General features: G+C 39.3%; 9 protein-coding genes across 15 annotated transcripts; 6 read left to right on the plus strand and 3 right to left on the minus strand.

The window, feature by feature from the left end:
* Positions 1-30,856: 30,856 nt before the first annotated feature.
* Positions 30,857-62,184, plus strand: LOC143182616 (1-phosphatidylinositol 4,5-bisphosphate phosphodiesterase epsilon-1). The gene is made up of 16 exons (XM_076383737.1): positions 30,857-31,164; positions 31,800-31,945; positions 34,832-35,027; positions 41,907-42,131; positions 43,259-43,486; positions 46,132-46,589; positions 48,729-49,014; positions 49,683-49,891; positions 50,675-50,970; positions 51,053-51,279; positions 51,645-51,872; positions 57,511-57,735; positions 58,004-58,307; positions 59,626-59,980; positions 60,238-60,561; positions 60,646-62,184. Exons 2-16 carry the CDS (start codon positions 31,923-31,925, stop codon positions 62,147-62,149), a joined length of 5,088 nt encoding a protein of 1,695 aa, XP_076239852.1. The 5' UTR covers positions 30,857-31,164; positions 31,800-31,922; the 3' UTR covers positions 62,150-62,184.
* Positions 62,185-70,288: 8,104 nt separating this feature from the next.
* LOC143182060 (N-acetylneuraminate lyase) lies at positions 70,289-72,651 on the plus strand. Its single transcript, XM_076382802.1, has 10 exons — positions 70,289-70,325; positions 70,454-70,595; positions 70,666-70,693; positions 70,736-70,797; positions 71,007-71,083; positions 71,188-71,333; positions 71,423-71,591; positions 71,716-71,861; positions 72,094-72,265; positions 72,491-72,651. Exons 1-10 carry the CDS (start codon positions 70,289-70,291, stop codon positions 72,640-72,642), a joined length of 1,131 nt encoding a protein of 376 aa, XP_076238917.1. The 3' UTR covers positions 72,643-72,651.
* A 440-nt stretch (positions 72,652-73,091) lies between these two features.
* On the plus strand, positions 73,092-74,728 carry Ccdc58 (Coiled-coil domain-containing 58). Of its 2 annotated transcripts, none has more exons than XM_076383740.1 (2): positions 73,092-73,231; positions 74,175-74,725. In XM_076383740.1, exons 1-2 carry the CDS (start codon positions 73,187-73,189, stop codon positions 74,559-74,561), a joined length of 432 nt encoding a protein of 143 aa, XP_076239855.1. In that variant the 5' UTR covers positions 73,092-73,186; the 3' UTR covers positions 74,562-74,725. The 2 variants fall into 2 exon arrangements, with proteins under 2 accessions (XP_076239855.1, XP_076239856.1); XM_076383741.1 differs by lacking the exon at positions 73,092-73,231 and adding an exon at positions 73,247-73,370 and having other exon boundaries at positions 74,175-74,728.
* LOC143182617 (protein FAM162A) lies at positions 74,662-76,571 on the minus strand. 2 transcript variants are annotated; one of them, XM_076383738.1, is made up of 4 exons: positions 76,417-76,571; positions 75,653-75,833; positions 75,476-75,569; positions 74,662-75,387 (listed from the first exon to the last, which is right to left on the minus strand). In XM_076383738.1, the coding sequence occupies exons 2-4, from the start codon at positions 75,816-75,818 to the stop codon at positions 75,165-75,167; spliced, it is 483 nt and encodes a 160-aa protein (XP_076239853.1). In that variant the 5' UTR covers positions 75,819-75,833; positions 76,417-76,571; the 3' UTR covers positions 74,662-75,164. The 2 variants fall into 2 exon arrangements, with proteins under 2 accessions (XP_076239853.1, XP_076239854.1); XM_076383739.1 differs by having other exon boundaries at positions 75,653-75,819; positions 76,417-76,565.
* A 516-nt stretch (positions 76,572-77,087) lies between these two features.
* LOC143182619 (venom serine protease Bi-VSP-like) lies at positions 77,088-77,934 on the plus strand. The gene is made up of 3 exons (XM_076383742.1): positions 77,088-77,301; positions 77,369-77,500; positions 77,600-77,934. Exons 1-2 carry the CDS (start codon positions 77,151-77,153, stop codon positions 77,440-77,442), a joined length of 225 nt encoding a protein of 74 aa, XP_076239857.1. The 5' UTR covers positions 77,088-77,150; the 3' UTR covers positions 77,443-77,500; positions 77,600-77,934.
* A 2,830-nt stretch (positions 77,935-80,764) lies between these two features.
* Cpr19 (cuticular protein 19) lies at positions 80,765-82,244 on the plus strand. The gene is made up of 3 exons (XM_076383291.1): positions 80,765-80,811; positions 81,284-81,547; positions 81,852-82,244. The coding sequence occupies exons 1-3, from the start codon at positions 80,797-80,799 to the stop codon at positions 82,242-82,244; spliced, it is 672 nt and encodes a 223-aa protein (XP_076239406.1). The 5' UTR covers positions 80,765-80,796.
* A 2,805-nt stretch (positions 82,245-85,049) lies between these two features.
* On the minus strand, positions 85,050-121,243 carry LOC143182298 (uncharacterized). 3 transcript variants are annotated; one of them, XM_076383234.1, is made up of 6 exons: positions 121,196-121,243; positions 95,766-95,921; positions 88,710-88,957; positions 88,354-88,643; positions 87,996-88,284; positions 85,050-87,765 (listed from the first exon to the last, which is right to left on the minus strand). In XM_076383234.1, exons 2-6 carry the CDS (start codon positions 95,859-95,861, stop codon positions 87,486-87,488), a joined length of 1,203 nt encoding a protein of 400 aa, XP_076239349.1. In that variant the 5' UTR covers positions 95,862-95,921; positions 121,196-121,243; the 3' UTR covers positions 85,050-87,485. The 3 variants fall into 3 exon arrangements, with proteins under 3 accessions (XP_076239349.1, XP_076239348.1, XP_076239347.1); XM_076383233.1 differs by lacking the exon at positions 121,196-121,243 and adding an exon at positions 96,779-97,138 and having other exon boundaries at positions 88,710-88,954; XM_076383232.1 differs by lacking the exon at positions 121,196-121,243 and adding an exon at positions 96,779-97,138.
* On the plus strand, positions 97,910-99,794 carry LOC143182061 (sensory neuron membrane protein 2). Its single transcript, XM_076382803.1, has 7 exons — positions 97,910-98,011; positions 98,092-98,246; positions 98,318-98,480; positions 98,606-98,854; positions 98,922-99,133; positions 99,296-99,467; positions 99,528-99,794. Exons 1-7 carry the CDS (start codon positions 97,910-97,912, stop codon positions 99,792-99,794), a joined length of 1,320 nt encoding a protein of 439 aa, XP_076238918.1.
* Positions 100,025-112,810, minus strand: LOC143182297 (proton-coupled amino acid transporter-like protein pathetic). Of its 3 annotated transcripts, none has more exons than XM_076383229.1 (8): positions 112,682-112,810; positions 106,171-106,236; positions 105,647-105,739; positions 105,003-105,360; positions 103,304-103,576; positions 103,036-103,214; positions 102,495-102,664; positions 100,025-101,531 (listed from the first exon to the last, which is right to left on the minus strand). In XM_076383229.1, the coding sequence occupies exons 2-8, from the start codon at positions 106,227-106,229 to the stop codon at positions 101,290-101,292; spliced, it is 1,374 nt and encodes a 457-aa protein (XP_076239344.1). In that variant the 5' UTR covers positions 106,230-106,236; positions 112,682-112,810; the 3' UTR covers positions 100,025-101,289. The 3 variants fall into 3 exon arrangements, with proteins under 3 accessions (XP_076239344.1, XP_076239343.1, XP_076239345.1); XM_076383228.1 differs by lacking the exon at positions 112,682-112,810 and adding an exon at positions 108,366-108,482; XM_076383230.1 differs by lacking the exons at positions 100,025-101,531; positions 112,682-112,810 and adding exons at positions 101,966-102,302; positions 108,366-108,482.
* Positions 121,244-121,896: the final 653 nt, after the last annotated feature.

Raw genomic sequence — 121,896 nt, forward strand, 5'->3', positions numbered from 1 at the left:
ATGCAAATTTATACTTCCATAAACACGATTAAAGAAATGAGATTTAAATGCAAACCTCTTTCGTTTTCTAAATATTGTAACGTTTACTTTACTTCAGATATTTTGCATATTTTTTTATATTTTGTACATTTTAATACTCTTAAAATGTAAAGCATTCACAGCGTAATGGTGGAAGTGAAAATAAATGATAAGAAGGGTGGGGGAAAAATCATCAGGCTTGGTCTCGTCAGGTAGAGGCTAATGTTAACAAAAAATGGAAGTCATAAACAGGGTCTTGGCTGAGGGTATCCTTTAATGTATTGTGTCAGTCGACCTCGAGCATCGTACGAGCGCGAACGTATTTCTACTGTGATACTTTGTGATTTCGATTTGCAGTGTTTCCTCGCTATAGGCTCGCGATTTCTTAATGTGTTTATAGTGAGTGTACACTATAGTGTCTCTGAAACTATTCCAACACTAATAGTGTTTAATTTTACAAAAGAAGTGAGTGACAGTGCACACAAGCGGGAATCGTTCTCAAAATAATTCCAAGGTTCAGTGAGAATGCTAACGAACACATAACGAGAAAATAGAATGTCTGTTCGGCGAGTTATCCAATTTCTATTTCATTTATACGTAGCTTTTAGTATCTATTGTAGACGTTTATATGGCGCACGTGTCTCTGTGGAACATTTAACATTTCCGCGGTTGGTTTGATAAACGATAACCCAAGCGCCTTGCTTGAGTAATTCCAGCCAAAGGAAACAGCGTCGTTCGCGCGTTGAAATCTGTCTGTTTTATTGGGCACACCGACAGAGGCAACACGCAAAATTCTGTCAGTGAAGTTTAAACGTGACATTCTGAAGCGTTACGGTGCCACTGAAAGGGATTGATTGCTATCAGAGCCATGTAGTACTGCGTTCAAGGCCCTCTCCATTGTAATCTCTGCCATTTGGACAGCAGAGTTTCGAAGTTCGTTGAAAATCGAGATCCGAGGGCTATTGATTCCCATTATTTTTGCATTCGAGTAAGTCGAATTTCCAAGCACGTTGTTCCAACCGAGCGTGTGTCTGCTTGGAGGAAACGAGATATGCTTGACAGAAGTGAAACTAACTCAAAAACAGTGGGTCACTTGCTACAATAACACTAGATACTATTCTCGTTTTATCAATTCCTTACTTTCATTATGGGGTTACTCTAGTCTGGACCGCGAGTTTTCAAGCATTCTTTGTGTTTTGATTCTCTTGAAAGTGCCTCCACATTATACGAGATTGTACTACACTTTACTCTAACTCAGATCAGACTCAGACTCATCTATACTACAATCGTGTACGCCAATTGCACTTACTAGATGTCACATCGATTAGTTTAATATTTAATTATAACCAGTTAAAGTATAATCTGTTTATGGCGTTTTTCACAGGTGAATCCAACAATAGTTGGTCACAGAAGTAAATCTAAAAATTCATTTTACATCAATATTGAAAATTCGAAAAGCTACAATTTTATTATATAAATTCTTCGCCATTCTCAGAGAGTGTTTTATTATTTCTGATTAGCTTCTGTCGATACAACTCCTCAATATTCCTCAAAATCGAATTTCACGACCTTCTCTGTGATTTCAATCGAAATTCCCCGTACGTAGAAAAACCAGCAGCAACGAGGCACCGTTATCAATCGTAATTTTGTTCGTTTTTAACCGATTCGAAATCACGAGAAATTTTTCTCCGCTCGGATTTACGATCCTTCAGAGAAGTAATTTTGTTAGCGGACCACGCGCGAGTACGATGGAATTTTTATTCCATGGCAGAAATAACTTGTGGATTTAGGTTACACTCTGCTGCTCATCGATATTCCAGTTTGGTCGATGAAGTTAGCCATCACGAAAGACTGTTTGCCAATTAATGCAAGAGAAAGGGAGGACTTTGTACGCGGGTTTGTTAAGGCGTCTCGCGGAAAGCTTGTGTATTCGATGCTGTAGATTATAAGAGATAGAGCACCGTTGCAATATTTTAAATTATCGAACGTTTCGAGAGAGAAACCTCTCCCCTTTGTTCCATATTCTTTTAAACTCGCGAATGAAAGCTATATTCTATTGCATTCGGCGTATCATCTGCGTAGCAGGGAATATTCTGTATTTTCAGTTCCAATACCTGTTCACTGGTTCGCGAAAAGACGTTCGTGTCTGCTTCCATCGATATATTATCTGTGATACTACCCAGAAATTAAGAAAATGTGAAGTATAGTAAATTAAAAATAGTAGGACGTTCAATACTCTCTGGTATGGTCGTCTTTTATTATTTTTAATTGTGCAGGGTGAATCAGGTAACTGTATTCTGAATTTTCTTGTGAAGTATTTGTTATATTACAATAAGTAGTTTATAAGACAATTCAGGTGATACAGTTACGTGGCTCATGTTGTATAAGGCCAATCGAAAAGTTCATACAATGTATCATGTAGCTCAAAATTATGAAAACAATTTATAATGGAAGAAGGAAAATAGAGACTGTGAGATTACAAGCAGAACAGAAAGCGCTATCATATAAATGTATAATAATTTCTATTTAATAATTAACACTAAATTTACTGGATACTCTACGTAACAGCACCTTCTCCTCTGTATTTTCCGCTATCAAGGCTGTGTAATTCTATACACAAAGTAGTAATTACGTGCTTATGAAATTGGTCCAGCGTTACACCGAAAATCAGAAAATTTCCAGGAAAGTAACATGTTACGTGCTCGACTGGATCGCGTGTTCCTCCATCAAGCGGAAAAGCGGAAAATTCGATAAATACGCTGACGGAAATTCAGCATCCCGGTTCCTCGGTTAGAAATTGTTTCCGTTGTTTACCGACGCATCAATTTAGCGCACGAGACAGCTTATTAATTGCAACAGAGTGACCTGAATTCACCTTTAATTACCTGTAAAGTTACCGACCACGTAAAGTGGCGCTTGACTAGAGGCTTTTAGGAAATTTATCGGTGATTCTGTTAATATCCTTGCAAAAACCAAAGGGGACGCTAAATGGGAGCTGTATTTTCTGCGAGAAATCACAGCTATACATTGACTGTTGCTTTCAGGGGCTAAATTAAAATTGAAATGAATACCCAGATAGCACACGACGTCTTGAAAATGTCTATTTTGTGTCCATTTAATGCCTGCACGTCTTACGACATACTTTGGACATCTTACAAACATCTAATACCATACGTCTTACAGACTTCTGAATTTTTCGTCCATAAGACGTCTTAAATACATCCTACAGGAATATCTTAAAGTATTTCAAGATGTCTCTGTGCTATAGGGGTGTAAGGAGCTTTTTATGAAAAATTGAGCAATCTGTAACATAGGTATTAAACAAATTTCAATTTTTTAATTTCTCGTTTCTTACTCATATCGTCGATAAGATTTATAAAATTATAATAGACTTTATAATTGTTACATCTAAGAATTGTTATTCTAGAATTTCCTTTCACACTCGAGTGTATTAAATTAAAGTAATTACACCGCGCAGGAAGTAATTATAATTCATCGTTATTTATCGAATAATCTTAACTGGAGAATTACTTATAAAGTACAGTTATAAACCGTGGAGCGTAAAGTGTAACGCGGTGCAAGCATAACAAGACCGACTTACACGTAAAGTCGTATTACGCTGAACTAGTCAACGCTAGATATCAGTATAAATTTGAATTAAACCCTCTGGCAAGCTTGTGCCCGCGCAAAGTGCATCGAAGTTATTCAAATTAGAACGGTTATGTTGGCTCGCCTCGTTTTAACGTCTTAGTAAGTTCTTAGTTGACGATTATTAACGAGAATAATAAAGGGGTGCTGATCAGACATCTGTCTGAACTTTATGCAGGAAGTGATCCCTTTATCTTCGTCGCACAATATCTTTCTATTGGGCTTACGAGTAAAGTAAAACGAAGTATGTATTTTTAGAAGGGATTATTCCTTCTGAGAAAGCATACATTATGATTGAAGTAACTTTTTCAAAGCCTCTTTTTTTGAGGATTCTATTTTAAATATTCTTCAGTAGAGATAGAAGAGTATAATACATCGCAGATAGAATAGAAAGGACAAAAGGATCAGTGTATTTTTCCTTAAATAGAAATTAAATATATTAGATCTCTTCTGGAATAATAAAGGTATAGATTCAATAAATGAATTGACAGTAGAACAGTTCAAAATTAAGGTAAATATTTCTCTGAACGATGCACTTTCAAAAATCTGTTATTTCAAGCTGCCCTCATATCCTCTAGAAACCGATACCTCCACTTCGGAATTTCCCTTTAACAAGGAGAGCCCATGGGCGAGGAAATCGATTTCAGAATAAGACTAGGTATAATTTGTAGTACACACATAGTGTAATAAAATCCTCATACTGCTTACTAAAATGGATTTTCGTTTTTTAGAAATTTGCCTTTAAAGTTTCATCATAAATATATGCAATGTTCAACGTAGACACTTTGTTAATCGTATATATGAATATTTCTGACGATGTTTACATTTCGGTGCACGTAGAAAAAAGTTTCGTGTCTGCTTTCAAAAATGTAAATCAACTTTTCTCCAAAATTATGTAAAATTTGTGAATGTAAGGAAAATTTAGCATTTTTTACGTGAATACAGTGTTTCGAGAATTCATATTTTTCATTCTTTTATGATATGTACCATCCCAGTAGTTGCATGGAATTCTCCAAGTAACTCTTCCAAAAATATATACGTAATATTATAACAACAATGCTCATGCGCAACATCGCCTATATTTATAACAAATTCCTACGTCCATTAAATCCCTACGTGACACCTCATTGTATTCCAAAGGGCTCTCTTACCCCTCAATAATAAACACAATAATCATAAAACTTTCAAGTGAAATTTCTCAAGAACAAAAGTCTCTTAATACACCATGTCTATGCTGTAGATTGCACCTAATCTTATCCTAAACGATTTCCATGGGCTCTCCTTGTAAAGAGCAAGATCATCGTACGACTATGCCTCAGCCAGGAAAAATGTTAGAGTGAAACGCGATCGCAATATTTATCAGCGTTGGAACTTCTATTTTACATCCAACAGAGCGTAGAGAGCAATGGCAGATATGAGAAGCCGTCTAAATCTATAGGAAGTCGGGGGTTGGCCAGCCGCCAAGACTGTGATCGAATGTGCAACCACGTTCTTTGCCGGTCGGTAGCGGAATCGTATTACCGCCTCCAAATTGATTAATAGCCCGTCACAGCGCCGCGTCCGATACCGCGTCGAGAAGAAAATGGGATAGTTAACATCGTGGTCACGTACGTTCCTGTTTGCATGGTGAAATAATATCGTGTTACCGCCGACTAGTTCCATCTGAGCGCCCACCGCGAATTCCTGTACACGCTTTTTCATTTTTCTCCCTTCATCTTCCTCCTCCCTTGACAGCCGACCACCCCTGTCGGCGCTGTTTGTACGCGCGCCCCCGTTCCTTTCCTGCTACCCTACTTTCTTCCTTCCTGTTAGGAAGTGCATTCCGGGAAATTTGCTACGCCTCGACTGGTATATCATTATATAGGGCATTGAAATGAAGCCCCAGCAGATTTGTGCCGGCAAGTGTTGCGAGAATCGACAGGTTTGGTAACCAGGGATTGTTATTGTTTGAGATGAGGGAACGGAGGTGATATACAGGGTGCTCGACGAGAGGTGTTGGAAATTTTAAAGGGTGATTCTGTATGATAAAGTAAGAGGAAAATGAAGATAGATAAAATTGGGTTTCAGGCTTCGTTCGAGGGGTATTAATTGTGGAGGAAATGACTTAGTAAGAATATGTGTCTGGCTCGAGACTGGAGTTATTCTACTGAATTCGTTGTGTCTGATCTGGCACACACACGCTTGTAGTAGAGTGAGGTCTGAGTCAGACAAACTTCACCTACATTTTATAATATATTTTTGCAATAATAGGGCACCTCTGAAACGAAACTACAAACGTGAATTTGTTACACTTGTCTAAAAAATTATGCCAAAGAAAAGTTCTAGACAAAAGTCTTAGTTTAAAAGGAAGTTTGACGAAACGCACGAACTTCAAAGAATTTTTTTCTGGGATGCTGTTTGCAGGAATATAAAATTTGATCCTTCCCCTTTAATTTAAAAAAAAAATCAAGTCGTTGCGATTTTTTTTTCACAAAGTTACAGCATTTCAAAGTTTTGTCATGTGTTAGCACTACCAGATGCGTTATCAAAATGCAAGGGTTACTTTGAAGTGCTGTAACTTTGCGAAAAAAAATCGCAGCGACTTGATTCTTTTTTTAAATTAAAGGGGAAAGATCGAATTCTATGCTCCAGTGAACGGTATTGCCAAAAAAAATTCTTTGAAGACCGTGCATTCGCTCAAAGTTTGCAGTTTTCAGTACGATAAACATGTCATCAGATTTAAGGCGCTACAGTAGTACAGGTACACTAAACTTAAAATTGAGGCATAGTATCTTACAGTCAAGACTTCAAGCTATAATTTAAAAAAAAGATCATGATCCTACGATGATTTTTCGCAGAGTTATCGTCAGTCAAATTTAGTCGACTTTTGTCCAAAGTTTTCTATGCTGTAACTTTTTTGACCAGTATACTTTAAAAATTTCTGACACCTGTCGTTGAACACTCTGTGTATTAGAATTTCTAAAAAAATGTATGCATGTAGAATTTTTTCGGGTTGAAAATATCTGGTCGTGTAAATCTGAAGTAAATTTCCTGGCGAGTAGAGAGGAAGCTTGCTTTTTGGAAGAATGGGGCGAGTAATATTTCTTAAAAGCCAATAAGAGTGCATTTCGTCTGTCTCCTCTCTATATCGTGTCTGACGATCGCTTCTATCTACTGACTTGGGCGAACACGACATTGCGATCCCGCACAATACCCCTTTCTGCCCTTGGTCTGTCCATTCAGGCGAGAGGAATCGATTGACCAGTATCTCTGGCCACAAAGAACATCGTGCAGGTCGAATGAATAAGTATTTGGAGCCATGGAATCGCGTGGTTGTCGAATTCAGTCGAACGTCGCGGGGCCACACTGCTTTCAGCTAATCCTCCACTAGCTCATACCTACCTCGATAATCTCACGATTCGACAAAGAATGGAGAGGATTAGAGGTCGAATCGCTTTCCATAAAGTCGACCCAGTAGAAACAAACTTCTCCCAAGTTTTCTTTGCAAACTGCAAATTGCTGGCGCAACCTGCTCGAGTCTAATAAAAAAAAGAAATTTGTGACTCTCGGCGAAGTTCGCAGAGGTTCTCTACGAATTCGACTTCTCCTTTTTCGATTGCCTGATTTTTCACCGAAAAACGGGAGAGCCGTCAGGTTTTCAGGCGAAGCGAAAAAAAAGGAGAGCAGCAATAAATTTCAAGGCACACGGTGATTCTGTCCAGCCTCCCTAAAAGGACGAGACAAGCCGGTCAGACCAGATGGGAATTTTTTAAAAGCGTTCCAGTTGCCGCTGGGATATTTATAGCGATATAAAGCACGGCGAGAGAGTTCGGGGAGGGGAGGGCGAAATTCAGCAGCAACTTCGAACTACTTCTTATCCTACTGTAACTTTCGGACTGACCCGCACTCGTTCGCTTTTTAGCACCTCTCTCTCTCTGTGGTCGCGTGCTCTCTCTCCGCGGGGACTTTCTTCCTTGAACAGAGACGTCACAGTGCTTCGACCTCCGCGACACTGGCTCGATCTTCTATAAGTTTATCGGGGAATTTTTGTCGCTCGAGGGGATCCACCCAGTGGACATGCCTCGAGAGCACTGTGATCGATTTGAACGTCACCGTGAACGATGATCGAAAATAGATATCTTGTTTGATATCGCGTCGTTGACTGAGACTGTCGAGTGGAAATGTCACGTTTAGGTGGATACGTTCACACTTGACTAGAGACACTAATTGAAGGGCTCGGTGTAAAAACTAGTCAGCTCGAATCGTTTCCAGTTTACTGTGTGGATCATTTTTATGTGTTTTAGTACATATGGGTGTTTGTTAACGTTACACAGTTTTTCAAAATGGAGCTAACTGGGTTTTGGAGAGCGAGCCTTTTAATTATTAATACTAGAGTTACTCTAAATACTAGTGGTTTGGTTAACATGCGTGAACTCTTGTTCTCTCATTTTTAAATTCGTTTTGTTTTTATCTATAAACTGAGTTACAGCTCGTATCACTAAATAAATAAATAAAAAATCGTCATTTTTAACGTTGCGAAAGTTTCTTCACATAGTAGTTTATTAGGAAACTTGATCTCGTAAAAGGGACGACTCAGGCATGGTTGCATCGTTTTAATCATAGTAATCTTTAACTTCCTCTTGAAGAGGACGATTCTTTTTACAGCTTAAAGCGTGGAATTTGGATTTTAAGACTGCGCCTTTTGCGTGGCATAAACCAGGACTTCATTTTACTTCGTTACTTTCTTTGCTTTGACATTCATCCTGCGTTCATTTTACTTTCTTGCTAGGTAGTTAGCGAAGAGAATCCTCGGAATTTTGCCTTCTGCTTTGCTTTTGCCTTCATTACTGCAGAAATGCAGCTGCAGAAACAAGGCAGAGTTTAAGCTCGTTAACAGTAGCTATAAGAGAATGTTAATTCACAATCACGAGCTCGTGGAGGTACACGCTGGTTCATGCTTCGGCCTTTATCCGCAATTTTATCCTTCGATGATCTCGCGTAATGAGTCATAGAGTTTAATCAGAATCACGTATTGGGAAATCGATACGATTTTCCTTCTACGAATAAGATCATTTCTATGGCGTATTTCAGAAATGACTTGAAATATCAATAAATTTATATGTGATACTAAAGATCTTGCTAAGCAGAATAATTTGTGTTCGAAACATATGTTGAAATAATGTATGTATGAAAAGAGATGTAAAAATTCAGTCCCACTTGTATTTATTCAGTGGTACTGCGTGTCTGACCATATATGGACTTATTCTACTTGTTCGCGGTTTATTCTCTCTCTCTCAACTTCTTTTTTTTTTCTCTACAAAGGAATCATATTTTCTTATATTGCAAGGTATTATCTAATGTGAATATTATATTGTGTGTTGTTTTAAATAAAAAATATATGTAAATACTTTGTATAGGTATCTGCATTAATATTATTTAATATGTATATTCTTTTTTCTCTGCGATGCAAAAGAGTTCTTTATACTGTCAAGTTTAAGAACAAAAATTATTCATACGAATATATTATATTAATGAAACACCCTTGTACCTCCTCTAAAGGAGACCTGGCTTTTAGATCTAGTTTTAAATCACCTAATACATCACGTTTGACTTCAGTTGCAAGCCACTACGCTCTTATATTATAACTAGAGGAGATTTTATAATTAACTACACTCTTCTCCTTCCTCTTCAATATACATAAAAATGAGCTACACCCTCACCCTTAGCAGAATTGCATCATGTGAATTGACATAATTAAAAATACAACATAAGAGCGTTATTTTTCAAGAGGAGGATGAAGAGATTAAACTGATAGTGATTTATATAAAACTATATAAAATGTCACGAAAGTAATGCAGTTAAAATGTTTTTTTCGCTAGAGAAAAGAAGGAAATGACAAAAGAAAAAGTTGAATGTCTTGATAAGCCTTAACTTCTCAAGCCCTTGTCTTTTATCGGGTTAAGTGCGTCGCGCCAATGCAAGCGTAGGAAGTGCAATTGCTCTTTTCCTTGAAATGGAATCGTACAATTTTTATCCTCTTAAGCTGCTGGAAAATTTTCCTTTATTATTTCCTGTCGTCTTCGCGCGAAACAGGTACATACGAATTCTCTCGATTAGAGAACAGCTAATTTGAATATTCCAGATTCCCAAGAAGTTTCAAAACATGTGCTTGGAATAATGAACCCTTTTCAGTATTTTCACATTCCAAATTTATCTTTCAAATTATCTTCACATGTACTGAAACAATTGCCATACAAATTTATAATTATCTCTTGATATCATTTATCAGTTTGTATCCATATTCACGATAATTAGGTAACGTGAAGAATTAATTTTCTGGAAACACTCCAGGGGAATTCGACCATAGTACCGCGTAATCGCGCATTAACTGATAAGAAAATATCGCGAAAGAGAGAATTATTCGAGACGATGGAGATAATATCTATATCCGTATAAATTGTTCCAGCGAGTCGATAAATTTTCATATCAGGATCACACAAACTATCCAGGATCTCTCAGTGGCGAACATTCCCCCGAGGTATGCCGTATCCTCCACAATCTGCGATGAAATTATGCAAAACTGTTTTGACGTGTTCCCAGTTATTGAACGTCGAACATCGTGCGTCAGGCAGTTTACAGTCGGAGATCAATTAAAATTCTCTGTACGAATGTGCCAACAACGTGTCGACAATCTGAGAGATAAAAACTTCATGCGAGTGTCAGCGCAACTTTTACATATTGGACTCAATTTAATAATTCATGGATCGTGTCACAGTAAATCTTTAACAGCCTATTGTATTTTTTATGCTATTAATCCAACATTTCAGGGATTCGTTACACAAGTTCCCAATTAAATTAAAAAAAAAAAAATATAGAAATATATTTTTGCCAATCGTGCAAGAAAAATGATTAAAGAAAATGATTTCAGTCTTTCATAAACTGCAGTCAACACTTTCCCCAGCATTTGACCTTTGACATTAGCTTTTTCTCAACCTTAACGAAACAAGAAAGAGAATTCTTTCTTTTTAATAAATGTTCCTTTCAGTGCTCCTTTTTATTTGACTCGCAGACATTTCCCTCGCTTCATATAAAATTTTACAGGTGTCAGAATTACATACGTTACGTGTAAAACGTCGAGAATCGGGGAGCATTCACACTTTTACGTAAAGTAATGTAAATCTGTTCAATTCTGAACGAAAAGTAGGACGATACGATAACCTGACACCGCTCGCTGACTTTATCTCTTATAAATGACGCTTCAAACATTACTGGAACATCGATTTGAGGGACCTTGTTCCGCCCAGGGCTCGAATTTAACCTCGTGAACCGCGGCGGAAAAATTTATGTACCCCTGCAGACCCAGAAGGCGCAAGTGTACAGAATAATTTCACTGTTGACCGACTCCTTTCTCTCGAAAAATTTATCCCACTGCTCCTAACTCGCGTCGAAAGTAATATACATAAAATATGCATACGTAATATCTTAGGGGAGGGCTGTTAGCCCAGAGATAATACTTGTATTTTACCGATACAGCATCGAGTCTCTTGAAATTCGAATAAATTTTTATTGCAAGATTCCCCTTCAATTAAAGATGCACATCTTTTGACTTCTATTCAAAGTGGAAATAAAATGTCTCGTAAAACATTGAGGAGATTGTTTTCCAGAATGCATAAAAAAATAAACAGAGCACTCTAAGTAAATTTCATAAAAGTTACATAACTGCTATTCTAAAACTGGTTTCATGGAACTTAAGGTAGAACTTTATTCCTGTTTTTCTGTTGCAGGACTTGAAGGCCTCTCGCTAGAAGCGCGGGAAGCATGACAGAGAGGCACTGTTGATGTCGCCCATATTGGATTTAAGAGGGTGAGTGAAACTACATCCGAAATAATCTTGCAAGCAGAAAATTCGGTCTTCAAATTCAGGGAACTCTCGCGAGCACTATAAATTATTTTCTACTAAAGCTAAAATTATTTCAAACTCGTTTCGGTTTAAATTTAAAAAAACTGCTGTCTTCTGCTAAATCCTTGTCCACTCGAGACACATTACACGCTCAGCAACGTTCCAAATTACCATTTTAAACGCGACGAGGGAAATGACAAATCAACAGTAGCGCGTAACCCAACGTTTCGATCTCCCTTTGACTATTCTATCAGAAACTTCTTTCGACTTCTGAAAATTCCACAGAGATTACCAGTTCAGCGAATCCTCAGCACAAAAGAGAATACGTCGTTTGAGAATTTCTGTTTCCATCATTGTCTAAAAATGGAACACGCGATTACACTTTTCGTTAAGATAATTGCTTCCATTCATTCTGTGATTCGATGATGAACGCACGTGGACTTTACGAGGGGGTATCAAGTTTATTTGTCGAGCCTGTGGCTCACAGGGTCTGGCAACGAGTTCGTAGTGAATTTCGTAGGCATGGAAATTGTCGACAATCAACGTATGTATCCGCGAACGCAAACTAATCCAGTTTACGTGTTCGCATCGGTTCGCATAGACGTGCTCTGGCAGCCGAAATTCGGCACAGAGCCCTTTAAAATTTTGCACGCGTACTCTGTGTACTTTGTAAGAGAAAGTGGATTCGATGGCTGCAGTTAAATCGTGTCCTTGTTAGGTAAAGATGCGTCAGCTTAGAGAACTGATCGCAGGAAGAATACGAGAGGTCGTGAAATATGGGGTGCATTAGAGATATTACGAAATATTCCAGTCATGGTGCAAATAAACTCCTTCATTTTTCATGCCCCGTGTTGCACAGTCTTTCACGCGTAGTGACGGCAGGTAAATCTTACGCGAATTTGTTGTGCGTAGGTAGACCGTGTGATAAAGAGTCTATTATTGCACGGTTCCTCAACGAGCTTATGAAAGGGGAAGAAAATAGGGAAGCATGACTCACAATCCGAGGAACCTTCTTCTTGTATAATATACTTATTTCGTGCAGAAAATTGTTCTCATTTGATTTGATATAACTTGTTAATAATTAGAGTTTCGAAAAATAGAGATTCGTGAAGTTTTAAAAGGTGAACTACAAGTATTAAAATTAATGAGGAACCTCAACCTGCATTATTTAAAAAATTGTGTGCTTTTTATGAGGCTTCTAAATTCTGAAAAATGTGTGTAGCTTTATGAAATACCCGCTTGTAGAGTTTTTGAATTTGCTTTTTGAAGTTAATGAAAATTGGGTATATAATGTTTCTTCGGTAAAGGTATAATAAAATTTAACTCGTTATACGTGTGTGAAACGTTTGCTTCCTACCTCAAAGGGCCCCAGTTGCTTTTACTTTGCCAGCGTTACACTCTAACATTATACAGAAGACTAATTAAGGTAGTTAAACTTCTCTTTTACACGCGGGAGATACGTAAAAAGTGCAGCCTGTTGAAGAGTAGAGGGTCGATCGTGGAAAAGACTGGGAACTTTCGCTTTCAAACAGTCGTACGTCTGTGACAGACAGTTAAGGATTTTCCAAACGATTTACGAGAGATAGAAGGCGTTGAAACAGTTCTTGAAAGCGAATGTATTTACGAAAATTCTCACTCGAAAATAAAAGCCCTCCATTAGAAACGAAAATAAGATTGATCAAGATTACAGAGTACTCAGCTATTAGATACAAATTCTTAACTAAATTTACAAAACGAAATGAGCTTACTATCTCAAACACCAAAGACCTCGCAAGGAAAGCACCCCAAGTTGTTTACTTCAATTTTAATGTGCTTTTGCAGAGTGTTAGTATGTATATTGGCGATGCTATTTGTAAAATACTTGGTAGAGTTATTAAATAGTTTTGATGATGAGCAATTAACCCTTCGTAGGCTAACTGGATCGATTTTAGTCACAGTGAATTCTAACTTTTTTGTAAACTTATTCAGAATTTTTACGATATACATTTAATTCAAGTAAATTTCTTTCACATGTGTAGGTTGATGCTAGATAACTAATCTTATGATTTCATGATGCCTGACACCTTTATAATAAACTTCCAAATTTGCAGACTACATTCTTTTAAAAAACGATACAGGAGGGAGGAAGCTTTGCCAGTGGTTTGACAAAGTAAAAGTCTTACAGTCATTGGTAATCTAAGTCCACAGTTTTTATATTTCTTTAATAGATTATTTCTTTCAAAATTGAATCGAGGACATTGCCAAACCATATAGTTCAGGTCTTGCGTGTAACTGTACTCGATTCAAACTTCGAAAAAATTCATGGCGAAGTGTTCTCCTGTCCAAGTCAGCTGCATAAAAGCTTCATGCAGACCCTATTCCCAAATTCTGACCACGTTCAGGCGAAATACTCGCGTAAACGTGCGCGATGCAACATATTACTCAAAATAGGACGTAGCTTCTTGCCAGCGCGTTGTCCGCGGTTACAGCGACAGGATGGCGTGGTAAGAAACGGAGGAAACTGAGAACAATTGGAGCATGGATCTCGGCTTCCTAGCCCGAGCACACGAATATGGCGTCGCGGTCGAATTGACACGCACAAGAGCCATTTACCAGCCGAGCCACGGGACCGTCACTGTCCGAATTAACAGCACGTGGCGTGTTACGCGCCTTTCTGGAAATTAAACGACCGCCCGCGATACGGCTGCCCATTATTCTTGTCGAGTGGAGGATCGCGGGAAAATTGTCGACAGCGAGGAACCGAAGGGAAAAAAGAGGTGAAAATTTCGTCCCCCATCGTGGCGTAATACAATATTCTCGCGCGGTTTTTATGCTACAGTGTCCTAAATTCATTTTTTCACCCGCGAAAATTTGACTTCTCGCGCAGCGACGTCGGTTTTAGATGGCATCCAGCCGAGAATTTTCGTTCGAAGTTCGAGCGAGTCTCTTTTTCCGCGACAAATGAAAGCCACGGTTTTTACGGGACTGTTAAAAAGATTATGGACACGCTCACGAACGACACACATACGTGATATCGATCTGAGGACTTCCTGGTTGGGCGTGGTTCCAGGAATGCCGAACAAAAGGATAACGGTCGCCAGGTTCTCCCCCGCGAAAGGATCGCTGTCAGGGCTACTGTATTAACGCTGCACTCCTGTTAGAATTGAGACAAGTATTTCGTGCACTTTACCGCACACGGAGTTTTCTTCCTACGGTTTCATCCCTCTTCGAGGGAGACGTTTCTTTCAGCTCTGTGGGGCTTATATTTCGCCATTTTTCTGGGGCATTTCGGGTTTATGGGTTTGATTAAATTTGAGGGACCGTTGCTTTTGATTTTCTGGGAAGTCTGTGGCTAGCGTTTGAACCCTTGCTTTGTAACAAATTGCACTTGTGATGTAAATTATGGTGCACGTACTGAAGCAAGCTTTATTACATGAATTTGGGATAAAGGGAAATTGTAGATTCTTAAGTAAGTAATTATTAATAATCATATATTTCTTTGCTTCAAATCAACTATGGAGTGTGTGATTTAAAAGAAGTTGTAAGATTCAGTCACTGATTTTCAATTCTTTTCTTTTTATATGAATTTTTTAATATTGAATTAATTGCATCTTGGGTATTACGCTTCATTCAGATTAAGCAAGTTACAAGTAGTTAAAAATAATGTGACTTTTAGAATTCATGATTTTCAATGTATTTTTAATTTCTTTATGTGATCAAATTCTTTCAATTTTGAGTTCATATTTTTGGTGAAATAGAGAAAAGGTAACCAAGAAAAGGTGATTGTGTAAATACCGACAAAATGGTCAGAGAACATTTCGTTGGAACATTTGCATAATATGAACGGTTGCTTTTTACAGTAAAATTTTGCGGAGCAGCTGGTCGCGCGACGTCTATCCGGTTTTGCGTTTTTTCGTGCTCGATCCGCGACATTACTATTCACCGCGAAATTTCATTTCGAACAAAAGCAAGGGAAATTAGCATGATGCGAGCAATTTCGGTGATTATGGAATAATTTGGTCGAAACGAAAGCGCTGATTCGAATGCATTCAGACGTTGAATGAGATTTGCAGATTTACATGAATCATAGCCCTGATTATGGTTTCGAAAACTGAGGATTTTCTCAGAATATTTATTTATTTATTTATTCTTATTCATGGGTAAAGACCCATATTTGCAATATCATGAGAATAGTTTAAATAGTCTCCTCTGAAATAAACTAGCGATCGATGGAAAGATAAGTAGAGCTAATTTAGTAGAACAAGTTGGAGCATTAAAGTTCGCACACGAAATAATAATATGATTGTTAGTCAGACCATGTGATTAATATGGAATTGGAATTAATATCTCAAACCTATTATTAAACTTTTCTAGATTTAATTCTATTTAGTTTTTCTAGAATTACTGCAACTTATCTTCGTTTACTTATTTTATAGATAATTCTTATTTTTTAATAGTATTGAGTAGGATTTTCCGATAGAATGCCTTCTTCACTTTCTTGACCTTAATACTGGACAAGAAAAAAAATTCTGTCTTTCAATATCGATTGCTTAATTAATCACCCTGAGGGCAGTCTGAAGACAGGACTTATTAAAGGATCGTCGAACGTTTAATAAGACGTCAAAGTAGCGTTTCGTAGTTTAATGTTTGCCAGTACTGCAGCACTTGTGACTACATCCACGCTCGTATTACCAAAGCGACTTCCCTGCAGTATTGTACCAAGTCACTTTGATAATCAAATTAAATGCAAATCTGTAGAGAGCTTTAAGTGTCATCCATCTACTATTCTTTCATAGTACTTGCTCCACAAATACGAAGTTCCTACAATAACTAGTACGTAAATGCCTATGCATCGAATAAGATATCAAACATCTGTTGAAAATTATAATAAAATCTGGAGCACGAGTCGCCTTGAGCAATCAATTAATTCAGTATATTAATTAAATTTAAATTCCATCAAATTTAAGGTAGATTTCAAAAGTGAGTGTGTAGAAACAAACTTCAAATTTGCAAAAATTCGTTTATTCAGAAATTTCGCATTGGACAGAATAATTATACTATGGACACGAAAACACTGAAATACGTTGTTGCTCGAAAAGGCAGCCTTCAGCGTGACATTATAGTTAAAACTTTATGTATCAGAAGTATCACTGTATCGTGTTTAAACGAGAGTTTCCTGACTGGGGTATAAGGTAATTAATACCTTGGTGAATTATCGACTGCCAAAGATTGACATGCATGTAATATGCCATGGCATTCCAATAGGTAAACCGATGCCAGACAATATATCCACATTCAGCCCCTAATTCCATCCACTGAAAATGATACAATCTGACTGGATATTTATTAACAAAACCATTAAATTTCATGTATATATTTTACAGAAAGCTTCTGTCTTTTAATAGTTGTACAACTATATTTTTCATAAAAAACCTTTCAAGACCATTAAGTCACTTTTAATGGCACTGTTTTTATAAAAAATGCTGAGCATATCATTAACCCTCTTTTTTGGCGATCAATTTTCCTTTCTCAAAAATCCTTCATTCATTTCTTTATTTCATCGCGTTCGATTGTTCACGGAACCGTGTCGAAATCAAAGAAAAAAAACTTTCCCTTGAAAGAATCGTGCTAATTGGATCAGCAATTAATGTGATAATCGAAAGAGACGCCGAGGTAAGAGCCCAGTCAGTTGTTATCGTTGAACGCTTATTAATCTCCTCTGTGGATAGAAATCCCCCCGGTTGGACAAATAAGAATCGAGCATTGGAAAGGCCAAAGGTCATGCTGTTGTAAGGAAGGTTCCAGTGGTCGAGATAAATTTATGAAGCGTCAGAGATATTCAATTGCGAGAAACGATGAACAATTTTTCGCGATTTCGCTCGAGTCTTCTGAACCTGCTTCCCCTAATCGAGATAAATCGCACGGATGACTTGGGGCATGTTTTCCCTCACTCGCCCCCTGACAGCTGTGGTTAATTGTTCATCCAATCAAGTGGAAGAGAAATTCTTCTTGCTCTTCTTTAGAAAATAGGAAACGAGGAAAGCATTTCCCCTCTACTTGTTGGAATCAAAATTAAATCGATGAAGGGTTGTATTTTTAACCCTTTTGGACTAGATTTAACAGGGACCAACCTCTATCGAGGGTACATAAATACCACACGCATATTTCCAAATACTCTAACGACCGAGTGCAAGCCAGTTCGACATTTCTCTCCAATTAAGTGTTTCTTAAAGCACTCGTTCGCAGTGCTGAAAGTCTTTCTCGGCCAGTTCGCTAAACTCAGTTTAAAAGTCATTGAAAGTTCCCCATGAATCCATAGAACGGCAAATAGCCGCTTGGTCGAGGTAATATAATGCAGTCGTTTAAGGACGCTCTTTTTCGGCGAACTTCTCTCCAAATTCTTTGTACAACGCATTAAACTTCTGCATCGTCCATTTATCCCAATGACATTACTCTCAAATCGAAACGGAACATTAAGATGAATACTAGCATCGTTAAATGAGTTTAGAAAGCTTCAATATTTAATACCAAAGTGAAAATTAATTAAAGAGCCACATCAAAGTGTTCGAATGAACAATTATTAAATTAATGACCACAAGCTAGTCACTCTAAGTGATTCTAATTGTGTATGCACGAAATTAGCCTTGACGATACGTGTGTGGCACAGCTGACGACACCCATAAATAGAGGTACAGCAGGTAGTAGGTGAACGAACGACTTAATGGAGCTTGATAGTTGATAGGATCGATTATGGAATCTCCACTAGCGACAGTGATAACGTGTCCATCGTCGAGGAGCTACTATATGCCCCTCACATATTGCTTCGTATCATAGACGCGTGCATGCAGTTGACGATGCACCTGAACACACTTCTGCATTAACGTAAACCTTGTGTCTATACTATACGACTTGTCCAAGTTAATCTTTCTAATATAAAGGATGTAATCTTCTTATCTCTTGACAACATATTAATCAAGTTACGTACATTTAAGTAACTTAAGAATACTTTATCAATACAAACTCATTATTTACTTGGCTTGGAATATTCAATCTCAGAGGAATGAAAGTAACATAAACGAGGTTTGAAATACTCTTTCATGTTCGTCTCCCAAAAAGTTGTTCTTAAAAATACAATATACTGCTTTTAACTAACGACGATCCTTCGTCTTGGTAGTCTATATTTTATAGAATATTTTAATTCCCTTCAGATATTTGACTGTGTCCATGATGCATTTCTCATCTGTTAGGGCTGTGTGCAGAGTTACGCCGTATTTCCTTCTTGTCGGTTCGGTTGCTCTGCACTCGAATAGTATATGTCTTGTTACTGCTGTTTGGTTTAGGCAGAGTTCACATGAGGGTGGTCTAGCTCTCTTGATTAGGTGGTCGTGTGTGATTTTCGTGTGTCCAGATCTCAATCTGGAGATTACAGTCTCTTCTTTCCTATTCATGCTGTGCTCTAATATCTGTTGGTAGAAATGCTGTACAGTATTGTGAATCTTTGTCCTATCTGATGTGGCCTATTTTTCATTCCATATCTCTCGTGACTTTCCTCATAATATACAGTCAAATTATTTAATAAAGAAACCTAAAATACCCTAACTCTGTGGACACAAAATCGCCTAAAATTGTAGACTCGTCAAAACCTGGAGTCCACTTTTCAAAGTGATGGATAGCCAGTAGATTCGTCACGCTTCGAAGTGGGGGAAACGGCCTTGACTGACTGATATATTCTGTCCATCCTATAGCAGTAACTTTCGCCCATCGTCGACTTCACAGAAATTACTTTTACGCACACAGCATTCACCCCCTGTGAAAGTGAGCGTACAGTAGATTTGCAGGTACCGTTTTTTCCCTTTGCTTTAGGCGTGTACGCGCATACATCGTCATTTGTTAATTTGCTTCTGCTCTGGTATAATGTACGCAGAAACACGGCAATGCGAAACCTCGGGGCACACACAGAGGCTCCTCTGGACAGGTTACGCAGCATAGACGGTCCCATCGACCGCCCCACATATTACACGTCTCTACCCCTCGTTTTGTCGTACGCCCACCCCTCGTACTCCACGGTCAATTGGCTTCCGTCTATTCAGAAATAGGCGGGTGCAACGTGTGCAGACTCAACTTTGTTATCTGCTGGGAAATACTCGGCTGCAATTTTCCTTTCCTTCGGGATCGTGTAATTGGATTCCTATAAACATGCGCCCTTCTTTGTTATCGCTGGTTTAATTCGTCGCGACGGCTGGATCGAGTTTTTATCTCCATTGTGCGGCGCCGAGCATTGTAACAATGGATAACGATATTATTATTTGTGATGCTTCGCGTATTGTTTGGTTTATTATGAAAATCTGATTAATTCGGGATGATGTTCCATTGAGGAAAAATTGGGGCGGTTTTGAAGTGGGATGACAGTTTCGTGTAATTTTCTTGCTATTATTACAACTATAGGGTGTCCCAGAATTAGTGGTGCAATCGGGGAGGGGGTGATTTTACATGAAACAACAAATTGAAAAGAAAGAATAGCATTTTTTTAATAAATATATAAATAAATAAATGCGTACTCGGTGAATATTCAAAGTCGATTTTCTCGGTAATAAAATCACAGATGAAGCAAGTGTTATTCTTTATTTTCGATTTGTTTCTTTATGTAAATTCACCCCCTCCGCGGTTGTATCACCAATGCTGGGACACTCTATATATAGCTTTGAGAATGAAATATAGATAACTTTGGATAGATCAATTCAATCTATAATTAGAATTTTGTCAGGCTTCGATAAGGATCTTAAATTAAATTTTCGTAATCGTGATTTTGATATTCATGGATCGAGATTTCTCTGTCATTAAAATCGATGAATGATTTGCACCGATCAATTGAATATTATTTGAATGATAACAATTTATGGAGACCCTAAATTTGAATTTCATTTCCATTCGGTACCGTTATTGGATATTCCCAATATTTCGACATCTATCGCTGGAAATATTACCCATGATTCGACTATAATCGGATTATACACTGAGTACCTCGGAGTACCAAAATTTTTAAACGCAATTTCTGAACAGAACGCACGAGGGTCCTCTAGTGAAAGTAACGTGACGCATTAATTTTTCCTCGTCACGCGTACGAACGAAAATTCAAGTGTTTATTCTGCTGTGAACATTGCATCCACTGACGCAAATAGACGCTTTTGCAAAACAGGGGAGATGTACAAAATTCCACGTGAGAAAATGTAGAAACTTCCAATGAATTTACATATTCTTCAGCAGGATGGAAAGTACAATAACTGCAGCATTTAAATAAACCGAGTTACTGCTTTTAACAGATTTGTACTAAATCTGTACACATTTTCTCTGTTCTCTGTAGTCGACATAAATTTTGTTTGAAAGAATTCGAGAATAACACGTACGAGATGTTACAGGCAGATATAACTCCAGTTACGTTGGTTTACAAAGCGTGTCTGACTATAAACGAACCGCTTCCACTTGCTCTCTTATATTCCTTTTCTCTCTTGCTTTCTATGACTTCTGCAACACGCGTCACTGCGAGCACAAGTAATGGGACCTTAAATAAACGACTGGGTGTAATTAGAAACGTTAAAATTCGTGACTTGCTGACAAGTTACTCAAAAGAATGAATCTTCTCTATATTTCCTCGAATCTGTACGATCGCTACTGAAAGAACTACTTTATTGTCCCCCGTGAAAATACCAACAATCCCAGGTAGCGGAAGCTCCAGTCTCTATACATCTCAGAAACAAGATTAACGAGGTAAATTTTTCACTTTAACGCACCGCTGCGAGGTTTCACTTCTTACTCGCGAGATATTTCTTCAGCACGTTATAACCGTGCCGCCTGAACCGAGAGCGTTCACGAAGGAAATAGGGGCTAACCTGGAAAAATGGCATTAACATCCTTCACGATGCACGCAACGAGAGAACGACACGCCTTTTTCTCACGGTACACTTCGCGACGTGCACTTTGATGCCTTCCTGTTTCCCAAGGACGGAAGAAAAAGCTATCTCGTGATGAGATTTCGCCACGATTTCATAAAAGCCTTCGTTACTCATCGCGGAGGGCGGAAAACAAGAGCGCCGAGCGAGAGAGGGCCGAAGAAACACGCAAGTGTAATGCAATACATTCGACCTAGAATGTGCCACGAAATGGGGAGCAAAACGACAATTTAGGGAGAAAATGACAGCTGTGTCTTCCTTTATTTCGAGGGCTGTCGATGGAGGATAAACGAACACTGAAACAATGGAGCAAATTGAAGAATAGACATAAAACACAAGAAACATTTATCCTGTAAAACTTCATCATCACTTTTTTACTCGCTAGCTAGTTTAAAAGGATCTTCGAAAAAATTCAATTTAGAGATGTGAGAGTGAAGAGTTCTGTGAAGATGAAAACATTTTCGCCAACTGATCGTAAACTGATGACTGCTACTGTACATTTTCCAAGTCGAAACAGTTCGACATTCTGTTCCAGGGACTCATATTTAAAAATTGGGGTAAATTAAAGAATGCTGTATATTTGATGTGTCTTTTGAGGGAAAAAAGGGTTCATTCGAAAAATCCGAATGGATTTAGATTCAGTATTTGATAGTGGTTGCACGCTCCAATCAAAGATTCTCGAGAGAAACTTGAATACTGAAAAAGGAGGTGGAACAGGGTTCATAAGCGATATTAAACGAGAAGCTCGCAATCAGGTGGTCGCAAGGAATAGAAACGCAGATACTGGCGAATTTTCCGGCCGGTTATGTCAGCTTTAAAGCGCGCTCGATACTGCACCATAATATCCGCAGCACAAAAACTACATCCGGTGCGCGATGAAAAAGTAAAAAGGTGCGGAAACGGGTAGAAAACCAACAAAACGATGTCGAATGGGAACTTTCGAAAGAGGTTTACGGGTTTGGGCCCATTTGCGTTATCAGGTGAATTTTTTCTCTTTCCAAATCGAGGTCCGCGGTGAATATCGATTTCTGCCCTCGGTTTCGACGATACCCATTCAATCGAAGAGAGTGTCAAATGGTTTTCAAGCGAATTATTCCATACGCCATGAGCTTTTAACCCCCTTGTGTGCTTCATAAAAAAACACGCACAGAAATGAGAGATATTCTTGCGTGAAGGAAAAAAGTTTTCAAAACAAATTGTTTTCAAATTGGAACGTTAAAATTGTTTCCCTACTCTAGAGGCATGGGTGAAAAAACGCGATAGTCAGCTAGAACGCGCACCAATTCGATTGTATAAGTGATGCTAAACGAATTAACAAATATCTCCCTCGCTTCGCTGGTACGAAAATTAAATTGCACAGATTTGCCTTTGTTTTGCCGATATAAAACTTGATGAACAGGGTTCACTCGTTTATTTGCCAAACCGCTGTAGAGTCATAGAATGAGCTGCCTAACAAGTGAAGCAGTGCGCGTGGTTCGATTCTAAGCAAACACGAAATGGATAGAAGAATCGAATATAAAAGGCCTGATTTGACCTCGAATAGGTGGACTAGAAATTTCATTATTTTGGGTGTTTTAAATCTGATTTTTAGTGGGTAATGTTTTATGTCGAATGAGTTTATTTTTCTGATGAGGGGATTGGGGTGACTCGCGACAGGGTGATGCCAAAATATATTGCATACAAGTGGAATACATACTGCCTGACCATTTCTCTTATTTATGTGTCGAAAGACATCCCTGTGATTTTAACGTGCGATTGGATGCGTGGAAAATTTAAACCATGCACAATTTTAATTGAGAACTTGTGGATTCCTATTTAAAAAAAAAGTAGACACTTTTACGTTTGGATCTATAGCTTCACAACAATCTTGAATTCTTTAATGATTCATTTACAAAGAAGGACAAGACCAGAAGCCAAATTCGTGCTCCAGAACAATTTGTTACAAAACAGCGCGAAAGTTGGCGGAATCTGTGCGTTCGGTAAAAGAGGAAATGTATCCTCCAATTAGTCAACGACGCTGGAAGTTTGTTTCAATAAGAACACGAGCACCGCCCTCGAGACTAATAAACCTGAAAAGTTAGTGAACATTCTCGCCGTCCCCGCGGAGTTTTCCTTCCCCGATGCACTGCCGTCGCTTTCATAAAATCTGCGGCGGAAAAACAGGACACGGTACAATATCGTGTGCACTGTACCAAGTGCAAACGAGATAAACTTCTTTAGCGTGGAATGAGTTTAAATGGAAATGCCTTGGATATTATTCTGCTCTCTGTTCTTTCGTCTTCTGCATAATATGTCCCGCGTGTCATATGTGCCTATTCGTATAGCGAATGAGAGCTTCACAGGTTTTTCAAAATTAACACTGATATTCAAGGTTGTCGTACCTTAGACCATGTACACTTACAGACACGGCGTCAGATAATTTCCCTGAAGCACAGTTGAATTAAAAGCTGAGCTTACTCGTTTAATCAAATCTCTTAATTCGTTCCAAGAAGTGATGACCGAATTTATCACACACAGTAGTCCCTCGTTATTGGCTACGTGAGCCTACAGCGAAGAGACATTATTTTATGCGAGAGAATATAATGGAATACAATGTTGGTGTTGAATGAAAAATTCATTATGTCCTGCTGATAAGGTGGTCGTGAAATATGGACAGAGGGTCTTTTTAAATGGAAAATGAAGTGGCAGTAGCAACGCTTTGTCATTACTCTACCACAGAAGACGAGTTTCTAAAAGTATCGAATAGGATAACATCTGTCATTCATTCAGACGAGGATGAAGTACTGTCTTCAAAGAAAACATTAATTAACATATTCATCGACTCGAAAGTAGTTTTAACTTCTCCCCTCAGGCAAACATAAAGTAGTACGATGAATTATCATCGAGTTAATTTATGAACGAGAAAAATGGATGCTGGATTCAACCATTTTTAGTGAAAAGAACTTCCCCAGTATTATGGAAATCACGGCCTTGGCCACATGCAGCAGATAGAAGTGGTATTGCATTTCGATTCTGTTTTTCTCGCTTCTCTCCATGGAATTACTGGTTACCGCGTTAAAGCGAAGGACAGGCATAGTTACACAGCAGTTAGGGTCGTCTTTAGCTCGTTTCCGGTTGCTCGGTTACCAGAGTGTTGGCAAACACGGGGAATTTCGATGGAAGTATCTTCTCTGTGGTATCTTCAGCCACCTTTTAACTTCCGTCAGAGGCACAAAGAGACTCGATCTTGCATGGAGGAAAGTTCAAACACTACGAACGACTACTTGGCGAATTACTACACTAAGAATTCAGGTGAACAAAATTCTGCTCCCAAGTCTAAACCCTCTGTTTTGAGTTCCTCAAAGTTCCACCACTCTATTTCTTCAATGTCTATTTTTTTCCGCAAAATATCACCCCCAGAGGTGGCAAAAGTACCACGTTTCCTTGTCACCAGACGACAAGACGAACAAATGAAATTTTCTCTCGATAAGGGTCCTCGATTGAATTCTGTGAAGCAGAGGGTTAAGTCAGGGGCGCAAAGAGAGTTTTCAGAAGACGCCAAGACTGCAGCGGTCTGACGTTTAATCCGGAAAGAACGACGAAACAGAAATTAACATCGCTCCATGGAGGGCCGTTAAATTTACCGCTGCATTCTGTCGGCGACAGTTCTCGGCTGCCAGTGGCGAGGTTCTCGCTTTAAGAGTTAACACGGCTCCGTTTCTCGAAGCTCTATGGCTGACATCACACTCCCCCCGAATAACGCCCATCTCGTTCATGAACGCTGTTCGATGAAACCTTGCTCGTTCTCTCGTAATTCGGTCACTTTGCATCGATGCACGATTTTCCGCGTCACCCAGTACACGTGCAGCTAAACACTAATTTGCTAATGTGATGACGTACACGGTGGAACCTTGTATTGATACGCAAAGCAGTATTGGATTCGAGTAAATGATTGAACAATGACTGCAATCAATTTAATTGATGCTGATGTGTGTTAGAGTAATGCATCGAGTGGTGGCATTTCGTGTCTGCTATGTGTTATGGAAACATATGATTTAAATGAGAATGTAGGATATATTGGTATTAAATGGTCGATGGGAGTCATTATTGGGTTATCGGAGATGCATTATTTAATTGGAACGTTGTAAGTGGGTAACAAGGAGCGCTGGAAAACAAGTTTAAACGATTACCAAGAATGCAAATTATTACACCTAATTTATACTTATTTCTTCACAATTTTGTTAAGTATTATTTTATTAACAAAAATGATTTTTCACTGATAATCAACCTGTAAGCTCCAGTCAGATACAAGAACTCACAAATTAGTCCACAAGTAACCAAAACCCTAGATAATTGTAAAAATTACTGTAACATATTTTTTCCTCTAATCTGCCTCATTTATAACTTTCATTTTACTCTGAATTTAATTCTCTCATTCAATTCCCCCAATTCCACCAAAAAAAGTAAAACATCCCCAGGATTAGATGTACTTAGTTCAATAATTCTTCGCGAACAAGTTCGTGAGTCGTTGTATATCTGTTTCCTCCATAACAGAGTGAAAACAGATTTCTCCAAAGAGCCCAGATCCTCCTTGATCCTTCCTTAATTTCCTCCCGAACTTTCGCCTATCCCCTTGAACCTTCTTTCACTCGTTCGTCGATAAATTCGAGTTAGTGAATCACCTCTTGCCCTTTGGCTTTCAGGTCAGCAAAAGGACGCAAGCATCCTTGAAGGAGACAAAAGGGGTGGGCTCTGAGTCGGGGTGAGGGCTACAAGAAGCGAGGCGAAAACTGTCCCAGTGATCCTGCCCCCTGTGGAGGTCAATGGAGCCGTCCTGATGCAGGCTGCAAAACTACGTGGGGATTACCCGTCGTGGTCGTCGGGCTGATTTCAACGGTGAGACCAGTGGCGATTCCACCCGAGGGGTGGAAACGCCGTTCTCATCACCGCCAACGGCGAACAGTGCAACCACTTCCGCTTCCTCCACCCCACGTGGCCGAACCATTACCTGATAAGGTTGGTCCGAAGATTTAATCGCACCCTTCGACGATCCTTTAAGATACATCTCTTTGATCGTATCTAGGAGCCTTTAACTCCCCTTTGGTCGTAGTACACATAAATCTCATAACTCTGAGGGGTGAAAAGGAGGTATGAGAAAAGAAAGTAGAAGTACTTCGATCAATGGAGAAAGCAAAGGTTGATATTTTTATTTATAACACTCTTGGTTATGAGACACTTTCGATATTTGGTATTAGACAAATCTGAAACTTCGAAAATTTGTAAAACTCTATGTTTCTAAGACTGAAGGTTTAATCATTTGAAAATTTGAATAATTTGAAATTTTTAAATTTAAATAATTTGAATATTTGAGAGTTTGAGAAATTACAAAATTCAAATATTTGAAAATTCGAGAAATTACAAAGTTCAAATATTTGAAATTTTGAACAATTACAAAATTCAAATATTTAAAATTTTGAACAATTATAAAATTTAAATATTTAAAAATTTGAAACTTGAGAATTTGAAATCCGTCGAAAAGATAGAAAAACTGTAGTAGGGATGTTCTACTACCGCCAAATTTCAGATGCAATATATGAGTAAAAATATTTTTGAATAATTTCGAAATGCAATTAATCACCTCACGTGTTCTTCGTAATAGATTTTACCTCTCCAATGGTGCACGTAAATTCCATAATGACACACTATTTGTCGCACGCAAGCCTCCCTTTTATAACGGAACATTAAAATGTCTCGTTATAAATCGAATTACGAAAATGCTTTCATCGTTCGCGTTACTAATTTCATTCCTCGCGATAATGTGATTCAGATATTTGATAGCCTTTAAAACTCTGAATATTATGACAAACGGCTGCTCTTTCGACTTTTAATTCGCCTTTTGCTATCAGTTTCCCATTATCTAAATGATATTCCTATTATTTACCACCCTTTCCAACGTGTCACTCCTACGCAATTTTTCGTCACGAAATTGTATAGTATTATCGACGCGAGCTCCATTCCCTAACCGACAGCGAGGCCCATTCATCGTGTTCACAACTTTATCGAGTCACGTATCAATCATGTGAACGCGACATTAGATTCCAAAAGACAGACACTCTGCCAATATTTGCAGACATCGCTTTGAATACTTCTTCCTTCGTGTTGTCTTATCATTACCTGATTGTATCGATTTGTCAGTCAACTCGGCGCACACTAAAAGCACTAATTAGCCTACCGTTCTATGTCTACGTTCTCCCGTGCTTACTCAAAGGATCGAAGACACTTTGGCGCTGGTTTGCATGAAAATATTGCTTCAAATGTATCGTGAAAATGACAAGACCTCCCGGGGATAATATACATTCCTTTGAACACAAAAGAAGCGATGGAAGCATGCACTAAATGAAACTTGGATATATCCCAAACGAAGAATAAACAAACGCTACGCCATCGCAGTAACACGTTTTATCGCGTTGAAATTATCTCTCGAATCCACGGCAAAGGTATTTGTGCTCATATTAGGATCCCTCTCTCTGGTTCTCGTTACCTTCTCATATTTCCCTCATCTTTTCTTCTGTCCATCCCTGTGCTTTTATCGAAGCTCCTGTTTCCTATGCCACAGAGAGCTACGTGTACGCGGAATGCTTCGTTTTTCGTCTTCCGTGGCTCCAACAGCCGCAACAGAAATTTTCCTCGCAGAGATGTCTCCTTCGAGCATAATAATTTAACCGAAGGCAAGCCTGCGTCGCGCGCTTCATATAATTTCATTCCTTCGATGCTCTTCCCTGAAGGAACCAGCTGGCTGCTTCATGGGCGCAAATGAAATTTCATTCTCGCGACCGCAGCCAAACATTTCTCGCTCGAAAAGAGTCCCTCGTATTTCTCGGTGGATCGTGTTTACAGGCTGCTCCGTGGAGCTTCATCGGAGATCGAGGATCGTTAATCATGTTTACTCCTCTGAGTCCTGTCGCGTGCATTGTTTTACGAATCCACGAACAATTGCATTGTCGAGCGCGCTGCTGCACGATAGGCACCAGTCTAAATGAATTTCGCCGAAAATCCTTTGACTGTGAAATGTAATGCAACGTCGAGTACACGAATTATGCAGGGAATTTTGCGCCCAGTTGCTATTGGATGGTAATTAACTCTTAGTGAGCGACGTTTCGATAAATTGCACAGTGGGTAATGCTAGATTCGAGTGGCTGGATGAAGTTATTTTAGTTGCTTTTGGATCAATTTTATTTAGGTCAGGCGGCTATTTTTGGGGATAGAAGGTGCAGAGATATTTGAGTCACACATTAACCAAATTGACTCTTTAAAATAAAAATATTTATAATCATCTCAAATATGGAAAATTAAGAGTCCATCAAGTAATTTGGTACTAAAATATTGTAAAATTTAGAAAATGGAATTTTGATCACTTTAACTTGTGAACGATTCGTTTGAAAATAAATTTCAAGATATGGGACTAAATTTCAAGCTTGGGGACTGTGCTTGGCGCCAAATTTGAAGCTTCAAACTTGACTAGCTTTTATTTGAAAAACCAGAGGATTGAGACTTTTCAATTTCTTTCATTTTGAAAAGTTCGATCCTCAGGCAAGGATGCAAATTTTCTATACCATAAACTTCAAATACGTATTCACGTGGCAGCTCCCATTAGAGCTTCAAAATTTAATCATGCAAAATCAGCAAAACCTCCATGGGATTGGAAATGATTGACTCTACACGTCTGTACCTTCGAAGTATGAAAAAAGTTCGATTCCTCCTTCGCCCCAAGGTGTCTTTTATTTAAATTTCTCCAGACGATGTGGCTGAAGTATTCCTTAATTAAAGCTCGGGCAACAAAACTTGAACAGAAGTAGAGTTTACTGGAAACCAAGAGCAGATTCCTTCGAACAAACATACTCTGAATTAACGGAGTCCCGATGTAGACGTATATCCATTTACTTAATTTGCTTGATCCCTCATCCTTTCTGGTGTTCCAGAGAACCAGAGATACAGAAAATTATGAAATTTCATCTGTCATTCTTTGTGACTTTAAAAAGGAAGGGGCGGACAAGGGGAGAGAGCTAGCCCATTTTTCCACTGATTAAAAAAGCACGACGTGCAGAGAAAATGAATTCCACCCATTTTAAATCATCTAAATTATATGGGTAATTCATTTAACGACTCGAAACATGGGAAAGAAAATCCAAACAGCGGGCCACGCTCGTCGATCCACCTTCTAAATCCGTGGTTACTCACTTCGAGCGAGACTCTCAGGTTAAACACGCAATACATCGTGTTCCATGGGAGCCAAGCGGTCCCGGGTTATGAATTGCTTTAATAACAACGCGATCCCCAATACGTGTACGACCGAATGCGTCGAATTGCTCGGGAAACGCCTCTTGCCGCCACAAATGGACGCCACTCGCGCATTTTCTAGCCTCCACTCGTGTGCACGTATTATATGCCCGTGCACGACCGAGTCTCGACGAAGTCCCGCCAATCTTAATTATTTTCCCCGAAACTGGGGCAGATTTAACGTCGTCCACATGCTTCGAATAACACTCTAATGCGAGCACTTTTTTCCACCCTGCATCTCTCACCCTCGGATCGTTGTGGCCCGACCAGAAGAAAAACCGATCCCTAGCTGCACCAGTTACCGTAACCGTTTCGTTTAATGGCATCTGGTAAAAACAGAAACTGCGATTTTGTATGATCTCAAGTGAATAAGTAGTTCAGGGAAGATCTGGTGGGTCAGGGGTCAGTATTTTTGATAATTCTTTATGAGAAATGTTTGAGGGAAGTGACAGAAGTTAATTCAATTTTCTTGAACTGGATTGGTTGTATGTCTATTTTGCTTGTAAATTATTGCTCGTTCTTCTGCGATTTTTGAGTGTCAATCTTGATCTTTAAAAGACACCATAAATGTAATAATATTTTTAATGTCAATTAGAGTACACGGTCTGCTTTAATGTCTGAATTTACAGACGAAGCATGAGAAAGCTTGCGACCTATTTTTAAAGATTCAAGGAAAAGTAGAAACTCCGCTACCCCGATGCCCTTAAAATTTCAAATTCATTCCCCTGGACTGCCGTTTAAAATGGGCCAAGTCAGGAGCGATATTCTCCGTGAAGATAAATTTATTAAAGTTTAAACAACGAGCAGCTTCGTCTGTGACCCGACACAAGCTGAAGCAGAAATTCCTGGTTATTACGTCTACGCGTTCCATTATTATTCTTTGAGTGAAGTTTCAGCGGACGCAATAGAAGGATCCGCCCCCGACCGGGGAAGAATTAATTTGACAAAAAAAAACAAGGCGCCGAGGCCGCGGCTGTTGAATGTAACTTTTCGCGCGCGGGACGGGACAAAAAAGGGGCGAGAATGTTAAAGTCAGCGTACGATGTTTAATTAGAGCTGGAGAAGCGGCCGCAGCCGCAGCCGCCTCGGAGCTCTGAGGAGCTGGAGGATCTGCACAAGTTGCTGCACTTCCCCGAGGAGGTGGCTCTCAGGTTGACGGAGATCGAGTACCAGCTGTTCTACCAGGTGCCCCCGCAAGAATACCTCCGGCACGTGGCGCAAGACCAGGCAACGCAGAAATCACCTGCAAGGCCACCCCCGTCGCCGAGTCACAGCTACTGCAGCCCCAGCACAGCCAACAGCTCGACCCAGACCGAGAAAGAGCCGAACTGGTCCGTCTCCAATTCGGTCCAGACGCTCATCAATCGTTTTAATGAGGTGACTCCTTTCACCCTGTTTTATCGCTCTGTCTACATTTTTTACGAGACAAAATACGCTGATTCTTACTGGCGGTTCCTTCATCACACTTTGGGGTTCCTTTTAGCTTTCGTGCTCTGGCCAAATTGTCACAGACAGGAATATAATCAAGGACCCAGTCGCCCTATCAGAAATAAATTTCTGATCAGTTTAATATTTAAATGCATGACTGAAATTTATTTTGAAAAAAATTTGTTCCAAAAAGTTAGTAAATAATTGTTAGCTACTTTGATATTTATAAGTGAAATTTAATAGGGGGTAGTCAGATATAATTTAAGCGATCAGGTATTGCTTCTTCTATATATTTTATTTTAGGAACTAAATTATGATTTGATTATTACTATTTTCGAACTTGATTAATTCTTTCGTAAATACATTAGGAAAGCCATTATATTTTTATGTGAGACAGTATTGTTAGAAGTCAAAGAAGTTTATCAAAAAAATATGGAAGATTAGAATTGAGATGCAACTGGGATTAAATTGATCCAAACAGTGCAGAAGGGTTAAAATGATCTTAAAATTGTTTGAGAAATAGGTGCACTATTCTTGTCTTCCATATTCACGAGTTTAATTGGCGCCACTTGTTGTGTGTTTAGGTAAGCTTATGGGTCACTCACGCGATAACAAACGGCACGACAATAGAAGAAAAGCAGGCAGTACTGTCCTGTCTCCTGCGAGTAGCTCAGACCTGTTGGAACACTGGAAACTTTAACTCCGCCATGGAAATTATCGCTGGCCTTAAGTAAGTACCTATTGTTTCATCATTTCGTCGCTTAATCTCTCGTAATACTAAGATAATGAGCAGTGATTCTGCATGCTAGTATGTATGAGAATTGTGTCTGACATGGGACTTATTCTACTGCCAGCGTGTATTAGCCAGACAGGCGCAACAGATCAGTAGAATGAGTTCTCAAGTCAGACACACCTCAAGTAGTACATTTTAGACGTTTTCTTAATAATTAATGATTTAAAAAAGAAGTCTCAAATGAAATTTCAATATTCTTGATCTTCCACTTATTTTGGCATATAGAATCAGTTTTTAAAAATTCTAGTACCTATTATCGAGCACTCTGTATACTATAATAATGGAAACAAAATTAATTGATCGCTCAGATTCCATTTTCTCTAGCTTGGCTTCGAATTGATAGATTGAATATTTGCAAATAAAATTCTGCAATAAGTATCACAGAATATTAATAACATTAACCATATAATGAAGTTCTCCTGTGGCACTCTTTGTTCATTTTGCTCCTCAATTTTGCAGAACCAAGGTCTCGGTATAACGTCATTAAACGAAATTGTGCTCATTAGTCTCCTAGATTCTATGGTCGAGAATTATATCTTGAATTAAATTCCCGTAGCATCCAGAAATAATGTCGTTCCTCTTTCGCGAAACTTCCATTAATATCTACGGTTTAATAACTGCACTATGTGCATGAATTTCACGATGTGGCATCAATCGTTCTATCAACTCTGCAATGCAGAACATCTAATATCATTAACAGGAAAGTAGAGCATGAAAGGACCTTCTCAAGTGAACAGCCCCTCGAGGATAAAAATCATAGAACAAGTAATAAACTATTCAATCCTCAGGACATTACTTTGCATCACTAAGCTATGGATCTTTGTGCAAAATCATATTTTTATAAATACAGCTAGAAATGAAATATAAATAGAATTTTGCTACGTACCACGTACTTTTTTGTGGATTTAAATTTTTATTAAATGCATAAAGATCTACTGTTCAATTGTAGGATAGAGTAAAGTGGACATAGGCACAGTTTACAAAAAGTGGAAATCATAAACCTAGTAGTAATACCCTTTAATACTCGGAAGGCAAATCGTTTTCAGCGAACGTAGGAGATGAATGCAAGATTATTCTGACTCATAATAAAATTTCTATTGCAAACTATTTTGGGGGAAGGATTATATGCAAAAATATAGTTTGAACTTCATACACTTCATTTTATTTTAGTTTTCTGTACATCTGATACATGAAATAAGTATATCTCTTGTATGAATCTAATAAATAAATTCATTAGAGCTTTGACATCTTGTACTATATTCAGGGTCAAAGTGATCTTGCATTCGTCGTACAAGGGTTAAAGCATTGTGTCAGTCGAGTCAGCACTGTCCAAGTGCAAACATATTCCTCCTGCGATCACAAGCTTGGATTTACAGTATTCCTTGCCACAGAATCACAGTTCACAAATAAGCTTCTACTGAGTGCACAATGTTTCCAGACAAAGAGTAGCAGCCATAACACAAACCAGAGGCATCAAACAAAATTCCCTGAAATCAAATTTCTCTTCTAGTGCACAGTTAAAGACTACAAGCAACGTTCATCTAAAGCTCGCTCAAAAGATAGCGCAGAACAACCTATATCACGTAGAAAAGCGTGACGTCAAAGCTGGAAATGCTATGCAATAATCATCCCTCGGAAACCGTCTCTGTCTTATCCACCCCTCCCAGGCTCGCGAAATCAGCAGCCTCCTTAAAACAGCTTTGCGTCATTAGAACAGCCTCCAGCTATTCCTCCACATTCGCTGGTGGCACGAGGTCGGCCTCAAGTGGCAGCCGCGCTTTGAAAACGGATGTTATGGGAATAAAATAGTTCTTTCTTTTTTTCACTGCTCGACGTCGTAAAACTCATCGGACCGCGGTGACCCCAGAAGATAAAAGTTCACAGCGCACAACTGAGATCGCTGTTCTCGCTTACAATTTACCAGCGACACCAGCTACGAGCTCTTCTCGAGGGAGTTTCAGTTTCGGGAACTATGCGATTAACCGAATAGTTGGGATTTCACGTGCGCCACGGTATCGTGACCTACAACCTCGCAGGTAACCGCTCTGCGCGGAGGTCTTGAACGACGATACTCTTTAAAACGCGATATTAGTGCTGGAACTCGTCGTATGATACCAGTGGGCGGAGGATCGCGAATGGTTCACGTTCCAGCGTTATTGGGCAAACGTGTTCCTTCGCTTTTCGTTTCTAATTCGAGCGTAAATTGCGAATGAATTGCTTTCGAGGGAGATCGATCGCGAATCGATTTCGTTGTAATGCCTGGAGCGATTTAGGAAAATTGAAAAGTGTTCGGGGTTGTCCTGGGTGTGCAATTTGAATGTCAACCGTGTGCGAATGATAGCCTTATTTACGTAATCGGGAAATAAATTACAGGGAATTTTCAGCGCGAATTGTTGAAATGAAAAAGGAGCATGGAGTTGGTTACACGATTGCCATTGATCACTGTGCAGTGTCTCGTAACACTTGTGATGAGTGTGGCGTGATAGTGAACGTGTTAACCCATTTACTTTATTCAAATAGAATGAAGAGGAAAAATGTGTATTCCTTCTTTTTTTTTGATGATCTTATCATACAGCAGATGTGGAAGCAATTTTCAGTATTAATTTTACTTGAAATTGAAATAATTCACTCGGAATAACAACATTTTATATTCAGTAATGAAATAATCTCTCACCTCCAATATATTTTACGGGCTATTCCACCATTTAATGCAAATAGGTTGTTATTAATCGATGCTATCGGTTTATTTTACTCCCCCTACCAAAGTGTCGATATTAATTACTACTTTGAACATTCATTCAGCACGAATGCTGTCTGTTTCAGGTCGCACAAGCTGAAGACCTTTTGGAACAGCGTGGTCGAGCCAATACCAGTCCTGGAGACCCTGTCCTCCGCCCTTCTGTCCTCCGAGTATGAGGCTGCGCTCGCGCGAGCCCTGGCAATGCCAGAGTGTCCCGTGGTGCCATTCTTCGGGGCGTTCCTCAAGGAATTGCGGGAAGTCATCGCTTCCGAGTCCAAGGTAAACTATTAAACTCTGTTCCCCATATAATAACTGTTAGAACTCGTCCAGCGATTGGCTGGCCTGAAAAACTCGCCGACGAACCTTGAAACTTTTCCACTGACGTCGAGGGACGGGGACAGTAACGACCAGACAGAGTTTCAAAGCCAAGACAAAGCTTCGTCCAACCCTTTATTGTGTCACGCCTGCACGACCTAGGTTCTAAAAAATTGAACTTCACGGCTAGAAATTCAATTGATAAATTTCGGTGCTGGCAGTGGCGAAAGTTTGGGACTGTGCCTCCACTGTACTTCTTCTCCCCTTTGAACTGTCGATAAGTTTGAATTTATATTGGTTCACACTACGTGATGAGGGATGAGGTAAACGTGATGCATGGCAATAAGGGGAATCAATATTGCGAGCGTCTTTTCGGTGAATTTGGAACGTGGATTCTGGTGGACATATTGAAAGAAGTCACCAAGGAAAGGGAGATTTAACGAAAAAAGTCAATCGAGTAGAGGCTAGTAGATTTGTTAAACTTTTATGGTAGAAAAGAAGAGTAATTTAAGGAACGTTCGAGTGACACAGAATTAAGAATATTTAATAACTCTGTAGATTGCAGGCTCAAAAAGAGGAAGCATTATTTTCCAAAAATGGTTCTAATTCTCGAGCTTGAACCATTAACTTCTACACACGCGTATGGAGCAGGCTTACGGATTCTCCGAAGTAGATTAAATTGATCTCAGTTTGCAAACTCCTTGTCCGACCCTCTGAAGTATCTTCAGTGCTCGATTATGACGTAGAACCGAGGCAAATGGTCTACGAGTCTCTGATGAATTCTCATAATCTCGGTGCATTCCATTGCTGATAGATATCCAAGTAGATTTGTGCTACATTAGTAACAAGAAGGATCAATGGACTCTGAGTTTCAAATATGGAACATTGAGATTCAAGCATTATGAATAATGAGACTTTGGTTTATTGACTATTCTTTTATTAGATTCCCTTATGAACAGACTCAGCATGCTTACTTCTGGTTCTGATTTTAGACTGCACGACTGACTTTGACTGACGATAACTCCACGAAAAATCATCGTAGGATCGTGATCCTTTTTTTAAATTAAAGTTTGAGGTCTCTACTGTAAGGTACTATGCCTCAATTTCAGTTTCAATACACCTTTGCTACTGTAACTCCATAAGACTTAGGGATTATTTATCGTATTGAAACTTCCAAAGTTTGACGAAATGTACGGGCTTCCCAGAATTTTTTTCGGGAGTGCCTCTTACAGGAGCATATAGTTCGATCCTTCCCCTTTAATTTAAAAAAAAGATCAAGTCGCTGTGATTTTTTTTCGCAAAGTTACACCACTTCAAAGCAATCCTTGTATTTGGATAGATATGCGGTAGTGCCAATACATGGCAAAAATACAGGACCTACTTTAAAGTGCTGTAACTTGATGAAAAAAAATCGCACTGACTTGATCTTTTTTTTAAATTAAAGGGAAAGATTCCTATTTTATGCTTCTGTAAAGCAAATCTCCGAACAAAATTTTTCCTAGTCTGTGCATTCGGTCAAAGTTGGCAATTTTCAACACGACAAATTGCAAAGTTTGACAAAATGCAAGGACTCGCCCAAATTTTTTTCAGAAATGCAGTTTCCAGGAGCATATAGGCTGAACCTTCCTCTTCAATTTAAAAAAAAGATCAATTCGCTGCGATTTTTTTTCGCAGAGTTACAGCTCTTCATAGTAACCCTTGTATTTTTGCTCTGTATTGGCATTACCCCCTCCAGTATCAAAATGCAAGGGTTACTTTAAATTACTGTAACTTTACGAAAAAAAATCGTAGCAACTTGATCTTTTTCTTAAATTGAAGAGGAAGGATCACACTATGTGGTACTGTAAACTGCATCTTCGGTACAAATTTTCGGGAGTCTCTGCATTTTGTCAAACTTTGCAATTTACCGTAATGAAAATTGCCAACTTTGACGGGATGCACAGACTTGGTAAAATTTTTTCCGGGGATGCCGTTTCCAGTGCCATAATATTCGATCCTTCCCCTTTAATTTAAAAGAAAGATCAAGTCGCTGCGATTTTTTTTCGCAGAGTTACAGCTCTTCAAAGTAACCCTTGTATTTTTGCCATGTATTGGCATTACCCCCTCCGGTATCAAAATGCAAGGGTTACTTTGAAGTACTGTAACTTTATGAAAAAAAATCGTAGCTACTTGATCTTTTTTATAAATTGAAGAGGAAGGATCACACTATATGGTATTGTAAACTGCATCTTCGGAAAAAATTTTTGCGAGTCTCTGAGTTTTGTCAAACTTTGCAATTTACCGTAATGAAAATTGCCAACTTTGACGGGATGCACAGACTTGGTGAAATTTTTTCTGGGGATGCCGTTTCCAGTACCATAATATTCGATCCTTTCCCTTTAATTTAAAAAAAAGATCAAGAGACTGCGATTTTTTTTCGCAAAGTTACAGGTCTTCAAAATAACCCTTGTATTTTGATTGCACACGCAGTGGTGCCACTATATGGCAAAAATGCAAGGGTTACTTTAAAGTACTGTAACTTTACGAAAAAAAATCGCACTGACTTGATTCTTTTTTTAAATTAAAGGGAAAGGATCACACATTATGCTCCTCTAAACGGCATTCCCGGAAAAAATTCTAGGAAGTCCATACATTTCGTCAAACTTTGGAATTTTCAATACTTATACAAGTAACTTAAAAAAATCATGATCCTAGGATGATTTAAAAAAAAAAAATAAAAACATATAGTGCCAAATATTTTTACGAAAAAATATCTGTAGATAGTTACATGGGTAGTATTCCCTATACACAATAATTTTCCCTAATTAAATCTAGAGCCCCTAGGAGAGAAAAGCGCCACAAAAGACGTGACGACAAGTCACAGTGCGCTCATCGCTCCTCGAAACATATCAAGTAGCTAAGTAAGATACAGTGGACACGATAGATCGAACGATCTCTCGCAGTGAAGTACACGTACGATCTGGCAACCGTCCAAGGAGGTTCCCTCGATAAAATCCGCACATTCTGCCGGCGTGTCTCTCGACGAAAGCGTCGAAGCATGGAATACGAGCAGCGAACGAGGGCAAAGGTTGCCCCGGAGATACGGCGGAGAGCTACTCAAATTACCAACCCCTTTCCTTTCGTTTGACCACTTTAAAAGCGAAAAAAACAGCGATACGAGCCGGCAGGGTTGAATCGTTGAAACCGGAGTACAACCAGCGCACGCCAAAGGCGCCCTCCCCTTCGTACCCTCTGCCCGCGATATTTCTCGGATTCCCGTACCGACGATTCAACATCGGTGATTACAAAGGAGGAAAGTGGCTCTTGGGCCGAGGAATATTAAACCGTTGCAGCAGGCTCGCTACCGACCGTGTGTTTGAAGCTCGTTCTTAGCGTATGATCGATGCTGAAGAGTGACAATGCACCAGTGGTTGTTGAAATACAGGATGTCCTAAAAATGATGGTACAAGGGGGTGACTCTACATGAAGAGTGTAAAATAAAAATTGTTGGTATTGTGCTTCGTTTTCGAGAAAGTTTATTTTGAATTTTGATCGAGTATAAGTGTACTCAACTATAGTTTTAGGACAGATTCACACTATCTGCCTAGACCAGGTTTGTAGAGAGTTTCAACTTTATTTGTACTTTCGAGAATAGGGCCTACTGCTGCACTGCTGTACTCTTCAACCATCCAAAACTGTATTTACATACGCTTGCACCTGACAATAATTCCAACCCAGTTTTCTCAAAAACGAAGCACAATATTAAAAAAGTTTATATAGAATAATGATTTTTGAAAAATATTAATTTTCGACATATTTTTCATGTAGAATCACCGCCTTTCTGGTTGTACCATAAATTCTGGGACACCCTGTATACTGTTTTAGATTAAACGAGATATCGAGGCTAAGGGTGGTTCCAGGGGGTTCCATATGAGGGGAAAGTTAAAGCAATATTGAGGTAACTTATTTCAATCCATTGTGAAGGAAAGTTGGACTCCCTGTAGATGTGTATCTATAGGTGGAAGTGTTTGAGAATTAGCATCTTGAATCTCTATGAATATTATCAAGGCAGTTTCCATGGTTTAAGTTCTAAACTCATCTACTTCCAGCTTTCCTGCTATAGAATTTTAGTTGTTAGAATTTTTAGGATAAATTGAAACTTAAGCAGCGTTAATATCTCGTGACACCACTACAAGATCGAATGCTGTTCTCGCTTAAAGCAAGGGATTAATGGAAAGATACAGAGAAGATTCAGCGAAGATAATTCTTTTATGCTGCATCAACGAAAATGGAGAAGAAGGAGGCATATGTAGCGATAAGGTTAGGGGTTTCTATCGGCCTCCAGCAGCGATGATGGTTGTAGGCCGGCGGAAACTACTTGCTCTTGTTGCTAATGATCGCCACCTTGGAAGACGTCGAGCTGTGGACCAGTTTCCTTGAATACTTTAACGAGCAACATTCTCACGGCGCGTAAAGATTTCTTCCACCATTATGTGCTTTCTTTCGTTATCTGGGGACGTCTGTTGTCTATTTTAATAGCCTCAGCGTTTTCCAGCTGATGCGCGCAGAATAGCAAAATAACTTGCATTATAATGACGAGTTACAAATCGTCGAAAGAAGGTTCAACGTAGTCAATATAAATCAGTGAGTCGAAGAACAGTGCAAGTCCACAATCAGCAAATTCCAAATAATCTATAATCTAGGAGTATATAAAATGCATAGAATTACACACTGAAATCAAATATCTCAACGCGTGATTTTTGGACTTGTACTGTTCTATTAGTGTCTGTGCTATCTATACAAATTTATTCTCGATCGATTTCAGGATTTAAAAATACTCAAACTTTCAAACTATTCAAGTTTTCATATCTCCAAATCTCTCAAGAAACTAACCACCCATTACTGAGACCTCTACTATTAAATGAGTTATTTAAACTCCTTCAGTGGCTCCATCACCAAAGCAAAACTCATAACGATAAAGCTCCACTCGTCATCGAGGACACACCTCCAGCCCTCGCCCTAACAGTCCAATTTTTCGCTTCAATAATAACGCGATCGAGCACTTGGCGTCAACGGAGACGAATTTCGCTCTGTCCGCGCGATATCGCTTCAGAATTTGCATAAACGCGAGGGGCGTATGGTAGCGGTGCTGGTCGCCTCGTGTGGAAGCGATTTCGCGAGATTTCGCCCACGCAGCGCACGAAAGCGTAAAGCAGTTAAGCGAAACGCTGATAAGTTCGTTTACGATAAAGGCACGCTGACTTGTGCTTAGACGACTGCGGTTCAGTCGGCAGTGTGCACTGCTAGGGGCCACGGTATCTTCCAGGCAAGTGGACATTCTCCAATCCGATCCGCTGCCCTGCTTCATAATGCTCTTTCCCTCGCGCAGCCTGGGGATAAACCTTGGTCACGTCACGTTCGCTGTTACGAGGACGTAGACCTCTTTCGTGAGGAACTCGTGACGGTCCTCAGGGTCAAAGGGGGAGGGGAAATGAACGAAACGATTCGAGGATACTTGAAGAAGGGCTGCGTTACGAGTTGCTCGGCAATTGACGATTCAGTTTCGAAGCGATGCTTGAACTCGAAAGCAGACTCTGCTGTAAGGAATCGCTATGGAAAGAAACGCTTTCGTTGTTTCGAATGCAGTTGGGGAAATGGGACACTGAAGAATTGTGGGCGACGGGGCAGATGTTTGAGCAAGGTACCCTTCACGAATGGGAATACAGAGCGTAGAGAGCTTCGGTTTCGGAGAAGAGGAAACATATTGATGATAAAAATTTCGAGGGTATTGGGTTTCAAGAGCCAGAGAAGCTGCTGTGTTTGTGAGTGATGTAATGAGTGCTTAAGAATTCGAATTGTTGAATTTGGGAGTACAATATAAATGGTAATGTTAAATCAATCGTGATTTAGTACATATTTTAGAATCGGGAATTTAGGGAAATTGTAACAAGCATGAGTAAACTTTTATGAGGCTGAGTAAAAAGTTCATCGTTGATTTTAATCAAACTTTGCTCGTTCATAAAAACAATATTAAAGAGCGACTTTTTTTTATTTGATCTGACATCGAAGTGTAAAGTACTTCAGAAGTTTCATCCCTCCCTGTGACATCATTGTAGAAATTACTGAAGATACAGAAAGAACCTTCAGGCAAAATATTCTACAGTTTTTTTTAAGGTAAATTAAAGGTGAATAGTTATTATCGTCCTTAGAATATAGAATTATTTCTACTGAAGTAACATTTACAGTGTTGATTTATACTTTGAATGTTTATGGTGATTAATATGTATGAAGAAGAATTTCAAAAATTCTATTACGTTCGCGATGCAGTTGGACTCAACACACCGTGCATAAAACAGTCACCTTTCATGAGGATCAAAGTGCAAACGATCATTGGGTTCATAAAAGATAACTGCCCTGGTAATAGAACGCCAGACGTTAATGGATCAAATGGATGAACTTTCGGCCAACGTTTGGTACAGAGAGTCTGCTGTTAAATGTACAGTCTTTGTAAAATACTATGTACGGATATCTCTCTGAAATTTTTACAGAACTATCAACAAATAATTCATACAACTCTAACTACCCATATTAAAATACTTTTCAAGAATTTATGCAAGCTTATCTTCCATAATTCCTCCATAAAAACCAAGAATATTAATTTTCTGCCAAGGTATACAAAATGTACAATTTTTACATTCCCCTCTATTTCACAAAGACGATCCAACGAAATTGAAATTGAATCTGCTTTAAGTTAAAATAAAAATTTAATTATATATAAACACAGGGAATGCAAGCTTTGAAATTCTGAACAATAAGGTTTGAAATTGCAGTGAAATGATTTAATAAAAGGACCATATTTTCTAGCTTCAGTCCCAGTACGAGTTCAAGGAAATTCGAGGATCGCCACGAACCAAGGATGCCGATCTCGAGAAGATATCCTCCCCAGGGCAAACCGCGAAGATCGGCGTCGATAGCAATACGGAATCGTCCCCGGAATGTAACTCGAGAAAAAGTTCCTTGAAGAAGCAGGAGAGCACTCCCGTCCGTGATACACAGTCAGTCCTCGAGAAGGTCGCCGAATATCATAAGGTAAAATAAGCTCCCCCACCCTCGAACGATATCACAAGACTCCATCTTCGTTGAAGAAGTAGGTTGTAGGTACCTCTTAACTTGCGTCGTGCGCTTGGAAAGTATACCAAACAAATTTCAATTTCATCAGTTCATTTTAATTTCAATGAGCTGATGCATCCTCCGAATCATTCGCGAAATCGGCTAATAATTACGAAGGGAAATGCAGTGAAATATTTATGACGAGAAGTTCTGAACATCAAGTTGTTTATGCTGTGCTAGGAGCCCTATGCATTTTTTATGCCACGCTGAAGAGCGTGAAATTCTTTAATTTAACAGAGAAAATAAGCGTAGGAGAATAGAAGGCAGCATCTAGGTGGTTGATAGCAGGATGAAGAAGAGGAGGAAAATACATGTGTTTCCTCAGTCAGGCAAATTACACTGCCATCATTCTCTTTGAGCTCGCGGTTCTGCAAAATATGTAGTGACGTGATTGCTAATTCAGTGTTGACAACGATACAGGTAGTCGAAGATTGAAGAGGCGAAGAACGGGATTCATTCAAATTAGATTCATCAGGGTATACTTTCATGAATTGAGTGTTGCCTTTCTTCGAAACGAGCATGAAATTCTTTCCTTATAAAAAATACCTTCTTGCTAGCTTCAAAAGATGATAGTTAAGACAATTCCAAGCTCCTAAAATTAAAACACGAAACAATTTAAAAAGGAAGTCTATTGGAACTTTAAACAGTGCAGATATTATATTTAAAATTGAAATTCGATATTTATGCAGGGTGTTAAAAAAAGTGTAGAAACTTAAAAAAGTTGATTTTTTTAATCTGGAAACACTTATTTTTAACACCCTGTAGATAGAAGACCCCAGAAAATCGATATCAATTAAGGGTGGAAAAAATTCAATTAGATTTTCCGCGTTATAGAAGCGCCATAACATTAGTCTACCATATGTGGTGTAGCCAGCGGTTCAAGTAACTGTTCACCTGATTACTTCGGGCGTCGTAAACACGTTTGTTTATGGTTAAACGAGCATAGAGGCGCCAGGAGATGGTCGAGGGTACTGTGTTAAATTCATGAGCCGTATCGTCGAAATGTTTCGAAATATTCATGGGAACGGTCGCGTTTCCTGTTTCAGCATCGACACGCCCGCGGCAGAGATGCAACGACCGGCTCGCTGCACCGCACGCTGAGCTTTCACACGACCGCGATCGAGCAAACGTACATGGCCGAAGAATGCGACGAGAACGATTATCACCTCGATCTCGATTCGTACAAACCGGTGCAGCCGATCACGAGTGACCATGGGGTTGCATTATTTCCAGTTGCAGCCCCACACACGGGAATGGACCTCCATCTTCTGCAGGTGAATATTCAGTTCGAAGAAAGTAGCGCAAAGTAGATTCCTTCTATCCCCTTTTAAATTAGAATAGTATGTTGGTAGAATTGAAATTTGCATGTTTTTATTGGGTATCGATTAATGTATTAGAGACAGAATTTGGTTCGTCAAAGGGTAGGCAGATCCATTGTGCACGAACTAGCATGAACTTAATTGTCTGGATTGTAAGGGCTGTGTTTGAGAATGTGACTATTGTTCTCAATGCTTTGTGAGAAAACTAGTGTGGTCGTATGACTTGAGCATGAATTAGTTGTGGGTGAATCGGGCGAAGGTGGTTACTTCGTGAGGGGAAAGTGAACTGTAGAAGAAAGTAAGTCTAAATTACTAAAAAAGTAAGAAGAAAAAGTAGCAAAGATAATAAAATCGAAAATAATATTTCAAATTAAAATCATGAGATCTACGAACAAAATTATAAGAATTTAAGTAGTACACGCCTGTATTTGGGCAGACGGGATAAGGATCACCACACTAAAACATTCCCAACCGAGTGAAAACAGTAACAATTAAATAACTAATTATTTAAAATTAAAGTCAAGAAATATACAAAAACTAATTTATAGGAAATAAAGATTTAAGTAGTACAGGTCAGTATTTTATCAGAAGAGACAAGAATCACCACACTAAAAAATTCTCAACCAAGTGGAACCAGTAGCAATTAAATACCTAATAATTTAAAACAAAAATCATGAAATCTAGGAACCAATCTATAGGAAATAACACTTTAAGTAGTATAGGTCAGTATTTTGTCCGACGAGACAAGAATCAGCTCGCTCAAAAATTTCTCAGCGAAGTGAAATATACAGCAATTAAATAACTCATCATTTTCAATAGTTTCAATTGAAACTACTTAAACTCTACGTTCCAGTTACAAAGAATGGTAATCACAAGTAGCAAAGCACAGCGTATGGTCAGACGCGATGCAACGCCAGAAAGCGATCGTGTTCTATGAAAACCAGCAATTTATTCCCATCGCGTTCGCTCATGTACGCTCAAAACCAGCGTCGACAGAAGCTGTGAAAGGGATTGAGCATAAAACACGACCTTACCCTCGGATGATTTCGAAATATTAATATCCCGGCGTCCAGCTATTTTTCTAGTCGCCCGGACGTGCCGTGGTATTGAGATAAAAGGCATCGTCGGTGTAATTTTCCTGCGCTTCAAAAGGATTTCAAAGGGGCCACGCTCGTGCTGTGTTACCGCGGCTGTATTTCCCAGAAATTCGCGAGAGAGCTAGAGAGAAGAAGAGGGAAAGAGAGGGAAAGAGAGCTGGGATGCAAAGATCTAGACGTAATAGGGGGAAGCTGCCAGAAATGAAAAGGATTAAAGGTGGAAGACGTCGGGGGAGACTGGCAACGCGAAACTGGGTCAACCTTTCGATGGAAGTCACTTTTTGTTAATTGGCTGCGTTAACAGAGACCTCGGAAAGGAGGGAATCAGCAGTCGTAACGCGTAGGAGAGCCAGAGACGTCTTTGAACACTGAAAGGGTTGGGTAATCATTTTTTCTAACACGAAACGTGCTCTCCCACGGTGTGAGAGATTATGAGATATTAACACTTCTCAGAAAGACAAAATTAAATTGAACCTCTAAAGTAAAACTAACGCAGAAGAAAAAAAAGTGTATTAAATATTTCTTTAAATAATATTTGTGATACAGTGTCACGCTAAACTGAAATCCAAGAGGAATGAATTCTTTCTCTGGAAAAGCTTCTTCACTCTTCATTTAATTTTTAAAACGACCCTCCTTCCCCTCAATCACACACACGAAACGCATAAACCCATCAACTTATCGCGTCCAAGTCGTTTCACTCGGCAAGCCCATCCATAACTATTTCAAGCATATCGAGTACATCTGGAAACGATGCACTAGGTTGCATTATTGATTCCTTCGTAACGTAAACTCATTCAAGTGCAGTCGACGGAGGCGGAGCGGTAAAAGGGTAATAAAGCGTATGTAAGCAAACGAGACTCGGTCGTCCATCGCCGATGGGCGTCCTCTGCCGTAAATTAACGTTCCAGACGAAAATAAATAATTTGGCCCCGCGTGTAACGCTTTTATAAGTGTCCACGCGAGAGCTGCACTCAGGTTCGACCGCGTAAAAGCCACGCTAAGTGCATTAGAGGTTCCATCAGCGTTATAAACACGGCCGCGTACTGCGCCGCAGTACGATTCCGGTTCACCACAGAGCTGAGCGAACGCCATTGATCTTAATAACACAGAAATAACAGTCAACGAAACACCACAGAGAAAATTTTCGTCAATTCTTCTTTGCATTTCGTAACATCGTTTCGACACGCCCTACACGAGCAGATTAAATCTTTAACGAGCCTCTAATGTGCCAGTCGGTTACAGCACATCGACTTCACGCGTTAACGTGAAAGGCTAAGGGAATGGAGAGGGCATAACGAAACGAGCAATTAGGAACCATCTGGGAGCGAGTGGAATTGGAAATTTCGGTGTAGCAGAGCGATCGATAGGCCACAGTCACCTGGATTTGATACCCATGCAATCGCTTTGCTCTTTCAAGTCCCCCTAAATATCCACCCCATCTCAGTAATCTGAGAATCATTGATCGACAGTCTCGACGAACTCTCAAGGTCTTGGTTTTCTTAGGTTCTGCATCATGGGACGACTCTGGTGCACTGGGACTGCGAGAGCGGTACCACGAGGACAGCCTTGGTGTTCGCGCGAGTGGACCGAGCTTGTGGGACCTTCGTCTGGGAGAAGCCACCCTGGAGTCCTCTGAAGACTGCTCAGCTGAGCGGCACAGCCTCCACAGAGTTTTCCCTGGCTGCTAATCCAGAGGTGACGCTGCCAGTAGGTTTGGTAGGAAGGTACGCGACGCAACAGTCGGACTGCGCTTCCGTGACGCTCGAGGAGGGATTCCTGGATCTGAGCACCGTGAAGGAAGTGATGATCGGCTGCTGTGATCGGGACAGGGAGGCAGACCTCAGGAGCATTTGCAAGAGGTACGGCCTACCAGGCTCAGACTCATGCATCGGCCTCATGTACGGCTCAAATCTGCCGGACAATCGACTGATCTTTCTCCTTTGTCCTCCTGCCCTCAGCAAGTAAGTAGAAATATCAACCATTCGAGTGTAGAGTACTTTGTAAGTAGACTGCGGATTTTTATGCGATTTCAAGTTTTCATAAACAAGGGTACATTGATGGGATCTGTGTAAAAATGTGTTTCATCCTTTCAGTATTATAATTCTGTAGTTTTTATCTTCGACACTACGATTTTTCATGTTTTCTATATTTTTTAATATGATATACATTCTGTAACATGTTGCACATTTCAAATTTCTATAAATGCATAAAAATCCGCAGTCTATAGCACTTAGCTGTCCGAAATATGTAGGGCTTGTAGAGTAGAGATTTGTGTATTATATTTCTTTTACTGTGGATAATGTGGGTGGTGGAAAATTGTTTAATCGTGTAACCAAAGGAAAAATACACAAGATTTTCAAAATTTTGAAGTTTTTAAACTTGCAGATTTTCAGTCATTCAATATCATCAAATTCTCTTTTTTCCTGTTATATTTGTCCTCTATGTTACATTTAATAGAATTTACACGAACTTTTAAGTCGTGGGCAGCAGTGTTCTATTCATGAATAAATATTAAATGAAGCGCTCCACACTGAAACCAACATCAAATTCTCATTGGCTTAGATAATCGACGTTTCTGCATTATATATTAGTTATCGATCAGAATTTGGATTGACAATTTAATTAATGAAACTGAATACATCATTGCATTGTATTACGCTGCGATTTAATTGAATTTTCGGAAGCTTTATGTATATGTTGACCGAGCTTCGTAGGCATTAATCACTGCATTGCAGAAACCAAAAAAGGTACTAGAATATTGAAAGATAAATAAACATGCAGATTGTGGGCAGTTCCCTTGAAATTTCCCAGGGAATGGATCGTATTACAAGGGTGATATACATTATCTATGTACATGACATGTATACCAAGGAATAATGGGCCAATATTGAGCTAATTACGCAACAGAAAAGAACCTCTGTTATTCTTTCTTTAGATTTCTTGGGACGTAGAAGAAAGTTTGCAAAACAGAACCGCATCTTAGTAGCTTTAGGAATGTTTCCTCTGAAACGTAGCGTTAACAGGGGCTTCGTAAGAATGCTTCCTTTGAAATATCTCTGAAACGTATGTATCTTTTAAAATACCCTCGAGAACACTGGAAGCTGGCAGAAGTAATTCTAGAACATCTCATCCGTCGCCTCTTGCATTCAAATGTCTTTGAGACACGACTTATGAAACATTCTGGATTTGCAATATACCATGCCTTACTTAGAATGACAGATGACAAGTGAAAATACGCCTCAGAGACACTTCAGACGGAATAATTAACACCTTGCGTCGCTTGGATAGCGATCTGTTAATTCAGTTACCTTGATATTCCCATAGAGCGAGATTTTCCAAAAAGTACCTTTTTGAATCATTTCCAATATCATTTAATTGTCAATTTTATTAGTCCCAGTGAAATTATCTCGTTGAAAACGAATATATTTTAAAATTAAAGAAATATTATTCCACAAATATGAAATGAGTTGCGAAATTTGATATGATTTCAATTGAAAATTGTAGAAACTCCGAAATGATAAAATTCGAATTCCGAATACAGAAAAAAATATTTCAGCATTTATTAAATTACGCAAAATCCATCGAATAATAAATTGATGGTATTATTGTACTGGTGTACCGAGTTTAAAAGGCGAGACGGAAGTTTTCAATGATCCACTCAATGAAAAATTACCTCTGAAGCGTGTTGTAGAAAGAGATACAGTTGCACTGGATCAGCAAAACGTTTCGTTCGTTTTTCACAGAGAATATACTGTTACGGGGAACCTTTATCCAGCAGCCGCTATTCTAGCTTGCGAGTCGTGCACAGAATGGCCATTTTATGGAATCCGCGTAAATTGATGAACATAGTGCTGTTAAACAGGAACTAGAGAGTGAAAAAGGCTGCTGGTAGTGTCACCACTCCCCTTCCTTTTTTCGACTACATTTTCGTGCGCGCTATTTAATCGTTTCACGACGACTAATTAAATTCAGAGAAAGAAGCGTTCCTAAAAATAGGTGGACTGATCAATTCATTAACTTTGCTCCTATTTTAAAGTCCGCTGGATTCAGCACACATTATACAAGCGTGTGAAAACAATTATCACTGTCGCTTGTTTCAGAATCTGGTACATGGGACTCTGTTGGATTTTACGAGGCCTGAAGCGACAGCAGCAATTAACAGACCGTAGGTCGCGATGGCTGAAAGAGAAGTACCTTCAGCTCTATTTCGAGGAAGGTTGCCTGAAGCCCATGACGGCGGACGCCATAAGAGCTTTCGGTGGTCGCGACTGGTCCATGACCGAAAGTATCGGTACGCTATCGCCGACGACCATCAGCACTCTTCGCAAGAGGAACATTAAAGGGAAGAAAACGAAGTCCATCGGGAACATTCAGGCGCTAACAAAGGTTTGTCTCATAACTATTTTAGCAGTTCATTGCATTACGCTTGGTTCTAAGAGAAATTAGAAATTACTTTGAAAAAAGTCATAGCATACGATAATATAAGTAGTATAAGTCAATATTTGGTCAGAAGAGACAAGGATGGCCTTGTTAAAAAAATTCTCAACCAAGTAGAACCAGTAGCAATTAAATAGTTAGTCCTCTAAAATTAATATTATGAAACCTACAGACCAATCTATAAGGGTTTAAGTAGTATAGGTCAGTATTTGGTCAGACCAGAGAAGGATCACCTCGCTTAAAAATTCTCGATCAAGTTGAAACCACTAACAATTAAACAATCAACTATTTAAAATGAAAATCATGAAATCTACAACCCTATCCATAGGAGACAAGGGTTTAAGTAGTATAGTTCCGTATTTGGTCAGACGACTCGAAGAATCACTTGGCTCTAAAATTCCGTGCTTGAAAGAGGTAAAACATGATTTATTAATTACACTGATCGATTTCGATCGTCGAATATAGGAATGCAATATTCCATCTTCCAAGGAATCGGGAAAGGGCAAGGGAAGACGAGTTAATTTCACCTCCGAGCAAATTTGAATAGTTTCAATTAGGATATCCTGGGTGAGCTGTTAAAGCCAGGACTAAGCCGAGCTGGTGGTTGTTTAAAACAGGATTCAAGCCTAAAACAGTATGACTCTTCGTCCTCGGATGGAGGCTTATCAGCAGCTCCTCTTCGGCATATTACGGGTAGCAGGGAGTCCTTGACGAGAATCATGCCAGCATCCCCACGGTCTAGCAGAGATCGAGTCCCCCCGCGAAGCCCCCCCAGCTCTGCCGAACGAATTATTAGCTCCAACCTGCCTTACTCCAGCTTTCAGAGGTAAGGATTTCAATAATTTTCAATCTTAAAGGGGCCGCGGAAGAAAAGGAAGCGAAGCATGCGGCAATCTCGCTTCGATTCTGCAATTCTTGGTGATGGCCTCGATTAAATGCGTATTGACTTCCAAAAATTGGAAACTTGAAAGGGGTGAAGAGAAGATTTTAATCGCTCTGCGATTACACTGTACTAACATTTTGGTTGGCATGTTAAATATTTCTTAAAATATGTCTATCTGCTAGTCGGATTAATTGAACCATGTTTTTTCTTAAATCAATAGGGTTCGTATTTGTGAAAATTTAGAAGTGCTCGATTGTAGTTAAATGTACTATATTTTGGAAAAATATTAAGATTTTTTAGTATATAAATTTTTCTAGAATTCAAATTAAAAAATTTGTTTACTCAGATATTTAACCCTTCGAAAGCAAATATAGTTTCAAAGTGGGTCATATATATTGAAGCTTATCTTTTTCACTGTTTTAAGCTTCTAAAAAATCAGAAAAAGCTTTGGGATACTCATTAAAATCTCCACTTCAATAAAATTTTGCTTTTACCATGACCCAAGTTTACACACAGAGGGATAAACAGTCAAATTTTCAACCCCCTTTTAGCTTAGTGTTTCTACAATTCTGTCACGTAGCAAATTGTCAATGGGTAACCCGAATAGTAATATGAATATTCCAAAACTTGCACAATTCACTGAAGAACCATTCGTGCAAATATTCCACGCGTTACATAGACTACAATTTAAACTGAACAATCCTCTCTCGGCTGCCATTCGCGCAGCCTATTATGCGTCGCCAGGGACAAGGATAAGAACGGATCCGGGATGTCGGGCGGGATGGAGGCGCCCTGGCAAATAAAAGCTCGAACCACTTCCATCATGTACGAAACTCAGTTAAACTTCGTCGAGTTTGTCGCGCTGTTCCGCTCGTTCAGCCTGAGAGCTCGAAAGGATTTACGCGACCTGTTCGGCCAACTGGCGATCACATGTCGCAGCCAGAGTGAAGGATCCATCGGAGATTCCAACTTGCGACCGCCAGTCCTGAGGCAGGCCAGCGACGCAACGCCCCAACGAATCGGTTCGTGACAATACTATAATCCCTACTAATTTGAGAATCGATCGAAGCCTGTCCAACGTCAATGTTAAATTCCCTGGGACAGGTCTCTTGACGAGGAACAATTCCATCGACTCTGAGGAATACAAGACCAGCAGCAACCTTCAGAAGAAACAGGTCTTCGACGCTGTCGCTGCGGCCAGCATTGTCCACAACTGTTCTGGAGTAGACACGTCGAAGTCGCAAGTGATCACTCTGGCGACATTCACGAAATTCCTGGAATCGAGGCAGCAGGAGAAATTATCTGATGATGAAATCAAAGGACTTGTTAAGGTATGAAGCAGCTTTGAATCTATTTTCTGCTTTCCAATATTGTTTTCGAGGATGAAGAAAAGGTTCGATTGGAATTATTGATCGGTAGTCTGAGCTAGTCTAAACGATAGAGTAATGGTTCCTTTTCTTATTCTGCATTCAACCTAGTCGTTCCACTCTCGCTTAAGCTTAAAGAGGACAACCCACTTATCCCACTTGCTGGGACCATCTTTTGTAATATCCTCTGCGGTTAACAAAGAGGTCTGTGTATTTAGTCGCAGTCAGTGAGTTATTGTTAACTGCAGGTTATGCTTGTTGCAGTATAATGCAGGTAGGAAGGTAGAGTGGGCAGACAATCAACCAGTACCGATTTGCTCTGATTCCAGAGACACGAACCGGACCCGGCGCTACGTACACAATGGTGTTTGTCTTTCGAGGGCTTTGCGCGGTACATGATGGACAAGGACAATTATGCTTTCCCAAACGAGTATGCGACACCGTCCGAGACCGAAATGCAACAGCCATTGTCCCAGTATTACATCGCCAGCTCGCACAACACTTATTTGACTGGCCATCAACTCAAGGGAGAGTCCTCTGTGCAACTTTACTCCCAGGTGAGTAGACTTCTTCTTCACTAGAATGGTTTTAGGACTTCTTTCTGCACGAGAGTGCTTTGCTGATATTTCTGTGTTGCAAAGATTTTGAGGGTCTTTGTTTCAAACCTTAGGTAGATCCAAAAATACTGAAAAAGATGTGAAAGAACTCTAGCTTTTGAGAGTCTCGTCGATGATTTTCTCAATGGTCATTCAGACAGCGATAACTCAGCTAACAAAAATCGCAGATCATTCTCCAAGGTCTTATTCGACAGGGGAAGGCTCTAGCTACTAGACACGTGCAGAAAGTATCGCGGAAAAAATTTATAAAGCACCTGACGGAGGATTGAAGTTGGCAAACTTTCGGCGAAAAACCACCCTCTATTTCTCTGCGTGTCGCGAAGTCAAGAATTTTTCTCCGACAAATTCAACTGAGGGTAGTTATAGCAGAGGCTTTGGCCTTTAGAACGAGACCAGGCTCACTTCCCTGCGATTTTTTTTGACGGAGCTACAGCAGCTCAAAGATTGACTACTTTCTCGACCTCTGGATCACTGCTTGATTCCGAGGCTGTAGGCTCACTTTTCATTCAGAGAGCGATACCTCGGCGAAAAAAAATCGCAGATCATTCGACAAGGTCTTGTTCGAAAGGGAAGGGTTCTAGTTACTAGACACGTGCAGAAAATATCGCGGAAAAAATTTATCAAGCTCCTGACAGAGGATTGAAGTTGGCAAACTTTCGGCGAAAAACCACCCTCTATTTCTCTGCGTGTCGCGAAGTCAAGAATTTTTCTACAACAAATTCACCTCAGGATAGTTATAGTAGAGGCTTTGGCCTTTAGAACGAGACCAGGCTCACTTCCCTGCGACTTTTTTTGACGGAGGTACAGCAGCTCAAAGATTGACTACTTTCTCGACCTCTGGATCACTGCTTGATTCCGAGGCTGTAGGCTCACTTTTCATTCAGAGAGCGATATCTCGGCAAACAAAAATCGCAAATCATTCGCCAAGGTCTCGTTCGAAGGGGAAGGGTTCTAGCTACTCCACTCGTGCAAAAAGTAAAGCGGAAAAAATTTATCAAGCTCCTGACAGAGGATTGAAGTTGGAAAACTTTCGGCGAAAAGACACCCTCTATTTCTCGGCGTGTAGCGAAGTCAAGAATTTTTCTCCGACAAATTCAACTCAGGATAGTTATAGTAGAGGCTTTGGCCTTTAGAACGAGACCAGGCTCACTTCCCTGCGATTTTTTTTGACGGAGCTACAGCAGCTCAAAGATTGACTACTTTCTCGACCTCTGGATCACTGCTTGATTCCGAGGCTGTAGGCTCACTTTTCATTCAGAGAGCGATATCTCGGCGAAAAAAAATCGCAGATCATTCGACAAGGTCTTGTTCGAAAGGGAAGGGTTCTAGCTACTAGACACGTGCAGAAAGTATCGCGGAAAAAATTTATCAAGCACCTGACGGAGGATTGAAGTTGGCAAACTTTCGGCGAAAAACCACCCTCTATTTCTCTGCGTGTCGCGAAGTCAAGAATTTTTCTCCGACAAATTCAACTGAGGGTAGTTATAGTAGAGGCTTTGGCCTTTAGAACGAGACGAGGCTCACTTCCCTGCGATTTTTTTTGACGGAGCTACAGCAGCTCAAAGATTGACTACTTTCTCGACCTCTGGATCACTGCTTGATTCCGAGGCTGTAGGCTCACTTTTCATTCAGAGAGCGATATCTCGGCGAAAAAAAATCGCAGATCATTCGACGAGGTCTTGTTCGAAAGGGAAGGGTTCTAGCTACTAGACACGTGCAGAAAGTATCGCGGAAAAAATTTATCAAGCTCCTGACAGAGGATTGAAGTTGGCAAACTTTCGGCGAAAAACCACCCTCTATTTCTCTGCGTGTCGCGAAGTCAAGATTTTTTCTCCGACAAATTCAACTCAGTATAGTTATAGTAGAGGCTTTGGCCTTTAGAACGAGACCAGGCTCACTTCCCTGCGATTTTTTTTGACGGAGCTACAGCAGCTCAAAGATTGACTACTTTCTCGACCACTGGATCACTGCTTGATTCCGAGGCTGTAGGCTCACTTTTCATTCAGAGAGCGATATCTCGGCGAAAAAAAATCGCAGATCATTCGACAAGGACTTGTTCGAAAGGGAAGGGTTCTAGCTACTAGACACGTGCAGAAAGTATCGCGGAAAAAATTTATCAAGCTCCTGACAGAGGATTGAAGTTGGCAAACTTTCGGCGAAAAACCACCCTCTATTTCTCTGCGTGTCGCGAAGTCAAGATTTTTTCTCCGACAAATTCAACTCAGGATAGTTATAGTAGAGGCTTTGGCCTTTAGAACGAGACCAGGCTCACTTCCCTGCGATTTTTTTTGACGGAGCTACAGCAGCTCAAAGATTGACTACTTTCTCGACCACTGGATCACTGCTTGATTCCGAGGCTGTAGGCTCACTTTTCATTCAGAGGGCGATATCTCGGCGAAAAAAAATCGCAGATCATTCGACAAGGTCTTGTTCGAAAGGGAAGGGTTCTAGCTACTAGACACGTGCAGAAAGTATCGCGGAAAAAATTTATCAAGCACCTGACGGAGGATTGAAGTTGGCAAACTTTCGGCGAAAAACCACCCTCTATTTCTCTGCGTGTCGCGAAGTCAAGAATTTTTCTCCGACAAATTCAACTGAGGGTAGTTATAGTAGAGGCTTTGGCCTTTAGAACGAGACCAGGCTCACTTCCCTGCGATTTTTTTTGACGGAGCTACAGCAGCTCAAAGATTGACTACTTTCTCGACCACTGGATCACTGCTTGATTCCGAGGCTGTAGGCTCACTTTTCATTCAGAGGGCGATATCTCGGCGAAACAAAATCGCAGATCATTCGACAAGGTCTTGTTCGAAAGGGAAGGGCTCTAGCTACTAGACACGTGCAGAAAATATCGCGGAAAAAATTTATCAAGCTCCTGACAGAGGATTGAAGTTGGCAAACTTTCGGCGAAAAACCACCCTCTATTTCTCTGCGTGTCGCGAAGTCAAGAATTTTTGTCCGACAAATTCAACTCAGGGTAGTTATAGTAGAGGCTTTGGCCTTTAGAACGAGACCAGGCTCACTTCCCTGCGATTTTTTTTGACGGAGCTACAGCAGCTCAAAGATTGACTACTTTCTCGACCTCTGGATCACTGCTTGATTCCGAGGCTGTAGGCTCACTTTTCATTCAGAGGGCGATATCTCGGCGAAAAAAAATCGCAGATCATTCGACAAGGTCTTGTTCGAAAGGGAAGGGCTCTAGCTACTAGACACGTGCAGAAAGTATCGCGGAAAAAATTTATAAAGCACCTGACGGAGGATTGAAGTTGGCAAACTTTCGGCGAAAAACCACCCTCTATTTCTCTGCGTGTCGCGAAGTCAAGAATTTTTCTCCGACAAATTCAACTGAGGGTAGTTATAGTAGAGGCTTTGGCCTTTAGAACGAGACCAGGCTCACTTCCCTGCGATTTTTTTTGACGGAGCTACAGCAGCTCAAAGATTGACTACTTTCTCGACCACTGGATCACTGCTTGATTCCGAGGCTGTAGGCTCACTTTTCATTCAGAGAGCGATATCTCGGCGAAAAAAAATCGCAGATCATTCGACAAGGTCTTGTTTGAAAGGGAAGGGCTCTAGTGACTAGACACGTGCAGAAAATATCGCGGAAAAAATTTATCAAGCTCCTGACAGAGGATTGAAGTTGGCAAACTTTCGGCGAAAAACCACCCTCTATTTCTCTGCGTGTCGCGAAGTCAAGATTTTTTCTCCGACAAATTCAACTCAGGATAGTTATAGTAGAGGCTTTGGCCTTTAGAACGAGACCAGGCTCACTTCCCTGCGATTTTTTTTGACGGAGCTACAGCAGCTCAAAGATTGACTACTTTCTCGACCACTGGATCACTGCTTGATTCCGAGGCTGTAGGCTCACTTTTCATTCAGAGGGCGATATCTCGGCGAAAAAAAATCGCAGATCATTCGACAAGGTCTTGTTCGAAAGGGAAGGGCTCTAGCTACTAGACACGTGCAGAAAATATCGCGGAAAAAATTTATCAAGCTCCTGACAGAGGATTGAAGTTGGCAAACTTTCGGCGAAAAACCACCCTCTATTTCTCTGCGTGTCGCGAAGTCAAGAATTTTTCTCCGACAAATTCAACTCAGGGTAGTTATAGTAGAGGCTTTGGCCTTTAGAACGAGACCAGGCTCACTTCCCTGCGATTTTTTTTGACGGAGCTACAGCAGCTCAAAGATTGACTACTTTCTCGACCTCTGGATCACTGCTTGATTCCGAGGCTGTAGGCTCACTTTTCATTCAGAGGGCGATATCTCGGCGAAAAAAAATCGCAGATCATTCGACAAGGTCTTGTTCGAAAGGGAAGGGCTCTAGCTACTAGACACGTGCAGAAAGTATCGCGGAAAAAATTTATAAAGCACCTGACGGAGGATTGAAGTTGGCAAACTTTCGGCGAAAAACCACCCTCTATTTCTCTGCGTGTCGCGAAGTCAAGAATTTTTCTCCGACAAATTCAACTGAGGGTAGTTATAGTAGAGGCTTTGGCCTTTAGAACGAGACCAGGCTCACTTCCCTGCGATTTTTTTTGACGGAGCTACAGCAGCTCAAAGATTGACTACTTTCTCGACCACTGGATCACTGCTTGATTCCGAGGCTGTAGGCTCACTTTTCATTCAGAGAGCGATATCTCGGCGAAAAAAAATCGCAGATCATTCGACAAGGTCTTGTTTGAAAGGGAAGGGCTCTAGTGACTAGACACGTGCAGAAAATATCGCGGAAAAAATTTATCAAGCTCCTGACAGAGGATTGAAGTTGGCAAACTTTCGGCGAAAAACCACCCTCTATTTCTCTGCGTGTCGCGAAGTCAAGATTTTTTCTCCGACAAATTCAACTCAGGATAGTTATAGTAGAGGCTTTGGCCTTTAGAACGAGACCAGGCTCACTTCCCTGCGATTTTTTTTGACGGAGCTACAGCAGCTCAAAGATTGACTACTTTCTCGACCACTGGATCACTGCTTGATTCCGAGGCTGTAGGCTCACTTTTCATTCAGAGGGCGATATCTCGGCGAAAAAAAATCGCAGATCATTCGACAAGGTCTTGTTCGAAAGGGAAGGGCTCTAGCTACTAGACACGTGCAGAAAGTATCGCGGAAAAAATTTATAAAGCACCTGACGGAGGATTGAAGTTGGCAAACTTTCGGCGAAAAACCACCCTCTATTTCTCTGCGTGTCGCGAAGTCAAGAATTTTTCTCCGACAAATTCAACTGAGGGTAGTTATAGTAGAGGCTTTGGCCTTTAGAACGAGACCAGGCTCACTTCCCTGCGATTTTTTTTGACGGAGCTACAGCAGCTCAAACATGGACAATATTTTAACCCAAAGTTGTTGATCTTTTAATTTGCTGCGGAATGTATAATATATCTTTTTATTTCGTGTCCTTTCATTCCGTATTTATCATCAAGAGCAATTATTTCAATTTCAACACTTCGGAACTGTGGCTTTTCGCAGATCGTTTTTCTGTCACATAGGGGATCCAAAGTGTTCCACGAAGTCGTGAAATTCCTGTCTGAACACTCCAATCCACGTTGTGAAATGCTTCAATACTCCGCGTGACAGTAAATTCGTTTTCCAGGTTCTGCTAACGGGATGTAGGTGTGTGGAACTCGATTGCTGGGATGGCGATGATGGGACTCCCGTTATTTACCATGGACACACCTTCACCACCAAGATACCATTCCGTTCAGTCGTAGAAGCGATCGAAAGAAGCGCTTTCGTCAGTTCTCCCTACCCAGTGATCCTCTCTATTGAGAATCATTGTTCCCAGAGTCAACAAGCCAGAATGGCCCAAATCTTCCAGGTACTGTGGCTTCCTTTATCGATAACATTTATCAAAGGAAATTTCATTCATTAGAATAAAGTGAATCACTTCTCGAAAGTACTCCATTAAATAATAATTTATTGCGAAAATATTTAATATACAATATAATACAATAACTTTTCATTTGAAGCTCTTCCAATCCTCTTTATTATTGGAAGCTGCTTTTCCCCAAAACTCCCATAAAATTTCAAATGTTGCGAACAATATGAATGCTAAACACAGTGAGAAATTTGTACGAATGTTTCAGTCTGTATTTGGCGAGAAGCTCGTGACGAAATTCTTGTTTGAAACCGATTTCGGCGACGATCCCCAGTTGCCCTCGCCATCGCAGCTGCGCCGCCGAATACTAATTAAAAACAAGAAACTGGTGGTGGATCCCACTGGCCCCCTGACACACGCTCCCCTGGGTCATCGCGGGAAGATGCTCATGTGCGATCGTGCGTCCTCCATGAAGCAGATGCGCACTGACGTGAGCAGCGCTTCCGTCGTTGAATATTTCAGCGAGGACGAAGACTACGAGGAGGACGACGACGAGGATGATAACATCGATGGTAACTAGAATATTTCTCAATCATATTTTAACTATGAGATATACACTACTCAAAGAAATTATGGCACAGAAAAATCTTTGACAGAAATCGGTCAACTGCTTCACTAAACTTCTGAATTCTCGTAGTTTGAATGATTGTTAAGCTTCTCGTTAAAATGTTTAACTAAAATTAGTTTTTAAGCATCAGTGAAACGCTGTTCTCGCAACTTTATTTCCAAATTCTCACGTTTCGAGACATTAACAAGCAAATAAATAGGCAAGGGGTGGAATCTAGTTACTCGAGCATGAACCCCAATTATTTGGACGGAAAATTCTAGTTAGTGAGAAATTCGGGAAGCTTCCACTATCTAAAATCTAAACGATGCGGTTCCGTGAACTGCCTTGTCACCCCAATGTATTCAGATAAATAAAGCTCGACTGTAGTTTCTCGCCATCTAATCTCCACTATTTCAATTATCGACAGACCGAAGGTCGTCTATTTTTGACAAGTTTGATCGAAATTAATTGCTATTTGAGTCCCCTTATTACCGATCAAATTTCCACAATCCCCCCAGCAGCGCCTGCACAATTGTTAAATTCCAATCAATTTCGAAGGCATTTCATAATTGCTTCTCGAACTTTTAATTGCTCATCATTTATTCAAGCCTGACCTTAATCTCGCCCTAATCCAATCCCGATCTTATATCGATGTCACGAGCACCGAATTAATAAAGATACAATACGAGAGAAAGTTTGATCGCAATCCAGCGGTAGCTCGGGACACGGAAGCCACAGCACTTAATCTCTTCCAAGCCGCAGCTTAACCCGAATACGCGCTCTAAAAATGCTCGTCGTTATTCCACTCGTTATAATTACTTCTTATCCGTCAATTTATTGTCGAGGTAAACCTACAGTTTATACACTTTGAGAACAACTTGGAGCAATCCTCCTGCGGTCTAACCAACTGGTGCCTACTTCACCCTGCTTTACTCTATTCAGTCTTATACCCCACATTCATGAATGTAATTTAAACATTCAAATAGTAATTTGAACAGAATTTCCTCATCACTCTTGTGACTTTTTTGGACTCAGGGGACCTCAAAATATCAAGAAATATAAAAAAACAGGAGGCTCACAATTTGATCCACAACAATACTTTCCCCCTGTAATTATCATATAATAATAACAGTCGAGAAAATAAAAGCCAGCGATCCCCAGCTTCTTGATATTCTTTCCCTCGATTTAGTTTACGAATCATCGCTTAAACAAGTCACAATTTTTTCAATACTCAATAGAAGTCGAATGACTTGGATCCATAGCTCGAAACTTTCATCTTCCAGACAACTCGATCTCCAGCTACGAGAGATACCTAGGAGGAACACAAGCTCCTCACGGCCGATTAAAGTCAGACTCCGCGGTCGACGACAAGGCCCAGAAGCAGAGCAGCCAGATCGCCAAGGAGCTCTCAGACCTGGTGATCTATTTGCAAGCGATTAAATTCCGCGGATTGAACACGACTCCAGGAACTACTACAACTGGTAAGACACGCCATCAGCCGCACACAGGGCCTGTGCAGAGGCACAGCATCGCTGGAATTGGCACGACCACCATAGGCTGCTCCTCTGGCTCGCCACAGTCTCTATCGACATCGGCGTCGCTCGCCAGTGGCGGCAGCAACATCGATAATTTCTTTAGGTTCGTTTCACGCTTGTAGCTTCTAGGGTACTACAGTTACACAGGCCTGAATTATGGCTAGAACTTGTGCGAGTTTAGGGCTCCTATAAACTGAACTTGGATCTAGAGTCGCTGAGTTAGAACTTGAACAGTTTTAGTGATAAAACTTCTACAGCTTTAGAGCTCTGTGATTGTGAAACTGCTGTGATTTAGACTTCATTATTTCTGGGATTACTAGACACTAAGTAGTTTCTCTAACAAACTGTGAAATGTTTTAGATCGAACCGAGGAGTGCCAGCCTGCTTCCAATGCTCGTCTCTAAACGAGAGCACGGCTAAGAAGATCTGCAGGAAGCAACCTCTAGGTGTTGTTGCACATGCAGAGACTCAGCTGATTCGAACATACCCAGCTGGAATGCGTATCGATTCGACGAACTTCAACCCTGTGATCTTCTGGGCTTTTGGTATTCAGATGGTAGCCCTGAATTACCAGACTGACGACGCTGGCTTGAACCTGAACGCTGCGATGTTTGAGCAGAATGGACAGTGTGGATACGTGAGGAAGCCTTCTGTGATGTGGGACAAGGGCCACATGATGTATAGGTATGTATGATAATACACAGAACTTGCAGAAGAAATTAAGAATTAAACAGATTTCTAAAGTAGTCGCTTAAATTGATCTTCCAGGCGTTTCAACCCCTGGGACAAGGAATTCGATGGTCTGCACTCGGCCCACCTGACTTTGTCAGTTGTCTCTGGGCAGTACGTCTCCCCGACGAATTTCGTAGCCAGTACCTACGTAGAAATCGAGCTGGTGGGCATTCCCATCGACTGTGCCAAGCATAAAACGAAAATCATACAGAGCAACGCCCTGAATCCCATCTGGAATGAGAAGTTCTGCTTCCAAGTGATGTTCAAGGACCTGGCCTTCCTGCGCTTCGGTATAGTCGAGGCGAGCTCCCATCATCTGATCGCCCAGAGAGTGATCCCTCTGAAATGCCTGAGACCAGGTTACAGACACGTGCGCCTGCGTTCTAGCAAGAACAAACCGCTAGCCCTGTCCACCCTGTTCATCTATTCCCGCCTGGAGGAGGAGAGTCTCGACTACAACACCTGCTGTCGCGACCACAAGGAGTCGTCGAAGAAACCTTCGTCAGGAAAGGAGCCAGAGAAGCTGACCACTGTGGATCCTGGGTTAGGTGGAGTGACACTGAAGAGAAGGATGTTCTTCCTGATGGTCTACCATGTGATACCTGACGAACCATACACTATCCTGAAGGTGACTCAGGAGAGCACGACCCAGGAGGTGATGCTTCAGGCTCTTCAGAAAGCTGGGATATCCGCGGACCGCGTCGACGAGTATATTCTCGTCGAAGAGGTGTCCAGGGGCTGGGAGAAGAGGGACAGGGAGGAGCTACCCACTCAGAGAGTGCTGGACCCAACAGAGCACCCTCTACAGGCGCAGGCCCTCTGGAAAGGCCAGGGTCGCTTCCTGTTAAAGAGAGTGGGAGACGATCCCAGCAGCAGAGCCTGGCTGGCGTCCATCAGAAGCACAGCAGGTCACTCGAAGCTCGACTCGGAGAGGGACACCTCGACCCACATCTGGGACGAAGCTGACACTTTCCTAGTTTGCATCTACAACGTTTCACCAGATATACCCTACGCGATACTTCGAGTCCCTGTGAGCAGTTCGGCTCAGGACGTCTTGGCTCAAGCTTTGGTGAAAGCTAGGAGGATGGAGGACCCTATGAAGTTTGCTCTGGTGGAGGAACTGGAGTGGGGAGGCACTGGAGCTGTCGGCAGTGGCAGTCGTCAGCTGAGAGTCCTACGCGACGATGAGAACGTGTACAGTACCCAGGCCTTCTGGAAGACTCTGGGAAGATTCATCTTGAGGGAAAGGGAGCAGGCTATTCCCAGGAGGCACCTGCTGCCAGCGACTTTGGACAGGATCAGCAAGGGTTTCTCTGTGGGCAGGTCTGTCTCTCTACCAGGGTCCAGCAAGGAGAAGGTTCCTGTGTCTGAGGCGCTGTCTGATCCCACTTCTAAAGGACTCAGGCACCGTCTGCTGATGCCTGGTCGCAGAAGAGAGGTACACTCTGATGGGGAGGACACTCGCGAGTCGGACATCCTGAATGCTGCTCTGCACTTGAAGAAGGTGTCTTTGAGGAAGCTGAGGGTCTGGAAGTCATAGTGGCAGTCACGGGCGACGTCGATATCATCGATCTTCGCCGCTCGGAGAAACGAACCGTAAATTGTGGTGTCATCATTTGCTGACGTGTCAACTAGCTGAAGCAACAACCTGGAAACTCATCAGGGAGATCTGGAAGAACTTTAGCGCTTTAGAAAGCTTCATCCAACAATCAGCAACAATAGGACAAGGAAGACAGACGCCTAATTGTATTCGACACTGCGTGAGTAAGTATTTGGGTCTTCGGATAGTGTTCGCGATTAGTATAATCGGTTCAGACAGAGTTTGATTGGACGTGATGTCGTGTAACATGTGATTGGGAGCTGGGATAGCTTCGATGATATGAGAGAAGTTAAATTATGTTCGAGTAATCGTGTCGACAGTATCAGGACGAAAGTATGTTGTTTTTGTTTGTTGTAAAATGAAAATAATTATTGCTAATGAGAGATGATAGTCCGTGACGATTCACGAATTTCGCAGTCGCCATACTTTTCTAGTCATATCGATACTGAACGTACAAAATGTTGAAGAGGATATGGAGTTCCAAGAATATTCACTGAATTAACTTTGCTTCGAACAAATTAACTGTTTTTGTTGTTTCTTCGTATTTTTTTATACGATATATTTCTAAACGATATATTTTAATACTCGTGTATATATTTATATTCTATGCAAGTAGGAGGGCTTCGGTGAATTTATCAATGATCGGTGAGAAAATTCAGAAAAATTAAAAGAAGGGGAAAGATTGACGAAGATAACCGATTAATCTAATCGCTTTCTTTTGATAAACGAAGCCAGACATCAACTTCTAATATCGATGCAATTCACACCGGGACCTGATTCTTTTTTATAAACATTTACTTGCCACCCCCTCGAGTAATTGAACGCTTGCACTTTGAGTACCTGACTTGTCTGTAAACATTTTTTTTATTCACTATAATGCTCAACTAAACGATCGTGCAGCTAACACTCAGAAAATCTTCACTCACAAAATATTAATTGAACAAAATACGAAAATTGAAACGAAGAATAATTTTTCTCTTAATTTTCTACTATTTGTAATCGACAAAACTCGATGACAATAATTATTAATTTTTTTCGCTACACACAAATTGCTTTTTAACTTTCCAATTTTTATAAAATATCATTTCTCAGATAAGTTTCTTCTGACGCGAAGTACGCTGCATGATCTTTTCTTTTTCACAAAAAATATTCTTAAAAAAACACAGAAAAAAAGGATCTACTTCTTCCACCTACATATTCATATCCAATTTTTTCTATCACTGATTCACCGATAAGATTAAGTTTATCTAGAGAAAGAAGCCAATATTTTTTAAAATAAAAACTGACCCAAGGATTTCTCACCTTGAGATGACGAATGAGAACGTCTAGTCAAGCTCTATTATCGACGTGCAAAGGTATACTTCGAATATGGTGTATCTGCATTAATTTACATATATAACACGAGACTCCACGATTAGATGACCGCGCTCTATCAAAGCGAATCGTCATGGGACAAAGTGCATACTCAAAATCGTAACGAAGAGTGAACATTACTTATTACCACGATTAAAAAAAAAGGAGAGAGTAAAGAGAAGAAGAAACAGTATTATTTGCATATTCACCGAGGATTGCGCGAATTTCGTACGGAGACTGGTTTATCATTCATTAGATACGAGAACGCAGCGCGAGTGATAATTGTACATACTATTATATCACACTATCTTCTCCGTTAATTACTGTATCTAATCGAGCATCATGATCAGACAAGATCATCTTGACGCGCGTGAAGTCATTATGCTACTTTACAGGAGAGGTTCAACCTTGCCACGTTCCAACCTATCTTAATTATTTTATCTGTAACTAGCTAGTATCGCCAATAATGCTCAGGAAAAATTTATTTACAGTTCGAACTATTCTTCCTTTCAGCAACAGTACGCGAGTGTTATCAGCGATACTCTTTGCAGATAAGAATTCAGGGCAAGCTGGAACGTGATAAAATTGCACTTCTACCTTTTAGAAGTTGTATTTATTATAATATTGTTGATACTGAGAAAAGAGAGGGACGATAGGACAGATGGTAGATCGATGTTACTTTTACAAATCGTTGCTCCCCTTAACCCTGAACTGTTATAAGCGAGTATATTACTTGTAGATTGTAAATACGAGACCAAGGAGCGTCGTCGATCGTTCACTTCACTCTCGAGACAGTGCACCAATCTTATCGATATTTTTCATCGGTGCCTTCAGCCTAATTTTTCACAGGACAGTTCTATATACAATAGGCACAAATATTAGCGAAAAGGACGACACTGAGTCTATCTATCCGCGAGTCAGAGGCGTCACGAACGCGTTTCCCTTCGTCTTCCATGAAGCTTAAAAGCTTCAACGAACTGGCTTTGACCTCAGAACTTTGACTCACAAATTCGTCCAAGAAGGCTTGAAATTATAACGTCCCAGAATTGGGGATGACAGGGAAAACGTGGCACAGTGAGTTTCATAATTAATTAACATTCTGAACGAGCCTGTGAGTCACTGTAATTAATGATCTTCCTCCAAACTAAGTACATACACTGTAATTTTGGAAATGCAATCGAATTTACTGTCGCTATTTCATTATTCTCGTCAAAGGTCAGAGATTAAAATAAAATGAACGTAAAATTGCCAGTAAAAAGGTTTAAAAATTTCGTGACGTTACTGAGCAGCCATTAATATATTTTTGGACACCACTTCCTTCACATATCTCGTACCCACGATCGGTACAAACGTCTCATGGACTTTCTACAGGAAAATTGAACAAATTCAACATATCCATTCACAAGACTTTGAATCTATGATTAGAAGTGATCTCCGTGTCGCGTTAAAAAGTGACTGATCACCAGACGAGATTCCAAGCGTAATATATTTCATAAATACTTCGCGAAAAAGCTGTGCATACATTTTGATAAGTATTTACATGACATTTACGTGCTTGATAATCCAATTTACGTCACGCAGCTTATATTAATTTCACCAGACGGATATTGTTCTATTTAATTATAAATAAGGTATCTACTGTTATATCACTGTTTCATAAGTCGAGATTTTATATAAAAACCTAACAGCCAGAGCAGTATTTACGTAGTAGTACGACAGAATATCACGGGACATTATGTACATAGGGGTAAACAATGGCTACTAATAACGATAATTAATTGTTATAGTTCGTTTCGATGCTCCTTGGGTCTCGGAGAAAACCCCCGTATCGAGAATGTATCGTCGACTTAAAGGAAAAATGAGGAACGTCTTTCGAATCTTATAAAGCAGCGAGGTTACTAAAAATTGTGCTGCTGTTTGTTATTAAACTTTTTCAAAGCATTCGCGTCGCTACGAAGTTACCGATGGAAACTGAAGAAGCAGGACAGTTGCGAGAATACCACCTTGTTAATGGCGCTACAAATAGTCGTTCGACTCCTTTCAATATCGAATTACTTTAAGATCGCTCTCTTTTCGCTTGTTGCTGGCAACATAGAATTGATTTCGTCGAAACGTTGGGTCTCGATCGTAACGGCGCTTGTGCTCGGGGAGCACCCTTCTTTCTAGCCGACCTCGGAAGGTGTTTGTTAAATGTCTCAAACGAAAAACCACGTTGCATCCGATCGAAAAGGAACGACTAACTTCTCAAAAAGGGAAAAACACTTTTGGGACCATTCTCATTAAGCATATTTTCGAACGAGCCCGCCGAGGGTCATTTTCAACGCGAACGATGCAGTATTAAGTTTGTCTTTTCGTCGACAAATAAGCAAATGGTAAGAACAAAAAACGTAGTGGGGGATCAGAGGAGACGAGGAGAGAGCGACATCGATATTCGACGAGATTTAAAAAGACGCAATCGAGTTTCGAATTACGCGCGAAGATTGTCAGTGTGGAGCAGAAACAGATACTAAGGCTCACGTAATTATTTCATCACATGAAATCTGTCTTAGTTAAAACGCATTTACTGGTATTCTGCTATCATTTTTTTACCCTGTTTCACCTGTAGAAATATAGATACAGGTTCCACTACAAGGTGATCAGTTTTAATGGAAACCCTCTGAGTGTTGATAGAATTTATTTTAAATGCTGTTAGCATTGTACGTTCTGCCAACACTCATTAGAAGCTTTCCAGTTAAATTGATCACCCTGTATACTTAAGACATAGACCCATCTTTCAAAGAAGTACAAAAATATTTCTCTTCAAATCTCAAAGTATTTGAAAACGATATTACCCTGGCAAAATGTTTTCGATCAAACCCTACACTATGAAGTTATTTCAAAATATTGTAATGTATGAAATGTAGAATGCTATATTATGAATGTAAAGCATATAGGAATATTAGATGAGTTTGGAGTAGTATCTTACACTTTCAAAGATTACGATATTTTTAATTAACTTCGTATTGTTGCGTTTGGTCGAAAATTTTTGACCAGGGATAATGCTTCTCTTAAAGGAGAGAAAATGAGCATAGAAATGTTGAATATTTTGGATTCATTCTACACGAAATTAGCAGATTATCTAGAGTCTCTGAGCGAAACGAGAGGACGGCCGTGAAATTGAGCCAACTCGATTATCCTTTTTGATCGAATCGAATTCGAAGAGGAGGAACAGGCGAAACGCGACGTGCGCCTGCGAAAGAAATTATATACCCTTGTATCGATCGGGCATATCCCTATTGTACATATCCGTGGAGTTTTTTTTTCAGTAGCTGTTACATTAAGCACTGTGCACGTAACAAATATGTCTAAACGGATAAGTAAATGGGATTAATTATATGCGTCTTCTGCGTACACGTGCGAGGATATATATCTGTGCATGGATACGTATCAAATATACAGGACATACTGTTGTATGCATGCGTTCGAAAGTACCATGGCAATTTGATGACAATTGTTTCTGATTGCTGGATGATATACCAATTATCAGGGAACATGACCTTTTATGAAATTTCGCGATATGAAAAAGAATATTGAAAATTTTAATTGAGAATTGATCGTATGGAGGATAACTTGAAATATGAGAATTTTTATTTGCTGTATGATAGAGTGGAAAATTGAAATTAAAACAGAGTATACGAAATGGCGAAGAGGAAATAATATATGGAATTCTTTTGCGTTTTTGCATTAATGAGATAATGAAACCTCCAGAAGGGCGATTGTCGTCGAATTTAGAGGTACCACGTTACTTTTAACAGCTATGAACTATACGCTGCACTTTTGTACGGGGCGCAATTCTGAAGCCAAAGACAGACAGGAAAAAGATGCTAATAATAATGATAATATTGAACTAAAAGCAGTTGATAGAAAGAAAATAGTTTAAGAAAAGGTTTCTGCCGTGTGGCCAGGCTGGCCTGGCCACCTCTGTTAGTCTAATCTAATTGAAACACGCAAACTGTCTTTTTCATAAGTGTGAATTTTACGATATACATATACATGTATGTATCATTTAACATACGTAAATATACATATTACATACATAAATATAGATATGAATCTAATGAAGGAATGCAGTCCGTTTCCACTGCATTCTGATCGATGGCTTTTTTCGGTGCATCGTCAGTAAATTTAGGTCGTCGCGATTGGTTGATATTGGGTCGCGTGTACAATTAGTTAATCGATTTGTTAACGTAACCAGCTAGAGGATGCAACAAGTTCAAAGCAGGGCGAAGGGCGATCGTACCTTTCAGCTTTAATTTCAATTTCCAAGGGGTTTCCTTCTTTCGCAACGAAAACTCCAATAAGAATTCACCTACAGGTACAGTCTCTTAATTAAATTAGCATTTACCTTAATTAAACCGCCCATTATTCAAACCATTGAAATTTTCCATTCGTTTCTCCCCTTAATCTTCGTCAAATATAAAGTACACTATCAGAATTATTTATTTCAATGACAATAATAAAAAGAATGCAACTTTTCTACAATCATAATTTTCTATTCAAACTGCATTCACTGTCTCCTGGTTACGTAATCACCTAAAAATTGTATTCTCTGCGTGTTAACGCTGTTCTCGAAAATGAACGTGCTCGAATGAATTCTCGATTAGAACAGCGTGTCGATATCGAGGGCGTATCGATCACCCTGCTAGATAGAAAGCGAACGGTTCGATCTCGTGCCACAAACCTAGTATCTAACCCGCGAGCTCGTCAATTCTTCTGGAAGACGTTTCTGCCACGCAATCTACGCCAGAACCGATCGCGTGAAATATATTTTTGTCGCCTCGCGCGATCACGTGAACCTCCGAGCGCCACTCGCAAATGTCCATACGCAATTCCAGTCGTCCTTTAATTTGTTCCTATCATTAAACGATTCTGTGAATGTCGCTGTGATGCTTCAGTTCCTGCAGCTATGGTTTCCCTATCGATCGTCATCGTTTCGCGTGTAAATAAATCGTAACGTTCTTTTGGTTCACTGACGAAAGCTCTGTCAAGGGGCGAGCATAGAGGCGAGGAAGAGAATAAATAACCATGCTAATTATATTAACGGCGAGAATATACGTTAGACGAGTTTCTTCGTAGATTGTAATCACGAGAGTCATTATTTGAAGGGGTTGTTCGCCAAGGCGGTTCGCTGTATTAAGTAGTAGTTACCACGTTCGCCGTGACGTCACGTCCGGTCTAACGATCTCGAGGAACGCGAGGCTAGATGAAGGGTTAACGATAAACGAGGGATTCTTTTGCCAGTGAACGCCCCAGAAAACGATCGTAGTAGAGATTCTGTTCAATATGGCGAAGAGGGAAGAAAAATACGACAGAGGCGACAATGAGTAGTGAGTAAAGATTACATAGGATTCTCTCTCTTTGGCGTTATTGTGTAAACTATCGAGTAGATTCTTCGTTCTCGTTTTCCGAGGGACAAACGTGCACGTAATAAAAACAGAAGAGGAAGACGCATGCGGCCATCTTAAAGTCTTATGTATAATTCATCGATGCGATGCTGTGTTACTGTACTGTCAGCATTGTTAATACAAAGAAAATCTACATGTAAATAAACATGAGAAACATTTTTATAAATAATTGAGAGCCTTGTCATTTACCAACCATTAAGTTCTCTTTTTAAGATTTTTTTGTAAGGTATTCTAAAATTGAGGAAAGTTCGGTGATAATTTCGAATACTTAGCACGTTGACTGCCATGTTACCCATATGGAGGTGACAATTTTTGCAAAAATAATAATCATTGTGAATATCATTGAATATCTCTCACAATTTTCGGTATTTTTACATTAAAAAAATTGCGTATACTTCTTAAACATAGGCAAAAAATATACGAAAAAATCTGATACAAAAGTGTGTTACCATACAAAAATATATGCCAAAGAACATTTGAAAACTTGCAGTCTAGACTAGAATACCCCTTTATCACACAAAATTACAAAGTGCATTAACAAAAAATTATATGGACAGTTGACTAAAAGAAAAAGAACAAGTATAAAATATACACAAAAACAAATTCAAAATAATCTCTATTTTAAGATGAAGCCACTGCCACAGTGATAAAAATTTTATAGTGAACTTATTGCATAACGTGCTAAGTCAAAGTGATGGTTTCAAAACTTGGGTGAAAAACGCCTAGGAGTAGGCAATCCCTGTACAGGATTACCATGTTTACCATCAAGATGTTTGTTAATAATAGTTATGGCATGAATCTGAAAACATCTCATAAATTTCACGCCAAAAAAAGTTCCACTAAAGGGGAGATAAATAGACAGCGATATGCATGGATAAGTACGATTCCAAGCATCGGTAAACAAGCGACGTGCGATGCTTGATATGAACCGGAGACAATCTTATCAATACCACCGTAAAAATACTCCTCATCGTGCAATTTTAAACAGTACACGATTTAGCTCTGCACGAGTTCACATATCGTTACACGATGGCGGTACGTAGCCACATAAAAAGTTTCATAAATCTCTGAGTAACACTTGCAAATTAAAATTTACATCGCTCTAATATGAAACATCTTAATAAATTACGAAAACAATTTTAATAGTATATATTATATTATTTTCTGTACTTTAGAAAATATTACCATAGTACATAAATAGTATATCTTACCGTGAATTAATATATGCATACATATAAATAACATCATGAATTAAAAATTGACAAGTGATATTAAATTTTAAATGAATTCCATAAATACGAATTTAAATGAATTATTAAGTAATCAGTCGGATAAATAAAGACTAATGGAAATCGTGTCTGTGGTCACGAATGGGAGACGAAAATTGAGGCACGAATAGCTGAAAAAATTATAATTCTCTGAACGTCAGAAATATTGAAGTGAACAGGTGCTTCCATTTGCTTTGCTGAATATAGTGACTTCTATCATTGGAATAAGAAATTATTAGCAAACAGAAATGTCGGTAAACTCCTATTATCCGTGCCACCTTGTCTCCAGTCACGTTTCAGATCAGTAGAAACAATTCTACTGTGCAATACGTTCCACAGACACGAATTACATGGTCACAGATAGAAATACATGCGATTTGAAATATTAAAGTAGCGATCAGTGCCTGAGCGGCTCTACTGTGTCCATCGACAAGAATAAAAATTGGATTTCTCATTTTTAGAGACTACCATTCACATTCAGAGGACTTATCGTCCCTGCGTTCACACCATTTAATAACGACAGGTAGTATCTAATATGCATACAGTAAGTGAAATATCAATTTTTTGCGTGCAAAGTGTTTTATATATTCTTTACTATAAAATCCAACAAATTTTAGTTACCTTTTTCTGAGATTCTAATTCTAAATTTAAATAGGTAAAAAATAAGAAAATTCTAGATTGGTAAAATTGAAGAATAGAGCGAAATTGATTCGTTCTTTTCATTTGTTACAGCACGAGATCTTTAAATTTGTCAATCATTCCACAATATGCTGACTTCCTAGCCAAGAAACAAATCACTGGTGTTCTCAGTAAGTGAAATTTACATTTCAATTTATCTAAATTACTCTTCTTTGATCATGATTCGGCTGTGCGTGGATTATCGAGCTGTTCAAACGTAATCGTTAATTAACAGTAAATGGAACGACTGGGGAAGGTACATCTATGTCAGTTAGTGAAAGGAAAGTGGTAGCCGAGGAATGGGCAAAGGCTGTGAAAACCACGAAACAGCATCTAATGGTTCAAGTAGGTGGTGCACCACTCCCAGATGTCCTCCAGCTTGTACGTATAAATTTTACGTTTTAATTTAACAATATTCACGCTCTGACTCTTTCAAATCGAGTTAAATATTCTCAACTCGTTCCTCAAAGGCGAAACATGCTGAAAGTATCAAGGCAGATTCCATACTCTGCCTGCCAGAGTTGTACTTCAAACCGACGACCACCGAGCAATTAACTGAATATTTAAAATTAGTTGGCGAAGCGGCACCAAATACGCCACTTTTGTATTATCACATCCCGATGTTAACCAACGTTAACGGTTAGTAAATAAATTTTCAATAATCTCTCTAGTTTCTACTGAAATGTTTTAGATACAACTTTCGATAAAAAATTTAGTTGAAAATTAAAATATATTAAATTGCTTGTTATGATCGGTTTTTCAGTACACATGGGACAATTTCTCGAATCTCTTGGTGAGCAAGTACCAAGTTTCGTGGGTATAAAGTTCACTTCCAACAATTTGGAAGAAGGCGCTCAGGCACTGCACGCTGACAATAAGAAATATGTGATTTTCCTTGGAAACGATCAAGTACCTTTCGCCATTTAAGTTTCTATAGTCTTTTCTATAGTTACATAGTGATCAATTTATCTAGAAACCCGTCGAGTATCAATAGCATTTATTCTAGATACTGTTAGCTTTGTAAGTGCTACCAGCATTCATTAAAGGGTTTCCAATTAAACTGATCACCCTGTACATTGATTCGATATCTAATTTCTTTAATAAATTCTCTTAATCTGACAAACTTTGCAACTTGTTTCAGTTGCTGAGCCCAGCTTGTGCATTGGGAATGGACTCTTTCATAGCGACAACCATGAATATGCTTCCAGAATTGTCGCTTCAGATTCGTGAGCAAAGTAAGGCAGGAAAAACCATAGAAGTAAGGCAAACGCAAGAACGACTGACAAAAGCTGTCATTGCTATTGCAAAATACGGTAAATCTACTAGTTATTACTGATTTCAATATTTAGAAAACTTACTATTATTATTAATAATAATATTTAAGTACTATCACTAAATTTATTAATATTAATATAATAATAATTATATCACTATTATTAAATTATATTAATATTATTATAATAATAGTAATTATTAATAATAATAATAGTAATTAGATATTAAAAAGTATAGATAATGACTTTAATATTAAATAATAGGTAACTGGGTGGAAACTATGAAGACAGCAATGTCTTTACTAACTAATGTTAATGTTGGACCTGTACGCCCACCCTTAAAGGTTTTGTCATCAGAAATTAAAACATCAATGGCGAAAGGTTTGCATGACATAGGATTGCAAGTAAAAATGTAATATTTTAAGTGTGAAAAAATATAGACTCACGAATGGCGGAGCAACAGTCCATTATTCCGAATTCAAATTTTCGCGCCATTAAGTTATGAGGAGGTTGGAGGAAGCGTCTTATCCCGAATGAATATTTTACATATTTAGGACTTATCTACAGCATACAAATGAGCCGTCCTTTTCCTCCTGCAATATTTCCTACAAATTTTTATGTAAGAATTCATTTTCAATAAAAAAAAACTACTTTATTTAAGAAGTATCTATAGGTTTGTATCTCTTCGTATAAATAGTTAAGAAAGTTGAAACCGTACCATTAGTATGTATATTCGCTGACTAGAACGATAAATGAGTCTTCTATTTACTTTTAGGCGATAATTGGTATAATAATTATCAAATTATTAGTAATCAAAAATCGTTGAAACGACGCTGCGAACGAACTCCACGTTAAATCCAATGGCCGCCTACAACGCGCCTGCGTAACTAACATTCGATAGTCTCGAAGTCTCGATTAGTCTTGAACAGTATCGACTCTCGAAGTCTCGATTTAGCAAGTATGGCAGGCATGAGTGTTGAATGCGGTGATTTTTTAGAGTTTCAGGTATTATTCTGATAAATGAAAGTAACAGAAATGCATTAGTTTTTGATTTTCTCTGAGTACTTATTTTATTTTAATCGATACCTTTTCGAGTCACATCTCAGATTTTTATAAAGTTGTTGTAGCTCGTGAGGAACGTAATGTAGGTTATGCGATGGTTTATGTAATAGTAGATTTAACGGAAAATATTCGAATAACAAAAGTATTTGACAGTTAATATAAAAAGGATATAAAATACCAACACAACACGTGACTAAGAATTTGCTTCAAGATTTCGGCTTAGGTTAGGTTTCTCACATGTAGAGGGTGCATAAAAATGTTGTCTATCATGGAAGAATTCTGCACCTTTGGATCGGTGAAGATCTATTAAAAAACCTTGTCGCGAAATGTTCTTCATCGACTTTTTGAAGATCGAATTTTATTGTACTCGTTGAGAGGAACAAGCTTGCAAAAGGGATCATGGGCTGCAATCTGATAGTTTCCATTTACTTTTGTTTTTTTGACCTTCAAAAAGTTTATGAAAAACAATTTTGGAACCAGGTTTCTTGATAGATCTTCACCGATCCAAAGGTGTAGAATTCTCTCATGATAGTTAAGACATTTTTTTATACCTTCTCCACAAAAGGATCAAAACTGATAGCTACTATAGATAATATTATTAATTAATACATGCTGAATATGTACAATAGGTTTTTCATTTATGTTTTTACTTCAAGGTATTCAAAATAATAATGTATAAACTTATTGGAGTCATTGTACTCCAATTAAAGTGTATAATCTATACATTGTTTATATTAAATATTAGTTTGAAGTATTTAAACTGAAAGAAATCTACTTTGTATGATGAAAATAAAATGATACAATGAAACATAAATTTAATTACTTTATTTGTAATATTAAAACATTCCTTTAATTGTTTTAAATGAAGATATTTGTTTTATTTCAGGATACATTACAAAAAATGCGACAAATTGATGATAAAATTATTTATATGCTGAATACAACAATTCCAACAGAATCTTTTAAAGCCCAAATTGATCCTACTGAGAAATGTAAGGATTTATATGAACAAATTCAGTCAGGTCATAAGAAAAGGGAAATGGCCATTACCAGGTGTTTAAATGCATCCAAAGATAAACTAAAGCAATTAAAAGATCAAAGAGATAGTGGTAATGATAGTCCAGAACTTCTGAAAACATTGAGAAAAGAACAGAGTACATTGCGGTTATTGCAATCAGAATTAAGTGTTGAAGAAGTTGTAAAAAAACGTACAATTCAAGTATATTATGAAAGGTGCCGTAGTTTTTATAAACCATCAAATATAAAAACTTAAATTTGTATTATCAATTTTACATATGGCTAAAAAACATTCACTATTATAAATATGATTGCATTTATAACTAGTAGGGGTTATTATAGCCTGACAATGAATGTAACAAAATGTAATTAGACACATTTATTATAAATATAGTTACAGTGTTTCTAAAAAAATAATTACAATTTGTTATTACGAAGAATATCATTAAATCATCTTTTATAATGTTTGTATAATCTATTCACATTATCCATAATCCACAGTAATTCTGTCACATAAATAACAGAAACAGTATGGAAATTTCAAGGTGCATTAACACATAATACACAACCATTTATTAAATAAATATTCGAAAATTTCTATTGTAGTATATTTTATGCATCTGCATCTTCTGTTTTTTAATGCTAATATCTTAGAAATATCAATTTACAAATATGAATATCTGTTTGTTACTATATACTTTAAAAAAAAATTTTATTCAGAGCAATCTTATAGCAGAGTATCCATGAGATTTTTTAAATTTCACAAGCTTTAAAATCAGAGCTAAATAAGAAATTGTTTCTACAATTTAAAATGCATATAAAAATATGCATTTTATACATTATTAAAGAAAATGTTTTTTCATGACTTTTTAGCAGCTTCAGCAGCAGCAGCAGCTTCTATTTTACCTTGCTCCTGCAGTTTTTCCATATGCTTCAGTCTGTCTATTAATATATTTCGTCCAGATGCTATTTCACGTTTCCCTTGCATAGAAGATAAAATAAAACCAATTATAGCAAAGACAATCATCATATTACACACTTTGATTCTTGCCCTAGTATGTGCTTTCTGCATACACTCCAATCTAAAGATAAATAATAATTCATATAGAAATTTTTGTAAAAAACTAATATAATCTTATAGGTTTTACTTGACTTTATATATTTACTTACGTTACTCGATCTGGAACTTGATCCATGCTAGGATAACGTTTGACCCATACTAATAATCTTCTATCAAAATTAGTTACATGGCGGACTGGTGCTCCTAAAATGTACAAAAAGTTTAATTTCTTCAATTTATCCACAAAAGATTTTATTTCAACAAAAAATTTATAAAGTATATCTTACCTATTGCAGAAGCCTCAGCAGACTCTTCAGACTTTGTAGTTGGTAATGGATTACTTGGTTTTGGTAATGGTTCATTAGATTCAGATTTATTTCCTTTTATAGAGGTACAATTTAATTGCCTTGTTCTAGGCAATCTAAGTTGCCTTATCAACCTTGCACCCAACATTCTACACTTATATTTCTATAATATAACAAAGTAATAAGTATAGAATCAATATTACTTCCAATTAAAATAATTATTTTTTACTAGCAATACTAGCATAACAAGTATCATATCAGTGTTAATTATATTACTCACTGTTAGAGTAACTTGTTATTTAAGTTTCAAAAGGTATTGGGAATGTCATAGAAATATTAACATTTATATTTTCAGTAATTTATTATAAAACCAATAGATATTAAAAATTACTACTCTTAATTAAATAAATAATAACAGTAAAATTGTGTTCAAATATTTTATATTTCGGTTGCATTAGCACATGACAAAGTCACGTGTTTAAATACTATCAGGCAATCTTTATTGGTTTAAGTCTATAAATAAAACATATTTATAACAAAATCTCTAGAAATACATTTCGACAGTTACGCATTGACCTTCACTGAACAGTATAACACAATTAGTTGGTTCATATTTTTTCTGTACTTATGTTTAATTTATTCGTGCTATGCAATATCCGGTTCAAATTTCACCCACTTGTGAAATTTTCAATTTATCAAGTCCAAAAATATCAAATTTATCTATTGAACTAGGCGTGATCACTTACATTCGATGATTGTCACTTGTCAAAATTTAGCAGAGAAAATTTCCCCTCTTTTCACTTGCTACTTTACTACTAATGTATTGCGCTGCGATACTTTCCTTATATCACACACAAGATATAGTTTATACCTAAACCATTAATTAAATATACGTGTAGATATTCATACAATATATTTTTTTCGTGAATCCATTCTAAGAATTTGCAAACACTGCTACTAGTCACATTCAATGTCATCAATAGAATATGGCAAGCGATAATAGCACTACTATGGCAGGAATTTAAACTGCTTACTAGAAACTCGCAACGTTACCACCAAAGTATGGAAGGTGATAATAGCACCACTGTGGTTAGAATTAAAACTACTAACTAGGAAGGTAACCACTAGATTCTGGAAGACAATAACAGCACCACTGTGGTAGGAATTGAAACTGTTAACTAGAAAGACCACCAGAGCATGGTAAGCAATAATAGCATCACTGTAGTAAGAATAGAATAAAATTTAATTACAGCTTTGCACCAAATACGTGTTGACTTAAAATAATTCACTCTGGATATAAAGTAAATGCATATGTGAACGATATAACTGTGCTTAGACTGGCGTAGGAGGTACTGTTCTCTGATAAGTAATATACTTTCAAAAGCTAAGGATATTAAAGAACAAGTAGTTTGTTAGGTCTTGCTTGAGATGTTGATCACTGATCTGGTCTTTTCCTTATTGGAAATTATTAATATTTATAATGGTTAAGGGTGAAAGCACAAGAGAATTTAATATTCAAATATTTTCAGAACATCTATACCCCATTTGTCTCCCGATGGATGATTCCCTGCGAACCAAAGACTTTTATCGAACGTATCCCTTCATCCCTGGTTGTGGAGTAATCGAGACACGTGAGTAATTCTTTTCCTTTATACTATTATCTCATCTCTCTTAAGTTTCTAATGTTTTCTTTTACAGAGGAGCCAGCCAGCGAAAATCTACTGGAAACACAGCTGTCAGTAGTTACTAATCAAGCTTGCAAAGACGCTTAGTCCAAGTTCCCAGTCGCTCTGCGCTGGATATGCTCGTGGTGGGAAAGATGCTTACCAGGTGAGTCATTAATTTTTAATAATCATAAGTTGATCTTCTGTGTAATCTAGAGAGCATGGATAATATAAGTATTGCTTCCTTATTTATAAATATCTATAGGGTGACAGTAAAGGACCACTGATGTTGCCACAAAAGAGGACACTTCATCAGATCGGAGTTGCATCTTATGGTTACAAATGCGCCGAGCCTGGATATCCTGGTGTCTACACTCTACACTCGTGTCACTGAGTACTTACCTCGACTTCATCACTTCATCGTTGCAATAGAGTAATAATTTATTACTTCATGTATGTAATTACAATTTGAAAATGTAATATTACGTAGAGGTCTACTAAGCATATTCTAAAATGATATTCAGTAATGGTATTATTTCTTTAATGCCATATAAAATAGTTACAGCTATTGCTTCAGCTTACAATCCCTGAAGCACTAAATAATTTATTTAACTATGTTCTCAATATTGTTAATACGTATCCTACCAACTGTAAGTACTCAATTAGAGCTTGTAAACATTTACTTACTTTTTATATTACACAAAACTAAAGCTATGTCACTGTAAGTTAATATGTAACACTATTACATAATAAATCGTATATTTATTATTCTAAAAGACTTATAGTTTCAATTTCACTCCTACATCACTCCTATCCCACTTACTCCTTAAAATGTTAACTCAATTTCAGCAAAATCAACATTAAATCGGCAGGAGGTGCCTTCTAATGCAGGTAAGTCAGAAATAAAATAGGAAATTTTAACTATGGTTCCATGTTTCAACAGTAGATGGCACTACTTGTCAATTCCCAAAAATTTCGTAAAGTGCTTCTCGCGACAAAGGGAATTTATAAGTGGCGTCATCTAGCGGTGAAAGTTGGAACTAAAAGAAGAAACGATATTTTAGTTCGAGGTGTCCAACGCTAGATGGCGCCACTTGTCAATTCCCGAAAAATTTGTGAAGTGCACCTCGCGAAAAATGGGAATTGACAAGTGGCGCCACCTAGCGGTGGAAGTTGCAACTAAAATAAGAAATGATATTTTTAGTTCGGGGTGTCCACCGCTAGATGGCGCCACATGTCAATTCCCAAAAATTTTGTAAAGTGCTGCGCACGAAAATGGGAATTGACAGGTGGCGCCATCTAGCGGTGAAAGTTGGAACTAAAAATAAAATTTCTAATTTTAGTTCTGACTTTCACCGCTAGATGGCGCCACTTGTCAATTCCGAAAATGCTCCCCGCGAAAATGGGAATTGACAAGTGGCGCCACCTAGCAGTGGAAGTTGGAACTAAAATAAGAAATGATATTTTTAGTTCGGGGTGCCCACCGCTAGATGGCGCCACTTGTCAATTCCCAAAAATTTTGTAAAGTGCTGCACACGAAAATGGGAATTGACAGGTGGCGCCATCTAGCGGTGAAAGTTGGAACTAAAAATAAAATTTCTAATTTTAGTTCCGACTTTCACCGCTAGATGGCGCCACTTGTCAATTCCGAAAATGCTCCCCGCGAAAATGGGAATTGACAAGTGGCGCCACCTAGCGGTGGAAGTTGGAACTAAAAGAAGAAATGATATTTTTAGTTCGGCCCTGAGCCGCTAGATGGCGCCACCTGTCAATTCCCATTTTCGTGTGCAGCGCTTTACAAAATTTTTGGGAATTGACAAGTGGCGCCATCTAGCGGCTCAGGGCCGAACTAAAAATATCATTTCTTCTTTTAGTTCCAACTTCCACCGCTAGGTGGCGCCACTTGTCAATTCCCATTTTCGCGGGGAGCATTTTCGGAATTGACAAGTGGCGCCATCTAGCGGTGAAAGTCGGAACTAAAATTAGAAATTTTATTTTTAGTTCCAACTTTCACCGCTAGATGGCGCCACCTGTCAATTCCCATTTTCGTGCGCAGCACTTTACAAAATTTTTGGGAATTGACAAGTGGCGCCATCTAGCGGTGGGCACCCCGAACTAAAAATATCATTTCTTATTTTAGTTCCAACTTCCACCGCTAGGTGGCGCCACTTGTCAATTCCCATTTTCGCGGGGAGCAATTTTGGAAAAAAATGACTTATTTGTAGGAAAAATTTTAATTATTTTTAATGCATTTAATGCGTGTAGAGTAGTGTGATGTGGTGAAGTGTAATGTGGTAAAGTGTGATGTGGTGAGGTGTGATGTGGTGAAGTGTGATGTGGTGAAGTGTGATGTGGTGAAGTGTGGATGTGGTGAAGTGTGATGTGGTTGAAGTGTGATGTGGTGAAGTGTGATATGGTTGAAGTGGGATGGAGTGAAGTGTGATGTGGTTGATGTGTGATGTGGTGATGTGGTGATGTGGTGAAGTGTGATGTGGTGATATATGATGTGGTTGAAGTGTGAAATGTGAAGTGTGAAATGCTGAAGTGCTGAAGTGTGAAGTGCTGAAGTGCTGAAGTGCTGAAGTGTGAAGTGGTGGAGTGTGATGTATGAACTGGTGAAGAGTAAAGTGTGTAATGGTGTAGTGGTGAAGTGTGAAGAATAAAGTGTGAAGTAGTGAAGTGGTGGAATCTATCAAGATGCAAATAAATTAATTGTATAAAGCTACAAAGTTTCATGGGAAAGGATTTTGACAGAAACACTTTATAGTAACACATAAACAATTTATTACACATTAGCGTTATATTTCAAAATACAAGTAACATAAGTAACAATTAATGTTTACAACATATTACTGTTCAATGTTACAGTACCATATAGGCTGTGGTATTAGCACTGCTGTATCACAGAAAAATACATAGAGAAATAATTTAGAGTTCTTGGCCTAGTGTTCTAGAATACTAAATAAACAATTACAATTACAAACGTAGATATACAAAAGTTACCTGTTATACAATGGTTTTAAGTAACTTTCTAGGGTCAAATACATAGTACTTTTACACGAGTAGCTACAAAAATCTATAACAATTCTATGTCCTCTGTGACATACATTATTTCTACTCGCCATTACCAATTAAAAGTAATGACTACTATCGCTGGTTTAATATAAAATAGCATAGTACAGAGAATATCTGACGCAAACGTTCCAAGTTATAACCCAGCAGTGAGAAAATAGTTCGAAGTAATGTCAATGGAAGCTGGCAGGAGAAAAGCCTGGAGTAGTAGTCGAAAGGCGTGGTAGTGGATCAGAGTGCAATCTGCATTATTCTGCAGCCGAGGCGCGCAGGCGGCCATCAAGGCCTCTTCAGGTCAACCTGATCCAATCTGCCGTATAAAACGCCCCTCTCGACAATCCTTCCAGCACTGTTGCACTCCTCGTCGCCCTGTTGCATTATTTCTCGATTATGACTACCACATTCGTAAGTACTCGCTTTAAACTGATCCCAAATGTTTCACGGTGTACTCTTGGTGTCCTGATCGATACAACTCCTGCAATATATTTACTTTTCCAGTTTGACAATTATTGCATCACACATACTTGAATCGTTATGCAAATTGATACCATGTTCGGTGGCATCGTCATATATGACACAGTGATTGTGACTTGTATTTTTGATTATCATTTATATTCTATATATGTGACAGTAATATTTTATTTGAAGTCTGATGTCTGCCCTTTAAGTTAATGAAATGACGAAACTTATGTTCTTTTACAAAAACACAATAAGATAATAGTATGATACATTGCAGACTCTTTTTCTAATTAAACTAACTTACCTATTAATTAAACACTTTCAATTAAAAATTTTCTGAATTAGTATTTTCCCGACCCAGTAATCTTTAAAAATGAGTGTCAATGTAAATGTCTGAAAAGTTCCTCACTGTTTCCAGACGCTGCTATTCTCCACAATTGTGTTAGCCTACTGTGGATCATCGAATGCTCAGTACCAGCCGCCTCAGCAAGCAGCGATTTTAAGCGACGCGCGATATCTCGCTGGCGATGGGACGTTCGGCGCTGCTTATTCACAAGAGGATGGCGTAGAGTTCAAAGAGGAAAGTGACGTGTATGGGAACCGTCGTGGGTCTTACTCCTACGTCGATCCGACGGGTCAAAGGCGTACAGTGACTTACACGGCTGGGAAGAATGGTTTCCAGGTCACTACACTTTTTAATAAATTCTCAACTCATTCTTTCCTACGTTGGAACGAAACTGAATCACTGGCTCAGCCTTCACCTCATTAAACCTCATTAAAAATTTCCACAGAATTAAGAATAGAAATTTGTGGTTCCCTACTAAATCAGAATCCTACTAAATCAGATATTATTCCCTGATTTTCCCGAACTTCTTAAATGAATTTGAGTTCCTACTTTTATCTTTATTTCCCAAATTTATTGAAACAGAATTTTGTGAATTTCAAGACACTTACCCTTTGGGTTTCTATTTCACTCGACTCTACAGGCGACTGGAGACGGCATTCCTGTTCCACCCCCGCAGGTGCCGCCACAGCCAGAGTACGTGCCTCTGCCACAGTACAACCCGCCAGATTACCAACCGCCGAGGTACAATCCACCCCCGCAGCCCCATTATCAAAGGGAGACTCAGCCAGTGTACGAGCCAGAGCCAGAGCCTCAGCCAGTGCCTCAACCTGCACCCCAATACAGACCTCAGCCCCCTCAAGCTCGACCGATTCCATCGTACGATCCTCCTCGACCGCAATATCAACCCCCATCGAGGCCTCTGCCGCAGTACAATGCCATTACGACACCACCCCCTCGCAGGTTTTATCCACCAGGGAAGTTGAACTTCAACAGAACGCCTGATGGCTACTCTTACACATTCAGCAAGAGCTAAGTTTTTTTGTTCGAGGTGTGGGATGATTATTGGAGCGAGGAAGTGAAAATGAAAGAGTCCTGTGCAAGGGATTGCTGTTGATTGAGAGTTTGTTAATTCTGAGCCACGTTTCCATGTGAGCTATGTGGGTCACAGAGAGCAAGATGAAAATATGTGTGAAATATTGGAGATTTGTTTCTTCTTCTCTAGGCTTGGAAGGAATTTGTGTGGTTGGTACCTTTAATGAGCTCTGTGTGCTACTTTGCACACGTGGGAACGTGGTTTCAGGCATGTGTATCGTAAACAGATGTTTCTTTAATATTTTATTTAGTTTGTTAAAATTTAAGGAACTGATTCGACTTTTTATTTTTATCCGGTATTAAAGTTTCTCGTATAATTTAGAATAAATTCCTATGCAAATGAGACTTCTAAAAGCACGATCAAGGAGTTAGGAAATTATTTACTTTAATTGTTGAAAATTCTGTGTTTATTTAATTTATGAATGTATTAATATGTTACTATAAGAAATAACATGGAGATGTTATTTGTGTAGTATAAGTGTTCCTCTTCTATGTGTTATTCTGTAGTACAGAAAGCTGTATTAATTTATTCGCTCAAAATTATTGTACTTGCAGTTCGCAATTGTGTAAAAAATACCCAAACTTCCTCATACATATGTATACTTTCGTTTTGATTTCTATGTAGTTATTCAATTATTTAAGCAGTAATAAAGACTCATCCAAGTGGTACATAACGCATTTATTTTATATTTTAATTACCCGATTAAATACTGTTAAATTCCTAGCTCGACTAGACCAAAATTAATTCAGTAAAAAATTCCTTATCACAAGGAAATAAAAGTTCGCGAAATATCAGACGCTTATTAATCACCGACACGGAAATTGATCGACATTGAATTAGATCTAGGCAATCATGCATTCATAATTAAGAGATTGTAAGCAGTCAGAACCTTGTCCATGATCTTACAGATAAGTTGCAACGCGTGTGGACTTAAACTTCCCGATAAAGAGTGCATAAATTAAAAAGAAAATTTAACGAAAGAATTCACTTACTCATTTTGCTAATTAAAAGCAATTTCATTATTAACAGTTTTATTCCTCATAAAGTTATCACGATAAAAAAATTGTTCAAAACAGTTTCGTCGATTTAGTTTTGAAACAGTTGAATTTTCAGTGACGAGACTTTTAATTCAACATAAATTTTAGATAGAATGTTTGAAAACGATAGAGACAATTTCATCAAGCATTACATGCGCCCATAAATAACTCACTTGACATTTTACGAACGCTGATCGGACTTCCTTCAGTTTGGCCGACGCCCTGCATTTTGCATAGCAATTTCCTTTACAAATGCAGGCACAATCTCGCGCACTTCGGGGTCATGTTACTTTCATCAAGCAACCTTTTACAGTCTCCACAGTATTGCAACAAACTCCTGAGAATCTTATGATCCGCGGGGAATTCCTCAACGTGGGATCATCGCCTCCCACAAATTACACTATTTTTACAGAAATGCAGCAGAGGAAGAAACAGTTGCATCTAATGTATGCAAGAGAAACGTGTAGTTAATAACAGAATGTCTTTCTTACAACCACTCACTACCCTCGCAAAATACAAAATAAAATAAAGAATGTGAACGTATGAAGAGTAAAGATACACTGGCGATGAAACAGTGAAAAACCTTAAATTTGAGCTATCTATTCCTAAACAAAATTTTCAAGAACTTACTTCAAAATAAATTTGAAACAAATGTAAGTTTGAGAAACCCTCTTGGACTTCCGCCAAAGGACTCAAAAGCCTGTCCATTCCTAGCACTAAGAACCATGATTCAAGATCTCACTATCCCCCTTATGATATTAAACATAAAACACCCATAAAATTCTATTCACTTCTAAGACTTATTCTACCCAAGTAGAACCTCTCTCAAATTAAAAAAATCCTGTTTCAACATCCAATTTTATGATTTCTCTTACTACCAAATATAGCTCACCCAAAATTGCTCCCGTGTTCCCACTTCATTTTATCATCAAGAACAAGATCTCATTCAAAGAGGAAGGAAAGCGTCGAGACAGGGCAGACAAAGGGACGATTGTCTCATTATCCTGGCTCGCGAAACGAGTGCAGCGATTGAAAAATGCAGTTCGGTCGATCGTTTACCAGTAGCTGTGCCATGGGGTGCGGCAAGGCAAACCAGGCATATCGAAGCAGGAACTCGATAACCTTAGAGGTGGGCCGAAAGAAACGCATACCGTAACGTTTCGCGTCACGCTCTTGTCACACGAGAAAGTCGATCGCCGATTCGATTTATATTCGAATGGGCGCAGGTATTCGCGCGTTGGATGCAACGTGACTGCACCGAGTGCATTCGATTGTTTCGTATGATACTTGTCACGCTTATTATCACTGACGCCTCTAGAGATGGCTGAGCCTGAAAGTTTGCCTAGTTCGAACAAGATGATGTAATGGCTGCAGTTAACTAATATTACTGAAGCTGTGTAGACATTTCAACAACTCTCTAGCCATATTTCTCTATGTATATTTTTCAAGACACTACGCTTTACAGAATATCCCAATTCTGTTGATTCGATCTTTAATTCAAATTTATTACAAGGATAATACGGTCCTCAAAGTATGTTAAAAAATTGTATGTCTTAAAAAAATACAATTAAATGCATTTAAAGTACATTTACCTTTTTTTGTAAAATATGGAAGTAATTAACAATGTGTGCCCAGTTTGCCCGATGCTAAGGTTGATACTCTTAATTTTGAAAAATTTTAGATCGTCCAGGATGAAGAATTACCTTGCTGCTTTTTCCAGTCGTGTTTTATTTATAAAGGTATACGGGTATACATTTCGTTTCATGGATTATGGCAGTAACATACTGACTCTGGGTAGCTGCGCGTGACATCAACAGTATAAAAGTAGTCTAAAAAACAGCTGCTATTTAGAGGCAGTGGCATTCGAACGTTCACTCCTCGTAACGAAAGGAAAAAAGGGAGGAAGATCGGAAATCGGTGAGAAGGATGAACCATCTTATCTATAATCTTACAACTTATCATTGTGTTTGAATCACTGAGTATGCCAGTGTGCCTCCTTTAACACGTTCAATTTTAAATGATTAGAAGGATAAGTCCCGGATAAAAGGCACTATACGTCTATTAATTATAGTCTCTCGATCGTACAAAGTACCATCGTAACGCTTTATATCTTGACAACTCGTTTCGTATAAAGTTCTCTTTCATTAGAAAAAAAAGAACAGGAATTAAAAATATGGGTCGTGGACCACACTAAATTTTTAGATGACTGCCATAATCTAATTTACAATTATATAGCGGGGTGCAAATGGCAGGCATAATTTTCTTAACTTTGTCTTCTCGCTGAAAAGTAATTCAAACTATGAAACTATGTACGAAATTTTCTATGACGAAAATAAATTTTCTTTAAATACGTACATATATATAAGAAAAAAATTGTTAAATGTGTAAAAAAGTCTGGTATTTTCTCCTTTCTTACATTGTATCAACTGAATCACTATAATTAGCGCTACTTATGCGTACTTATCGCTCCAAGAATACCCGTGAAATTTGTCCCTCTCATCTTTTATTATATTGCCTTTTTCTCTTTTTTTTTTTCTCTTCGTCCTCGATAATAGCAACTATTGTCGATTCGATTAATTCTATATTGCACTAGTTACAATTATACAAAATATATATACCTAACGGTAGGCTCATTTAGCTTTTGAAGTATACCCTCTTAGGCACAGTTGTCCCGGAAGTGGTGTGGACCGAAACGAAGCCGGAAACGAGGTACGTGAGGCAGGAGGCACGGCAGTTTCGCAACGTCGCGCTGACTGTTTATAAAGTTCTAGTCTAAAGACGAAAAGGAAATGAAGCGCTGTATAAGCGAACCCTTAAGTTACAGGAAGAGACAGTTTGTTCACAATGCAGTCTCTGTCACGGAACATTCAATACATTGCCAATAAAATTGAACGTAAAAATGAAAAGCTACAATTATTGTCCTCTAACATTCATTAAAATTGATTAAAACATGACAAACTACTCGCAACGAGACTTGTTTGCGTTGAAAACAAATGATTAAAAGAAGAAGTTAAAAAACTGTAAAAAATTGTAAAATTAGTCTACTCTTCTCCTTTCATTGTCCTACAAGAAGACTGTCCAACGCAAGCGCAGTGTAAGTAGAGTCTAACTTCCTTGGTTAAGTACACGTACTGATATACTTCAGGTACCAAGGATCATTAGCAACAATAAAACGAGATATTTAAAACATGCTGTATAAAAAAAAACAGTAACTAAAAAAGGTTGATGACCTAGTATGAAAATCGAGGAAGAATATAAACATCTGGGATGCTTGGTAATATTGTCAACACTTACACTAAAGCACAATAAAAACTACACGTTTGGTACTATAAAATCGATAATGAGGCTAATAATATATTGCCTACAGAAAATTGTTCAGATTTCACTTAAAATACATAAAAGAAAGATCACATGATCGAAGTATATTCCTATCTTCAAAATGTATTTATACGTAACTGTTATAGCCAATAGATGATTTTAACGATAAAAAATACTCATATATATCTACTTTGAAAAATCAACTTCTTATCCGAATATTCCGTTTCCGATTTAAAAAACAATTGTTTCGAAACGGCGAGTTCATCGCCATCGTGAAACGGTGCAGTGTAAAAAAATATGATAGCATTGGGAACAAACCTGTACATCGAATGGCGGATACTGCTAATGCCTAAAGATGGCGGGAAGCTAGCTATGTAGGAACGTATACTATTAAGTAGTCGCATTTAAATACTGACGCAATAGTGGAGTACTAATTTTTCCCCTAAATCAGTATCGCGCCAATACTTAAATATTCCACGAATAATGTATGTCATATACATGTACACGAGGGACACACAGTAGTACTCGATAACCCCAATTGCTCACTGCGCTGATATGTCACAAAAAAGAAAAACCTATTCCTTATTCTGTCTCAAGATTCAGTAAAAAGTAAACGAAAGATCGGGCGAATATTAAACAAAAAGATTCATCAATACTCTGTACAGAAACATACTACTGTGCACCCCCTCGTCGATAAATCAGTATATATTCATTACAATCACAATATGCATGACATTCTATGCAAAAGTCCTGGTCGAAATGGAGTTGCAAACTTGTACTATGGTAAGACACGAATCGATGGTACATATTGACAGGAGGGATAATTCTAGCTGCATAATCCCGACGGATCGACCAGTCCGCGCGCGATCAGCTCCGCTGTCGCGGGATCACCTGCTTGCTTGCCGCTCGAGTGCTGCGGCGGCGTCTGCTGCGCGTGCGGCTCGAAGTGAGAGCGAACGTGGAACATAAATTCAGCCTTATCCGTAAAATCTGTGCGGCACATGAGACAGAAATGCCTCTCGGACGCATATGGCTGCGGCGGCGCTGCAGATCCAGGGAAATAGGGAGCCGCGTGCTGGGGAGGTGCTGACGCCTCCAAGTGAGATCTGCAACAGAACAGTCACTGCCAGGGTTAAACAAAGCCCTCTAGTATTTTACCACTACCCTGACCAATTAAGGAGAAAGACAATAGTCACAGAAAAATGAGGAATTTATTTCTTCTGCAATATTTTGTGTCTTGATTTACGGTGTAAGGTAGAAGTAAAATATTTTCAGTAGATGTTGCTTGTGTCCACAGTTGGGCAGGAGTTCATTTAAGAAGATAGACCGAAATTACCTAGCGTGCTGCATCCATTCTTCCCTGGTAGCCAATGCTCGACCGCAGAGCTCGCATGCCCAACTAACTGGCTCCTCTTTCAGCTTATGTATAGTGTCTGGACGAGATGGCTGCTGCTGCTGCTGTTGCGTTTGCTGTGCTTGTTGCTGCTGCTGCTGCTGTTGCTGTTGCTGCTGCTGCTGCTGCTCTGCATTCGGAGCAGTAGGCGTGGAGAGTGGCGCTACCCCTGGTCTATGTCTGAGCTTGTTCATGTGGATCACTAGCTTATCTCTGCGAGCGAACGCTTTTCCTGTAAACGATCCTCGTGGAGTGAACTGAGCCTTCCTCAACAAATTGCTGCGACAAGTGATACACTTACCACAAACTTCACAGGAGTATGGCTTCTCTCCCGTGTGGATACGCATGTGAATGACAAGTTTGTCCTTACGGGCGAGGCCTTTACCGCAGACTGTACAAGCGAACGCCTTCGTCGCGGGTTCTCCCGTGTTGGTAGCCTTGGACGCGAAACCTGGACGAGAGGGGACGTTGTTCGTCGTTCTCAGCGGCTGGTTCACCGTCGGAGCCCTGCTCCCAAACTGCTGATCCATCGCGCCAGGGAACGGTGGCATCACGCCGCCTGGTCGCATCGCTGCAGAGTAGTCTGGGGACCTGTTCCAAGTTCAAGGGATTATGAAACTGTTGCGTCAGACGCTGGTAACTTTGTAGGACGCTCACCAGGTTCCAATGGAGCGGAGCACTCGTACGCCATCGTCATAGCCCAGGCCATCGTCAGGCAGAGTGAACGTGGGATTGGGAGTCTGAGGCGTCGCGGGTGGACCAGGCCCAGCGAGTCTTGCCTGAGCAGCTTGCTGTGCCATGTGTTGCTGCACTGCAGCGTGAGCCACCGCGTGTGCTTCCACATATGCTGATCGCTGCTGCTGCTGCTGCGTACCATTAGACATCTTGTCCTTGTCTGCGCCCTGCTGGACATTCACATTAATAGGATAAAGCTTTCGTTTGTACACTGACGACTTGGTTAGTGAAATTTCGTCAAACCAAGTGATATCAGTCGAACACTGAAAAAACAATTATGGAAGACTGTGGTCATTTATCAGTAGAATTGAGCAACGTGATTCATGGCTATCGCGAGAACTGTCGGATTAAGTATCAGTAAACTTGACATGGGATGCATGTAAAAGTAAAAAGTAAGCTGCGATTAGCGAATGCACAATTCGAACATAAAAATAAAGCGATTGAGGAAAATATTATCGCCAACGATTTTCTATACTTGTTTTGCTGAACAGAGTAACGCGCCCAAATCGAAGCAGCCGTGAAGCAATAACAGCGACGATGTTTGCAAAACGACTGCCAGCTAGATATATCTTCGTGGCTGTACAGTCAAAGGTGGCTAGCAAACATTATTCCGCGATATTTCTACCAATTCACTCACAAAAACGTTGAGGCCAGTATGGGAAAACGATTAATCACCGAAAGGGAGCAGAGTGGAAGGTGTACTCGGTGCCAAATCTCTATTAGAAATAATCGATATTTACTAGAGACTCGAGCCTGGAAACGTTCCTACAAACAAAGCTTAATCAAATCCTACGATAGATTCATTCACATCCTCCGCTCCTAACTCACGATTCTTCAGAAACCACTTCTACGATCTTCTTTTAGCTACTCTCCACGAACTCAGAGTTCTAAAATAGGAAAATGACCTAGACACGTAACAGGATAACGATTTCGTCCACATGATCCTCCCCGAATCCTCCACTTTTCGCCTGATCTCAAAAGCAGAAAGCTCCCTGTCCCTCAGGAGCGAGCGCACAAAAGCCAGGAACCCTCGAAGCATCCGAAAAGGCCACAGGCAGTCTCCGTCAAGGTCCTTCGGTGAAGAACGATGACCTAAAAGTGAGAGAGACAGGCGCGAGGAGGAAGGGCCACGGAGAGGGACAAGAAGCCTGCTGCACCGAACCAGACACCGTGGTTCCCACAAAAGACGATCGTAATCCACCGATCTCCAGTCTCACCTAGATTATACCCCAACTCTCGAACTCTCGGTCCCGACACACCAGCAGTATCCGTCTCCCTCAGAATCTCCCCGAGGAACGCTATCACTGACGTCACAGACCGAAGCACGTCACAGTGTCCTCGCTCCCATGTCGTGGGTCTCCGAAGTGGGTGAAAAAATCGGAGGAAGAGCGGCGGTAGAGCCAAGGCCAAGAGGAGGCACGCAGGGTCGAGGTGAGGCCGACGACGGGATCCCGACGAGCACGTTTCTTTTCGCGACGCCACCAAAGAATCTCGCGTTTTACGGGGCAACCGGAGTGTGTCCCGCGGAGCTAGCCGCCGATTCCCGGCGCGGGAGGATGTAAGGACAAAGAGACGAAAAAACGTCCCGTGGTCGGCGGAGGGGGTAGCCACGCTGGAGAGAGAGACGCCGCTGAGAGGGGACGAGGGGGTACGGCGAGCCAGCGACGGAGAAGGGAAGCGAGGGAGGGGAAGGAACGAGGGGGTGAGGAGGAGCGAGGGGAGGGAGGAGGAGGGTGGAGGAGGGGGGGCAGAAAGAGAGCAAGGGACGAGATAGCCGGTGACACACGAACGCAGCGCGGCGTAACGATATCGAGTGGAGGTCCTCGCGGAATGCGGCGACGGTGCTTTCGGCGGCGGGAGAGGGTTCGCGCGGGGCGGCAGCAGGGGACGTAGCCGAGGGAACTGCCTCGGTCTCGTCGCGTACGAGCGTGGTTATTCGATCCACGAGGAGGCGGCGAGGAGGAGGCGAAATCGACGAGGCGCGGGAGCAGGCTCCGAGCGACACTGAACGGGTAGGAGGGAAGGAAGAATAGGCTCTCGGGGGAGAGGCGATACGAGACGGCGCGGTGCAACGATATCGAATGGGGATCCCCGCGGAACGAAAGCGAGAGGGAGCGAGAGTTCGAGGGTGGGGGCGGGACGGGGGGGAGAGGCGCAGGGACGCCCTAGAGAAGCGGGTATGCGGAGGAGACCTTCGTGTGTATACCTTGTCGGCGGCGTGTACACGGACTACCGAGTGACTCGCCTGCTGGGTACACACAGTGACGGAAGAGAGCCAGCGGCGGCGGCGGCGGCGGCCGATGACGGCGTCGGCGGCGGGGCCGCTCTGCAGTGCGTCGGCCCGCTGACCTTGACACTGACATTGACTGCGCGAGCGAGAGGGAGGCGAGCACGGGCGGAGGGTGACGCGCGATTAGGCGATTTCTAAGCGACGTGTACCGTTTCCCGACGACTCGTCGCGGCTCTTGGTCGCTCTTGGTCGCTCTTGGTCGCTCTTGGGCTCGGGCGAGACGCATCGAGAGCGGGTAACGAGACGCCCCGCTCTGGGGGCCTAACCCAGACCTCGAAACAGGTTTTCAGAGGCGCTGGGTCCGCTCCTCGTTGCACCTGTGCCCGGGACAAGGAGATTCGAAGGGATCGAGGGAGGGGATCGAAGGATCGAGGGACGCGGGGGAGGGGAGGGGGAGGCTGAAGACGGAATAGGCGAGAATAAAGCGAGACCAGGCCGACGAGGAAAGGGGACTGGGCGAGACGCTGTGGAAAAGGAGGACTGACTTTCGCTTTCTGTGCGCGACGCAGCCTAGCCCGCGGAGCGTCGATCAATAGCGCCGCGACGGTTGCACACACGCGTCCCCTTCGTGCATGTATTACACCCTCTGGACTACGTGTTCCGCGCGCTCTCTCTTTCTAGCCTGCGATACTATCTGCTCATCCGCTCGTTTATCTGTATACTGGGTGATTCCTGAAACTGGGCCGGTTTCGAGGACGTTTTTGTGAGAGGGATTCGTGGGACCTTTCAGTGAGGTCTGGACGATATTTAGGAGGTAGTTGTCGGAGGGTTGTTTGTGGGGGGAGAAATTGCCTCTACACATGTAAGATTGGTCTATGAAGTGGGCTATGTGTTTAGAAAAATTGGGTATAATTAGGGGTAAAAGTATAATTGGAGGATTGAGATATCTGAGGTTAGAGAATGCGTTTGGTTATGATTTGGTACTGTACTTTTTTATTTTCTGTGGATTTTAGTACTCGAGGGGGTTTTATTACTAGGTTGTTGAGACTTAAATGATGGCAGTGAAATTTGAAGGTAACAGTGAGGGAACATAGTATACAATTTGTCAGGAGGCTGACTGGTATAATAAATATGATTAACAATAAACGGAAGATAATAACGATGACATTTAATTACTCAAATATAGAATAGATAGATATAGAATTTTATATGGCTGCAATGAATGAAGCATGAGTACCGAGAGCGACGTTATATTTTATCTGCAGCCAGCTTATGAATTGATGTCTTTTTTTATCTCACCAAGGATAAAAAAGAAGAAACATTGAAGAATAATTCGTAGCAGCACGTTAATAAGAGAACGCTATGAATGAATATTCTCTGAATATATGGCAGAACTAAATTTCCAGAAGAAATATCTTGCTTATAGGAAGAGATTTATTGTCCAGAAATTTGTTGTCGTCTCAAAGAGATTTATAGCCCAGTTTCTGAAATCACTTTGCAGTATCCCCTGCATTAGAGGCTCCTGCGACGCGCGACATGTGTGAGGGTGGAATTATTGGGATCATGCCTCGTTGGACAACCAAAGGGTGGAGAAAGGAGGAAATCGAGGAGCTCCAGCTACTGATCCGTTTGAGCACGTAAAATTATGAGAGGAATAGATTTCTGTGAAAGAAATCATGATCCCATTTATAAAGATGATGCAACCATTCATTTCAGATGCACCACTGCACTTCTAGAGATATTTAACCATTTCACTTTTCCTATTACTTTCTTTTAACTAAAATCATTTTATCTTGGAATTCTAATCTTGCGTAATATGAACTCTTTAAACAAGAATTATATCTTCATTTAAATACTTGATTATCCACCTAAACCTGCAAACTATAATTACAACGTACAACTTGCAAGCGTTAATTTCTACTCTGAAAGGGCTAATATACGATCTCACTGAACTAATTAACTCTTCATAGATGAAACACTTTCACCTGCAGAAGCACTGTGTAAGCGGAAACGGGAATTGTATCATTATAGAGCTTGTATTTTCTACGTTAATGGTTCGCGTGTATTTCACAATTACCGAGAAATTATTTAGAGATATTACCCTAAATAGAACCATAGCACAGTGCATGATACATGCATTTTTGATAGTAATGCAAAAATTCCTTATCTCCTTTTAATGTTGAATATTTTCGAATGCTTGTATACTAAACAACTGTGTCCACAATTTCGTATTTAAAAACTATTAAAGCAAAACCTTCTGACCCACTATTCTTGCTTATTACAATAACTACTCACATCATACCTGTTACAGAGTGGTCTCCCCACGTACAAAGCAACCCCCAAATCAGAAGCTTTCGCGTCCCGTCATCATACAATACCACTATGTCATTCGAAACTCTATATGAACCTAGGGACAATGCTCGCCACACATTAGGAAATAGGATAAGGATAAGATAGTCAAGAAGACATCAGGATCAATGCTTTCGACGAGTCTTCTGAGACGCGAATACTGCAATTACTCAAGTGTCAGTCAATAAACCTTGCTTCAAACCTTAGAGAAAAGAAAGATATACAGGAAGCATTTGCAATTTTTCCTGGGGAAAATTTGCGCAAGATTAACATGGCGATTAAACTGGCAGGACTGATCGAATCAGTATGTTTATGCCATGTATGTGTAACACTATATGAAGCATTAGGTATACTTCCAGTGAGCCCAGTAAAGCCAACATGAGAGTAGAGACATATATCTTTTCATTACCTTTCTAATGCAAGCACATTACGCTCAAGGGGGCGTAAAAGAGATGGAGCTATATACTTCCCATATATTTCTATCTTTCCACCTTGGCTTCAGCGCACACTATGGCTGCCCCATAGAGTCTTCTACATACATGGTTTATTCGTACACATACCACTACTGTACGAATTCAATTTTAATAAAATTAGCAGGACTGACCATGCACAAATTATCCTTCAAAATAAAAGGGTTAAAAACAAGCAAATGTTTCCTCTACATACAGAGTGACCACTTTAACTGGAAACCCTCTAATGCCTGTTGGCATTACAATGCTATAGCCACAATCAACTCTAGTACCAGCTATACTCAACTAAAAAGAGCAACACAGACACACAATGCTACGTGCTTTTTCTATCAAGTGCAAAATGGGACTCACAGCGTTCCTCTTGTTCAAAATGGCTAGCACTAGAGTCGTCTGTGCTACAGCATTTACGATAAATGCTGCCAACACTCACAGGACCCCCACTTAAACTGATCACCCTGTATCTTTCGTTCCTCCACGCTTCAAACTACTCGAAACTACTCGAAACTACTCCAAAGGCGGTGACAACACGCTCTGGAGCAGCCCGTGCCCTGATCGCCTGGTCGAGCACCCAGAACACGGGGCTCAGCTCGTCGCCCAGTGGAACGGGGCCTCGGGGGCGGGCGCAAGTTCCAGCGCGTGTCGCATCGAGGGCTTTTTACGCCGTCGAAATGTGGAACTCGTGTCGGCCACCCATTCGACGCATAAAGTCACTTTAACGCGTCGTGTCGGAAATTGCCGCGCGAGTTTACGAGCTTGTAAAGAGTCCCTGGTACTTCCTAGAATACGTACGATCGCGGCTGGGATAGCCTGGCCACCTCGACTATCCGTGTCCAGCTTGTCCAACGATAAATTCGCCCTGCCCTGGGAAAAACGAGGGGCCCTCCTCTACCAGCAAGACTCGCGCCACGGCCTTTAATCTACCTTTATTAAGCGCGCCGTCGCCGCCATTTGTAAGGGCACTTGCTCGACGATCGTAAAGCACGTGGCTGAGGGGTTTGAACGCGCACGATGTCCCCGTGAAATCAATTAGGAGCAAATAAACTGGTAGCCGTGAACGAACGCGCGCTATGAGTCGCTCGTTTGTTATATTTAGATAGGTTCGAAGGGGGATACCTGAGGATGCTGTCTTGCGTGTGGGATGCTTCCATTTAGGACTGAGAGGGGGAGGATCTGATCTGTGGGTCGCCGATTTTTTTTTTTTTCAAACTTTGCAGGGTGCTTCTTTTGGCGGAAATAGTGGACACGTGTTTTGGCAAGTCACAACTCCACAGTTTTTGGAAAATATTGTTTTAAAACAAAATGATGTGGAGTTGAGTATCGTAAGCTGTGGTGGGGTGGTCGAATCCCACCCTGATGATATTCATTTTTTTTAAACCACCCCCAAAGTTGGGGTGGAAAATATATTCTTATTGCTTATAAAAGCAACACATTTTGTATAATTATTCATTTTTACTTTGGGGTGCTTTTCACCCCTTAAACATGAATATCAGTAGTTAAAAGAGAAATACATGTCTCACATTTTTCGATGTGAATGATTTTTACAAATCTTCTAATTTGGAAGAACATAAAAAGTACACAACTGAAGCAATATTTTTTTAAGTATTCTAGCACTGAGACTATATTTTAAATGCTCCAATATTACCACTGAAATTTAAAAATACTTTTATCTTATACTATCTTCTAGGAAGCTTCATAACATTTAGACCGAATTTGAGACTTGTATTTAAAATACAGGAAGAATAATAAAATGTTTAAAAGAACCTACTGTCTTTTTTTATTTTTCACCTTTACCCAAATTACCTAAACGATCTTTTATGTACAGGTAAGAAGTCTGTTTAAATTTTCGTGATAATAAAATAAATTTCTATCTAATGGCGTCCTTGTATTAAAAGGTAAGAAAGGTTTTCATAAAACATAAGTTTCGCTTACCTGGTTCACGAATGAGGCGAGGTGCTTCAGACTGTCCGCGTAATTTTTCAATACGGTGTCCGTGGTCATGCAGCTCACACGAAACTCATAAAACATGTCCAGTTTGTACACGCATCGCTGGCAAATATTCTTCGGTAACGCGTCCTCCTTCGTTATCTGCAATAAATTTGATAAGTTAATGTACCCGTTCGAAAAAGGAGAAAAAGCCAAAAGAAATCATTCTTTCTTCCTTCATTTTTTACTGAGATTTAAATGGCTTGAAATTTATGAAAAGAGATTAAAATAATGAAAAATAAAGGCTACAGTTTCTTAATAATAGAAAACAGCTTGACTAGTCTATCTGTCGATACAGACTAATGAGTAATAAAAATTGTATTATGAAATAATGTGTACTAATTTCATGGGTGAAGTTTATCGAATTGGAGTAATACTCCAGAATACAGATGTGTTAGTACTATAATTTTCAGTACTTCCTCATTTAAATTAGAGTCACATGTACTACATTAACGCTGCCTCAAAAAAATTACACAGAATCATACGACAGATACAAAATATAACAGAATATTGTATGCAGATGCATGTACATATTTTCAAACCTCCAGAACTTATTACAATCTTAATCTCAATACAAACCTCCCACACTCCTCGCAAATCTATCATCATAACTCACATGAATCTCTCATGATACTACCGACTACAAAAATGAACCCAATTGAAGTCTCCTAAAATATTTACTCCAATCTTTCACTACAATCAAAAGCCTACTCTCTCCTCTACCAAATCATCACATTACAACTCTTCAAGAATGAATTTCTAATTAATTACTTACTAAAAGTCTCATCAATAATGCAAACCTTACTTCCACTAGTGTCTCCCCGATTCCTTTGCTAATAAATCCCACAAAATACAACAAAAATGTACCCCTGAAAACCACAGAAACCGTGACCAAATAATCCCCAAAGGTTGCCTCGAAAAACGAAGAAGAATGCAGAACTTGAGAACAGTGGACTCACCACAGCAGGAATGCAGGAACGTATTTTGAAAAGCAATTGCCTCTGCTCTCCCTCTTTGTCGAAGATTTGAAGTTGGTGGTTGCTCTTCAGCGAGCAAAGTCTGCACAGTTCAGCGAAATTGAAATCCTCGTTCATTGCCATTCTCCCGAAACGCGGTTAAAACATAAACGCTCTACGTTCCTCTGTTAGGTTATGCTGTCCGTGGCCCTTGTCCTGCACACTGTAAATCCTTCGACTCGAGGGAGGGCCGCGGTGCACTAGACGCGGGGGAGTAACGAGTCGTCGAGATAACGGCGAGGAAAAATTGTGTCGACCACTGCGGCCGTTAACAAACAGGGATTTCTAACAAAACTAAAGTAACGCCGCCATTCGATCTCTTCCCTGTCGCTGTTGTCCAGCATGCACGATGCCGCGACTCCACATGTTCCTAGGCTTCGAGAATTTCACGCCAGAGGGCCACGGAATTCTACTGTCAACGTCAACGATACGCGTGAATGGGTCAAGTTCAAATTTCCCGCCGTTTCGAGCGGGCCTTTTTCGCGGGAGGAATTCAATTCAAATGCGCGCTCGAGGAGGGAAATTTCTAAATCTGATTTGAATTATTAGAAGAGATGTAAGAAGATTGTGTTTTCTTGATTGTGTCTATATTGTAATCGAAGCGATTTGAAATATATTGAATTGAAACACAAATGAGTTTTAATTAGTTTTTACGATTCCTAGGAATAGTAAATTTTTAGTTCTTTAGTATGATTTTTTCGCGCGAATTTTGTATTTTCTTCGATATGCATGTAAGAATTATTGTGTATGTTGGAAAGAGAATTATTTATCGTGTATAATTGTATGAAGCCTTATATTGATCGCTGACGAAGAATTACGTGACGGTAGAATTTCAAATTCGCTGATACGATATAACGACTGTCGCAAATAATTCATGGAATTGTATGTATCTTTACTATTAATCTACGTAACGTGGTCAAGGGGATGCATATTATTCAGTGATAATGCAAGAGTGTCGAGCTTTAATATTCTAAGCACAGCCTGTGAATATTCTTGTACTATCTTACGTTAAATACTGTGTTCCATCAAGAAACAATTAATAAGTGACTAGTAATTGCTTTTAAGTAACGAATAATGGTTTATTTGGGCGCACTGGGGGCCGTTTTGATAGTAATTGGAGCAACAATCAATTGGGGACAATTCTTAGTATCTCAAGTGGCATTAAATATACAAAAAGTAAGTAAACCACTATTATATTAGCTCTCTCTGGAATTTTTAAAAGTTTCTGAATTTTTGTCATCTCTAATAATTTACAGAGGCTATCGCTAACTGAGGAATCGAAACTTTATAAAGTCTGGTCCTCTCCTATAAATTTAGTCTTCTCGTGTTACCTATTCAACGTCACTAATCCTGATGAAGTAATGCGAGGAATCGAACCAATCATACAGGATTTCGGTCCGATAACGTTTGAGTAAGTGTAAATCAAATAAAATTCTTTGAATAATTTTGCACGTTCAATGCAGGCAAAAATGTTATGTTTAGCGAAATCTACGAGAAGAAAATTCTGGATGTGGACGAAGAAAAAGACGAAATCACTTATCTCACAAAGTCAACGTACACTTTTAATAGACACAAAAGTGTGAATATAACTTCCCAAGACAGAGTTACGATATTAAATCCAGCGTACATGGGCTCGATATTGACTGTGAGTAGAAGCAAGTGAGACTGCTGCAATACTTGCATAGTCATTTTCTCATTCGCGAAACGATTTTTATATTCTTCTTTTTTTAAATAAATAATAATAATAAAAAATAAAATACCTACTTGCAGCTGGCAACTCTGCCCCCACAGTTCATGCAAAAGTACGGCGACCACATACCAAAGCTCTTCCAGAATCGCAGTACTATTTTCTTAAAAGCTCGTCCTATCGATATACTTTTCAATGGGGTAAAAGTGAGCTGCAACCCGGACAGGTTCCCCGAATTGAGTCTCATATGTAAAACACTGAAGGGCAACCCACCCCCAGTCCTCAGGGAGACCGACAAGGAGGGAGTTTATTTTCTCAGTCTTTTTCAGAGGGTACGATCTTGTATCTGAAAACAATTTCGGGGTCAAAATAACGAGATAGAGTTTATCTATTCGACAGATGAATAACTCATATCGTGGACCATTTACTGTGAACAGGGGCCTAGTAAATAAGACTCAACTCGGTGACACGACAGCTTACATGGGAAACAGAATGCAAAAGTTTTGGCACTCTGACAAATGCAACAAGGTTAAAGGATCTGACACCATCACTTGGGCTCCTTTAGTGGAACCACTGGACAGTGTGTCGACATTCATACCTGACATGTGCAGGTATAATAATTGGTATTGATATTAATTAGTAAAGGTGTTCTCAAGAAATATAAGAAAAAAACATAAGAAATTGTTGAAATCGCGCTGGCTATGCGCAATGCCTCAATTAAATTTTTCGAAACAAGACATTGTCGATTTTTTTATTGAATTAAAAAATTGTAGGACCGTGGATGCCGATTTCGAAAGCGATATCTCGATACACGGAATAACTGGATCCAAGTTTGCCTTAAAGGAAAGACTATGGTATCGAAACGAATCTGAATGTTACTGTCCAGTAGTGGACAACAAAGTGGAGTGTTTGCCACGGGGATTGCACGATGTGTCTGAATGTCAGGTAAAACTACGATAAAATCGACAATTATAAAGAAGTTTCTGATTCTTAATTTTAATTTAGAAAGTACCTCTCATTACCTCAGAGCCTCACTTTCTGCACGCCGATCCATCGCTTTTATCGTATGCTCGTGGCTTAAAACCTATTGAAAAACTTCATCAGACTTACATCGTCATCGAACCAGTAACTGGGACACCATTGGATGGGAACAAGAAAATACAGCTGAATCTGAGGTTGTCTCAGCAACCTGTGAAGCTGCTTTCGAATGTCAGCGAGGGAATATTCCCTATCATATGGATTGGAAATGTATGTACGATACATGTCCCATGAGAAGTCCTCTGGGAAGCATTGCCTCTAATGCAAAGCATTCGAATAAAATGCTAATGAAAGCAGAGGCAATGCTTCCCAGAGGGCTTCTCATGGGACACCAATGGTACCTCGATTATGAAGATTGGGAAGCAATATCCTCTTCAAAGTGTTCTATTTTCTTCTTTTTCAATACTGATTTCGTTTCATCGTTCTATTTTTCTATGCATAGTGTTTATATAGTGTTTATTTATAATACGGATGGTATAAAATGTAATAACAAATTTCTTCTTTAATGATGTGATTGAGTGGGTGACATATTTTACAGGGGAATGAACCAACAATGTCAATAATATCGCCGACGTATCAAGCACTTCGACTTCTACATCTTTTCTCATTTCTTCAGACGATTCCTTTGATTGTTGGAATCTATATAGTCCTCTTGAGTTTATTTTTGCGTTATTTTATAAAAGATAAAACACAAGTATCGAGTTCAAGAGAGCCTATGCTTGTGACGTCAAACCAGCAAGTGAACATCGCACGCGAGGGGCAGTCCCTGCACACGATGGAGAGATTTCAACGCGTGTATAGTACTTTGTAGAGTAGTGCATTGCATGATTATGCACACATTTTATTGATGAAACAATTTCTATGCCTCTTGTTTAATAAAAGCACGTTTCCCTTAATTTTCTTATTTTCTTGCATGAAAAAAATAAATGAGACTCAGGTCTTCGTGATGATTGAAATTTTTATTCAGTGACGTCGAGCTTCTTTTGTGAGAAATTAGTGTACTTTTTTTTAATTTTAGCGAATTTACATTTTATACAGTTATAAAATTAAATAGTCTTTAGGCTTTAAAATTGTCTTGGTCGCACCATGATTGTTAACTCTCACGCGAAAGTTCATATGCAAACGAGTAAACTTCTAATCTTCGTATAAAAAAATAATTTCTCTTTTGACGAAGTTTACTGGCACTTTTAAATGTCAATGTTGTAATATGTACACTATTGATCAGGCTTTGCCTCGTCAGGAAATTAATTAGTGCTAATTCTACGTTCCTTCTATCAACGTCCCGTTTTGCATATATTTACTATAAATAAGAGTTATTGTACTTTGAATCCTCCTACGGTGCTACCCTTCTCTTTCTTTCTCTTCGTTCAAAGTGCTCGAACATTATGCTAATGAGAATAACTATATTACGCGTGTCTAAAAAAATGCTTAAACAGAATGTACAAATAAATACAGAATGTACATGAAACACCTTAGAAATAAATACTTCCACGTAAATTTCGTCGTTTCATTTGTGAAGAATGTAACAAGTCCTGTTGTCTAAATTAACTGCTCGTTTAAGATCACTAAAAAACAACTTTCCTCCCCCCTTCACTTTATATCCTGTATCTGTATCCATGTTAGGGGGAAGTGGCCACTGGGTGCCATTTTTTGTCACCCTGACTACAACGTCAATTTCTTCTCTTTCACCCTCAAGTCTTCACACTTACAAATCATTTCTGAACTTTGTTTACTTATAAAGCTCTATTATCTGTATTATGGAGATCCACGAGCCGAATACTAGCGCGAATAACGAGAACACCAGAAGCATCGTGTTCTTTAAAAGCCTCCATTTGAACAGACCCAGGTGACCGTCCCAACACGAAATCGTTTCCACTACAGCTGGAATACTGATACCGAGAATGGAGAAGAATATCGCACCCACTAACGATATAAATGGTTCGAGGTCTGGGACGAGCAGCGCCACGACAACTGGAAGAAAAAGGAAGAAACTTTTATAAAAAGATATTTGATCGCTCGTAATTATTGTCTTGGAATGTGTTTATCTGTAATTCCACCGAAATTGGTAGAACAAGCGTGACATGAAAAAGTAAGACGAAAATGTAGAATGAAATTTTTGTATACCATGCTTCGACTTCGAGAAAACTGGCTTTGAATTTTAAGCAAGGAGTACAGTTATAGGCGTTTGAGGGGTAAACAGGGAAAGGAGAATGAGACAGTCACGAGTCAGACTGAGAGTGTTCCCCTTATTGTGTATCTTTATATTTGTATATCTATATATATTTATATTGTATATCTATATACGATAAGAATGTGTTAAAATGTGGTTTGAATTTAATTCTACACTGGTACAGATTATTTAATAAGTGAAGTATGTTCAATGATTTAAAGATTCTATTTTAATATCTAGTGTTTTACGATTTATTATTAATAAGTGACAGAGTGTTGTACCAAAAACTCGAGACATTAATGTCTCAAACATTGGCTCATAGACTCTGAATGAGTCGAACAAGCACGAGCCATTGAACGGTGCTTATGACTAACAGTGAGTCATGCGATCACAGAACTAACAGGTATTTCCCTGGCCCAGTCTGCCTATACCTTTCCACTGCAACTCGTGTTTCTCTCTTTCTTCCTTGGGAAAGTAACACGCGTGGACTGGTATCTACACACACGCTATCGTAGACTAGCAACGACCGGAAGAGTAACCGTCGTTGGTCTCAGCAATCATACGTGCAAAGTCTGCGTTTATATTGCCGGAAATAATTTTACTATGGTAATTTAAATTCTTATATTCGAACAGGTCTATTATACCATGTCTAGATATTTCTATTTTAATGCAGAGCTTTTAAAATGACAGTATTTCAATTCTACTTGAACTAAGACGCACGTGTTGGTTAATTACATGGTATTTTATCTGGTAAAATTTCTTACTTGTTATCATCACCATGCAGATCCTCATCAGTGTTTCACAAAGACCTTGGTACTTGTGACTGCACTTGTCCTTTATGAAGTTCCATATGATCTCTAATGGCACGAAGAACTGCAGACCGTAAGTGAATAAAACGGCCAAGGCAATGAGCACCTTCACCGTCTGTCCCAAACTGAGGATAAAATATTCTTTTATGTGAAATTACTGGTTTAAAGGGTTCAAGCGTTTAAGGGTGTAGTTGCTTGAATGTTCAAATGTGGAAGGGTTCAACATTTCAAAAATTTAAATATTCAAAAATCTTCAAATATTTAGAGGTTCACGTATCAAATATTTTAAATAAATTTAAATATTTAAAAATTTCAAATATTCAAAGATTCAAATATCAAGAATTTAAATATTCAGAGGTTCAAATATTCAATAATTCAAGTATCAAAATATTGTAAACTGTAAGGCACTTAATTTTTCTTAATTCTTCGTTTAAAATGCGAAACAAGTATCGTACGAACAATGACTGACAATTTCTACTTTCAACAAACAACTCACACTTCCTCAATTGGTAAATTCAACGTGATGCTTCCCCTGGCAGCCTCTCCATACGTCAAGTAACCAAACACTCCTAATATAGCATAGAGGGACACTACAACCGTCATCGTTATATTGAGGACACCTGGACACCCAAGGAAATGATGAGGATTTCTCATGCTGTTCTCCACAGGCATCACCTGAGCAAAACCGATGAATACAATCGTTAAATCTGGCTGAACCACTACGAATAAAACCATTCACAAAGGAGCAAAAAAAAGGTACTCACGACGCCGATGCCTTCAATGGCGAATATCACAGTCGCGAAAAATGTGGGCAGTTGTTGGACTGAACCGATCAACTTTATATTCGACGTATGAATACCGCTAAAAATGTAGTACAAGGTGATCGAGAAACCAACCAACATGCACAAGTTAGCGATCATGGAAAATGGCACCATGTACTTCAGATTTCTCACTTGTCCCAGGAGTATCACTGCTGGGATCAGCGTGAGGATGTACATACGAACCGATATTTCCATACCACTAAGGTGGTTCGCCACCTGGAATTGAAACAGAGAGACATAATTAGAGAAAAAGATAGGATTATGATAGAATGATGGAGTACTGATTAAACTTGATTTAATTCAAATGAGTATTTGATTCAAATGGAATAAGATGAATATTTGATTTAAAGGAAAAGATTGCAGGAGTAGCTTGTGTCAGAAGAATTCAGCAATTTTTTGTCACGTTTCGTCTAGAAATAAATGCCTCATGTTTTATACATTAATTCTTTATAATGCAATAAAATGTTCCTTAACGCTGGGAGCTGTTCAGCTCCTCAAACTGGTTATTTGAAACTCGTTCAAATACAGCATAATTGCTTTATGCTCGCAGACAGGTCGAACGAGTCAGTACGAGTCCCGAGGCTACGCGTTGGCACAGATTTTCAATTGTTTTCGAGGAAAAAAGGAGAAGGATGCGAACGACGAACGAGACGATTAGACTGGTTTTACAATCCACTTACGTTTTGATGCGCCTATAAAACCGGTATAGTATCAAGAAAGATTCGTTTGTAATCTGTACGATTTTAAATACAATTCGATATAAAAATACCAGTTTAATGATAAAGTATATTAATTCGTAGAGATAGTCGACTTTTTGTAAATATTTCCATTGGCTCGCTAAAATGATCCAACACAAATATTCTTCTGATAATTTTATTTTTGGTATCAACTTCTCCCGATAGTCAAATTGGGAGAAGCATCAGTTTACGTTTGATATTCAACTACCGATATCAGCGCTCTTGTAATATTTAGCACGATTATCGACTCTTTTGATGGTACTCAACTTTTGCCCCCTGCTAACTTTCTCTTAATCGCGTCCATTCGAACAGAAGCAATTACATAAGACTTTAGACTTTGAAAATACCCAATTTGTATAAAATAGGAACTGTCAAATTCACTGAAAATGTACTACTCTCTAAAAACGATTATAAATTAATTAAAAGTTAATATTCTTCTATTGATTGTGGGAGTAAAAAGAGTGCTAATAAAACATGACATACACAGACAGGAATTTCGCTCATTTGCTACAAGCTGAAACAGTGACATAACACAAAAATCTTGATTATTTAAAAAACAAAATAATATCGTTATTTAAAATCCACTGCAAAAACCCTTTTTCAAATATCTACCAATAATTTAAAAGTAGAAAAATTGCGAGTTATGTCATGTCACACACCTATGTATTCTACCCTCGCTGACACATCTAGACTAGTACAAAGTACAGACTGCGATACAATTATTAGCAATTTTGTTTACTGCCTGTTTTATCCATCAGATAAAAAAAGAAGAATCATCGCTGTGATCGCATATTCACAACAATTGTATCTCAGCCTGCGTCGCCCTAAGACTCTAGAGTCATCCTGATAGATCATTTATTTATTTATCAACTCCAGCGTTCTTCATCCAGCTTCATTCAGCTCACCTGCATAATCGAGGTCGCTATGAAGACCACGTAGACGCACGCGCCTCCAACGTAAGTCGCGCACAACGCGGCATTTACGAAGTGTCGGCTGGCGTTTGCGAAGGGCCTGACCGCCTTTGGCCCGCAGAGGAACGCTGCTTCTGCTGTTTCTGCGTACGACATCCGCGGCGTTTTCGTTCGCCTGCACAGCACGTGGGAGGAGCGAACCAATATGTGGACGCAGTGGGCGCATATGAACCCTATTATGATTGTACCGATTCCTCCGAACAGGAGCCCGCCGTTCTTTATCGCGCTCGGCATGGCGAGGATACCAGTGCCCAGTGACGACTTCAGTAGATGAGTCAGCGCGCCGACATCTCTGCAAGACGAACCATTTTTTGTTTCTTTTATTACTGGTAGGACTTGGCCTCCGAGACGCTATGTCTTTTGAGTGTTTTATATCCTATAACCTTTCATTTATCAAACATATTTGTTTGATCTCTCATAAAGCCCTGGATCGACTGCAAGTCATTCTACATTGTATAGAATATTACAGAGGTGCTTACATAATTGATTTGTCAATTTGAAGGTTTCAGTATTGAACAATTTTTGGAATAAAAGGTTTTGAAGGTTTCAGAATTTTTAATTTCATAATTTGAACTCACGAGTTGCTGTCCTTCTTATCACGGTGCTCGAAGGGGTTGTACAGCTCATCCTTCTCGTTGTAGTCGCCGATCGTGACAGCAGCGATTTTGGTGCTGTTAAGGAGAGAAACAGTGAGAATTAGTATGAGTAGAGTTGTGTTGCTTGAATTTAAATTTCAAGAAATTTTTGTGTGACGAATTGAAGAGTTGAGTAATTATCTTGTTTCATTTTTGAATTTATATGAGGGATTTTATAAAACGCGAGACAAGAAGTTGAATCTCTGACGAGGGCTCATTGGCGTCTTCATTTTCATGACCCGTTTTTATCAAGATCTAATCGGGCCTGATAAAGCGGTTCAAATCTGTGTCGCTTAATTGAGTATCAGATTTGTTTGATATCAGTAAGCCCAGTCACGAAAATTTCTCAAGTTTTTTAATAAATTAGAAATATTCTCTGTGATTTTGATTCAATTATGAATATGAGAATTAATTCAATCTTTTTGCTTCACTATGTGGTCACACATAAATTAATCGCTGAATAATACCTGCTGCTGAATTCCTGCATTGGATTGTCAGTGGCTGACTGCTTCGTGTTCTTCCCCATGATGAGTCTAAAAAAAAAGATACATGTTGCGATTGCCCATCTTTTTTTACATTCACTTATCGCAAGTAGTAAGTGAATTTATACTTTTAATTAAAGCATTAATACCAACGAACGACCGTGAACGCCAATTAGAACTCTTAGAGCTTGTGTCGTGAAGATCCTCGCGCGAGGAAGATACGAATCACTGCGTAGACAATAAGACAACAGCAATTGTGATCGTATCAATAACGAAAGGTATGTAGGTGAATGGTTTGCAAATTGATTGCAGTTACATGATTTCTGGGAACTCTGACTTATTACAGAAAATATGTCCTCGACATTCTGTGGGCTTTGTTATAAAAATACAAGGACATGGTCTAAAGATCACATACTTGGAAGCTTGACACTATCTGCATATATTTTACTGTTTCCTGTAAAAGGATTTTTATACGATGAATCAGATATTTCGTTGCTCTTAACGAAAGACAGAGGACTTAGGTAACTTTTTAAACACTGCTAACTAATCTTAAGAATTATACACTACACGGTGAATACCCTTGAAGAATACTGTCTGACAATCTATTCCCACTATCAGTATATTATTCAGTTGTCCAAAAAGCAAGGCAAAAACACATTATGTAAATAAACTACGCTTTGACGTATTAATCACAGCATATTATCGAAATACCAGCACGTATTTTAGTTACATTTTTATTAAACATCATTATCTCTCGTCTTTATTTAAAGTCACTTTCTTATCATTATAATCTGTCAAAATCCAATAGTTCATTGACTGCTTCATTCGACTGAAATGTCTTTACTGTCTTTATTTACTTGACACGCAAATTAGAATTATGCTGGGTGGGGCTCACGAAATTAGCACCTAACATAAAATATTTTAAAATAGACCAAACATTCTCAGAAAAAATATAACGATACATTTAATGGTATAAGGTTCCTAGAACCTGCACAATTATAAGTTACGGAGAACTTTTAGCCCACTCGTATTAATTTCGCGAAAGTAATAAAGGATTATCAGCGTTGATAACAGAAATGTTTGACAACAAATCTGTCTAAAATTTCTATCGCCTCGTGAGTGGTCCTACACCTACTGACGTCACTGATTAAGGTCGTCGTTTTTATCGGCGAAAATTTTCCATCGACTGACGAATATTATTATCATCGTAGCCCGCCAAAATTCGCGCGCATTTACGGGTCAAATTTTGATTAGTGACTCAAGAGAGTCCATCACGGTGGGACATCAAATAATTAAATCTAAGGATATAAGTAATCAATTGGACAGCAGGTGTAATTTTAAATTTCGAGATTCGATCGAGAGAGCGACTCTTCATTGCGTCGAAACGCGCAAGTACGATAGCAGAACCGATAATTAACAATTTGACGTTTATTGTCGCAAGTTGGTATTTGACCCTGACCGTTATTGTTTAACACGAAGAAGCGACATATGTTTCTTTGTGAGAGTATTTAAAGAAGGAACAATAAAAAGACTGGAGGCTTTTGTTAAACAAACAGAATATTGTGATCGATTCAATGTTGCGGGAAGAAAAGGAAAAGAGGATCACTGTCTTATTCTGTTGCGACATTATTTTTCTACTTAACGAAGCCAAGAATTACCGAATTTTTAAATTGATAAATATTGAATGTTTTGCAAGAGATAAAGATTCGATCTTCTTTGTTCGTATCTACTTGTTTTAGTTGTTGGGTTTAATGAACCTAAAGCGGCGTTCCCATGGTACTTTGAGTAGAAGTCTTGTTGATAAAATATTATTTTAATTAGCAGTAGTTGATAAAGTATTTTGAGTGACGATAAATAATTTGAAACTATAAGAAGCATGTTAAAGTTAAAAGGAACTATTTTTTTAATAAGATCGAATGAAAGTTTTTAAATTCTTAAATATTCAAATACTCAAATATTTAAATTTTCAAATTCTCAAATATTCAACTATTCAAATTTTTAAATACTCAAATCTTTAATTTAGGGATTCTTAATCTCAATTCTCGAGTATTTCAACCCTGAGTGCCTCCACCTTGGTCTGATAAGAATTAACTTCCACTATAAATTCCTACATTTTAGAATAATTCTGGATCTAATTTTGCTTGATGAAAGGAACCGGATAGATAAGATCTATTACTCACGTAGGAACGTTGCCAAAAGCGCAGCTTTCAAGTGGCATCATGTTCGAGACATTTCACCCGCGTCTCGCGAATCTCGCACGTGAGAACGCTGCTTAAGTGGTCGTTTCATTAAACGAACGAAATCGCGACTGTTGAGCAACCGATTGCCACGAGAATCGACCACGAGGCACATGCAATTATGGTATTGCAGCTGGGACATATCCTTGAACGCTTCCACGGGAACGTGCACAATAGTACACGTAACGCTTTCTAATGTCAGGAAGGAGAAAGGTCCCACGATGGTGGCTAATAAATAATTCTGATGTAAGCAAAGGACCGAAAGGAGTCACGAGTGGCCACCGAGTTGGGAGGAATTACGCCTAGGTGTATCGAGCAAGGCTAATCCGCGGAGATCTGCTGAGATCATGAAGTGGATACGTCGATACCGTGAGGCAACGTCGACACGAGCTCTCGTGGCTGATTGGTAGAAATTCGCCTGCTCGTGATCCGCGAAATGTCACACATCTGTTCGTTCCCTTCTGCTGGGAAACGTTGCGTAAGAGGTGAAGTAAATGTCCCCTTTGGCGATCGCGTTCCCTTCCCTTTGATCAAGAGGTACTTTTACCTTCCTACTATTTGAAAGTGATATATAAAATAATTGAACGATAAAAAGTCTGAAAGATGAAGAGAGTACTTTAGTATGTTCGATATTATGATGGTTATTTGGGGATATTTCTATTTTTGTACTTCAAACAAAACAAAATGAAGAGAAAGCAATAAGATCCTGTAAAAAAATTAATTTGGAAGAAATGGTCTTGAGCTACCCTGACTCTGAGGTACAGAATTGTTCAGTCTATTAATTTATTATCAAGATCTGAGGCAAGTCTATTTACTGTTAAGTGGAGTTACCTTTTCTTTTGAAATACTAAAAAGACATATGTTTGCATTGCAATATAATCAGAGTGCATATCATATTCTGGGTCAAACATTGCTTACTACATTCTACGTGTAAAGATAAGAAAAAATATCATGTAAACAACTTAATGTAGGTCGTTTGAAGCTCTTTGAAAATGTGTAAGAAAAAATGTTTTCAAGTATTTTCTAGACTAATACCTTGATTTCTAGGATCACCCCACTCTACGTCACTCTACTTTCAGGAAACAGTGTTACGTGCGATAAATCAATATAAATAACTAAACTGACTCATTCCACGAGATGAATCAACAGTACAATAAAAAACTTCATTTTTAAGCCAATGTCAGTTTTATATCCACAGAAACTGACCATTATTTTCAAATACAGTATCAGTAGAATTAGTATTCCTAAATGTCGTCAACAGCCCGTTATCGCTTCCTTCATATTTCATATTTTTGCTTTAACATTTCCATAAACTTCGAACGACCAATATTTATGTAACATATTTCCCTCATTTCTACTGATACGATATATAAAACACGCTTATATTAAAAAAAAAATGAGATGTCCTGTATTAAAATAAATAATACCAACAACATCGTTCCTTTATATCATCAATATTTCCTGTCTATTCTAAGATTCCTGCAACTCTGTAGCAACAAACTAATATCAATTGTGAAAGACTTCCGCCTCCGTAATATAATACAGCATACTATGAAACAAAATTCCATGCATTTACTTTCGCACTACTTTCCATCTCGCCCCAGCAAAGCTATCCTCCGCGTCTCTGCATTCTCTGCCACTCATAAGAAGTTATGGACTTTGGGTTTCAGATTTCAATCAAACTTTTTCTGCCGAATCTAGAGGGAAAATAATTAAAGTCATGTTCGAGTGTTCGAACCCAAGATCTCTGGGTTCGTAGTTCAGTACTTTTTGCTTTGTACCTATATGTATACACCAACCTTTAGCCTCATGAAACTTTAATACTAAATATCTTAAATAAGTCCTATTGGCTCAAACGCTCGAATATGACTCTAATTATTATCAACAAGATTCGCCAAAAATAGTTTCATTGAAATCAGATACCCGAAGTCCATAACTTCTTTTCATCAACCCGATCCAAGCCGCAGGAATTCGATAAACTGACCCTTGGATAGGCAATTCAGCGAGCCGTGTTCCCAGCAAGCTCTTTACAAAGAAAACCGCTGGAAATTGCATATTATCGCGCAGAGACGCGTGTGCAATCGCGCAGCGTACAATTACTCACGAGCACGTCATTCCTCCGCGTTGTAACCGCATTTCTCGTTGCGTTTTAACATTCGGCAGGCACACCGCGCCGCGTAGCCCAACCAGAGCCTCGATTTCCGGCACGCTCGTCCGCCACGCGACTGATATCTCGAAGGAACTGCGTGGAAGTGGCCCGATAATGCTCACTGAGAATGCAGCTCTGTCGAGCAGACCTCGTGAAAATTGGGAACGATTTTTCTCCCAGCGCGATGACCATGACCGTTTAGAGACTCGCGATGGCTTGAGAAAATGAAAATGGTAAATGGCGGCAAAAGAATCCCTGTTGGCGGAAGCTCGTTAACGTCAAGGCTCCGCTGACCATGACGATGGTAAATATGGAATGGTCTTGAGCGAATGCCCTTCGAGGTGAAGTTTTTATTTTAAATGGAGATCGAGGGGGGATGTGAATGCCTTAGAGGAGGATCGATAGGACTGGATTTGTTGAAATTAATTTCATGATAGGGATTGGGTGATGAGAGTACCCTGGGTACAGTGGGTACATACTAGTACAGAAGCTTGTATATGTTACATAGTATTTTAGATAAATAGGGGAAATATAGAAGATTGGAAGCACAAGAAGTTTTCATGTATGAAAAGTAGACATTTTTGGAACTTTGCCTAAGTATCCTTGATACTTTGTATTGAGATGAGAGTAGAAAATGCAATGGAAATCAGTTTTCAGTGATTTTGAAAATAGAGCTAATTTTTATCAAATTATATACCTCAATTCAGAGCTCTTAAATATATATAGACTCTGACTAAATGAAGTGAGAATATAATGGATTATCTAAGAGTCCAGATCTTCACAATCAAGTTCAAGTTAAAAATCTCTGCAATATAAATTCATGAAAGATAAATCGAATTCGGAATGTAACTATGATAAGCAGCTTTAAATATTAAAGTATTAATGCCTACTTTTATCTCAAGCAAAGAAAAGTTGAATGGCACTATTTACTTAAAATTAACACTATTTACAATGTTCCCTGAGGATTGTCCCGTGGCTCACGAGTTTATAGCGTGGAAGGTTTCTAAGTCAGTTCACATTCATGGTGTCCCACTTTGATTTTATCATACCTATGAGTGACACTGCATGCAAGTGAAAATTTTTCGCTCTAAATAATCCCAAGCTACAGTGAATATAACAATGAGCATATAACGAGAGAGTACCGTATAACATGCATGGATTAGAGAAACATGCTCTACAAAAAGGTAAAATGAAATCTGTATAGACAGTAAAATTTCGATTAATCGACTTGGAACTAAATTTAAAGCTACTCTATGTCTAATTTTGTAATTTTGTTAGGCTCTGATTTAATGATTAAATGATTCGAAGTCTACTCTTAATCTTACTAGACTTTTATTATTAATAGGCTGAATAATCGAAACCCTAAATAACAGAGTGTATATTGATACCCCACGTGACAGTTCTATGAAAATAGACAAAATAATTATTTCAGTCTAACTTTATAACTTACATAATTATACCCAACTATATCACGCTTATCTTTTCATGCATCAAATGCTAACACGCGACGAGTTCTTTCTCACATACATGATATTCGAATCCAGTTGATTGCTATTGAAAACTATAAGTACCTACATCTTAAACGTAGTTTAAATTAATTATAATACGTATAATACTAGATCGAATGGAATAGTGGAAGACTGGCATTTGAAGCATCTCTGTATATCAATAAAAGTCTACAATTCTTCCATCGCGCGAAACGTGTCAACAAAACCTGGAACGAAAAACAATCTCGCTCTCGATTCGCGTCAATATCAGTCATCTAGCACGAAGCGAATGCGCTAAAGCAAATAAAGATATTTTCAACATCAGGGCCACAACAAATCGGGGCGAATTTGCGTTTACGACCGCGAGATCTTCGTCGCGGCGTCGTTATCAGGAACCACACGAAATTCCTCGCGATCGTTCTCCAAGAGCTGACGTATCCCCAAACGCGGACCGATAAAGATCGCTGAAATTCCAGTTCGATTTCGATCTGCAGCGTCGAAAGTCCGCCACGTTGCGTAATCAGTCACGGGGATCTCACGGCCACTCATCTCTTGGCCAGTGTTTATCGACGTCGAGGGTTTTTTGGCGATCACGGTTAGGCGATTTGCATAATTATACTCACGTGCGCTCTCGACTGCTTCTATTCAAGGCTGCTGACAACAAGCCACTGGGGGGATTTCCTTGTTCCTCGTTGGTCTGAATGAAACGGGCTAGAAGGAAGCTTGGATCCTTTGTCGACAGCCTATTTGCATCCTCGATCCTCCGTGGGTCCTTTCTCTTCGACGCGTGGCTGGGCTCGATCCGAAACTATGGAACTTCCCGTCGCTTCCCGTACTTTTATCTTTTCACGCGGGTCAGGTAACGCTGCCAGAGATAATGATTTATCGAGGGATCTTGGCTCTGCCTCGGCCACTGTCATGCGTATGATTTATTGGCAGATACACCGCTGCCTCGAAATCCCACGCGCAAATGAAGTCGCGCGATGATACGTCCAACGAGCTTCCGTCTGCCTCGATCGAATCGCTCAATCGTCTACTGGGATTTACCTTATCGCCGCTGATAATCAGGATGCGACGCCAGGGAGGCGATAAAACTCACTGTTGGGAACCGAACGAAATTGAGAACGCTAGCTTCGGTGCTTCATAAAGGAGAAGTCATCAGAGTCATTAGAAGTATCAATGTTGATAGCATCGAACCGATCTGTCACTGTTGGTGATTTCCGATGACTCTTGCTTTCGGTGATGATGGATGTCTTCTACAGATTTAGGGCTGTTCTTCCATCTTTTGGTTAGAGGATACTTAAAGTAGGAAGAGGAATTAGGCTTTCTGGTACTAATACTTCTTTGTTCTCCAAGCACACTTCTGCCTCAAGTTCTCTAGGGTAGCTGTACTCCCTTAGACTCCCAGGAACTATTTTGAACCTTTTGAACTTTTACCACCAACAGGCAGATAACACTTCTTCAATAAAAATCTTCATCCAAGACTCTATTACTGTTCCATATTCCCTAAGTTCTACTTAGAATCTCCTGGACCTTTATCTTACAATCTTCAAAAAATACTTCTACTTCAGATCCTTCAGGTACCTTCAAACCTTCCTCCAAAGCTTTCCCACGTTCCAGATTCTCCAACTCCCAAATCCCAACTCCCTTAAAGACTGCCTAGAGTCTCAATAACCACCTACCCGCTCGAATCTTTTCACTTCCTCCCCAAGGGATGCTATCGGAGGACCTTCTGTCGAGAGATTCTCAAGTAAAGTCAACAGTGTCCAGTTCTGCGGTCCCACTCGCGTTAATTTACAAGGAAGCGTCGTTAGTGTCACGGTGACAGATCGCACACGACTGGCCAAGTTTTTTCGGCGTGTCCCAGGTATATATACGATGCAGAGCAGGCGTCCCGCTAGGAGCGACGTCGCGACGCGTGGGAGGGGAGATAGAGGCCGTATACACTTAATGAGTTCTATCGGTCGTGTTCTGGAAGACGATGCCGCGTTGCGTCTTTAGCATCGCAACGATCGCGCGCAAACAGACAGGTCCAACCGCGATCGACGACGATCTCGCACCGTCTGCATTTCGCCAGCTCCCTTTCACCTTCCCTCTGTCTTTTTCTGGCCAGCACCATTGTCCTTCTCGTCTGCGGTTCCCTCCACGAGATCTACTCTCCTCCCAGGTTGATCTCCTGAGCTCTTTTCCTTGACGACGTTCTTTTTCGCGACGCCTTCGACCCGATCCGCTTTGTTCAGCTGCGGTTCACGAGACGTTGCGTAAGTGGTGCACGAGTGAGTCATGGGTACAGCCTCGTGGCGGGGACCTGGTGGCGCTGCGGTCGTTGGGACCGTAGGATCTTTGGGACTTGGGGCGGGAGGTGGTTCAAGGGTTGATGCGTTTTGGGGTGGGAGTGAGGGTCTGGGGCTGAAGCTTGTATTTCTTTTTCTTTTTTTTGGGACGATGTGTGTGAATTAGAGTGTGAACTCGTTTTACATACTGTAGCTGATCTATAATGTGAGATTTTCCCTTATGTTAGGCCTGTTTGTACCCGTGTAACGTGTTTATACCCTTAAAGTAGAGAAAATTCAAAGTTTTTAGGTGGAGGAAGGAATTTTTCTAGATTTTTTGTCTCTTTTTTCTGCAAACATACGTTACTAAAAAGAACAATTTTTTAACTGAATAATATACTTATTATTTTAAATAAAATTCGAGCTATGTTACGACTGCATCAAAGCTGATAAGTGTTTCTATATTTAATTATTTTTAAGTGTATTTATATTTTACAAAAATACTATATCTATTTTAGTAACACATACCATCTAAAAGTTCAACTATTTTTCAAAAGGAACAAATTATTCCAATTATGTTCATTAATATAATTAATTGCAAGACTACAGATTCTAAAATAAATTACGATACCAAGAAATAAGTTCAAACTGACGAGTATTATTCTGTGATTAAATTATCACTAATTTTAAGAATACTAAATCCGCATATTTAATTATTCATATGGAATTAATGAACCGCATAAATGTAATCTTGGAATCGTGATGAATGTATCGCATCGTAGCAAGTTACCTCGGACTTGTTTCATTTGCGCAAGAACTTGTATTTCCGGGATTTATAGATCTTTTCTTCGCGCTGATGCCATTACGAATCATTTTAATGCTACCTGGTTATTATGTACAGAATAATGAGTTATCATTCATAGTAGCAAGGAAACACATTGTAAAACTCATTTTATTAGTACTACCTTACGATCGAAAAGTATTAATAAAATGTTACTGCTTTTCTTATAAATACAGGAACAAAATTTTCTAAATGGTAGTAACGTGTAATATATTGTTATAATTTCCGTAGGCTAGAGAAAACAGTGACAATGGGAGTGTCGATTCAATTTGTGCATCAACATCCTTCCACCTTCGTCTCCTGATATTCAGCGATGATGGTCAGTAAACTTTCGGTCGCTCCGAAAATCTATTTAGTGAAAAAACATTACTGAATTCAACAGGAGCAAAGGCTATTATCAATCTTCTGATTGAGATATAAAACATTCCAGAAAATGACTGTCATACGCAACGATTTACTCAAATGATAGAAAATTGTCTGGCAAAGTGTCTGATTAACGATTAAGAATTTAAGAACCGATGTGCAAGTAGAAACAATTTCAAAATAATTTCGATGCACCTCGTTAGCCTTTCTATCCAGCAAAATTATAGATCGAGTTTCACACGTTTTGTTTCACTATCATAAAGTCGTATCTGGTCGATGATTGTCGGTTTAAAAACTATGTATTTCGCGTGATTTGTAGCCCACAAAAACTGTTATAGACTGATACGTTTGTGGCTCAATTTGCATGGTCAGTAATAATAAAACAAACTTTCAAATAAATTATTACTCCATGATAAAACGTGAAAGAGCAATGTGCCACTTCCTAAGAACAGACGCAATTTGCGTTCGAAGGTTGTCTAATCAAAATTTACTATGGTAATTACCTGCATGGGTTAGATTTCAACACTCACCAGCAGAAATAGCCAAATGAAACAGATACAGATGTTCCTCACAATAAGAAATCGTGTAGCGTAATTCCATTTCGTTGCTGTTTCAATTAGTGTAGGGATCAGTAGCATAATAGTGGTTATACTTAAGGAAGCAAGGAATCCTAGGAGAGGGACCATTTCAGGAACAGCGATGGCTATCAACGCTGGAAATGAAATCGATGATAAAAATTGATAGACAATTTTATGAAGAGTGTTGTCAGAGCTAATTAACATTTGATGATAAAATATTTCAAGTTGATTTGGAATAATAGATGGTATGTAGAGTTTAGATAAAATATATCCTTGAAATGGGGAACAACCCAGAGATTAAAATATTAGATCCATTTAATAATGTAAAATAATCGAAGCTGATATTTAAGATATTATTCGAGGAAATTAAAATGTTATGTTTCCTTAGTTTTTAAAATTAAATTTTCTATATTTTGCTCCAATATATTTCGCTTACTTGAACCAATTACTGCGACTATTCGAAGCAGAGCATAATAGTATTTCTTGTCTGGAAACTTCGGTTCGAGTAAACGCCACAGTAAATTATGGGGTACAAAGAAAGCTAACCCAAACGAGAACATAACGGACAGGGAAACTGCTACTTTAACCATCTGGGCCAGTCTATAATAAAATGAATATTATTTCTGCGAAGTCAAGTAAGCTTGAGCCACTTCCTACGATCAAAAAGGAGCAAAAACATTTAGCAATCATACTCGTCCTCAAAGAGACATAGAAAAGGCACACACGAGAGGACAATAAGCACTAGGAAAACGCCTATCGATTGCGATATCATCCCTGATCACGCACTCTCGAAATAAAAAGTTTCGTCACGACGATAAGAGCATTGATCCTCGATAGATGATTCAATCAGAAATTGACCTAATGTGATGAACGTTCGATGGAATGTAGCACATGCACACGTGTATACAAATAATGAAGCGAAGCTAGATAAAGAAGTTCGCACGATAACGAGCAACGATCGGAGCACGTGTAAATAGTGATATGTCCCCAGAGTCCATACCTAGCCTACGTTCCAGATAAATGGACAAGTCGATGACGAAAAAATCGACGCTGATCCCCTTTTACCGTGTCACAAGAATTAAAAGAAAAATTGCCGGGGATATCTCCTTTCGATTACGAATTTTCTAACTCTTTGATTGAAATGTTCAACTGGAGAAAGTGGACACTTGTTAAGAGAAAGGGTATGTGCAATGTAAAGAACAATAGTAGAAAATTCCGGTTTCGTTATCTAACACTAGAAGTACGTAGGTACTTTCCAAGCTGAGAGCTTGGAAATATAGATCAATAATATTCAGTAATCTTAACGAAAATGAAATATAAAAGGATATCAGAATTCCGGTTTTAACTCTGGAATGGCACACTATTTTCTTAGATTGTCACGCTGCACACTAGGTCTTTCAAGTTTAGCGTGATTATCACATATTATGAATGTAAAACGTAAATATAAAATTTAAATATCAAAGAAATTAAAGAGCATTTTTATTTGCAATTATTTTACAGTACAGTAACAGAAATCAGTATTTTGCTAGGGTCATGAAGGACCCAAGTGTGCCATCCCAAGGTTAATATCTTATCAACAATTTCTTAAGTAAATATACATATAACAATTCATTATTATTTTCATAATATCTAAAAATCAGGAGCATCTAAATTTCTTAATGGAAGAAATTAGGAAACATGTATCTACTTATCTTTCTGCAAGCTGTAATCTAGTTTCGAAGACGTAGATATTTGGTACTCGAGATTGTGAGACCATTTCTGCCACGCACTATTTAAAGTTCAATAACACTTACACCCACACATAAAGAATCTTAATATCACACTGTTAATAATAAATATTTTAGTATAGTATGAATGCACTCGATGCAACAGGCAGCAATAATTCGTATTTTCGCGGACACATCTTCACCTTGTCACGGTCGAAACATAACTGACCTGATTGCTTCACCCTTTCAAGGATATTATTACCTGCCTCGAAATTCAGGGTACAAAAAAACTGTCAACAGATGTTCAGACAAGGTGAGAGCATTGATTCATGATAAGATTCGATTTTGTGAATGATTTATAACGTAATAAGCTAACTGCATTCAAAGTACAGCTGTTTTTTTTCCACACTCTTGTTACGTTTATTTTCTTCTTGAAGATTATTAATATAATAATTTTTATGCAGACGAATCTTTTAATACTGGATTTATTAAAAAACAGTAAAAATGGCTGCTACTTGTTTTTCAGAGTATTAGGCTTATCTTGAATATGTGCAACGCAGGGATTAACATTATTTTTCTCAAGGATGTATTTCTTCAATAATTGATAATTCTACTATTATTTACAAAACCCTAGAAAAAGTTTCACAAGGAGGACTTCAAATATCTAATGCTCACTTTTTAATGAGTCTCTATTAAATTTTCAAATTTTCACTATTTCCTGATATCGACTTCACCAAAGCAAAAGATTTTTGTCGTACTAATATTGTCGTACTAATCTAGATTTTTGTCGCACTAATATTCTACGAACTGCTGATCCAATAATCTAGCGATCGATAAACAGTGCAAGATAGCTCTCCAATTAACATTATAATTACACCAAGTCACGACTGCTTGCCACCGAATCTCTTCGATATTCCCAATATCAACGCATTCCTTGACGTCTATACCAAGAACGAGAAACTCATCTAGAGCCAGAAATAATCTTTCAAGATCATCGTCCTGCAGTTCATGGAAAATTACTCCATCGTCGCGGCGCGTACTTCTTATTAATCGCGAGTCGATTCCATGTAATTAATTTCTAAGCTCGTCATATATCACTCGCTCCTACACTGAGGCAGGCAACAAACAACTGGAACATTGGAAATCGTAGTCGCTTCTTAATTGCTGCAATGTGCGTAATACGGGATCGTTCAAATCCCTGTAATCCTAATTTCGATTTGGAAAGAATATGAGAACGACTTCCAGCGTAAAAGAAAGTCATTAAATTCGTTTAATCCCGCTGATATCGATCGACTTCTTGATTCTATCGCGACGATTGGAATCATAAGGATATAGTACTTTGTACATGACGTTTTGTCTGAGCGAGCGTGGAGAGGATTATTAACAGTGATAGAGTGTCAGCCTCAGTGAGAAGCTTATCAGAGGACCTATTAAGTACAGTGAAGTAGATTTCCTTCATAGGCTTTTTCTGTGTGGGTATATGTATACACTGATGATGAAACGAGAGTTCGAAATTTGTATTTTTGGTTAAAATTTTATCAGTAATTTGTTAATCGCTATGGAGATGTTTTAGACTCGATAATAGCAATGAGTTTATAGAAGTCATGCTTTTGAGGTTTATTTATATTGGTAAAATTGGTAAAATGAGAAAAATGACAGTGGTTGTAAAAGGAATGTAGGTGGTAGAGCGATGAGTTTGGTTAAGTTAAAACAAATTCGATTAAAATTAATTATAAAAGTATTTATAGGTGTGAGTACGCATGACTTCTGTTATTGACAGATTTATTGGAGCATACTCGGTTATTTAATTTCTTTCCTGAGAAATTTAATATCCCATGAGTCAAGGGATCGCACGAAGCACTGTATTATATCGTTAATTAAATGCGATATTGATTATTTGTTATCTAAAGACGCTACGCATTTATAGGGTGCTCCAAAAAATCAGAGAATTCCTTGTAGATTATTTTTCGATTATATTTCGAAACGATGGAGTTCAGATTAATTAAAATTCTAGATTCTATTAGTGAGATAGTGGAATTTAGCCGAAATACTTCACTTTGTCTCATTATCTTTTCAAGTAAAAACTGACGCAATAAACATGTCAATACCATCATCCAAATATTGTCGCCTAATCGCGTGCTTAATTTCGAGGCAAAGACGAATCACGTGAGCATGTCAACTCTTAATTGAAATGCGAGATAATCGATTAATTATCATTTCTGAGTGACTGTCGATCGTCCAGCGATACACTGTATTGCGAAGAGCATTTGCAAATTTACTGATCACAGCCAAAAATTATTAATATGAATAATTACATAGATTAATATTCCTGCATAGAGATACGAGAAAGAAATAGTTATGATTTTAATCATTTTGATCAGACGATTCATTCTAGATTGACTGTAATTTGTCAGAAGACATAGAGTATATAAAGTGCATCACATAAGTGTACTCAAAACTGATCTTTAGATACTCAATTTCATAGTTCATCTAGACTGTGGACTTCGACCAACATACACTGAAAATGCACAGTTGCAGTTGTTTACATGCAGCTGAAACGCTACCTTTGCTTCTATCAGAGACCATGAAAAATGTGCAAAACGTGTAGAATGCACTTCAGATCAGCTTATCGCTGAAACATCCAATCGATATCATCTTGAAATCAATATTTTGAAGCGTATCGAGTGGCCTTGCACAAAATTGTCTCTTGTGAGAAAATATTACGCTGACAGAGTACTTATTATAAATCGTACGAATTTAAAGAATCTGTAGTAGAAAAGAAAATTGACGATAAATTTTTCCCAAGCCAGACCTTTTAAAAATAAAAATAATTTCCCTTACTCTGTGTTTCCACTCTCATACTATCGAAAAATTTCCCTATTTTGTGCTTTCACCCTCATACTACAGAAAAATTGGGCCTAGTGTCCTGAAGAAAAATCAAGAATAACAAAAATATATTTGAGGCTCCATTTCAGACTAATTAAACTGATAGGACGACGCCTAGAGTTCGTGCGATATGTGTCTGACTCGAGACTTATTCTACTGTGGCGCGCAGTAGTCAAGTCAGACACAGCGATGTCAATAGAATAACTCAAATCAGACACATTTCACGTGCATTTTAAATGTATCTGCAACAATTGCTACGACCTCTTCAATTAATAACTCGAAAATGAAGCCTAAAGCACAATTTCTTCTATCTTCATTTCCATCTCATTTTAGTCTGTAAAGTCACCCTTTAAAATTTCTAACGCCTCTTATCAAACACTCTGTATCACTGCTGACAAATCACGAGGCTAGAGTAAGCGAAGACCCTGTCACAAGTTGATCAAAGGAAGTGATTAGTATATTAAAAATAAGAGGAAGAAGATCGACTCACGGTTGGTCCAAAGGCAAATTCTTAATAACCGTGTCGCAGGTAGCGCTGTCATACTTATTATACCCAAGGAGGCCGAATATTGTGTAAAGACACATGTTGAACATCATGCTGAACGTCAGCAGCCTCGGCAGGTGTGTCGGATTCTTCATCGAGTTCTCCAGCGGCATGCAGTAGGTAGTGTTGTGCATGGCGAACAGGAAAATGCTGCAATACATGGGCACAGGCAACACCTGAGTGAACTTGTTCAGCCTTCCAGGATCTGGAAAGTCCTCGAGGAAATAATAGATGCTGATGCAAACGCCACTGAGTACGAAGACGAAGCCGATCGTGGAGAAGGGCGCCAGGAGTTTCAGGTTCGTCACGAAGCCGAGGCAGCAGGCGATTGGAAAGACACAGAGTATGTAGACTCTGACGTTCAATTCGACGCCTGAAGCGAACTCTATTACCTAAAACGAGGTTGAAGAGCTGTTGAAGAATATTTATTCATTCGTTCTTTTATTTAACAGGCACAATTCGTTTCAGAAAAGTAAAGGAAAATTAAAGAAAAAAGGAAATAAATATATATGAAAGATGCATATTTTTTATGATAAGAAATATAGGGATGATTTGATTAAATACTTTGCAAATACAATTAATGAACTATTATATTACACTAGGAGTACTCGAAGCCTATGAAGGAGGTCGATAATCACTTGTTATGT

The sequence above is a fragment of the Calliopsis andreniformis genome, chromosome 8 (assembly GCF_051401765.1).
Source record: "Calliopsis andreniformis isolate RMS-2024a chromosome 8, iyCalAndr_principal, whole genome shotgun sequence".
In the NCBI taxonomy this organism is placed as follows: Eukaryota; Metazoa; Arthropoda; class Insecta; order Hymenoptera; family Andrenidae; genus Calliopsis; species Calliopsis andreniformis.

Bases quoted from the DNA above. Each gene is read 5' to 3' on its own strand.
- LOC143182616 (XM_076383737.1), top strand. From the start codon at position 31,923: ATGGAAATTATCGCTGGCCTTAA. The intron at 57,736-58,003 runs GTACTGTGGCTT...CGAATGTTTCAG, and splicing joins GAATGGCCCAAATCTTCCAG to TCTGTATTTGGCGAGAAGCT. The intron at 58,308-59,625 runs GTAACTAGAATA...TTCATCTTCCAG, and splicing joins CGAGGATGATAACATCGATG to ACAACTCGATCTCCAGCTAC.
- LOC143182060 (XM_076382802.1), top strand. From the start codon at position 70,289: ATGAATTCCATAAATACGAATTTAAATGAATTATTAA. The intron at 70,326-70,453 runs GTAATCAGTCGG...TGAAGTGAACAG, and splicing joins GAATTTAAATGAATTATTAA to GTGCTTCCATTTGCTTTGCT. The intron at 71,862-72,093 runs GTACCTTTCGCC...AACTTGTTTCAG, and splicing joins TTTTCCTTGGAAACGATCAA to TTGCTGAGCCCAGCTTGTGC.
- Ccdc58 (XM_076383740.1), top strand. From the start codon at position 73,187: ATGGCAGGCATGAGTGTTGAATGCGGTGATTTTTTAGAGTTTCAG. The intron at 73,232-74,174 runs GTATTATTCTGA...GTTTTATTTCAG, and splicing joins GTGATTTTTTAGAGTTTCAG to GATACATTACAAAAAATGCG.
- LOC143182617 (XM_076383738.1), bottom strand. From the start codon at position 75,818: ATGTTGGGTGCAAGGTTGATAAGGCAACTTAGATTGCCTAGAACAAGG. The intron at 75,570-75,652 runs GTAAGATATACT...TGTACATTTTAG, and splicing joins TGCTGAGGCTTCTGCAATAG to GAGCACCAGTCCGCCATGTA. The intron at 75,388-75,475 runs GTAAGTAAATAT...ATTTATCTTTAG, and splicing joins CAAGTTCCAGATCGAGTAAC to ATTGGAGTGTATGCAGAAAG.
- LOC143182619 (XM_076383742.1), top strand. From the start codon at position 77,151: ATGGTTAAGGGTGAAAGCACAAGAGAATTTAATATTCAAATATTTTCA. The intron at 77,302-77,368 runs GTGAGTAATTCT...TTTCTTTTACAG, and splicing joins TTGTGGAGTAATCGAGACAC to AGGAGCCAGCCAGCGAAAAT.
- Cpr19 (XM_076383291.1), top strand. The intron at 81,548-81,851 runs GTCACTACACTT...TCGACTCTACAG, and splicing joins CTGGGAAGAATGGTTTCCAG to GCGACTGGAGACGGCATTCC.
- LOC143182298 (XM_076383232.1), bottom strand. From the start codon at position 96,919: ATGGCAATGAACGAGGATTTCAATTTCGCTGAACTGTGCAGACTTTGC. The intron at 95,922-96,778 runs GTGAGTCCACTG...AATTTATTGCAG, and splicing joins GTTCCTGCATTCCTGCTGTG to ATAACGAAGGAGGACGCGTT. The intron at 88,958-95,765 runs GTAAGCGAAACT...GTGAATGTCCAG, and splicing joins TCGCCTCATTCGTGAACCAG to CAGGGCGCAGACAAGGACAA.
- LOC143182061 (XM_076382803.1), top strand. From the start codon at position 97,910: ATGGTTTATTTGGGCGCACTGGGGGCCGTTTTGATAGTAATTGGAGCA. The intron at 98,247-98,317 runs GTAAGTGTAAAT...TGTTATGTTTAG, and splicing joins TTCGGTCCGATAACGTTTGA to CGAAATCTACGAGAAGAAAA. The intron at 98,855-98,921 runs GTACGATCTTGT...TCTATTCGACAG, and splicing joins TTCTCAGTCTTTTTCAGAGG to ATGAATAACTCATATCGTGG.
- LOC143182297 (XM_076383228.1), bottom strand. From the start codon at position 108,406: ATGATGCCACTTGAAAGCTGCGCTTTTGGCAACGTTCCTAC. The intron at 105,361-105,646 runs GTGAGTTCAAAT...TTCGTCTTGCAG, and splicing joins GATAAGAAGGACAGCAACTC to AGATGTCGGCGCGCTGACTC. The intron at 103,577-105,002 runs GTGAGCTGAATG...TTTCAATTCCAG, and splicing joins TAGCGACCTCGATTATGCAG to GTGGCGAACCACCTTAGTGG.